General features: G+C 42.7%; 1 protein-coding gene across 1 annotated transcript; it reads right to left on the minus strand.

Moving 5' to 3' along the window:
* Positions 1–85,962: 85,962 nt before the first annotated feature.
* CLDN23 (claudin 23) lies at positions 85,963–86,844 on the minus strand. The gene has a single exon (XM_068969885.1). The coding sequence runs from the start codon at positions 86,842–86,844 to the stop codon at positions 85,963–85,965; it is 882 nt and encodes a 293-aa protein (XP_068825986.1).
* Between the last annotated feature and the right edge of the window lie 57,335 nt (positions 86,845–144,179).

Genomic DNA, 144,179 nt, shown 5'->3' on the forward strand with positions numbered 1-144,179 from the left:
CACCCCGCCCTCTAGTCTGTTGTCTTTGAATGTTCATTGTGTTTGAATGTTAAAACCTCCCCAGGACAAGAAAAAGGTCAGTTTTATATAACGCACTCCAATGCCGAGGTATATAAAGCACTCCAGTGCCCAGGTAACAAATGTTTTTGGAAGTGAGGTGCAAAATGAAGAAGGACCTAATTGATTTGCCAGATGACAGATGATTGGAAATGACTTTTATGATAGATCACGCTGTGTGTGTGTGCTAAGTCGCTTGTTATATCACTCCAAAGGAATGTAAAGACTTGAATAACATTGTAGTAACAACATACCTTTCATTTCACTTATTTATATGAATATCATTTCTCATCACTTAAATCTTTCATAAGAAAAAATAGGAAGAAACTGGAGGCTGAACCAGTTCTAATTCGAACTAAATTTAATGGATACACAAACTTAGTAAGTAAAGTTCACATTCACTTAATTAAATGATGTACTTCTGATGCAATTTCACTTATGCTTAATATTTATCACAATTTGAAAGATATTTATGCTATCTTGATTAAAATTGTATACCACTAGCTATAAAGACAATCCAAAAAAGAAATCTGTAGCATTTAGAGGTCAATGAATTCAGTTCACTTCAGTCACTCAGTCATGTCTGACTTTGTGACCCCATGGACTGCAGCACGCCAGCCTTCCCTGTCCATCACCAACTCCTGGAGCTTACTCAGATTCATGTCCATAGAGTTGGTGATGCCATCCAACCATCTCATCCTCTGTTATCCCCTTCTCCTCTCACCTTCAGTGAGCATAGAGGTCAATGAGCATAGAGATAAAAAAGAGAAAATATTGTGAACGATTATATGCCAGCAAATCTGACAACCTAGAAGAAATGAAGAAGTTTCTAGAAACCTACTGCCCACCAAAACCAAACCAAGAAGAAACAAATAATTTGAATAGACTGATCACTAGAAGTGAAAATAGAATCTGTGACACACACACACACACACACTCCTTACAAGCACAAGTCCTAGACCCGATGGCTACACAGGGGAATTCTACCAAACATACAAAGAAGAACTTCTACCAGTTCTTCCCAAATTCTTCCAAAGGATTAAAGAGGAGGGAACACCCCCAAAGACATTCTATGATGTCACCATCACCCTGATACCCAAACCAGACAAGGATGTCACCAGACAAGAAAGTACAGGCCAATAAGCTTTGATGAATATGGATGCAAAAATTCTCAATGAAATATTAGCCAGCCAAACCCAACAACACACACACACGCACAAATCACACATCGTGAATAAGCTGGATTCATCCCAAGTTCATAAGGACGGTTCCACATAAGCAAATCAAAGAATGTGATACACTACATGAAGATGAGACAAAAACCACATGGTCATCTCAACAGATGCAAAAAAAGCTTTGATAAAATTCAACATCCATCCATGATAAAAAAAACTCTCACCAAAACGGGTATAGAGGCAGGATGTCTCAACATCACAGAATCCTATGTATGACAAACTCAAAGCCAATATAATTCTCAAGGGTGAAAAGCTGAAAGCCTTGCCACTAAAATCTGGAATAAAACGAGGATGCCCACTCTGACCCCTTGTGTTCAACATCGTATTGGAAGTCCTAACCAGAGCAATCAGACAAAGAAAGAAAAGCCATCCAAACTGGGAGGGAAGAGATAAAACTGTCGTTATGTGAAGATGACATTATTTCTAATATATAGAAAACCCTAAAGACTCCACATAGAAACCGCTGGAACTGAAAAACCAACTCTGCAAGGTAGCAGGATACAAGAGTAACATACAGAAACTGGCCACACTTGTTTACACTAACAATGAAATATCAGAAAGAGAATGTAATAAAAACACTTTTAAAATCATACCGCAAAAAAAAAACAAAAAACACTTGGGAATAAGCCTGACCAAGGAAGTGAAAGACTTAAATGCTGGAAACGATGAAACAATAACAGAGAAATTTGAAGCTGATTCAAAGAGATGGAAAGATAGTCCACGCTCTTTGACTGGAAAGAGTTAATACTGTTAAAACGGTCATACTACCCAAAGCAATCTACAGATTTAATGTGATTCCTGTCGAATTACCCATGATGTTTTCACAGAACTAGGACAAATAATCCTAAAATTTATATGGAACCATAACTTCTGAAACAGTCCTGAGGGAAAAAAATGAAGCAGGAGGCATAACCCTTCCAGACTTCAGACGTTACAAAGCTACGGGAATCAAAATGGCACAATACTGACCATTGACCAAAACAGACATATGAATGAATGGTACAGAATAGACCAGAAAGAAACCCATACAACTACAGTCAATTAGTCTTCAGCAAAGGGAGGAAGAGTGCACAATGGGAAAAAGACAGTCTCTTCACCAAAGGGTGTTGGGAAAGTTGGACAGCCAATGTGAATCAGTGAAGGGAGAACACACCCTCACACCATAAGCAAAAATAAACTCAAAACGCCTTAAAGGTTTAAACATAAGACACGATACCACAAAACTCCTAGAAGAGAACATAAGCAAAACATTCTCTGACAAAAATCATACCAATGTTTCCTTAGGTCAGTCTCCCGAGATTATAGAAATAAAAGCAAAAAATAAACAAGACCTAATCAAGCTTTTGCAGAGCGAAGGAAGTCATAAACAGAAAGAGCGAAGGAAATCATAAACAGAATGAAAAGACAACCTACAGCCCAGGAGAAAATATTTGCAAATGACGTGACCAACAAGGGCTTACTTTCTGCAGTATATGACCAGCTATACAACTCAACAACAGAAACACAAGGAACTCAGTTGACAAATGGGCAGAAGAGCCAGACATTTCTCCAAAGACGACACACCGATGGTCAAGAGACCCACGAAAAGATGCTCACCATTGCTAATTATTAGAAAAAGGCAAATCAAAACTACCATGAGGCACCGTCTCACACTGCTCAGAAGGGCCATCAGGAAAAGGCCCACAAATCAATCCTTGGGAAGATATGGAGTGAAGGGTACTGTCCTACACTGTTGGTGCGCATGTAAGCTGGCGAAGTCCTTACGTAAATCAGTGGGGAGGAATCTAAAAACCTAAACACAGAGTTGCCATAAGATCCAGCAATCCCACTCCTGGGCATGCATCAGATAAAATGATAGTTCAAAAGATACACGCACCCCTATGTTCAGAGCAGTGCTATTCACAATAGCCAAGACAGAGAAATAGGCTAAATGTCCACTGACAGTCAAATGGATAAAAAAGATGTGGTGTGTGTGTGTATACATATACATATGGAATACTGCTGCTGCTGCTAAGTTGCTTCAGTCGTGTCCAACTTTGTGCGACCCCATAGACGGCAGCCCACCAGGCTCCGCCGTCCCTGGGATTCTCCAGGCAGGAACACTGGAGTGGGTTGCCATTTCCTTCTCCAATGCATGAAAGGGAAAAGTGAAAGTGAAGTCGCTCAGTCGTGTCCGACTCTTCACAACCCCATGGACTGCAGCCTACCAGGCTCCTTCGTCCATGGGATTTTCCAGGCAAGAGTACTGGAGTGGCGTGCCATCCCCTTCTCCATATGGAATACTAAACAGCTATAAAAAAACAAAAGCAATTTCATTTGATGCAACATATGGAACTATAGATTATCAAATTAAGTGAAGTCAGAAAGGGAAAGACAAATACCATATGATATATTACAAACTTCAGGCTCAAATTAAAGACAGTAGGGAAAACCACTGGGCCATTCATGTATGGCTTAAATAAAATCCCCTATGATTACATAGTGGAGGTAATGAATAGATTCAAAGCATTAGATCTGGTAGACAGAGTGCCTGAAGAACTATGGACTGAGGTTCATAACATTGTACAGGAGGCAGGGAATGAAATCATTCATGAGACAGGAAATGCAACAAGGCAAAACGGTTGTCTGAGGAGGCCTTACAAATAGCTGAGAAAATATGAGAAGCAAAAGGCAAAGGAGAAAAGGAAAGATATACCCACCTGAATGCAGCATTCCAAAGAATAGCAAGGAGAGAGAAGAAAGCTTTCCTCAGAGATCAGTGCAAAGAAATAGAGGAAAACAACAGAATGGGAAAGACTAGAGATCTCTTCAAGAAAACTGGAGACACCAAGGGAACATTTCATGCAAAGATGGGCACAATAAAGACAGAAATGGTAGAGACCTAACAGAAGCAGAAGATATTAAGAGGTGGCAAGAATACACAGAAGACCTGTACAAACAAGGTCTTAATGACCCAGATAACCCTGATGGTGTGGTCACTCACCTAGAGCCAGACATCCTGGAGTGTGAAGTCGAGTGGGCCTTAGGAAGCATCACTATGAACAAAGCTAGTGGGGGTGCTGTAGCTCCAGCTGAACTATTTTGAATCCTAAAGGATGATGCTGCTAAAGTGCTGCACTCCTTGTGCTGGCAAATTTGGAAAACCCAGCACTGGCCACAGGGCTGGAAAAGGTCAGTTTTTACTTCAATCCTAAAGAAAGGCAATGGTAAAGAATGTTCAAATTACTGTACAATTGTACTCATTTCACATGTCAGCAAGATTATGCTCAAAATCCTTCAAGCTAGGCTTCTGCACTATGTGAAACAAGAACTTCCAGATGTACATGCTGAATTTAGACAATGCATAGAAACCAGAGATCAAATTGCCAATATCCGCTAGATCACAGAAAAAGAGAATTCCAGAAAAACATCTGCTTCACTGACTACACTAAAGCCTTATTGTGTGGATCACAACAAACTGTGGAAAATTCTTCAGAGATGGTAATACCAGATCACCTTACCTGCCTCCTGAGAATTCTGTCTGCAGCTCAAGAAGCAACAGTTAGAACCGGACAAGGAACAACAGACTAGTTCCAAACTGGGAAAGGAGTACATCAAGGCCGTATCTTGTCACTGTGCTTATTTAACTTTTATACAAAGTACATCATGCAAAATGCCAGGCTGGATGAAGCACTAGTTGGAATCAAGATTTCAGGGAGAAATACCAATAACCTCAGATATGCAGATGACACCACCCTTATGGCAGAAAGCGAAGAAGAACTAAAGAGCCTCTTGATGAAGGTGAAAGAGGAGAGTGAAAAAGCTGGCTTAAAACTCAACATTCAGAAAACTAAGATCATGGCATCCAGTCCCAACACTTCATGGCAAATAGATGAGGAAACAATGGAAACAGTGAGAGACTTTATTTTCTTGAGCTCCAAATCACTGAGGGCAGGGACTGCAGCCATGAAATTAAAAGACATTTGCTCCTTGGAAGAAAAGGTATGACAAACCCAGACAGTGTATTAAAAAGCGAGACATCATTTTGCTGACAAAGGTCCATATAGTCAAAGCTATTGTTCTTCTTCTAGTAGTCATGTACAGATGTGAGAGTTGGACCATAAAGAAGGCTGAGTGCCAAAAAACTGATGCTTTTGAACTGTGGTGCTAGAGAAGACTCTTGAGAGTCCCTTGGACAGCAAGGAGATCAAACTAGTCAATCTTAAAGGAAATCAACCCTAAATATTCATTAGAAGGGCTGAAGCTGAAGCTCCAATCCTTTGGCCACCTGATACAAAGAGCCAACTCATTGGAAAAGACCCTGATTTGGGAAATATTGAGGGCATGAGGAGAAGGGGATGACAGAGGATGACATGGTTGGATGGCATCATCAACACAATGGACTTTAGTTTGAACAAATTCAGGAGATAGTGAAGGACAGGGAAGCCCGGCATGCTGCCATCCATGGGGTTGCAAAGAGTCGGACACGTCTTAGTGACTGAACACACAAAATCATTTACATGAAATCTAAAATATGACACAAACGAATTTATATACAAAACAGAAATGGATTCACAGACAGAGAACAGACTTGTGGTTGCTAGGGGATAAGTGGGGTGATAGAGGGCCAGAGTGGGCGTTTAGGGTTAGTAGATACAGACTATTATACAGAAAATAGACCACAGGTCCTACTGTATAGCACGGGGAACTATATTCAATACCTGATAATAAACCATAATGCAAAAAATATAAAAGAACATTATATAAATATATATATGCATATATATATCTGAATCACTTTACCGCTCAGCAGAAATTAACACACTGTGAAGCAACTATAATTCAAGTTTTAAAAAAGCATTGCCAGAGGATAAAATTATGGTTGATATGAAATTTAGACGAGGAGAAAAAATGTCGAGTATCTTATAAAAGAAGAGCCTGTGTATATATATATTTAAAATGGAAGCTGATGGCTATTAAATCTCTATAGCATTTGGATTCTATTGAATAGATTAAAAGACTGGTAGGAGCTTTACTGCTAATGTCAATATTTACAAATACATCACAAATGACATCTTGTGTAGCTATTTAACATGTGTTCATGCTCTGTCATATCCGACTCTTTCCAACCCCCTGGACTGTAGTCCACCAGGCTCTCTATCCATGGGATTTCCCAGGCCAGAATACTGGAGTGGCTTGCCATTTCCTACTCCAGAGGATCTTCCTGACCCAGGGATTGCACCTCTGTCTCTTGGCAGGCAAATTGTTTTACCACTGAGCCACCGGGGAAGCTATTTAAACGTGATGGAAAATATTGAGATCAACTTAACCGCATGCAAGAAGTATGTAGCTTTTACCAAATTCTATTCTAGGACTAAAAACGGTTGAGGACCACTGTCTGAATGATCAGGGCACCTGGTGCATTTCTCTGTGAGGAGGAATGGATAAAGCAGAGGATGGGGTAGGGGATGTGGCTGAAAGCTGCATTTATTTGCATAAGAATTTCATTGTTTTTATAGTGCATGTTACAGATCACAAAAACTAGTCAAGCTTTCTAACAGCTGCTTTTAATTCACAGCTTATTCTTATTATTCTTTTAATTCACAGCTTACAAAAGGTTAAAAAAGCACCACTTGTCCATATCTCAAGAATATCATTAATAATTTTATGGTGGATTTGTAAGGAATGGAAGATGATTGAATCCGTTTTGAAAGGAGATGTACTATGGGAATTTTTTTCACACAGTGTCTATTGATTCACTCCAACAAATGAGCATATGCTTGATGGAGCGTGTAGCTTTCTTACTGAAACAGGACATAGCTCTTTGTTGAACCACTTCTCACATCTCTGTAATCAGCTGCTCACTCTCCTAGAATTACTTCAGTAACACTCCACAGATCAACCCATTTGGAGCAGCAGAATTTCTCTACCTACACAGCATGTGTGTGTGTATCTGTGTGTGTGTGTCTGTCTCTATGTTCAGTTGCTCAGTCGTGTCCAACTCTTTGTGGCCCCATGGACTGTAGCCCACCAGGCTCCTCTGTCCATGGGATTTCCCAGGCAAGAATACTGGAGTGGGTTGCCATTTCCTCCTCCAGGGATCTTCCTGACCCAGGGATCAAACCCATGTCTCCCACATCTGCACTGGCAGGCATTCTTTACCACTGAGCCACATGGGAGGCCCAGTAGAAGCCACAATATGTGCCCCTAAATCACTGTAGAAGCTAATGCCCTCAACAGTTATTGGACTGAGAGAGAATTCTGCAGGGTGTTGGAGATATGTGACTGGAATTTAAGGGAGAAGCTGTGGCTGGAAATTTCAGACTTATCCACAGAGAGGTCACAGAGAGTTGGATATTATATGTTCTCCAAATTGCACGTACAGCCTTTGTATCTATCTCCTCCGCTGAATGTATGCTGACTACAGAACCTTTAACAAGTACTGAAAAAGCGTTAATGCAAAATGAAACAGAACAAAAAAGAGAAGCAACAATAAAACCTTCCTGCAATCCCATCCCTCACAGCAGCCACCACGAATATTTCGTCCTGTTTTCTTCTGTTTATCTATGTTTGTAACACTGGAGACGGTAGACTGTCTGGATTCATGATGCGGTCTCAAGCCAACACAGATTGACAACCACTCGGGAAACTGAGATGGACGGTGGGGAGACAGCAGAGAAGAGCAGCCGGAGCTGTTTCTTAGGGCTCCCCAGGCACTGCCTTGACCTTCTAATTGGAAGAGGAGGGGCCCTGTGCATGGCAAGTCAGGTTCAAGAACAAGAAAAGATCAATCTTCATAAGTATTTCTTCCAAAGGGAGCACATAGATTTTCCATGTATGTTATTCTGGCTTGAGGACATAAATTGAGTATAAGAGCTGCTTGCTCAGGTCTGATGGGTCCCACCTGGACAAAGGGTAACACCAGCCCCTTCAGAACTGCTGGGAAGTCAAGGACCAGGACACACCCCTCAGGGTCTCGCATTTGCTCTCCCGCTGGGAGCCACCTCGTTTCTGTTAATTTCTCTCTTTTCGGTGAATTGAACTGGGAAATAAAGCAGGCGTGTGGGTATGTCTGTGTGCGTGTAGGATGCAACTTCCTATTGACCTGTAATCCGCCTTAAACACGGAAACACTGTATCATGAACACTACACACTGCTGTCGCTCAGCCGTGTCTGACTCTGGCCCCAAGGACTGTAGCCCGCCAGGCTCCTCTGTGCATGGGATTTTCCAGGCAAGAATACTGGAGTGGGTTGTCATTTCCTAACCGAGGGGATCTTCCCGACTCAGGGGTTGAATCTGCATCTTCTGCACTGGCAGGTGGGTTCTTCACCACCAGCACCGCCTGGGAAACCCATCATGAAAACACTGTCCCAGCACAAAACCCCTACCACCACACCACCACTCAGCCTACTAATACACGCAGTATCTGCCTCATGGCTGTGCCATACATGGAAAATCTAATTTTTAAAAAACACTATTTATTGATATCTACTAAGTATAAGTCCTTTATCGAGCCCATCTTTGCATGAAATGTTCCCTTGGTATCGAATTTTCTTGAAGAGATCTCTAGTCTTTCCCATTCTGTTCTCCTCAATTTCTTTGCATTGATCGCTGAAGAAGGCTTTCTTATCTCTTCTTGCTATTCTTTGGAACTCTGCATTCAGATGCTTATATCTTTCCTTTTCTCCTTTGCTTTTCGCCTCTCTTCTTTTCACAGCTATTTGTAAGGCTTCCCCAGACAGCCATTTTGTTTTTTCGCATTTCTTTTCCATGGGGATGGTCTTGATCCCTGTCTCCTGTACAATGTCACGAACCTCATTCCATAGTTCATCAGGCACTCTATGTATCAGATCCAGGCCCTTAAATCTACTGCTCACTTCCACTTTTTAATCATAAAGCTATTGAAAGCCTGAAAGATGATGCTGTGAAAGTGCTGCACTCAATATGCCAGCAAATTTGGAAAACTCAGCAGTGGCCACAGGACTGGAAAAGGTCAGTTTTCATTCCAATCCCAAAGAAAGGCAATGCCAAAGAATGCTCAAACTACTGCACAATTGCACTCATCTCACACGATAGTAAAGTAATGCTCAAAATTTTCCAAGACAGGCTTCAGCAATACGTGAACTGTGAACTTCCTGATGTTCAAGCTGGTTTTAGAAAAGGCAGAGGAACCAGAGATCAAATTGCCAACATCCGCTGGATCATGGAAAAAGCAAGAGAGTTCCAGAAAAACATCTATTTCTGCTTTACTGACTATGCCAAAGCCTTTGACTGTGTGGATCATAATAAACTGTGGAAAATTCTGAAAGAGATGGGAATACCAGACCACCTGACCTACCTCTTGAGAAATCTGTATGCAGGTCAGGAAGCAACAGTTAGAACTGGACATGGAACAACAGACTGGTTCCAAATAGAAAAAGGAGTATGTCAAGGCTGTCTATAGTCACCCTGCTTATTTAACTTATATGCAGAGTATGTCTTGAGAAACGCTGGACTGGAAGAAACACAAGCTGGAATCAAGATTGCCGGGAGAAATATCAAAAACCTCAGATATGGCAGAGAGTGGAGAGGAACTAAAAAGCCTCTTGGTGAAAGTAAAAGAGGAGAGTGAAATAGTTGGCTTAAAGCTCAACATTCAGGAAATGAAGATCATGGCATCCGGTCCCATCACTTCATGGGAAATAGATGGGGAAACGGTGGAAACAGTGTCAGACTTTATTTTTGAGGGCTCCAAAATCACTGCAGATGGTGATTGCAGCCATGAAATTAAAAGACGCTTACTCCTTGGAAGAAAAGTTATAACCAACCTAGATAGTATATTCAAAAGCAGAGACATTATTTTGCCGACTAAGGTCCGTCTAGTCAAGGCTATGGTTTTTCCTGTGTTCATGTATGGATATGAGAATTGGACCGTGAAGAAGGCTGAGCACCAAAGAATTGATGCTTTTGAACTGTGGTGTTGGAGAAGACTCCTGAGAGTCCCTTGGACTGCAAGGAGATCCAACCAGTCCATTCTGAAGGAGATCAGCCCTGGGATTTCTTTGGAAGGAATGATGCTAAAGCTGAAGCTCCAGTACTTTGGCCACCTCATGTGAAGAGTTGACTCACTGGAAAAGACTTTGATGCTGGGAGGGATTGGGGGCAGGAGAAGAAGGGGACGACCGAGGATGAGATGGCTGCATGGCATCACTGACTCAATGGACGTGAGTCTGAGTGAACTCCGGGAGTTGGTGATGGACAGGGAGGCCTGGTGTGCTGCGATTCATGGGGTCTCAAAGAGTCGGACACGACTGAGCGACTGAACTGAACTGAAGTATAAGTCACTGGCCTGGATAATTTAGAAAGTCCAAAGATGAAAATACATCACCCCAGAGTTTAGAACTTACATAGCAACTAGTACGCTATGGATGGAAGCTGTTTTATTTTACCTTAACAAGGACTCTGGGAGATGGGCAAGGCCATTGTTTCTATAGGTGGGAACGTGCACTGCAGAGGTTACACAACTCTTCTGAGTAACACAGAGCTTGTCTCTAGTTTGGTTGGCTCTCTATTTCTGGGCTGAAAAAAAAATCACTTTCATTCAGAATTTTTAAGGCATGGGATGTTTTCTTACTATTAGGGTTAGCATTCAGAAATCTGATACCATTTGGATTCCTTTTCATTATCTTTGTCCTGGTTAACTGGAAACATTTCAATTTGCCCCTTCATCTCCAGCTCTGCGATTTAGCGGGGTGTGGCATGTGAGTCTATTTACTGCCATGGGCAGACAGTGGGCCTGGGATCTGGAAAACTAGGTCTTCAGTGCAGGGAGTTTTCGTCTTTTACCACCTCTTTGCACTGTTTCTCCACGTTTTTTGCACTCTCTTCTTCACCCTCTCCTTTGAAATTCTGACTCTTTTGCTCTTGCACCCACCGCAATGGTCTTGTAATTTACTTATCTTTCACCTCCTGTTATCTTCTTAAAAAACTATCTGGGAGATTTTTTCCAACTTTACTTTCAACACTTTCCCTGACTTAGATTGGTTATCAGATTTTTAACTTCCAAAGCTTTTCATGTTCTCTGTTCTTTTAAAAAAACACACTGTTCTTGTTTCACATATACACATCTGCTTGTTTCTCTGAGCACATTCATCGTTTTATGGGCTTTTTAAAACAAATCTGCTTCCTGCATTGTCTCTGCTTCTTCTAAATTTCTGGTTTCCATTTGTCCATTTTGGTCTCTTCTATTTTACTTTAGTTTTAGACCAGCTCCTGAAATATCCAGCAAGCTATGCCTGACCATTTATGCTGCTGCTAAGTCACTTCAGTCGTGTCTGACACTGTGCAACCCCATAGACGGCGGCCCACCAGGCTCCGCTGTTCCTGGAATTCTCCAGGCAAGAACACTGGAGTGGGTTGCCATTTCCTTTTCCAATGCATGAAAGTGAAAAGTGAAAGTGAAGGCACTCAGTCGTGTCCAACTCTTAGTGACCTCATGGACTGCAGCCCACCAGGCTCCCCCATCCATGGGATTTTCCAGGCAAGACTACTGGAGTGGGGTGCCATTGCGTTCTCCAGACCATTTATGACAGGTATATTTCTGAGCTGATTGTAACTTGTGTGTTTTATGAGGCGAGTGTCTGGTGGGCTTTACTGGAGCATGTCTGGGAAGAGACCTCACCACTTCACTGGGCAGCATCTCAATGTCAGTGTTCCCTAGAGGAGTCAGTGTGCCCCTTTCTTGCCATAAGGGTGTAAGTCTGGCTGCAGATGTAAGAGCTGGATTGAGGAAGGGGCTGCGTGGGGAGCGTTTTCCTCGTTGCCCATACAGATCTTTCACTTACTCACTTACAGTGGGCACTTACTGGAGAGATTCAGACAACCATCTCTAAAGAAACTTGCGGCTGTTCTTAGATTTCTTAATAACTTACTAAAATACCAACTGAAGCTGTCTATAGCATGTCTCTTAATTCTCTCATAATCCTGTGACTCAGATGGAAAGCTGCTTGCTCTGTGGCCACTCGGCAGGAAGCTAAGAGTTACCGCTCAATTATCTGGTTGGCCAAAAAATTCCTGCGGCTTTTTAATGTATGATGTTACAGAGAAACCAGAACAAACTTTTCTGCCAGTCCAGTGATATTTACACTCTGAGCTACTTAAATTTCAGTCACCATATACACCTAAGAAAAAAAAAGCCAGAGCAATGAACATCTTACTGACAACAGCTCAAACACTTGTCAGTATAAACTGTCAACAGCAATTATTTACAATCAGTAAAATCGAAAGTCTCACGTCACTAGAAAGACACATTTGTGGAGAAATGTTTTTCAGTTTCACAGTGTCAAATATTGGCAAATACAGCTAGCTTATCATCTCCTGGCCACTGAAATGAAAAGCTTGAAATGATTATCCTTTACAGGGTTTTATTTCATTTAGTTCCCTGAAGCTGAGGATCCTAGTGGTGAAATAATTTGATCATTCTCCTCAATTAAACCTTATGTACTTTTGACAATAGGGATTATTTTTTTAATTTTTGGGCATCTCTGCTCTGCGGAGAAGGCAATGGCACCCACTCCAGTACTCTTGCGAGGAAAATCCCATGGATGGAGGAGCCTGGTAGGCTGCAGTCCATGGGATCGCTAAGAGTCGGACACGACTGAGCGACTTTACTTTCACTTCTCACTTTCATGCATTGGAGAAGGAAATGGCAACCCACTCCAGTGTTCTTGCCTGGAGAATCCCTGGGACATGGGAGCCTGGTGGGCTACCGTCTATGGGGTCACACAGAGTCGGACACGACTGAAGAGACTTAGCAGCAGCAGCAGCAGCTCTGCAGCAATTGGGGTTTCCCAGGTGGTGCTAGTGGTAAAGAACCTGCCTGCCAATGCAGGAGACATAAGAGACACGGATTTGATCCCTGGGTCGAGAAGATCCCCTGGAGGAGGGCATGGAAACCCACTCCAGTATTCTTGCCTGGAGAATGGACAGAGGAGTCTGGCAGGCTACAGTCCATGGGGTTGCAAAGAGTCAGACACGACTGAAATGACTTAGCACGCATGCAGCAATTATATCAGATCTTTTGTGTTTTGAAGATGGGCTGCCAAAGTTGAATTTCCAGGCTAGGGAGATGGTGTGAACCCTGAGATTCCTCACTCCGAGGTCATCTCAGAGCCTGGCAAAGGAAGATGCTCCTCCTATGGGTTCATTATCCCACTGCTTTCCCTAACATGTACACGTCTGCCTGAAATTCCTGCACGGGGTACTCACTGTATTCATAGAGCCTTCATATTTATAAATCCATTGTGCAATTTGCAACATATATAGTACTTAAGGGACATTTTGGCAAGTGTGAGATGTAGCATTTTTCTAGGCTGTGTCCAGACGGAGACTGCAGGTGGCAGCAGAAACTCAGACATGGAAAAAAGCCAGCCTTGTATCACAGTGGACCCTCTGTTCACTTACTGTGACTGGCAAAACAGACCTGGAAGACTTTCACAGCCTTAATTTTTGTGGATTTAACACATCATTTGAAGTTATCCAACCCGGAATATTCATTGGAAGGACTCACGATGAAGCTGAAGCTCCAATACTTTGGCCAGCTGATGCAAAGAGCTCACTCCTTGGAAAAGACCCTGATGCTGGGAAAGATTGAAGGCAGAAGAGGGCGACAGAGGATGAGATGGTTGGATGTCATCACCGATTCAATGGACACGAGTTTGAGCAAGCTCCAGGAGATGTTGAAAGACAGGGAAGCCTGCTGTGCTGCAGTCCATGGGGTTGGGAGTTGGACACGATTTGGCAACTAAACAACAATCTGTTCTTCAGTATTCATGAAGAGATCTGAGATCACGAATACAAACTCCAGAGAATGATGCACTCATGTTTAAGTTAAAAAAAAAAAAAAAATCAGAATGTCCTTCTCAGCCACAGGGAGTTATCTTGGCAAAGTTTGACACTTAATGAGTGACAGCTTCCAAATGATGGCCTGTGACAGCCGTTGTTCACAGTACTTATGCGGGAACAAGCTCTCCCCGTTTGACTGGGTTGCTAAGGAAACCATGCAGACCCTCCCAGGGTAGACAGGAGACAAGGAGGCATCCGATGATTCCTCATCACTTGCAAAGCCATATGGCTCTCCCACAACTGTTATCAGAGTTACTGCTTCTGCACCTCGTTTCATCTGATATTATTCAGTTTGCACATGCCTGACTTATTTTCGGTCATCCCTTAGTTTTTAAAACTTCTGTTGTATCTTATACTTTGTGTCTTTGAAGGAATATATTTCACCTAAGACATCTTTTTCACGTCTGGGAAAGGGTTAGTCTACAGTGACCGCCTCCTTCCTTCATTCTCCATGTTGATAATTTGTGTCCTCTCTTTTATTCTTGGTGAATATGGCTAGAGGGGTTTTATTGTTTTATTTTGTTTTTTTTGCCATGACTCGGGGTTTGCAGGATTTTACTTCTCCAACCAGCGACTGAATCCAGGCCACTGGCAGTGAAAGTGTCAAATCCTGACCACCAGCCTGCCAGGGAACCCCCTAAGTTTTTTAGTAAAGTTCTCTCCTATTTTGTCTGCTAACAGAACCCCAACAGAAACAAACCTATTCTTTTTAGCCAGTCTGCTCACCCTCCCTCACTGGCTGCCTCTTTATGGGGTGGGTTCCCTCATCCCCTACAGAAGTCAGGTTATTGAAAACCACGGTGAGTTTTTGTTGTTTTGATTTGGTTCTGGTTTAGGTTTGCCCTGGTTATATCGGAAGATTAGTATTTGTTTACAGAACAACTACAAAAATTACTGCTCAGAGACGGATACAGTGAAACGAAGACAGAGAACAGCAGTCTAGACTTTCTTTTCTTGCCCTGATGCAAGAAATCTGCAAAGAAATTTACAATAAATTTGTTCTATGAAATTTATTAAACTTCTTAGCCTATGTGTTCATTTATACAATCAGTGTAAATCGGACCTCTTACAGATCTTTTTAAACTTCGCCATTCTATAAATCAAAAACCATACTGTTACAAACATCTAAAGACACTCTTGAAAACTGACAACAAACGGATATGAGAAGATGTCAGATTAAGCCTCCATTTCTGGACCCTGCATCCCCCACCCCACCTTCTTGCTAGAGACACTCAACAGACAAGGTAAGCATAATATGCCAGCAGGTATCCATGGCTGGGGGGCAGTGGCCCAGGGCGTGCTTTAAGGCAGGGGTCTCCAACTTCTGGGATCTAATGCCTGATGATCTGAGGTGGGCTGATGTCATAATAATAGAAATAAAGTGCTCAATAAATGTAATGCACTTGAATCATCCCAAGACAACCCCCCGACCCTGCCCTGGTCCATGGAAAAATTTTTCCATGAAACCTGTCTCTGGTGCCAAAAAGGTTGGGGGCTGCTGTTTTAAGGAATAGACATTATCTGGGACCTTCTTATTATGTACATTTCTTTCCAGTAGATCTGAGGCAAGGAATGAGATTCTTCATTCTACTCCCCCAACAACAAAAAGAAAGAAAGCAAAAAAGAAAAGAAAGGATGGGATGGGAGGAGGGGAAAACATCTGGTAAATGAAGTATGAAGTCACACTTTCAAAATTGGACAGCTAATAAAACTAACAAAGTCTGATAACTGTATCTTTCCTTGAGCCACGATCTTGCAGGACTGGGTGAAAAGCAGCAGAGAAAGAAAACTGCTGAGTAAATCAAGATCTATCTTTCATCAGGAGTAAAGGAATGGAAGAGTGCTTGCAAGCTTACCAGAGAGTAACCTGCTGCAGAAACATGAACAGATGCCCAACACTTTGATCACAGTGCAAACCCGCTGAGAAGGGTGTGCAGTAGGGATGGGGAGGGGCCTGTGGGCGTAAGAAGGCAGGGCAGAGATGCCAGAGAAAGCAGGTACTGGAGGTGGGATAACAGAGCCTGGCGAGCACCTGATTGAACAAGCTGGGCAAAGGTTAGTACAGTACAGAAGCAAGTTACTGCTATCTTTCTTGTTAGAAACTTAATGTGTGAACAGACTGACCCCAAACCAGAGGCTGCAGCTCTGCAGTCTTTATCTGTACCGCTGGTGGTCCCTGTTGGTGATGATTCTATGCTGACCTTTGCCACTACACTTTTGAAGATGAAGAATAATAACGGTAAGTGACACACCAATAATGGCTGTGCTATTTTTTTTCTTGCTCTTTCCCTTTAAGGTCTTCTACCCTGAGTCCCTGGGGTACACTCTTTGGAGAAACAGCAAAAGCAGTCAGGATGACTCATTTTGACCAGTGACAACAACATTTTAGAGGCTCATTAGAAATGGAAAGTACATGTTAAATGGAAAGCATTAAGTGATACAAATTTGGGCAAGAAGTACAATCAAATGGCTCCACGGAATGGAACACTCCCCTAGAATCATGGTTCAAATCACTGGTGTAGAAGCGGGTTGTCACTTAGAATGGGATAAGGATAGCAGCTTCTAAAACATCTCATGTCACACCAGAGTACATTAGCAATCTGTTAATCAGATGGCCCAGATGGACACCAGCAAGGGAGGCTAGGAAAAGGTGATTCTCTGGTATTTATACTCAAACAGATGGGTTCTTCCAAAGTAATTTAGTTTGCCACATTGCCAAATCAACAGCTATGAAAATTAACACAGACTGGGCTTGCTGCAGAAATGGTGCTCTGCAGCAGCCTTCTTTCTCCTTTCAAATTGCTGCTTAAATTTCACCTCTTTCCTAAAATCTTTTCAGGATGATATCGCCTGGCATGTCAACATTCAATATTTCTTCCTCTTAGCTGTTAATACATACACGGATACCCACACAATTCTCTGTTACCCAGCCTGCCAGAGGGTAAGGTGTTGGTGAATCAACTCGCTGATGGAGATTCACTGTGCTTAAACATATATAAATTAGCAAATTCCAAAGTTAGAAAATAAAATGCACCTAACACCAAATCAGCTGATAAAAAACCCACTTGCCAGTGCAGGAAATGCAAGAGACCTCGGGCTCGATCCCTGGGTCCAGAAGATCCCCTGGAGAAGGAAATGGCAACCCATTTCAGTATCCTTGCCTGGGAAATCCCATGGACAGAGGAGCCTGGTGGGCTATAGACCATGGGGTCGCAGAGTTAGACATGGCTTAGCATGCACACACACACCACCAAATAAATCATTTTAGTATCAAGTTTTAAAGCATTACACTTCATCACAATTTACCATATCATTTTATTATTATTAATTGCACATTTTCAAACTTCTGTCAGCACCCAGCATTCACAAGTCACAGTATTTATTAGATTATCATATATATATATATATACACACACACACACACACACATACACACACACTATGCTGACTACACACCCATGTTCTCATTAGTCAATGGAAGGGGTACAGTCCATTAACCACACTATATTTCTTTAATACAAATTTATATTTATGACCAAGTGGGATGAATTTATTCCAGGAATGCAAAGTTGGTTGTACTGGAAACTCTTACTATTATTTTTTTTGGTACTCTGAGAGCCTGACATTAAGCTTTTTGATTGTCAGGCAACCACTTGGAAGGATGGTATCTTGACAAACACATTGCCGAATACATAACCACACAGAGACCAGGCCACCCCACCCGTGCAGCTCCTCTTTTTAGAAAGCACTCAGCGACTTAAATAACTGACCACTTGCCTACTTTTCCGTTCCTGCACTTTAATTCCTCCTCATACATTTAAAATTCACCAATAAAGAATGAAGCCTCAAAACATGAGGCCCCCCACTGCCAACCTCAATAAAGGCAGAACCCCAGGTCCACACTTGCTCTCTCTTGATGAAAGTGAAAGAGGAGAGTGAAAAAGTTGGCTTAAAGCTCAACATTCAGAAAACGAAGATCGTGGCATCTGGTCCCATCACTTCGTGGGAAATAGATGGGGAAACAGTAGAAACAGTGTCAGACTTTGTTTTTTTGGGCTCCAAAATCACTGCAGATGGTGACTGCAGCCATGAAATTAAAAGACGCTTACTCCTTGGAAGAAAAGTTATGACCAACCTAGATAGCATATTCAAAAGCAGAGACATTACTTTGCTGACTAAGGTCCATCTAGTCAAGGCTATGGTTTTTCCTGTGTTCATGTATGGATGTGAGAGTTGGACGGTGAAGAAGGCTGAGCACCAAAGAATTGATGCTTTTGAACTGTGGTGTTGGAGAAGACTCTTGAGAGTCCCTTGGACTGCAAGGAGATCCAACCAGTCCATTCTGAAGGAGATCAGCCCTGGGATTTCTTTGGAAGGAATGATGCTAAAGCTGAAGCTCCAGTACTTTGGCCACCTCATGGGAAGGGTTGACTCACTGGAAAAGACTCTGATGCTGGGAGGGACTGGGGGCAGGAGGAGAAGGGGACGACAGAGGATGAGATGGCTGCATGGCATCACGGACTTGATGGACGTGAGTCTGAGTGAACTCCGGGAGACGGTGATGGACAAGGAGGCCTGGCGTGCTGCGATTCATGGGTTCGCAAAGAGTCGGACACGACTGAGTGACTGAACTGAACACTTGCTCTCTCTACTGAGACCTCACAGTGCCTCTGGGACCTGTGAGAACTAAGCCTTGTTTTTTCAAAGTTCTCTCTCTGGTGGTTGTTTTGAGGTGCTTTCTGCAATCATAATAAAATCCACGAGGGCTGGTCCAGCCACACTTTGGCTGTGGTCTGGGAACTGTCCATGGGGCTGCCAGTCACACAGCCCAGGTGAGTGCCCCAGGCATGTCTAGTCCATAGCGTCACTATTAATAGGCTGAGACTGACCCCCAAATTTGTTTAACATCTGAAAAGTAGATCAACGTAATGCACCATATTAATAAAATGGTGGTGGTGGTGGTTTAATTGCTAAACTGTGTCCGAGTCTTGCAACCCCATGGACGGTAGCCCGCCAGGCTCCTCTGTCCATGGAATTTCCCAGGGAAGAATACTGGGAGTGGGTTGCAATTTCCTTCTGCAATGTGAACGGAATAAAGGATCAGAATCACACGATCATCTTGATAGGTGCAGAAGAGGCACTTAACAGAATCTAACTCCTTTTCACGATAAAAATATTGAACAAACTAAGGATAGAAGGAACTTGTGCAGGTGCATCTGTTAAAAAAAAAAAACAAAACATTATTTCCTGTAATGGACAAATACTGAATGCCTTCCCTCAAGGTCAAGAATATTTCTGGCTCCAAATTTCAAGTCCCAGGGGAGACGAATCAGCCAAGCTAGGTGCCCACTTCCTGCCAGGCTGGGGAGGACAGAAAAACAATCTGTCCTCACTGGTAGGAGGTGGGGAATGGGCTCCCACCAGGACCACAACAGGGAGGAGGTAATTCACAAGGAAATTCAGGTGCTCCTGGGAAGGGGCCCAGACACCAAGTGGCAAAAACTCAACACAGTGTTGCTTTATAGTAATAGTCAGGCCTTCTCACTCCTGCTCTATACCATTTCACAATATTTCAAAACATCTTTCATAACTCAAAATATTTTGAGGTGCTAATTATGAACATTGATGTTATTAAACAGTCTATGGCCCCACTGAACTGTATAGTAGAATATAGTTAAAATAGTATGTTTTGTATTATGTGACTTTCACCACAATGAAACAAACATTAAAAAAAAAAAATCTATGGCCAGTGGGTTTTGAAATAAATGTGGTTGCCCATTCTGGCCTCCAGACCATTTCTTTCCTGGCAGATTCTGTTTATGGTGGCTCCATGCTTCTCCTGGGACCAGTGAAGGGAAGCGTGCAGCATGTGTGGGTTCTTTTGTCTTCAATTGTTGGACCACTGCCCCCATCTAATCAGAGCTCCTAGCGTAACTCCAGCTGGGTCCCCTCTTGATGCTCTCAGCCTGGCCTTAGCTGGAATCTTTGTACTCCTACTTGAAGTGAAAGTCGCTCAGTCGTGTCCGATTCTTTGGGACCCGTGGACTATACAGCCCATGGAATTCTGCAGGCCAGAATACTGAAGTGGGTGGCCTTTCCCTTCTCCAGGGGATCTTCCCAACCCAGAGATCGAACACAGGTCTCCCGCATTGTAGGTGGATTCCTTATCAGCTGAGGTGCAAGGGAAGCCCCAAAACACTGGAATGGATAGCCTATCCCTTTTCCAGCAGATCTTCCCGACCCAGGAATAGAACCAGGGGTCTCCTGCACTGCAGGCGGATTCTTTACCAACTGAGCTATCAGGGAAGTCAACGTACTCCTACTTAGAACTGGCTTTAGAATGCCAGCTTACCACCTCGAATGGTGCAGTCTCAACCAAGCTGCAGCCCTAATTCTCTCCCCTTCCTTCTTCCTCCTCTCAGCTCCCTTACCTTCTCCTTCCCAAGATGCTATGGAAAAGATGGCCAAGGTGTTGTCTCTAAATCACCGCTCCCGGGAAGTCTTAAAGAGGTTCAGAGCAGTCCTCCTAGAAGGCTATGAATTTACTATAATGACATTTCCATAACATGGTTACTTTTTGTTTTTTGGACTCTGAGAATTTTCTGCAGGACCACTTTACAAGTCACATATAGAAAGAAATTCTGCTATAAATATACCTTGAATATTATTAAGCTGTTCTTTTGAACAGTTTAGTCCCCTCCCCTACTACAAAAGGAAATTTATGACCAACCTAGACAGCATATTCAAAATCAGAGACATTACTTTGCTGACAAAGATCCAGACAGTCAAAGCTATGGTTTTTCCAGCAGGCAAGGACAGACGTGAGAGTTGGACCATAGAGAAGGCTGAGCGCTGAAGAACTGATGCTTTTGAACTGTGGTGTTGGAGACTTAAGAGTCCCTTGGACTGCAAGGAGATCCAACCAGTCCATCCTAAAGGAAATCAACCCTGAATATTCATTGGAAGGATTGATGCTGAAGCTGAAGTTCCAATACTTTGTCCACCTCATGCAAAGAGCTGACTCATTGGAAAAGACCCTGATGCTGGGAAAGACTGAAGGTGGGAGGAGAAGGGGACAACAGAGGATGAGATGGTGGATGGCATCACTGACTCAATGAATGTGAATTCGAGCAAGCTCAGGGAGATAGTGAAGGGCAGGGAAGCCTGGGGTCCATGGGGTGGCAAAGAGTAGAACGCGACTTAGCAAATAAACAACTACTACAAACTGTCCCAAAGGTTCCCCAGAACTTTCCTTGCTCTAGCCCACGGCACTTCATACCCTGGGATCTGCCCACTTGCCTAGCTTCATGGCTGTCCATCGCCTGGTGAGAACCCTCACTCCAGCCATTCTGCAGAGGCGGCAGTTTCTCAGAGCATGCTTCCAGGCCTTTGTGTTTTTCTGTTGCCTGCCTGGAAGGTTCTTAATCTGCATAACATCTTTCAGAAATTTGCTCAGTGTCATGCTCTCTGTGAAGCCTGCCAGATCATGCCCCTCCCAGCCCATCTCTGTCTCCTCCTCTTTGTTTTTACAGAACATCCACGTGTCCCCCCGTCACATGTATCACACCGCACTGCAGTCATGGGGATGGGAAACTGTAGGGCATGTATCTTAAATTATTTTGAATCTCTAGTGCTGGGTGCTTCTTAAAATTATGGAAGTGTCTCCTGAATGGGGAGAAGGGTGGTGCACCTTAACATTATTTTCCCTTTAAATCAAAAAGAGCTGAGAGTGAGTGCAGATTTATTGCTGATGACAGTCATGAGACTTTTAAAGATTCGTTTCAAATCAACTGAAGTCATAAAGTATCTTTTAGTTTTCATGACAACACTTATTTTCCAGATCTGATCAGAAAGTTTAGGCATTAATTAAAAACTCAGGATTAAGGGGGAAAAAAAACCTCAAAAGCAGATCATCAACAGAAGTTTAACCCAATTTAACGTTTGTTGTGTGTATCCTGTATGTACAAATGGCAACCCACTCCAGTATTCTTGCCTGGAGAGGCCCATGGGCAGAGGAGCCTGAGAGGCTACAGTCCATAGGGTTGCAAAGAGTTGGACATGACTGAAGTGACTTAGCACACATCCTTATATGCAAGACACTGGTTACTAAGATATTGGTTCAGTTTCATGAGACATTGAGTTTCAGAAAATCAGTGAAAATATAAACTTTCAGAATGAAAATACTTTCAGTTTTTCTGTATAAATAGATTCCAACTCTAAGTGTCCAGCATTGCAAATTATGTTACATGATTCTTCTCTCTTGTTTATATGAGTTGAAATTTTGGGATATGACCAGAAATGCAAATGTCTTGTTAGCATATATATATATATACACACACACACACACACACACACACACACACACACACTTAGGAGAACAAATACAAGATTTTTCTAGGCAGAATCCTGAACATGCAAAAAAAAAAATTATCTACTAGAACTCTAGAGGCCCAGGGGCTAAAGTCTAGATATTGGTTTTACACAGAGTTCCAATTCAGAATGGCATTCATTTCATGACACGGCTGTATTAGGGTTCTGCAGAGAAACAGGTACCTTCCTTCATAGCTCAGTCGGTAAAGAATCTGCCTGCAATGCAGGAGACCTGGGTTCAATTCCTGGGTTAGGAAGATCTCCTGGAGAAGAAATGGCAATCCACTTCAGTATTCTTACCTGGAGAATCCCACGGACAGAGGAGGCTGGCAGGCTACAGCCTGTAGGATCGCAAGAGTTGGACGTGACTTAATGACTAGAGAACTACTAACCACTAGAGAAACAGAGCCAGTAGGATGCATTTAGATCTATGAGTGTGCGTGCTAAGTCATTTCAGTCGTGTCTGACTTTGTGACCCTATGGACTGTAGCCGTCAGGTCTTTCCATGGGATTCTCAGGCAAGAATACTGGGGTGAGTTGCCATACCCTCCTCCAGGGATTTAGATTGGTAAGAGAAAGTTTATTATGGGAATTGGCTCACCATATGGTATGATACGCCATTCATGAGCTGGAGAACCAGGGAAGTCAGTGATATAATTCAGTCCAAGTAAGAAGGCCTGAGAACTGGAGGCCTGTTTGTGTAACTGTCCGAGTCCAAGGCTTCTGATGCTGGAGGGCAGGAGAAGATGGACATTCCTGTTCAAGGAGAGGACGCCTGTGCACATTTCCTCTGCTTTTTTGTTCTGTGGGGCCCCTCAATAGACTGTGGATGCTCACCCACATGGGAGACGGTGGATCTTCTTTACTCAGTCTACTCATTCAAATGCTAATCTCTTCGCTTCTGGAAACACTCTCAGGGACACACGCGGAAATAATGGTTTCTCAGCTATCAGGGGATCTCTGAGGCAGTCAAGTAGACACCCAAAATTAACCATCACAATTGGATCAGGAAGCCCCACTAGGAGATTGCAAGATGTGCCTTGTTGGACCACACCAAAGGTCAGTTGCACATTTGTACCTCAGCTTCTGGAGCACCTGGGCTATTACAAGTGCCCTCAATGGGAACAGAACAGTTGGCTCCTCTCTTTAGAAGTCATCCACTTACACGTTCACTCACTCACTCACTCACAGTCATTGATTCTTTGTTTATCATATATCAAAGATGTGTTAGACGCTGGAGCTCAAAGATTAAGACAAGGTTCTTTCCTTGAACCTCAAGGGTATTAGGGAACAGAAGTATAAAAAGAAAGACTGTGCAACAACATCAGAAGCAACGGTAGCATGACCCTGTAAAAACTGCCTAAGAAAGTCTTTCAATATTTTGAGTATATTGCTTATCATGTAATCAAAGAAATGTTTATGCAATTAAGGTCTTCGTATCTCAAAATACGTATATATATATATATACTTCATTAATAGAAATATACTGTATCCAATATATACTTAATGTTAATAAAAGTCAATACATTTTTATAGCTTTAGTATATATCTTATACTTTTAGTATATATCCTTTACCTTTCTTGCTTTTCCACTTCGACTGCTTTATTTGGTGGTATAGAGAGAAGATACAAACTGTTACATTGCTTACAGGCATATTAGCATATTCTCTTATTAATTTCTTTTTTTGTGTGTGTGGGCTCACTTGGGGTCTTCGTTCCCTGACCAGAGATTGAACCTGTACCTTCTGCATTAGAAGTGCAGAATCTTAACCCCTGGACCACTAGGAAAGTCTCTCATTAGTTTCAGCATAACTTAATATTTATTAAATGTTATGAATGTAGCAAATGTTTTCTTTATTTTCTAATACATTTTATTATACTGCTTATTTTTTCTTCCTGCATTAGCTAGGACTTTTTTTTTTTTAGGACTTCTAAGACAATGAAGAATAATCATGGAAGTAGTGCGTTAGCATGTCATTGTTTATTACAATGTGAGCTGTTGTTTTCATTTAGTCCTATACTCCTTGTGAAGATTTCTCTATTCCTATTTTACTTATAAAATAAATGAATGGCTTTACTTATAAATGGCTTTATAAGTAAAGCCATAATTTAAATGGCTTTTATTTATAAAATTTAGGAATGGCTCCTTAATTTCATTGAGGTTTTGAGCATATATTTACAAGTTATATGGATAATATAGTATTAATCCTTTAATATTTAAGGTAATTAATAAACTTCTTAATGCTGAATCAACTTTGCATTACCAGAATAAACCCTACTAGCTATTTAGTATTACGTTCTTTTAAACTACTTGACATAATTTCATTTAATTATATTACTTTGCAGTAATTATAATTATAAAAAAATCATAATTTTTGCAGACTTTTATCTCCATTTTCATGTGTAATGCTTGTCTATTATGAAGAATTAAAATTATACTAATCTCATATGACAAATTGGCACTATTTCCATATTTTTCTCTGATGTGTAATTTTTTTTTTAACAGATTGTCTTAATAGTTTTCAAATTATTTATCCTTTAAAGGTGAGCTAGGATTCAAGTTAAAAAAACAGTCAACTGAGCCTAATCCTTTAAAAAGCAAAAAAACAATCTCTTCAAGTATAGTTTACAATAAAATGCCTTTGTTTTAAGAGGACAGTTAAATGAGTTTCAACAAATCAATATAGCTGTGCAATACTATCTCATGCAAGATATAAAATATTTCCATCAACTCCAAAAGTTTCCTTGTATATTTTTTCAGTTAATCTCACTAGTCTCAGGCAACCAGTAGTCTGAATTCTAAAACGATAGCTTAGTTTTGTCTGTTCTAGACCATCATATAAATGGAATCACACAATATGTACTCTTTTGGGTTTGTCTACTTTGCTTAACACAATGTTTCTGAGATTCATCCATGTTATTGGACATATCAGTAGTTGTCCTTTTTTTTTTTTTATCATTGAATAGTATTCTGTTCTTTGGCTATACCACACACATTGCTGAACTACTCATGTTTTGATGAATATCTGTGTTATTACAGTTGGGGGCCAGAGTGAATAAAGCAGCTACAAAATTAATGTGTATTAATGTGAAAGTCTTTTTATGGACACATCCTTTCTCTTGGTTTAATATGTGGAAGAGGGATTGCTGAGTCATATATTAAGTCGACGTTTAATTTCACAGGAAACAGTCTGTTTTCCTAAACTGGTTGTTCTATTTTACATCCTCACCAGCAAAGGATGAGAGTTCCAGATGCTTCACATCCTGCCTAACACTTGGTGCAAGTCCGCAAGGTCAAAACACGAAAAACAAAGCAAAAATCTCTATAATCTAAAAGTATAGTTTCCAGGTCTCTGAGGTCAAAACTGTTTCCAAAATAAAACCAAAGTATGATTCACCTTTTTGGTTTAATGGTGGGTAAAACTACCGACTCCTTAGTATGCATCAGGGTGGTAGCAACAACCCGAACTAGTGGCCATTTTACCTTTCACCACTACACGCTTTCAGTTTTCACAACTGATTGACCAGAGACATATTAATATGTCTTTTGTTCAGTTCAGTCACTCAGTTGTGTCCGACTCTTTGTGACCCCATGAATTGCAGCACACCAGGCCTCCTTGTCCATGACCAACTCCCAGAGTTCACCCAAACTCACGTCCATCAAGTCGGTGATGCCATTCAGCCATCTCATCCTCTGTCGTCCCCTTCTCCTCCTGCCCCCAATCCCTCCCAGCATCAGAGTCTTTTCCAATGAGTCAACTCTTCTCATGAGGTGGCCAAAGTACTGGAGCTTCAGCTTTAGTATCAGTCCTTCCAATGGACACCCAGGACTGATCTCCTTTAGGATGGACTGGTTGGATCTCCTTGCAGTCCAAGGGACTCTCAAGAGTCTTCTCCAACACCACAGTTCAAAAGCATCAATTCTTCAGCTCTCAGCCTTCTTCACAGTCCAACTCTCACATCCATACATGACCACTGGAAAAACCATAGCCTTGACTAGATGGACCTTTGTTGGCAAAGTAATGTCTCTGATTTTGAATATGCTATCTAGGTTGGTCATAACTTTCCACCCAAGGAGTAAGCCTCTTTTAACTTCATGGCTGCAATCACCATCTGCAGTGATTTTGGAGCCCAAAAAAATAAGGTCTGACACTGTTTCCCCATCTATTTCGCATGAGCTGATGGGACCAGATGTCATGATCTTTGTTTTCTGAATGTTGAGCTTTAAGCCAACTATTTCACTCTCCTCTTTCACTTTCATCAAGAGGCTTTTGAGTTCCTCTTCACTTTCTGCCATAAGGGTGGTGTCATCTGCATGTCTGAGGTTACTGATATTTCTCCCAGAAATCTTGACTCCAGCTTGTGCTTCTTTAAGCCCAGTGTTTCTCATGATGTACTCTGCATAGAAGTTAAATAAGCAGGGTGACAATATACAGCCTTGACATACTCCTTTTCCTATTTGGAACCAGTCTGTTGTTCCATGTCCAGTTCTAACTGTTGCTTCCTGACCTGCATACAGGTTTCTCAAGAGGCAGGTCAGGTGGTCTGGTATTCCCATCTCTCTCAGCATTATCCACAGTTTATTGTGATCCACACAGTCAAAGGCTTTGGCATAGTCAATAAAGCAGAAATAATGTTTTTCTGGAACTCTCTTGCTTTTTCCATGATCCAGCGGATGTTGGCAATTTGACCTCTGATTCCTCTGCCTTTTCTAAAACCAGCTTGAACATCTGAAAGTTCATGGTTCACATATTGCTGAAGCCTGGCTTGGAAAATCTTGAGCATTACTTTACTATCGTGTGAGATGAGTGCAATTGTGCAGTAGTTTGAGCATTCTTTGGCATTGCCTTTCTTTGGGATTGGAATGAAAACTGACCTTTTCCAGTCCTGTGGCCACTGCTGAGTTTTCCAAATTTGTTGGCATATTGAGTGCAGCACTTTCACAGCACCATCTTTCAGGATTTGAAATAGCTCAACTGGAATTCCATCACCTCCACTAGCTTTGTTCGTAGTGATGCTTTGTAAGGCCCACTTGACTTCACATTCCAGGATGTCTGGCTGTAGGTGAGTGATCACAACATTGTGATAATCTGGGTTGTAAAGATCTTTTTTGTACAGTTCTTCTGTGTATTCTTGCCACCTCTTCTTAATATCTTCTGCTTCTGTTAGCCTGAACGTTATTAACTGGAGACAGTTCAATATTTGCTTACATAGGAAATCACCGGACACAGGCGTTAGTTTCTACAGATAACCCCCAGTCAATAATGTGTTAAAATATGCCTGTTTCACTTAAAAATGTATTTAATGATGTAGTAAAAATTATTAACTTTATTAAATTTTAACCCTAAGTGCATGGGTTTTTAATACTGCTACTATATCAGGACAGCACAGAACGCAATACTACATGGGAAGTTTGCGTAAGCCCTTCTGCTGAATGTCAAGATTTGAGGAGGAAAAAAGCTTCTGCAGTTGCGAGCATGCCTAGCCACTCTTTTCACAGAATATCATTTTTACTGGAAAGAATGACTGATAGACATCTGGTTATTCAGATTTGTGTGCTTGGCACCCATGTTTCTCAAGAAACAAAGAGTGAGTATGTGTCACTTTAAGGAAAATGACAGTTTTTTTTTTCCAGTGATAGAATTTGAGCTTTCCAGGGAAAATTAGAATTTTTGAAAATTTGAATCCATCATCATGAGCTTGATAGCTTCCCAGTAGTTAACATCGCTACAAATGTCATCAGAAATTATTTTAACAAGTTCAATTTTCAAAATATTGTACAGTAGAAGGTGTCAACATTTGCAATATCAGCATAACTTAATGAACCAATATTTTTCAAATGAGCAAAGTATGAAGTTACAGTTTTGCATGGTTAGAAGATCCACCCACAGAATAAAATAGGCCAATGGATTTTAATAAGGACAGTATAAAATGCTCATTGATATGGTTTCAGATTTCACATTACAGCTAACCTTTAAGAAATTTCTTAAGTGTTGGTATATATATCACCAATAGATACGAATTGGTATCTATTCATAGGGCTGATATAACCCACAAACTACATGGCTTAGAAGAACATAAATGTATTATGTCACATTGTGGAAGCCAGAAGTCTGAAGTTAAGCAGGTACGAGCTCTCTGAAGGCTCCATCAGTGGTCGTCAACCTTCAGGATCTAATGCCTGATGATCTGAGGTGGAGCCGATGTAGTAACAGCGGAACTAAAGTGCACAATAAATGTAATGTGCTTGAATCATCTCGAAACCATTCCCTGCAATCCTAGTACGTGGAAAAACTGCCTTCCATGAAACTGGTCCCTGCTGCCAAAAAGGCTGGGGACTGCTGCTCTTGAGGAAGAATTCTTCCCTGCCTCTCCCAGCCTCTGGTGGCCCCAGATGGTTCTCGGCTTGTGGCAGCCTAATTCCCATCTCTTTCTCCACCTTCTCATAACCTTCTCCCTGTGTCTTTTTCTATTCACAGTGTTTTTTTTTTGGTTGTTGTTGGTATGTCTGTGTCAGAAATTTCCTCTTATTAACACACCAGTCATAATGTATTAGGAACCACTCTAATGCCTTCATCTGAACTTGATGAAATCTGTAGAGAACCTATTTCCAAGTAAGGTCAAGATTCTGAAGTCCTGAGAGTTAGGACTTCCTTTCTGGGGGGAAACACTATTGAACCCATAACAGTATCTAAGAAGAATATTTACAATGATCTGAAAAGGCTTGTGAAATATTTCTGTGGCCAACACATATCAATGTGAGGCCAGATTTTCCTCTTATACAGCAACCAAAACAACATATCATAACAGATTGAATGCAAAACCACATATGAAAATACAGCTGTCTTCTATCAGTCTCATTAAAAAGATTTGCAAAAGTGTAAAATCCTGCCCCCGTTCTAATTTTGTTTGTAGTTTGGGAAGTGTGATTATTTTTCATAAAAATATGTCATTTATGTTAATATGTAATCAATTTACTATCTGTCTGAATTAATCATGTTTAAAATTCTGTTTTATATATGATATAGAAAATATTGATAGGTACAGGGAAATACTTTACCTTTTGGTACCTAAAAACCTCTTCGGGTGGGGGGGGTGTTCTTAATAATTTTATGAGTAGTCTTTACTTAAGGGCTAGTGGCCTTGTAAGCATCTACAGAATGTTCCAGGTGTTCAACAACTGTTCCAATGTCATGAACCCTTTCAAGGTCAGGAGTTGTTCAGGTTATAACTAACTCTTCAGTGGTCATTCTTCATATGGACCCACAGAATCTCACTGTGTACAGGGACAGCTTAGAATTCAGCCAATGAACCCCTCTGCAGAAACTTTTTCTGTGTGGCGCCCTACTCTCCAGCACGCGGCTCCCCACAATCCAGCTGCGTCAGGCTCCCTGGACTCTGATCTGTCCCTCTGCCCCCGAGACCACCTGTTCTCCCCCCAACCCAGCCCCCTTTGCAGGTTTGGCAAATGCCTCCAGGAAGAATGCTTTTCTCAACCCACGTGTTGAGTTTAGAAGACAGAGCACAAGATAGATTGCTTTCATCATTAGGCCTGTTGTTCTGCTTTTGGGTCAACTACACATACCACTGCCCCTCTGAATCATTTCTGGAATGTAAACTTTATTGCTTTTGTTCCCTGGTGTATCCTCAGTACTTGAACAGTGCTTGGAACAAAGGAGGTGTTTGAAAATTTGTTAAATGAATTCAATGAAGGTGTGAATTTTCATGCTTGTCATATAGGACTTGCATGAAAATGTTCTATAGAAAGAATATAATGATTTAAAGATAACCTGCTTAGTGGCTAAGTCGTGTCTGACTCTTTCATGACCCATGTGGACTGTAGCCCACCAGGCTTCTCTGCTCATGGGATTTCCCAGGCAAGAATACTGGAGTGGGTTGCCATTTTCTTCTCCAGGGGATCTTCCCAGCCCAGGGATTGATCTCTGCATCATCTCCTGCATTGGCAGGGGGATTCTTTACAGTTGAGCCACCAGGGAAGCCCAAAGATAAAGAGGAACCTTATTTAAATCACTTATTTCTATCACCTGTGTCTGTGGCGTCCTCAGATGGTATGGGTTAAGAGCTGATGTTGGCTGTATCCGAGCATCAGCTCTTAACCCATACCATCAATAAAGCTGCTTTTTCTGTGCGCATATGGTCTTGTTTAGCTGAGACTGGAACCCAGGTCTTTCATACCCCCATCCCTTACCACTAGCTTCAGTGCCTCTTTGAGGACCAGTGAGGAAAACTGGTCTATATTCTTATACCTCTGTGTCACCAAACATTATAAAGCATCTCAAATAATCTGGTTCCAAAGCAGCAACATTACAGCAGAAATCGATACATCTTAGATTTTTGTTAAAAGCAGAAGGGTCCTTTTAATTGGCTTATGTAATCAGAGCCTATGATGACTTTAAAGTTCCATAGCATATGGCATTCCGATATCTTTCAAAGTGTGGTTTGATGGGACCAGCAGTGAAAATGAAGAGGAGGTATGATTTAAAAGAAAGCTGTTGGAGGACTGTGTTGCAAATAAAACCTAAGAAGGCACTTTGCAATTCGATTTTCTATTTTTTTTTTCCCTGGTGTTTTACTGCTGCCTTTCATTTGCAGACACTATAAATGTTCCCTGCCAGTTTCCATCTAAATTCAAACCCCATCGTGTTCTCTCCAAGAATCTGACACTTACTTCTCCTGGTAGACTGGAAAGAAGGAATGTCACAGCTGAGCTGAGGAAGGGGGTGGGAGGGCGGTCTGAGCCTCCCCAGCATGTGTCACACAGTCTCATTTTTATCCGCCATCTCAATCCTAAATGGCAGCATTTGGGTAAAATGACCTCTGAATTCTTCCAGTCCTTTAAGTCTGCCATCCTACAGGGATTATGTGTGACTCTGATTCAGATCCATTGCATCTGATACACGTCCATATCCAACTTTTCTGGATGCGGACCATTTTTAAAGTCTTTGTTGAATCTGTTACAATATTGCTTCTGTTTTCTCTTTTGATTTTTTTGGACCTGAGGCATGTGGGATCTTGGGTCCCTGTGGAGGACAGAGCCTGCACCCTCTGCCTTGAAAGGCGAAGTCTTAATCACTGGGCCACCAGGGAAGTCCCCCAACTGTTTATTAAAGCATTTTCCTCCTGGCTGTGACAGAGGCTAAAAGGGGAAGAGTGTTTTTCAGGACTTTTGTGCTGTTACTCAGTATTAACAGCGTGCTGATTGCCAGCTAAAGAGGACGGCTGTCTCAGCTGTCATTACAGACCCGGGTGAAGAAGGCCTCACTGCCCAAGTGGGAAGACAGGAGGCAGCAAGGGGTGCCTGCAGGCAGGAGCCCAGAGGTTTGCAGTCACAGTGTTGCCCTCTGTTTGCGGCCCTCAAACCCTTGCTTTTTCAAAGTGAGGTCTGAGGGCGACCAACAAACGCATCACCTAAGAGTCTGTTAGATTCTCAGGCTCCTCCCTGGACCTGCAGGAGCAGAGTCTGCTTATTTAGGAGGTTTCCAGGTGTTTTGTGGACACATAAAAATCATACAAACCCACTCTCCCTCTCCCCCCAAAAAACTTAGGAGGTGATGTTGGCTGTATCCGAGCATCGGCTCTTAACCCATACCATCAATAAAGCTGCTTTTTCTGTGCGCATATGGTCTTGTTTAGCTGAGACTGGAACCCAGGTCTTTCATACCCCCATCCCTTACCACTAGCTTCAGTGCCTCTTTGAGGACCAGTGAGGAAAACTGGTCTATATTCTTATACCTCTGTGTCACCGAACATTATTAAGCATCTCGAACATTATTAAGCATCATTTTCTAATATGTTGAGAACTATAAAACATGAATAAAGGCAATGAAGGATGATTCAAAGAAATGGAAAGAAATTTCATGCTCTTGGATTTGGAACATTATTGTTAAAATGGTCATACTACCCAAAGCAATCTACAGACCTAATGTGATCCCTATCAAATTACCCGTGACATTTTCACAGAACTAGAACAAATAATCCTAAAATTTATACGGAACCATAAAAGACCCAGAATGGCCAAAGCAATCCTGAGGGGAAAGAATAATGCAGCAGGCATAATCCTCCCAGACTTCAGACAATAGTAAAAAGCTACAGTAATCAAAACAGTGTAATACTGGCACAAAAATAGACACATGAATGAATGGGACAGAGGCCAGAAATAAACCCACACACCTATGGTCAATTAATCTTCAACAAAGGCGGCAAGAATACACAATGGGAAAAAGGGGTGCTGGGAAAGTTGGACAGTCAATGGAAATCAATGAATTTAACACACATACACAAAAATAAACTCAAAATGCCTTAAAGGTTTAAACATAAGACATGACATTATAAAACTCTTAGCAGAGAACAAAGATAAAACATTCTGACATAAATTATACCAATGTTTTCTTAGGTCAGTATTCCAAGGAAATAGAAATAAAAGCTAAAATAAATGGAATCTAATCAAACTTACAAGCTTTTGCATAGCAAAGGAAACCATAAACAAAACGAAAAGACAACCTACAGGACTGGGAGTAAATATTTGCAAACAACAGACCGACAAGGGCTTAATTTCCAAAATATACAAATGGCTCAAACAACAACAACAAAAACCAAATAGCCTGATTGAAAATGGGCAGAACTAAACAGACATTCCTCCAAAGAAGACATACAGATGGCCAACAGGCACATGAAAAGATGCTCAACACTGCTAATTATTAGAGAAATGCAAAGCAAAACTACAATGATGACACCCTGTGATAAACTCTTCTCTCTTGACTGGGCTCCCAGGGAGGTGCTCCTGATCCTGTACACCCCCAGGAACTTGTTCACAGTCTTGCTCATCTATCAGTGTGTATCTGCCAAGACCCTCTTGTTCCTACTCCCACCAGCATGGTGGCAAGCATTTTCTTTATTGCTTGTTCTGAGAGGCAAAGTGGCTGCTTGAACAGAGCCAGAGGCCAGATCCACCTGACACCCTAAGAGTGCAGGGGCAGTAACTGGATGAAGGATGCAGAGTCTGCTTGAGTCATCCCACTCCTCTGACACATACAAGCTCATCCTTCTCAGCCTCTTGCAGTATTCTTGCCTGGAAAATCCCATGGACCGAGGAGCCCGGTAGGCTACAGTCCATGGGGTTGCAAAGAGTCGGACACGACTAAGCGACTTCACTTTCACTTACTGGGCCCTTATGAGGCCTGACTCCGGCCCAACCAGGCCTAGATGCTTTAGCTCAGAGCCTTCAAAGTCCTGGAGGCTGACATGTCACCCAGGGTCCAAGATCGGCTCCAAGAAAGCCAGGCCTGTTTCCCAAGAAGAGGGGGCCAGCCCTCTTCCCAGCCCTGTATGGGAGCTCCACAGCCTCAATGCCATCTTGTTTGATACACAGATACTATAGGCTTTTCGTTATCTTTCTTATTGTTACAATGTTTTTTAACACAATGAACACACTGTGTTTTTTATTACTCATTTGATTCCTCAAGTTTATTTCAGCAATCACTTGGACAGTCAGTCTGTGTGAAAGCTCCACTTTTCCCCCTTTTCAGATATATTTTCCATTTGGCTATACACAACATATACCTTGGCAAGAAATACAATTCCAAAATCATTCACGTAGCATGAGTAATAAATTTGAAATGTATTTTTAAAGTGTTAAAAAAGATAGTTTGAATTTCAAAAAAAGAACTACAAAAAGGTACCACTTCACACCAGTCAGGATGGCCATCATTAAAAAGTACACAAATAGGGCTTCCCTTGTGGTCCAGTGGTTGAGAATCTGCCTGCCAATGCAAGGGTCATGGGTTTGATCCCTACTCTGGGAAGATCCCACACGCCATGGACCTTGTGCCGCAACTACTGAGCGTGTGCTCTAGAGCCCGGGAGCCGCAACTACAAGTGCCCTGGACCCCAAGGTCTGCAATGAGAGAAGTCACTGCAGCGAGAAGCCCGTACCCCACAAGTGGAGAGTGGCCCCCGATCTCCACAGAGAAAGCCCGCAAGCAGCAACGAAGACCCAGCACCACCAAAAAAAAAAAAAAAATCTTAAAAAAAAAGTCCACAAATAACAAATGCTGGAGAGAGTGTGGAGAAAAGGTTACTCTCCTACACTGTTGGTGGGAATGTAAGTTGATGCAGCCATTTATGGCAAACAGTATGGAGGTTCCTCAAAAAACTAGAGTTCTCATATGATTCAACAATCCTACTCCTGGGCATGTATCCAGATACGACTACAATTCAAAAAGATACATGCACTCCCATGTTCATAGTAGCACTATTCACAATAGCCAAGACATGGAAAGAACCTAAATGTTCAACAGATGAATGGATAAAGAAAGTGAGGTACGTATATATGATGGAATATGATTCAGCCATAAAGAAGAACACAATAATATTTGCACAATCCAGCAGGATCCTATGGGGCCTTCCCAGATCAGCTACCCCCACTCTCATGTCCTCAGCCAGCTTTTTGTCTGTGAAAAAACTTTAGTCAAAGAATAAATTTAATCAAAGAAGTGAAAAAATTCAGAAAGGAAAACAATGAAGCAAGACAAAATAATAATAGTTTAACCATTGAACAAAATCAAGGACCTTTGGTTTCTCAAGAGCTATAGAGACTATTCTGAGCCATGTCCTTTGAGTTGTTTTGCAGATACTAAAAGGGCCACCAGGTGGGAAAAGTTAACTATTCATATGTTTCCCATAACCAAGTAGACGCCAAATAGGTTGGACCCAGGTTAGTGATGTTGAGTTCTGATTACCTTACCATCAGCCAATCAGAAGAACGTCCAGGAGCTGATAACACACCCCACAACCCCCTTCCCTCACTCTGTCTTTAAAACCCTTTCCCTGAAAGCCTTTGGGAGTTTGGGTCTTTCAAGCACTAGCTGCACTGGACGGCTTGCTTGGCCCTGTAATAAAGGCTCTAAGGTCCTTTACCACAACCAGGTGTTTGAAATTAGTAGATTGACTTTACTGCCCTGGGGCAAGCAGACCCGAGTTTGGTTCAGTAAAATTTGCAGCAACATGGATGGAACTAGAGATTATCACACTAAGTGAAATAAGAAAGAAAAAGGCAAAAATCATATGATATCACTTATGTGTAGAATCTAAAATATTACACAAATGATATCTGGGAAACAAACAGGCTCACATGGAGAACAGACTTATGGTTGCTAAGGGGGAGAGGGTGGGGGCACGATGGAGTGGGAGTCTGGAGTTAGCAGATGCAAACTATTATATATAAAATGCACAAACAACAAGGTCCCACTGTGTAGCGCAGAGAACTATATTCAGTATCCTCTGATAAACCGTAATGGAAAAGAATATAAAAACCTATATATAACTGAACCACTTTTCTGTACCGCAGAAATCAACATAACGTTGTAAATGAATTATACTTAATTAAAAAAAAAAAAACCAAGTTTGAAAAGCCTTAAGTATGGTCGACCATCCCTACCTTAAGTGTGACAAGGACCTTGAATCATCTGAGCGTCTGCTGTCCTGCTGCAGGAGGGGCGCGAGGGTGCCGGGCACTCACGGTCACCGGTCACCGAGCACCTCCGGGGAAGACGCATGCGAGGCGCCCCGGCTCAGTCTGCAGCCCCGCTGCTCTTCTCGGAGATCTGGAGGCGCCAACTCCCCGCACACCCCGCCCACAGCCGCCGGCGTTTCCCTGGCGGGGCGGGAGCGCGAGTTAAAGCCTCCTGGGCGCCCGGGGCGCTCCGCCCGCCCGCGGCATCACCGCGCAGAGCGCCGCGCGCCCGGGTCCCTTCGCTGTCCCCTCGCGACCATGGGAAGCCAGACGCTCCTTCTGCTTTTGCTTCCCGTGCTGGACGGCCTCGGGGGCTCCACGACCGGTGAGTGGGGCCCCCGGGGAGGGACGCTGAGGGGCGGGGGCAGAGGAGAGCTTGGGGCGCCCTCGCCAGGTGTGCGCCGCGTCTCCCCGGTCCTGCGGTGACCTTTTATCCGGGAGGGCGAGGCTGGACCATCTGGAGGGGCCCCTGTTTCTCAGCCCTTAACTCTTTAACAAGCCCGCTGGGTGGGTTGGCTCAGCGGACCAATATAACTGTTTTCTCCTCTCTGGCCCTCAAGCCGCAGGGTAAGGAAGCTCTCTCACCTGAGTGCTTGGCACACCCTCCCTCCTAGGTTCGTTATTCCCTGAGCGTCCTGGGGACTGGGATTGGCTTTCTAGCCCGGGTCTCTGATGCACCCGCCGCCAAGGTTTAACCGGGCAGTAAATTTAGCCTCTTGGAGACCAGAGACCTTGGGAGGAAATGCTTCTCTCTAGCAACAGCTGCGGGGGCGACAGAGCCTGGTCCTGAGGTGCGGTTAGCAAGCAACTTGGAGCGGCACTTGTTAATACCACTTAGGTGCAGGCGGACCTCAAGGCAGAGTCGAGTCCCAGGGTCACTGAGACACCCTCAGCTCCCGCAGGGTCGGTAGCTGGTGACTTAGCCGGTGCAGGAGCTGCCCCGCGTTTGTCAGACCACCTGGCCTGCGGGAGTGCATCTCTCCTGACAGGTGCTCCTGATTGGCCCTCAAGGATGGAGGCAGGCTTTAAATCATATGTTCAACTACGCAGGCACTTTCTTGGTCAAGATACTGTGAACTGGTTTGCAGGAGATGGCCCTTCATCTCTGAGTTGTTTGGCTTCCAGGAGCGATTCTAACGCTCAGGGTTTTCCCCTAACTTGGTGGAGGGTCTCTCTTGTGGCAGGAAGCCCTTCCACGTGTGTGGTCTGTCTGCGCCACTCCTGAAATGGGATTTAAAGTTATTTACCTTTCTCACTAAGCAGTGTTTCCCGAAGCCTTCTGGTGTGAAGACATCTTTATGACGTCTGTTGTAGAATAGTGTGTGATGTGCTTTGTATATTGTACACAATATACTTTGTATATTGACAGACTATGAGAAAGCTACTGTAAATTTAACATGTGATTAGATTAGTAAAGTTTAAATTTATTCACACCAAGCATGTACCTAAATTTGAAAAGTCATGTTTGAGACTCATCTACAGATGGTGTATAGAATCCATGTGCACACTGAGTCTCCAGACTGAGAATCCCCAGGGCAGAATAGTGTTCTAGGTGGGACTCGCCTAGCAGTGCAAGTCTCTGAGGGTTGACTGCAACCCTAACTGGGATCCTTCTGGAAGGATCTGCTAGAAGAGGTGGCAAAAGAGCCCAGGAGCATTTACTTGCTGGGTTTATGCCAAGTGATTTTGTGCTCATTTAATCCTTGAATTTTCCTCTTAGAACTACTTATTCACTATCCTCACTTTATAGACAAGAAAAACTGAGGCAGTAAGTCTCCCAGGATGATGCCATTAGTGAGTGTTCTAACCAAAACTCCAACTGAGTAGCCTGGCGACTGAGCCTGGGATACATCTTAGGGGTTGCTGACCTTACCTGCTCTCAGATGGATGGTTTTGGTCCAGTTAAATGGCATCGCCTGGATAGTATGTGTGTAGCCGGCAAAGTTGTGAGCTATTCAGTAAAAACCAGTACCTTCTGAGTCTTTCAGTTACAATGCAATTTATAAGCCAGCATTTTAAAATCAAACATTGGGTAACCATGCTAAAAGCACTATCTTAGATGGATATAAGTAAGGCTAAGGTCTGGTCCTTACCAAACAAGGTGAAGTCTATGAAGTGGGTTTCCATTGTCAACTCCCATCACATGGCTTTGCACACAACTTTCCATCCACGTGCACACATTGTTTCCGGAGTAGAACTGCTGGGTCTTCACTGTGTCTTGCAAAAATTCTACTGAATGGGCCATGTAGTTTATATTTTCTTGGAAAGGATTGGCGTTTTCTCTTTGAAAGTTAGGACAAAGAAGTAAACTAAATACAGTCAGGCCTTTCCAGTGTTTTCCTCTGAGCACCAAATCCATAACAGACTTATATTTGACCATTACTCATTCAGAGTTAATAAACTCAAGTTCATGATGTGAATAAAACCGATAATATAAATCAAAGTCCTGCAAATAACCGGAAACTTAAGTGTATGTGACCAGGCTGCTAGAGGCTTATAAAGATGCCATGTAGGACCTCAAATCCTAACTTCACTTGAAGGTATATCTATACATATCTAAAAGTAAAGTATGGTCAAGTGCTTTGAGCCCAAACCTCTAAATTTGCAACTGTTCATACTCTGAGTTTTTAAGACCAAATCAGACCTGGAGGAAGTAGTCATATTTTGTCAAAGCACAAGTGCAAGTCTGAGCCATTCTAACAGGACAACAAGGAGGTGGATGACAGCCCTCCGGCAGCAATTCCACAGCATCAGAAAGAATGGTCCCCAAGGATCATCACTGGTGAAATCGCATGGGTTTTTAGGGTACTGAACTCACTAGTGTTCTCCTTGGTAGTCAGGAAGGTCTTCCAAAGAGAACACTGACTTCAGCTTATCATAAAAAGGTCTCCTGGACCCAAGGAAGCTGGCAACTCTGATGGCTTTGCTTCTTGGTCATCCAATGCAGATGAAATACAGTGTCATGCGACGAGGCAAGCTGCATGTGGTGGGAGGTGCATTCCTGTGGCCTGGCTCTGCAATGGAGAGCGGGAGTGCCCGGATGGGGCGGACGAGCAGTGTGGTAAGCAGTCTCCCAGCTGTGTTATGTATCATGCTCTCACCTACACCTGGTCCATAGTGCTACATGTCTGGTTGACAGTTCTCTTGGTTTTTCACCATCTTAGGAAGTGTTCTAAAACGTTGGGAGCTCTGGGTTGTTGCAAGCTTTTGGTGGGGAAGGCCAGGGATGTATCTTAAAGTATTGGTAACCCTGCTGTGCAAACATGTGGAGGGAGACTTGGGATGGAAAAATCCAGCAAGAGTCTGGCTCCTCATCTTAAATTCAGACCTAAACATCTGAGACAGTGTTACTCAAACGGGAATACTAAAGGGATTCACTGATAGAAAACCCCTGCATTGTGTACACAATTGTGTGTTGTGTATAAAAGCGGAAGTAGTTTATTGTATATAAAAGTGTTTATTGTATATAAAAACTGTTCATTGTATATAAAATTGTGTGTTTGTGTACACAATTACTTTTATATACAGTAAACTACTTCAATTTTTATATGCTTAGAGCTTTTATGTGACTGAAAAACAGCTTTCAAGTTGGGGACAAAAACTATAAAATCAACAGAAGTCAGTTAGCCATTTGGTAAACGTCTTCCTGAAATAAATTTCGAGTCCGTCTCTGCTGAGAGAATTTAAAACCCCAGAAGGGAGGCTGGAGGACTTGTGTGAAGGAAGCTTCTCACTCGGTGCCAGGCACCTGGGGGTGCAGTGAATAAATATGAGGGCGGATGTTCCTCATTAAAAGAGGAAAACCCCCACAGTACTGGGTGAGTGCTCCCTTCATGCACATCCCTGGGGTGGTCACTTACTGTAATTTAACATGATATCTTGAATATCAAAATGTGTACTATTACAGGTTAGGGTAAAATTTCAGACTTGCAGAAATGCCTTGCGCTCGAGCCCCCCAGACACTTCAGCCCAGCTCCTCAAGTTGACTTGCTTCGGCCTGAAGTCAGACTTTGGTGGAAATACTGAAGGTCTAATTAAGCCCCCAACCCCAGTTCCCAGGTTGCCTGAGGTCTTAATAGAGTCTCAAATGTCAAAAGAAATCAGAGTAGCAAACCTATAAAACTGATAATTTAGGGGCCACTAGCCACATGTGAGGATTTAAATTTATTTAAATGAATACAAATAAAGTTCAATTTCTGGATCGTACTGGTCACATTTCAAGAGCTTAATGGCCGCGTGTGACTGGTTGACTGCCATTTGGGACAGCAGAGATGTAAAATGCTTCCATTGTCACAGAAGGTTTTAGTGGACAATGGTGTTCTAGAAGAATAATGGGAAAGAGATGTTAGATTTTTTATTTTTTAAACTTTTTATGTTGTACTGGGGTATAGACGATTCACAATGTTGTGATGGCTTCAAGTGAACAGCAAAGGGACTCAACCATATATGTATATCTATATCTAGATAGATGAGGTGATGTCTACTGATCTGCTGACTGATTACCCGCAAGGTAGGGCTACTGAATGATGTCGTCGAAAATAACATGAAAGGATGGGCTGGTTTTAGGGTTCACTGCAGGGACAAATCAGGAATGAATTACTCCTTTGCTAATGAAAATACCTGATATGAAATCCAAATTTAAAAGCTGATAGTGCCCTGACAAGCACTTCTTCCTCTGTTCCACTCCTTGGACACTGCCGCTGACCCACAGAGGAGGTGTGCCGTGGACACCCGCAGGCCTGGCAGTGTGATGATGGAAGATGTATTTCCTCCCACTGGCTTTGTGATGGTGTTGGCGACTGCTTAGATGGCTCTGATGAGGTTAACTGCGGTGTGTACAGCTTATCTTTTTACCTATAGTCACATTCTGTTTATTAGCTGCATTGATTAGCATCAACTGTCTTAAGTGAAGCCCGTCACAAAGTTGCCTTCTGCCTATATGCTAAACCCAGACTTTACATTGTCTCCCATATTGCAGATGCCTGTTTTCACTCACTTCTCCATTTTTCAAAACTACCTAAAATTAAGATTACTAGCTTGGGACTTTCTGGCGGTCCAGTGGTTCAGACTTCACCTTCCAGTGCAGGGGGTATGGATTTGATCCTGGTTGGGAAGCTAAGATACCACATGCCTTGCAGCCAAAAAACTGAAACATAAAACAGAAAGAATATTGTAACAAATTCAATAAAGACTTTAAAAATGGATCACATCCCCCAAAAAAAGGCTTAAGAAAAAAAAGATGATTAGCTTTATTGACTTAAAACCTATTTTGGGGTGAAATGTCAGATCACAAAATTATGGCCACATCTCTGATAGCTCCCATCCCCTCCCATTCTTGGTTTTCTTAAATTCATGAGCAAATCATAAATCCCTAAATAATAAGGTCATGACGGGGGTGTTCTACCTCACCCAGCTAACTCCTGCCTTTTAGAGAGAAGGACGGGATGCCCACATCCGAAAACCCAGTGTCCAGGAGATCCATGGTGCCGAGATGCCTGGGACCCCTGCGATGTCAGTGAGGACTGTGGAGGGCGGTTTGGGGATGCGCTCTGCCCCCAGCACCGCTGTCTGAGTGGGCAGTGGCAGTGCAGGAATGGGCTGTGTATCCCGGACAGCTGGCGGTGTGACGGCGTGGACCACTGCGGGGACGCCTCAGACGAGCAGGGCTGTGGTGAGTCTCGGCCCACACCACCTTTCATTAATGGAAAGGCTGGCTCATGTGGGCTCCTTTCTGCAAGCAGTGCTTTAATCCCTATGACTGAGACTCCCATCTTATATCTAAACATGGGGTGTTTCCTAGCAATAACCAAGATTTCCTTATCCATGGAAACATAAAGCAGTGCTTAAATAGCAACTGCAGTGGACACTCGCAGCACGGCCCAGACTGTTTCCGCTGTTCAAGTCTGGCCAACTCGCAGAACACCTGAGCGCCAGCGTCCGGAGGCAGTCTCCTAACAGATGCCTACATCCTTATGTGGTGAATATGGAAAGAGAACATTTGTCACTAAAAAATAGAAAGCCTCCCCCAAACATGGTGATTGCTACATTCCCCCCCCTTTTTTTAATCCTCAATACACAGTGTAGCAGAACCTCCAATTTTTTTAATGAACTTCAGTACCTTTCACTATTCTTCCCTAGAGTTAAATCTGTAATAGTAAATGTGTTCAGATTCTAACATTTTTATCATAATTTATAACCTGGTTTCTTAAGAGAGTATTTTTTTAGGTCTCATGTTATCTGACTTTAATATGACTTCAATTAGAACTATTTAATGCTAGCTCAGTTCAGTTTTAATACGATTTCAATCCAGTGTTCTGATGTCTTAACATTGTTGCTATTGAGTCTTAAGTCCCAGTTCCTGAAAATTCTGCTTAATAAGATAACTTCCTTTCCAGCCTAGACTTGCCTTGGGTTATAGAAATAGTGCCACCTCCCTTCCTGGCTGGAAAACTTGTCTATTTTTACTACCACCCCAAATATTAATGAAAAGAATGTTTAACTTCCTACACAGCTTCCTGCCCAGAAGGCATGGTTGGATGTGATGAAGGAAAATGCATTCTAGAATCCCTGATGTGTGATGGGGAAGTGGACTGCACAGATGGTACTGATGAACCTATCACATGTGGTAAGAAATCAATTGCTCTGCTTAACACAGGAGAGAGGAGAGTAAGATGAAACAAGCCAGTACCTTAGTTATCATGGGGGTTTACTCTCTGAGACAACTCTTAGGCTCAAACTCCTTTAGAAGCAGTTATCCTTCAGTGATGGATACCTTACAAGTTCCAGCCCTTGGCTTTGGTCTCCTGAATTCAAGGAAATGTTACCTGAACTGTAAAAACTGTGGGCCATTCTATGTTGTAGCTTTATGGAACTAGATTAGCTAAATAGCCCCCAAACCACAGGGCTCCTAAAATTCTGGAATAAGGAACATAAACTTTGCCACAAAGAAGCAAATCATTTGTTCAAGACAAAAGGGCAAATTCTCTAAAGATTTAGCCAAAGAACTGAGGAATGATGAACCTATTTGCAGGGCACCAACGGAGACACAGACAAGAGAGAACAGATTTATGGACACAGGGGTAGAAGGGAGGAGAGGGAGGGATGTATGGAGAGAGTAACATGGGATGTATGGAGAGTAACATTCCCATATGTAAAATAGATAGCCAGTGGGAATTTGCTGTATGACTCAGGAAACTCAGACTGGGGCTCTATCAACCTGGAGGCGTGGGATGGGGAGGGAGGTGGGGGGGGGGGCGGTTCAAGAGGAAGGGGACATAGGTATACCTACGGCTGATTCATGTTGATTGGCAGAAGTCAACACAATACTGTAAAGCAATTATCCTTCAATTAAAAATAATTTAATTTTTAAAAAAAGAACTGAGAAAGACTTTCTTGATGAGGAGGAACCTTCTGAACAGGCAGCTCGCAGCTCTGACTTTTAAATCCTGGTGGTTCTCATGATAAAAATCACTGTTGGTTCCAGTTGGGGCAGAGGAAGAGGGGCATCTGTCCCCAGTTATTTTGTCATCTGTCTCTCACTTCCCCCTAAATCGATCTTAGACGTTATGGTACAAGCCCTTTTCGTCCTGTTAAAGGCCGTGAAAGAAGCTTTGCACTTAAGAGATACTAAAAGCATAAACAGTAGAACCCAAAATACAGGCTTCTGTTCCTGTATAGGTAATTCATTGGGATTAATAAATTATTACCTCACTTCCTGAACGAATGGTCCCAGCTGTCTATCGATTCTAGAGAAAATAGAAGAGAGGTCGCTGGTCCCTCCATGGGTGAACTGCACACCCACACTTGGAACAGTCCAGACGGTCCACCCTTCCCCAGCTCTGTGATTCCGAACTCTCCCTCTTCTCTGGGGAAGAGGGCGGGGTCAAAGCTTGCCTTGAGCCTGTCATCTGCTCCTCACACAAGTATGGAAGGTTGTGACACAGCATGGTTTATAAAGCATTTGATCCTGACCATGTTCATCTGTACTGACCACTGTCCTGTCTCTACCAGGGAAAAACTGCTCTCTGGCCAACGGGGGCTGCGAGGGGCAGTGCGGGGACTCACCCTGGGGAGTCCGGTGTTCATGTGCAGCCGGATGGCGGCTACAGCCCGATGGTCAGAGCTGCGGAGGTCAGAATTCTTTGGGCTCATCTTTACAAGCTCTCATTGGACTGCCTTAGCATTCGCCATTTTCATCCTTTTTAATGTGCATTTTGGTGTACATCCACAGTGTTGTGCAACTATCACACTATTTCCAGAACTTTTTCATCATCCCAAACTCTGTGCCCATTAAGCAATAACTGTCCCCCTTCCCTGGTAAACTGTATTGATTTTCTACCTATGAATTCATCTGTTCTAGTACTATGTATTGGGCTTCCCTGGTGGCTCAGATGATAAAGCGTCTGCCTGCAATGTGGGAGACCTGGGTTCGATCCCTGGGTTGAGAAGATCCCTGGAGAAGGGAATGGCTACCCACTCCAGGATTCTGGCCCAGAGAATTCCATGAACTGTATAGTCCATGGGGTCACAAAGAGTCAGACATGACTGAGCGACTTTCACTTTCAGAGAGTTCAAGCTGCCTCCAAAACACATATAACTGAATGGAAATTGAAGGCCTCACTCACCTCATTCCTGGGTTGGGAAGATCCCCTGGAGAAGGAAATGGCAACCCACTCCAGTACTCTTGCCTAGAAAATCCATGACAGAGGAGCCTAGTGGGCTACAGCCATGGGGTTGGAAAGAGTCAGATACAACTGAGCAACTTCACTTTCACTTTCTTTCAGTACTATGTGTAAGTGCTACTATGTATAAGTTTCTGGCTAACTTCACTTAGCTTGTCGTTAAGGTGCATTCACGTTGAAGAGGTATCAGAATTTCCCTCCTCTTTTAAGGCCAAATAATATTCCATTGCATGCATACAGTTTGTTCTTTGTATATGCAGGCTCCACATCTGCAGATTCAACCAACTGCAGATTGAAGATACTGGGGTGGGGGTGGTGTGGGGTGTGGAATTCTAGAAAGTTCCAAAAAGCAAAGCTTGAATTTGCTGTCTGCTAGCAACTGTTTACATTGTATTAGGGATTATGAGTGCTCTAGAGAGGACTTCAAGTATATGAGAACATGTGCATAGGCTATATGCCAACACCAAACTATTTTATATAAGAGATGTAAGCATCCATGGATTTTGGTATTCCCTGGGGGTCCTGGAACCAATCCCCTGTGGATACCAAGAGATGACCATGTGTCACATTTTGTTTATCCATGCATATGTTGATGCACACTTGGGTCATTTCCACCCTTTGGCTGTTGTGGACAATGCTGCTGTAAACACTGGTGTGCAAATATTCGGTGAGTGCCTGCTTTCAATACCATGTCACATGATAAATTCTATGTTTAACTTTTTGAGAAACCATCAAACTTTTCCATAGAGGCTGCAGCATTTGACATTCCCACGAGCAGTGCACATGGGTTCTGATTTCTGCACATCCTTGCAGCTCATTCTAAATTGGGCTCTGGCTGGCTTGAGATGAGTCACGTCCCCAGGAATGCTGCTAGGGTACCAGGGATGCACATCTAGGGTCCGTGTATCGATGGTTCTGCTGTAAGGCACTCATATACGTGGGAATCCTATGGACATGGGGATTTCCTGTCCTAGGACCCACACAGTCATCTGCACTTAATGCATGCTCCATAAGCATCTGAAAAGTGGCCCCAAAGAACAGAAATACTTGAAGTTGTTCCTCAGTCTTCGCTAATTTCCAGCTCTCTGTCATCAGATGTGGATGAGTGCTCAACGGCATACAGCCCCTGTGGCCAGCTATGCCACAACACACGCGGCTCTTACTCCTGTGGGTGTATTCGAGGTTACCGGCTCCACAATGGCACTGACTGTCGAGTTACAGGTGAGTTTCAGTACTGTAAACAAAATGGAGGCCCTGCTCTATCCTGGGCAGCGTTTAGGTAAGAGTGATATAGATGATTCACTTCAGGGTCTGGTATTAGAGATGACTCCTCACTTTCCATAAAGAAGCTGCTGTTATAATGTTAGTTGATCAGTTTTGAGTGTCAGTTGCTATTATGTGTCTTTAAAATGATTGGGCTTTCCAGGTGGCACTAGGGGTAAAGAGAAGGAAACACAAGAGACATGGGACATGGGTTCCATCTCTGGGTTGGAAAAACCCCCTGGAGGAGGGCATGGAAACCCACACCAGTATTCTTGCCTGGAGAATCCCATGGACAGAGGAGCCTGGTGGGCTACATTCCCCTGGGTCACAAAGGGTCAGACATGACTGAGGTGACTTAGCACACGTGCTTGTCTTTAAAATGACTTAGTTTTCCTGTAGGATCTACAGCTAGGTACTCCAGAGACCAACTGATGATCTGAGTTTGTCCTGTGCCACTTCCACGATGGGACACTTAATTATATTTGGCTGTTGTCTATAAGGCCTGGAGAGGACCTCTGTCTAGGGGCGAGGGGCTGAATCTGAAATCAGGCAAAAAAGTTCCAAAGATTCATTTCAATGTGCTAGAGTTCAGAGGAGGAATTGAGGCTTCAGGTGGTCAACCAGGTCTCCTCTAGATCCACCTTAGTCCGGACTTCAGAGATAAGTAGGTTTTGGCATGGGCCACTAGCCAACGTCTTTAGTTAAGGAGAATGGTGTGAAAGAAAGTTTCATAGTCATGAGTCACTTTCTACTTCTATTGCAGATGATGCTGTTAAAATTCTTATTGCAGCAGATAGAGAACTTGGTATCCTGGATCGAGGAACAGGCATCTATGAGACACTGGTACCTGTAAAATCACGGCCTACTTCTGTTGCCTATGATCTAGAGAGAAGCATGTACTTCTGGGTGGATGAAGTCTTAAATGTGTTTGTTCTTGGGAATCCAAACCCTGCTTCTCTCTATCCAGGTATATTTCTTGATATTAAGAGTTCTCGCTTCTTTAAGCGACTTAAACATGGTGTGAGAAATGTATGTTCATCTGGACATCTTCTGTGACTCACTTGTCATGAATCATGAGAGTAAGATTTAAGTCTATGTAACAGTTCTATAGGAGCTTGGTAGAGTATAACCTGAGATGAGATTGTTAAGCAGTATGGAAAGTATAGAGATGTGGGCTCAGGCCAAGGTTAGTCTCAGCTCCATCACTTGGTATATGACCCCGAGCAAGTTGTTAATTCCGTTGAATCACCATGTAAAAGATGAAGATAACAGCACTTGTCTCATTGGGTAAGTGTGGGGATTGCAAAAATCCTCTGCTGGCAGTTAAGAGGTAGCATTCATCACAGCCTTCCCAGAAAAAATATCAAAAGCTTTGATAATGAATATTGTCCCAAACCGAGGTCACATTCTCCTGGATGTCTTGGTTACACTTCTCCTAAGGCCTTTGTCTTTCCTTACTGTAAATTGGGAATAATACCTCACACAGCAGTAGCTCTCATTCATCCCCTGTGTCCTGTTGGCCTCATTATGTGACTTGAGATCAGAAAGTGTAGAAAAATTTTGTCTGAGTCTCTTTTTTCAAGGTGAGACGGGCATAGGAGAGCACAGAAACAAGAAGCTGTCTCTTGTAATCCCCAGAACTTAAAACCATCAACAGTATCTCTTTGGACTGGTTCACGGGGCAGTTGTATTGGGCTAGCAGCTTTGCCAGGGTCATCTGTGCTGGTTTAAGTGATGGCAGAGGCTACATCAGAATCTTGGAAAAGGATCTTGTGCCAGAGCAACTCATAGTGTTTCCTGCAAAGAAGTAAGTCACGCTTTCTTCTGAATAAATCCCAAATCATTGGTTGTCTTAGGTATTTAAGTTGATAAGAGAACAGGTCAACCTTTTTGACCTAAGTCTCATTTGCCCCCCAAAATTCTTAACTTTGAAGTCTAAATTGAATACCATAGAGCCAAATTTTTCAAAGTCTACTGAGTCTGAGAGCAAAAGTCTCCAGCATTCTGACCAGTGGAATGATAAGAGGCCTGTGTGAGCGACCAGGGCAGCCTGGCTGGTTAGAATCGTATACATGCCCTGTAGTGGATTCTCTAACCCTTGTGTCTTTGCTGATCTCAGGTACCTGTATTGGGTAAATCGAGGTGGGAAAGGCCTGAGGACTATCGAAACAGCAGGGATGGATGGCTCCGATAGGAAGGTGCTGGTGGTGGTCAACATGGAGGAACCCACAGGGCTGACGCTGGACCATGTAGCTAGCAGACTCTACTGGATCAGTGAATACAAAGAGGTACCATGGATGGGTCAGGAGGAAAAGGTAAACCTGTTTGGTAGGGGTAAAGGGTTCTTTTGAGTGTGCAGAATTCTGTTATGTGTTGCATCAACCTTCTGGCCATGAAAACTGAGAAAAGCCCAGCATCTTCAGATGGAACTGGACTGTATCAGCACAGGTTGGGAGACTCTGTGACTTTCTTAAACTCTCTACGGTCAAACTCAGCACTGGAATTTCTTGGTTGTCTAGGTCATGTTCTGTGTGGTACCTGGGATATAAAATGTTTTAAGATGACAAAAAGCAAACAAACAAACATGCAGTTACTTAAGTACCTCAGTGACTTCTGCCCACATTTCTAGGTTTTCGTATTACAGGTCATGTTATCTTATTTTTGAAACCGTCAAACTAAAAGACCAGCTGGACATGGGGGCTGAAAGCATAGGCTTGGGAGTCATATTTTTAAGCCTATTTCTTCCAGCTGTGATTTCTGGTTACTTAGGGTGCCTCTTTGAGTTCTTCTTGCCCTCTCTGGAAAGAGAGAGAATGCCTGCCTCGGAAGGTGGTTGGGGAATGTAGTTGAAGGATTTGGTACAATGTCTGATGCAGACACTAAGTTATAGTAGCTACTTGTACAAGATTTGTGACCCTATTTGATACAAGAAGCAGCCCAATCCTCTGCCTTTGGCATTAACCTCTGCAGATCCCAAGATAACTTCATCTCTATCAAACTGATATGAAAACATGTTTAATTGATATCCAAGAAACTGAGGTACGCTAAGATGGTCACCCCCCCTTGCTGCCACACTCTCAAGAGACCCTGTAACTCTTCAGTCCATAGAGACAGTGAACGTGGATGGCTCCGGGAGGCACACCTTTCCCAAGGTCTTCCTGGAAGATGATGATCCAGTGGGACTGGCAGTATTTGAGAACTCTTTCTTCTGGGCAAATAAACTACAGCTGTTTCATACTTCACCCCATACCATAAAGGAGAGAGAGGTGCTGCTAAATGCTTCCGTATCTGCCTTCTTGGTACTCCACCAATCCCAACAGCCTAAAAGTAAGTCTCATCACTTGCTTTCAAAACACTTATGAATCAGAACTCACACTAAATGGAAACCCCCCCTAAATTACTACCTCCATCTGTTGTTGGAACTTGCTATTTTGGGGCTGGGGAAATGTTCTGGGTATCGTTCCAGACGTACCCAGGACTTTTGAGTGAGATGAACAGAATGAAAATATCTGCTGGAAAACTTGTTCCAGGCACATACCTGGCTTTTATCTAACATAGCAACCAGAGTTTTAACATACAAAACATCTGAGTTTTAATACACAAAACGGGGGATGCACTGTTCACAAAAGGACTAGAGTAGCTTTCTCACTGACATATCAGTTGATAACAGAAAATGGAACCAAGCTTGGCATCCTGCTTATAGGAGGAGGTCACGTTTGTTGACTAGGAGTTAAAAGCTTGTTAATCTGAAATTGTCAGCTTCAACTCAGATTATACTTCTTCATGGTCCAAGAAACCAATTAAAGTGGAGAACTGGGAACCACTATTTACTTCCTATCAGTAAGCTAGACAGTTATTTTGCCTTAACTTGGAGGGGGAAGATACTGTTGGTTGGAGCTTTCTTAGGCTGAGCTTATTGTAGAGAGGTCATAGTCACCATCTGAAAGATAGGGGACTCCAGGAGTTTTAAGGTCAGCATGCCTAACTTAGAGGGTGACAAATATATTGGGATTCCTTTTAAAGCAAAAATGCCTTAACTGCTTTGAGTCTTAAGTTTTGAACTGGTTTGGATAAATCTATCTGAAATTGTGTCCAACCTGTTTTTCCTTTAAAACAGGTAAATACCCAGCATACGTTCCAGGTTCTTGCAGCCACTTGTATCTCCTGTCCCCCGTCCATCCCAAGGGCTATAAGTGTGTTTGTCCAGAGGGGATGTTTCTTTTACCTTCCGGCATGTGTAGTGGTAAGGATGCTGGGGGAAGTGGGTTTGGCTCAAGAAGGCACATTCTGTGGTAGGTCTGAAAATAGTGTCACTTCTGTTTTGGAATTAATCACTTTTGTCCTGAAAGCACAAGAGTTTTGTTATCAAAAGACCTTGATTAGGTTTTTTATTGTATTATAAGTATACGTAACAAAAGGTACCACTTTAAGTGTATTATTCAGTGGCATTAAGTATATTCATATTTTTGTGCAACCATCACCTTCCTCCTTGGTCTCCAGAACTTTTTCATCTCCCCAAACTGAAATTCTATTTCTCTTAAACAATAACTCCTCATTCCCTTCTCCCTCCAACCCCTGGCAATCACCATTCTACTTCCTGTCTCTGAATCTGACTACTCTAGGTACCACATCTAAGTAAAACGGTACAGTATTTGTCATTTTGTGACTGGCTTTTTTTTGACTTACTATTATGTCTTCAAAGTTCATCCATGTTATAACATGTGCCAGAATTTCCTTTTTAAGGTGAAATAATATTCCATTGTATGTAGATACTACATTTTGTTTATCCATTCACCTATCAATGGATATTTGGGTTCAGTCATTTTTAAAACAAGAAAAAATAGCTTATACTACTCAGTTTTCCCCTGCAGAAGGAAATGGCAATCCACTCCAGCACTCTTGCCTGGAAAATCCCATGGACGGAGGAGCCTGATAGGCTACAGTCCATGGGGTCGCAAAGAGTTGGACACGACTGAGCGACGTCACTTACTTATTCAGGTTTACATGAAAGACTAACGACTAAGTTGGTGTAAGAAAGAAGCCCTCTACAGTCCTATGACTATAGTACTTTCTGACTCTTGTTGTAAGCAGAGTGTCTGCTTTAACATTGTTAACATAATTCCTCATGTCACTGTTCCATCTTTGAAACTGTAAAGGCTACATAATCGGTTGAACATCACTGCCCAACTCCTTGAATTTTTCCTATAGAACACTGAGGTTCTAAGAAGAATAAATGATATAAATATGTTGATGCTCTAACTGCCTTTGTAGAAGGCAATTCACAATGGGTAGCCATGGAGCGTGATTATGGTGTAATAAGCCGTTGTGCCAAACACAAGTCTTAGCTTAAAATGTTTCTGAACCTTATACACAGTTAAGCACCCAGGTAACTTTTCTTTAGATAGGCAGCAGAGCTTAAAATTCTTTGTGTTGAAATGTGTGTGCTACAGGCAAGGATTTGATGACCTTACTGATCAAACAGTAACGATGAGGCCCTAATCCTCAGGATTCTATGTTAATCTTTTCGCAGAAATTTAAAGGCGTTGGTGCCTTGGGGAGACTGAGCAGCGCTTTCATTTGCCCAAATGACTTCCTTCTCTAAGGAAGCCAAGGCATTCATGTTGTATGTCCGTGCTTCAGAAGCAAACTTTATAAGATCCTAGAATTCTAGGGAAGCCTCAACTTGAAAGAGCAATGTTGTTTCAGAGGGGAGCATGGGGCTTTTCTGACAAATGCTCAAACAGTACATCTCTCTTTTTCTTCCGTAGAGTTTAAACTAGTGTTTTCCTCTGGCAAACGCCTCTACTTGTTGAAAGTTGGCTTTATGGGAACTGCTATAGAGAGAAGCCTAGTTCAAGAGCATCCAAGGAACATCTACTTGCTGGATATTGACTGGAAAAGAAACCTCATCTACTGGACAGATACCCAGGGACATCTGTTTCGCTCAACTGGCTACCTGGGGGACAAGCAAGAGATTTGGACAGAACGTACAGGTAGCTTGGGTTGGTTATTTTGAAGTTTTTCCTTTATTTTCTGGCTCTAAATTTAAGTAGGCTCCCAAACATCTCCAAAACCCTACTTGTCTCTGATCTGAATCAAGCTTAATACCAAAGAATGGTTCTTAACTAATTTAAATATTAAGTGTCTGTGATTTACCCTTGTTCTTATGAAGGGTGTGCAGACTCTTAAATGGCTACCATGATTTGGGAAATACTGAGGTCAGTGATAAGGGTTTTAAAATTCTACTTTTCTGGCCTTACATCTGGATAGGATGGAAACAGACCTTAAATACTTCAACTTTGCATTGCAGATTTTTCTTACACTAATTTAGAAGCAATTTGCAATGCAGATTTCAGAGAGAACTAGCAAGATATTTTCTTAATTTGATAATATATACTTTCTCTCCCCTCCCACACTTCTACATGGCATACCCCACCCTTAGCTCCCTGTACTCAGCCTAAATGAAAATATCTGCTTTATAAAAGAAAACTGAGAGGTGAGTTCCAGGGTGAGTAATCTGATTTCTGAATGCCTGTACTGTGGGTATTCTAAGTGCCAAGGAACTGCTTTACTATATGAAGTGCTATATTGGAATCCATGTTCCCAAGACACCCTTCAGATCAGTGGCTGATGCCTTAATCCTTATGGAAGTGGAATGGTATCAGACATTTCCCGCCCCCCCCCCGCCCCCCGCTTTGTTTAGGACACAGTTTGTGTTGCAGAATTGCTTGGTGTGGGGGGAAGTAGCACATGTCTGGTGTCACAAGTATTGAGGTATAGGAAAGGGTTTCCCAGGTGGCACAGTGGTAAAGAATCCACCTGCCAATGCAGGAGACACAAGAGACGTAAGTGCAATCCCTGGGTTGTGAAGATCCCCTGGATGGCAACCCACTCCCGTATTCTTGCCTTGGAAATCCCATGGACAGAGGAGCCTGGAAGGCTACAGTCTGTGGGGTCACAAAGAGTCAGACATCCCTGAGTGACTGAGCACATTCACACACAGAGACACACAGAAGTGTCTTTCCTATACAGTTAACTGGAAAGTGTGACAAAGCCACTACCTCTTCTGGGTAGTGATCAGCTTGACCTCTGCTCTCCAGGCCAGTTTGCAGGATCTCAGGGCCTCCTGACAACTCTTGGGTCTGCAGCTTTCACCTTATTTTTACATCAGCGTGTACACGTCTCTTGTGTCTCCTGCATTGGCAGGTGGATGCTTTACCATTGTGCCACCTGAGAAGCCCTTTGCTATACCTCAGTACTTGTGACACCAGTATGTGTTTTCTCCCCCCACACCAAGCAATTCTGCAACACAAACTGGGTGTCCTAAACAAAGAAAAAAATATTGCCTGACGCAATTCCAGTTCTTTAAGGATCAAGACATCAGCCATTGATCTGAAGGGTGTCTCAGGAACATAGATTCCAACTCAATGGACATGAGTTTGAGTAAACTCTGGGAGTTGGCGATGGACAAGGATGCCTGGCATGCTGCAGGCCATGGGGTCGCAAATAGTCAGACACACCTGAGGAACTGAATTGAACTGAACTGCACTGACATCTGTGTTGTTTTCTCTTGGGTGTGTTAATCTTGTCCTCAGACTGAAACTTGAGGCTAGAAAAAACAGATGAAGTTCTGAATCAAAAATGGGAGGGCTTCAAAATTCTACTTTAGGAAAGAGTGCACGTTTTTAAGAACTGGTGTAGAATCACTCTGAGGGCATTCTGTGATGCTGGCATGCGGGATTTTTGTGGTTACATCTGACTCCAGAGGAGAGCACGTATTTTCTGCAGAGGGCAGAGCCCAGTGAGGTCAAGAGAAACAGAACCCCATGGGGCCAGTGTGTTCTTCGGAAGTTGCCAGTCTTCCACCTAGCTTTCCAACTTACAAAATGCAGTGTGTGTCTACCTTGCCTAGGGGTTGTCAAGGATCAGGGGAGCTCACACTGACAGACAAGAAACCAGAGTAGGCATGATGGGACCCTCGTGTGAACAAGGTGTGTAGGTTTCTAGGGAACGATCTCTGTACCCTGCAACTGTCTGCCTTCGTCCCTGGCCCGGAGTTTAAGACAGCACGAGAACACATTTGCATGCCCTTCCTAATGGGAGCGACTTGTCCTCCTTACAGTCTGCTCAGCGAATGTGGACATTCCAACTGGGAACTTGTATTGGCTGCCCTGCGACAGAAGTGCTATTCAGAGGACGAGACTTGCTGGCCCAGACACCCATACCCTCTACAAAACGGCCAGCGTTATACTGCATCTCCTTCTCGACTGGCCAAGGAGGCTGCTCTACTGGGTGGAAAGTGGGGAACCCTTGCAAAGTATGACCCTTGATGGCAAAAGCATACAAACAGTCTGGAGAGGCACCTGGACGGCAGACACCCGTGTAACCTTAGATCTCAGCTCTTCCAGCATCCTCTGGACCACCAAAGGGTCAGGTAAGTGCTGCATTACCAGTGAGGTTGGACGAGGCTTGAGGGGCTGACTGACAGTCTTCTTTTTAGTAGTAATGACACCATTTTTAGAACTAGTTAGATATAGCCTCAAACTCTGATTTTCATAGTTAAAGCTTGGGCATAAGTCACCAACCTCAAACTCTATTCTCATCTATGAGTCTAAATTTATGATTGAAGAGATAAAAGACTTCAGAAATAGTGTACTTAATTTTTAACACTGCAAAAAGCTATTTGTTTCTACTTCGGTAAGTAGAAGTAATAGAATGAAACTTCCATTATAAACAAAGTACAGACCCTTTGGTTATAACTTGACAGCAGGTGCATATTACACCTTTGTAGCTGAATATGATAGTCTACTCACCCAGAAGTCTCAAGGATGGCCTGACAGCATTGTGCTGACTGGGGTTGTAGGACTGTGGTGGTCAAGTCACATCTGATGTTCCCATTCAGCACCCCTCACTTTTCTGGAGCTTTAAACACTTCCTTGGATTATCTTTAACTATAGAACTAAAACTTACAAAACTTCATAGACGAAACTGTGCACGTTTTCAATGCAAGGTCATTGAAACTTTCAATCCAATGTCGCCCTTGCCTCCTTGCTGTCACAGGTGACTTGTTCTGTATCAGCTTGTAAGGACTTGACTCTTCCTTAGGGTTGCAAAGTCTGAGTCTCCTAAAAAATAGAACCTACACTTTGAACGAGACTTGGAGTGATGGCATGATTGCGGCCCATGAGCCCTACCTACTGACCCTGAACAGAACCGCTCTCATACTGTGGAACAGGAGGAAGCCAGAGCCCTTCTCAGTGTTGAAAGAGGCCTACATCCAGAAGATGATCATCTTGGCCGAGAACCTGGAGGTTCCAGGCAAGTCTTCCCCTGGGGGTTTTCTTAGAGATCCATGTTACCCTGCTCTCCTCGGTGTGTTTTCTATGAGAAATTCCCGGGTATCTTCCAATCTGTATCAGCAGTGGTCCCAACTCACAGTTCGGCAGGCCTTCTCCTTGTACTGAAACTTATTCAAGTAAGAATCTAACACATTTCTCAAAGTTGCTAAACAACACCAGTTCCTGAGTAATACCCCAAGGAGGGTGCACACCTAGCCCCTTTTTGGAACCATCTTTCATGGTAGCATGTTGAAGCTCTTAGTTTGGCAGTAAAGAGATCCATTTAACTTGCTCTAAACAGGTTTCCCGGGCTACCCAGGTGGCACAGCAGTAAAGAATCTGCCTGCCAATTCGTGAGACCCAGGTTTAATTCCTGCGTCAGGAAGGAGAAAGAAATGACAATCCACTCTAGTATCATGGCCTGGAAAATTTCATGAACAGTGGAGTGTGGTGGGCTACAGTCCATGCGGTAACAAAGAATGGGATACAACAGAGCACCAATGCAAGCAAATCAGTTTCCCAAGCTGGCTTTTTTTTTTTAAACCGAGGAACCCCCTTTCTCATAGCAGTGACATCTTGCAGGGGATCCTCTGTGAAGCTGCTCTGAGTCCTGGTTACCAGGGGAAGCAGCTCTTCTGTTAAAGCTGTGCCTTGATCATTCAGATTAATCTGCTTAAAGCTGGTTTAACTATTTTCATATAAACCTTTGGCACAGTGCCAAAATATCTGATTTCAGATCTTGAGGCAGAAGAAAAAGTCTTATCACAGGATTCAGGGGGCTTTCTTGGCAGAAGCAGCTGGAAACCCCAAGGAAGAGTAGAAACAGAGATGGCACAGACCTGTTCCTCCTCCTATGTACCTGCCCCCTAGAGGTTTTTCATCTCCCCCTGCAGTCTAAACTATTGTTTCCTGATTCACTTGTTTGACCTGATTTTCAAAGTTAAGAAGCATTAGGCGTAGGAATATGTTTCCTAGGTGGTAAAATATGTTAACAAGAAGTTAACTCTTGGTAAAAAAAAAAAAAAAATCCAATTTTGATTATTCTACTAGCATATCCATTAGGTTTCTGTGACAGGTGCTGAAGAATACTAACTGGTAACTTCTGGAAGTGCCTAACTCAGACATCTCACCATGAAACTGAAGTCCCGTCTTCAGAAACTTACTTTATTCTGCATGCCTAGAATATAGCATCGGGTAGTGAAAAAAATTAAATTTATAGGCCTGAAAGGAAAAAACAATTTCCCCCCATTCAAAACCATGAGATAATGGGCCAACACACCACACACATGGTCTAAAGATCCAGGGTCTTTACTCTTTCTTTCTACAAGGTAGACAAACAGCTACCTGGCCATGACGTGGGTTTTTGGGGAGCGGGGCGGTAGAAGCCTGTCTCCACTGCTGACACCTGATGGGCTGAGCTGCTGACACACTGCTGGTTCCAGATCCTGAGGTCGAAGGAGCAGCAGCCCCCAGCCCTCCTCCCCCACCCCCGCCACCCCCTGTCCTCTGCACCCGATCTTCCGTGCCCTGTCGGGATGGGCTGGAGTGCATCTCCCGGGGGTACCTCTGTGATGGCAAGCAAGACTGCGGGGACGGCTCAGATGAGGAGAACTGCTCCCGCTTCTGCAACAGACCAGGTGTGTCACTACCTTCTGGCCCTTGTCCCAGGTGTCTGATTCTGCCTCGGATGCATGCTATGAACTGCTGGAGTATGCATTATAATCACACTTGCTTTCCCTATACATTTTCATAGATCTTAGCCTGTCAGAACACAGAATGATTGCCCATTTTATCACATTTAAGTCCCCAGTGTTTTACCAGGTATAATTTGACTATTGTTTCCTTGCTTCCTCAAATTTGCCAAAGTATTCCAATAGCTGCCGTTATATTGGCACAGAGTGACCTAAATGGACCGCTTATAACTGACTTGGTCATATTTTAACAAGTTGTTCAAGTAACCAAACCAATATGAAGCCTTAGTATTTCAAGGACCTAGTTCAGCTTAATTAACCTTAGCACTTTATTAAAGCTCACTTATGGATCAATTAAGATATAGAACTCAGGGGACTTCCCTGGTGGTCCAGCAGTTAAGCCTCCACCTTCCAATGCAGAGGATCCGGGTTCAATCTCTGGTCAGGGAACTAGATCCCACATGCCATAACTGAGCATGCTGCAGTTAAAGATTACACATGCCTCAACAGAGATCAAAGATCCAATGTGCTACAACTAAGACCCGGCACAGCCAAATAAATAAAAAATTAAAAAGTATGTATATATAGAACTCAAACGGGCTTTCCAGGTGGCACTAGTGGTAAAGAACCCCCCTGCTAAGGCAGGAGACATAAGAGACGTGGGTTCAGTCGATTCCTGGGTTGAGAAGATCCCTTGGAGGAGTGTATGGCAACTCACTCCAGTATTCTTACCTGGAGAAGCTCATGGATTGAGAAGACAGGCAGGCTACAGTCCATAGGGTCACAAAGAGTCAGATACGACTGAAGCAAGTTAGCATGCACACACAACTCGAGATTAGTCTACCTACCCCTCGAACTCCAGAATGAGGGTGAGTTAATCTAGTAATAAAACTTCAGTTTGATGAACATATATGGTCCTTGCTTTTGACTTGTTCCATGGAAGGGGTCTTCCAGTGTCTAGATGGAAACAAGTGCATCGAGGAGAAATATCACTGTGACGGAGCCCAGCAGTGCTTGGATGGCTCTGACGAGCTGGGCTGCTGGAAGCCCATTGAAGACTGCTCTCTGCGCTGTGACAACAAGACCCGCTGTATCCCCAAGAGCTGGCTGTGTGATGGCCACCCCGACTGTTCTGACGGAAAAGACGAACAAGGATGTAGTAAGTTCCATGGAAGTTACTTGGAGTATTTGGAACTACACTGTAGTCGGTTCTCCTTATCTGTGGGAGTTATGTTCTATAAAGCTGCCATGAACACTGAATTAGAGGATAGTGGATCATTGCTCCTGGAAAACATACAGGGTGAAGTTTCTTAGAGTCTGGTCACATTTTTGTCAACTGATCAATAGAGAACCTTTTTAAAATGTGTGTTTCTGTTTAAAGATGACTTATGTATTGTTGACTCAGTAATATTCAGCAACACCAAAACTCATGTGGAATAGAGCTTATTGAATGCATGTATATTTTCCCATAAGATACACTGTAGACTCCTTACCCTTAGGTGCACGAAACAGCACTTCAGCACTACATTTGGGGTCATTTTGGATAGAAAAATCACTAGAAAGTAAAAAAAAAAACACCATGAAAACCATGGTCCTAATGATTGCAAGACATCCCTGATGGCTTAGTGGTAAAGAATCCGCCTGCCAATGCAGGAGATGCAGGTTTGATCCCTGGGTTGGGAAGATCCCCTAGAGGAGGAAATGGCAACCCACTCTAGTATTCTTGCCTGGAAAATTCCATGGACAGAGGAACCTGGTGGGTGACAATCCATGGGGGTCACAAAGAGTCAGACATGACTTGCCGGACTAAACAACAAAAAGGATTACAAAAAGGATACTTCTTTTAGCCTGAGAATGGAAACTTGAGGTCAAAATGGTATCTTTTCAGCCTCAATTGGAAAGGTGTGTTGGGGCAACTCACATTAGGGTCCCAGGCAAGAATCCCGCTCCCCTGCCTGTCCCACCATCCTCCTACGTGTCCTCCGATCCCTGTCCCCCAGCCCTCGTCCTCCAGGACAGGAGGATTTTCTGGGCTAGCTTATAGGCTCTTTCTCCCCTAACACTGCTTGAACCACCTTCCTGCCCTAACCCCCGCTGGGGCTTAATTCCTAAGGTGACAGGAGAAGACTGGGAGTCTTCAAACCATTTTATTTGCCATCAGATTGCTTCTTCTCCATCTGGCTGAGTTGTTACCTAAAGCTTTGTTTTTCAGTTCATGAAAAATGCAGCCCATCTGAATTTAAATGTGAGAATGGCCAATGTGTATCTCCTTCCCTGCGTTGCGATGGGAACCACGATTGCCTGGACCACTCGGATGAAGAGGGCTGTCCTGCGTGGCCCCTGCCATGCCCATCAGGGGAAGTGAAGTGCCCGAGGAGTGGGGAGTGTGTGTTGGCAGAGTGGATATGTGACCATGACTTAGACTGCAAAGATGGAACTGACGAGAAGGTAGCCCACTCTTCCTTCAAAAAAACACAGTAGACTTCTAATCACAACAGTAACATATGCTTCCTCACTAAAAAACTTGGGAAAATGTACAAACAGAGGTCTCCCACAATCTCTGCCCAGAAAGCCGCTTGTAACTGCATCAAAGACTCCAAAGTGTTAAGAGCCTCTGGTTGAAAGTCAAACTTGCAAGATCTTTATTGCAGGAGTCTTGCAAATATTAGGTCTTGATGGTCATAGCTTGAATGCCTTGTTTAGAGAGATGCTTTGAAGCTCTGCCTAACCAGTTTCCGTAACATACACCATTGCTTCTGCGTTGTGTGAGATGCAGCCCACTTTTGAACCTACTGCTCACTTTTGACCGTAAGAAAGCAGCTCTGTGGTGATGTTCTATTTTCTCATCAATAGAATGGGTAGTGTCTGCTGAGCTGAAACTATATCTCAAGGTGCTGCTATGTCATAGGTGCACAGATCTGAAATATCCTTCTTGCTGTACCAGTTCTGAGAATCCCAGTCAGATTAGGTACAAATGCCGGAGTGTGCATTAGAAATGGTGGGAAGAGTTTCTAGAGCAGATTCTTTTGCTTATGCTTAAAAAAATTTTTTTTATTTTTAATTGGAGGATGATTGCTTTACAATATTGTATTGGTTTCTGCCATATATCAATGTGAATCAGTCATAGGTTCTTTTTTTATATAGTTTTTTCTTAGTATATATATTTTATTGAAGTATAGTTGACTTACAATGTTTCAAATGCATAGCAAGGTGATTCAGTTATATATATACCCATATATTATTTTTGAGATTATTTTCCATTATAGGTTTATTACAAGATAAAGACTACAGTTCCTTATGCTATATAGTAAATCTCTGTTGCTTGTTGCATATCTGTTTTTTTCATTTAGAAATACAGCATTCTATTCATATTAAGTCAAACAAGTGGAATCAAAATGTCATGAATTTTTTAGTTAGGCAAAAATTCATAAGTTTTCATATATATATATAATGGCTCAGACAGTAATCTGCCTGCAGTGCAGGAGACTCAAATTCAATCCCTGGATCGGGAAGATCCCCTATAGAAGGAAATGGTAACCCACTCCAGTATTATTGCCCAGAGAATTCCATGGACAGAGGAGCCTGACGGGCTACAGTCCATGGGGTCACAAAGAGTCAGACACAACTGAGTGACTAGCACTTTCACTTTTATACATACTATATACACATACATACATACATACATACACACACACAAAAGCTTTTCTACTATGCTTGATAAAGGCTTGAGAAAGAATGTTTTAAAAAAAGAAAAGATGGAGAAACTGAGAAATTGAAAAACAAACTAAATGAAACGGGACCATTGAATATGAAATAGAAAAAGTGAAGCAAACTAGGTAAACGATCATCATAAGGTCTAGTTGTTTTTAACCAGCTGTAGGTTCTTAAATGAATTAACACTTCCTGGCTGGTCAGTTTACAGAATAAGGTATCTCCTTCCCACTTTCCCATCCACGTTGGTATCACCCACAATTCCTCGTCTGAACTCCAGCCGAGGAAGGCGTTGCTCATTATCCGCATCTCTGGCCTCACTGCAGAGGGGACTTGAGGGTTCTCTCATAACCCAGGCCCCTTCCTGGGCTCTGAGCCTGGGTGTTGTTGACCGAGTTGCTCGCTGTCTCCTCAGGACTGTGACCCCAAGGAGCTTCGCTGTGGCTCCAGGCAGTGGCGCTGTGCCAGTGGGGAGCAGTGCGTGCCCGAGCCCTGGCGCTGCGATGGGCAGAGCGACTGTGGGGACGGCAGCGACGAGACGGGATGTAAGTACAGGGCGAGGAGGCGGGCGGCCTCCGAGGGGCGCGGCTGCGCGGGAACCCAGCTCAGTGAGCAAATGCTGCGGGGCCCGAAATCCGAAGGCAATGGCACCCCACTCCAGTACTCTTGCCTGGAGAATCCCATGGGCTACAGCCCATGGGGTCGCGAAGAGTCAGACACGACCGAGCGACTTCACTTTCACTTTTCACTTTCATGCACTGGAGAAGGAAATGGCAACCCACTCCAGCGTTCTTGCCTGGAGAATCCCAGGGACGGGGGAGCCTGGTGGGCTGCCATCTATGGGGTCGCACAGAGTCGGGCACAACTGAAGTGACTTAGCAGCCGGGATGGAGGTGCGCTGATTGTACGCGCGAGAGCCTTGCTGTGGGAGGGAGGTGTGGCAGAGGGTTTGACTATAAAGGCAGAAAGTCGTTCTCCAGGCCCCCCGGAGAAGTGTGGGAGCTCCGAGTTCCAGTGTCACCCCTCCGCCTGCCTGGACCTCAGCCTGGTGTGTGACGGGAAGCGAGACTGTGCCGATGGCTCCGACGAGGGTGGGCAGTGCACGTCCTCCCCCTGCCGCCAGGGGCAGTGTTTCCACAGCTGCTACCCGTCCCCGCACGGCCCTGTGAGTGGTTTCTGACTCTGTGCTCTGGCGGCTGGAGACTCAGTGTGGGGAGGGGCGGTCATCCTCAGCCGGGCTGTCTGCTCCCAGCGCGAGTCTTCCACGGCGGAGCTGCCCTGAGGCCCCCTCCCACGTGCCCGTGCTTGAGGCTTTCTGCCGAGTCCTGTCTAGCTCCTTTCCCCTCTGGAACCCTGCCGCCCAGGTCTAGAAACTCCCCTACTGCGACATTCACACTGAGGCAGTAAGTCTGGGGGGATTTGTCCCAAGAGTCAAGTAACCCCCCTCCATGGTGCAGCCCAGGAAACTAAGTACCTGCCTGTGAGGAAGTCCCTTCAATGTGAGTATTTAAGTATGACTTGCCCTTCAGTCAAGAACTGTCCCTGTTCTGATCTGGCATTATTAGTTGGCTGAACATGGTGAACTTGTGGAGGTGGAAGAAAACCATGCTGATGTCTGGTCCTGTTGGCAGACAACCAGTTCAGTGAAGTCTAGGGGTCCCTTTACTTACAGATTCTGATGGAGTCCTAGGTGGCCTGGGCTGAACTGGACATCTTTGTTAACTTGGGACCCCTGGGGGTGGCAAGGGGGTGGGGTGAGCGGCAGGAGATGGAGAGGGTGACTGCATTCAGAATGAAGTTGGTTCAAAGAACAGTTTGAGTTGCTGACATGGAGCATATCACCGTTTGCTTTTTATATCAAGGCTGAGGTCTTTTTTTTTTTTTTTATCAACTGTGTACCTTGCCTTTAGAAAGTCTTCATGTTTTCCGACCTCTGTCAGGTATGTGCTTGTGAGCGAGGCTTTGAGCTAAAAAGCAGTGGCCAGATCTGTGAGGATGTGGATGAATGCCGGAGGCTGGGTGGTCACCCTTGCAGTCAGACCTGTGTCAACACAAAGGGCTCCTACACCTGCGCCTGTCATCCTGGCTACTCGCTAGAACCTGATGGCCATACCTGTAAGGCAACAGGTAAATGGAGCTGGAAATATCTCAACTGTAGGTTGAGAGCTTGAGGTCCTATGACATCCACGAATACCAATGCAGATCTCTTTCTCAGGTCTTAAGTGTTCCAGCATGCTTTATTTGTTTTCAGAACAAGACAAGCACAGTTCCAAAGCCTCCTTTTTATACTTTGTATTTTATACCTTGAATTTGAATCTGAAAGTATCTACAAATAAGGCGTTAGTATTACAAACCCATAAGTTAAACCTCTGTAACCATGGGTCAGCCTTACCTGAAGTTAGAATAAATATCTAAAGACCAGACAAGCCCTTCTTTCCTGTCCACCTGACACCAAATATTTAGTTATAAATGTGGTTTTCAATTTAGGCTAATTATGCCTTTATTCTAAGTATCTTTAAACCATGTTTTAGCTTAACCATTACATCAAGGGAAGAACTACTTAGATGCCAGTGAGCTGGTACCACAGCCCTGTCAATGAGAAAGGAAAAACTACTTTGTCCTCTGATTCCTTAGCCAGTGCTGGGCTCACCAATCAAACTCCTTAAGGCCACGTTGAAAGCAGTTCTTTTTTTGATAGGTACTGAACCAGTCCTGCTTGTGGCAATCCAGTTTAAACTACTCCTCTATGGGATGCGGAGCTTGAAAGAAGATATTCTGGCAACTACAGACAAGAACCTGATTATTTTCTCTATCGACTATGACTTAATGGATCAGAAAGTCTTCTGGACCGATCTTGGGGCCCAAAGTATTCAGTGGATAAGCATGGACATGAAGAAGAAAGGGACTATGGTGAAAGGTTTGTCCCCTTATAAGAGGCTCTCATCTTGCCCTTACTAATTACACATAGCATGAAAGATAGGATGAGTGGCCATGAACTTTCTAAACATTGGTTTATATCTCCTTAACTACAAGTGGTCAAGTCTTGCTGTTATTAATAGTTAGCTAGAAATAAGAAGTTGCCCTCTCTGTTGATACAGAGTCAGTCAAACTATCAGCCAGTGACCATTACTCATAATGGTCATCTTCTGCAAATAGTATCTTGGAGCATTTAAAAAACTGCTCTGATGGAGATACATATATCAGTTGGAAAATGAATTAATGTGGCATGCAAGTCTGAGGTCTGTGAGCTTCAACCTTCTGAAAAGCTGTAATTTAAATACACATGATGAACAGTTTCCTCTCCTCAGGGATAAAGGCAGACTGCATAGCGGTTGACTGGATCGGGAGGAATCTCTATTGGACAGATGGGACAGCTGGTCAGATTTTGGCAATTCAGTTGACTGCAATTTGGAGAGGAAAATCTGAGTACACGGTCGTCCTAGACAATGACTTGAACCAACCACGGTCTTTGGCTTTAGATCCCCTAGATGGGTGAGTCCGGGTGTCACAATGCCTGGTCAGGTCTGTCCCACTTTAGTTCCACTTCGGTTGTGTTCCCTCAACACAGAATGAGTGAACAGAAACCTTATCTGACTTGACTCTGGATCTTATGATGTGAGTCAACCATACACATAGTAGTTGTGAAAGCTCCTGCAAAAAGACCTTTATTTCAGAAAAGTGAGATGTAGGCATGCTCACTTGGCGGCCCACTTATACTTTCTTTGGCTAAAACAAACAGGTGTACCTCTGAGTGGAGAAGCTGTATGCCTTTAAAATGGCAGGAGGAGGGAGAATGGAACTAGGGCTGGTGTTTAATTTATAGTAATGTGATGCGGGGGGGGGGGGCTGATGGGGGCAGCAGAGTTGGGTGTGGGGGTTGAGCTCTTCGGTCCAGAGCCCTTTCTTTCTGCAAAGGGCCAGGAGCTTGGAGGCAGCATTTCCTACTTGTCCAAGCAAAGCCCTAATTGGGATAGCCATGTGTGTATCAAATGTAAGAACAAGATAGAGCAAAACTCGGGATCCAGAGGTGACCTAGGTCAGATACCTTCCCTCTTTTTTTCTCACCTTTTCAGTACCTCCAACCAGGAATCTGGTAACATGGTCCTCAGGAGACTGAAAGGAGTTTCCTTATGGACCTAATGTCTTATTACTAAGAATGTGATCTGAAGCACCCATTGCCCATGGAACTAGTGGACTTTCTAGCCCAGGAAAGACTGGCAGGTTCCCTGGATGTTTTCCAGGCTAGGGTCTAATGTATTTTTTAGACTTCCTATACAGATGTCATAATAGATATTATATCCCTAAATAATGAACAATCACCATAAAATTTCAAAGAAAACCTCATTTTACTACTTCACAAATTATGTTTAAGGCATAGACCAATTTTGAGGGAAAGAAATAATTGGGCTGTAAATCAGAGTTTTGAGGAATGAACTCGTGTTATTTTCTGTGAGGCAATACTTTGTCTTAAAGCTGACTTTTATCCACATAGGCTAATGTACTGGTCTGAAATTGGAGGAGAGCCTCAAATAGAACAAGCTGGAATGGATGGGAGCAGCAGAAAAATACTCCTCAGTCAAGGTCTTGGCTGGCCAACTAGCATAGTTCTCGACCAGTTGAGTTGGAAGATATTCTGGTCTGATGACAAATTTCACTGCATTGGCTCTGCCAACCTAGATGGTACTGGTATTAGCGTAAGTGTTCTTTTGGTAATAGGCTTGTGTGAAATGTCGTGTGCCTTGTGTAAAACTCATCCCGGGAACCTCATCATCACCGTTTTAGATGCTGCAGCTAACACAAATCAAGAGCCCCTTCTCCGTGGCTGTGTTCGAGGATGAAGTCTTCTGGTCTGAAATGAAGACGAGAACAGTACAACGCATGAAAAAGACGACTGGCAAGAACCGGGCTGTCCTCATCAAGCGTTTGGAACAGCCTTACGGACTAAAGGTCTATAGTTGATGCTTCGAAATATCCTCCGATCCTCCCTGGGAAGGCTACGTGTATGAGCTGCCCAAGGACAAACTGCAGGGACTTCCATCTATAATGATTGAAAGGCAGGGTTGAGTTACTTGCTGTTTTTAAGGATTCAGCAACATGTAGTGACATCTAGGTGTTTTCTTCCAGGTAATGCACGAAGTGCTACAGCCCAGGTCTTCGAATCCTTGTCTGGACACTGGATGTTCTCACTTGTGCCTTCTGAGCCCACAGTCCAAGGGAAGCTGTCGCTGTCCAGCTGGACTCCTGCTTGCAGACGATGGTGTCAACTGTGTTCCCCTCAAGGAGTCTGCGTTTCTGTTCCTCGGGTTGCCCACAGTTATCATGCAGGTACTATGCTGTTCTGTCACACGCTTGGGCCACAGTCTATTTCAGACTTTGGGTAATTTGAATTCCTTGAATTTCTTCCGTTTGGGATATTCTTCAAATACAATTTAATTTTGAATATTCACTGTATATTGGGAGCTATGATGACCAAAAAAAAAAAAAAAAGTAGCTATGAAATGAAGACCACTCCTATTTAGATTCTTTAAGAAACACTTAGCACCTCAGAACACAATGAGGCTAGGGATCTGCCATAATATTTAACTCAGTTGAATTGTCCAAGCACCTAGCTGATGATGCAGAGTAATTCCAAATACAAGCAACTTGGCTGGGTTCTAGCCTGAGAGGTAAGTACATCTTGTGAGGACACTTTTCTTAAATCATAGGAGGAGAAAAGGTACTAACAAGCAAATCACTCCTAACTTCTCATATCCAGAGGACTTGATGACTTTGATTCATGTCAATGTATGGCAAAACCACTACAATATAGTAAAGTAATTAGCCTCCAACTAAATAAACTTATATTTTTTTAAAAAAGGAAAAATAAATAAAATGACAAAGCAAATTTTAGGGTTGGAAGACCAACTTGAGTTTCAGCAAGATCTTCAGACTGAAGTCTCATTTAAAGAAGAGGGCCTTTCATATATATATATAAGTGTATCAAATCCACACATTGTACAACTTAAACTTACATAGTACTGTATGTCAATTTTATCTCAGTAAAAATAAATTTAAAAAGTTAAGGGGGGGAGGCCTTTCACAGAGGAGTAAATATTTCAAGCATATGAATTCAAGGAATTTTAAGGGCCTGAAACTGTAGGAAGAGAGAGAAATGCAATTTGCTTTTAGGCAATAAGACTGTGTGAAAATCTGAATGTAACTATCTGAACATGAATTCAAAATAAAGATGAAGAATTTGACTAGTCTCAACTGGTGCCATCCAATTAATTTTTCCCCACAGATCTATCTGAAAAATCTAGATACTTCACGCAGACAAGCAACTTTACCAGGACATAGGATTCTTCCCTTTACCAATGTCAACCAGCTTGCATCAATGGACTACGTTGTCCAGGAGAAGGTGCTCTACCTGACAGAGTGGAATACGGGTGATATCTGGCTACTGAGGCTCAAAGACTCTGGAAAGCTCTCTTGGAGGAAAATCATATCCGTGGAGGGCACAGTGACTGACCTTGCTGTGGACTGGCTGAGTGGAAACATATACTGGATTGGCAGTGAGAATGCTCACATCAACATAGCTTCCCCCAGAGGCCAGTACTCCACTGTCTTGCTCAGCGGAAGTCTCTACCGCCCGACCTGTGTCGTGCTCCACCCGCCAACTGCAGTCATGTGCTTTGTGGACCTGGGTCCCCAGGATGACGGTAGGCATGGCTCCAGCATTGAATGTGCCTCCATGGACGGCAGCAGGAGGAAGGTGCTCTGGCGGAAACCCCAGGTCCCTGTGGGCCTGAGCTTTTCAGATGCAGGGACTCGTCTGTACTGGGCTGATCCTGGTGAGCAGTTATCTTCTCACCCTAAGTGTGAGGGTGAGGGAGCTCGGCCAGAGAAATAGTGATGGTTTCTAGTCTTCAGCTGTAACTTCAAATGGCTTTTAGGTCTGAGTTTACATTTTCTGCACCACTTTCTAAACAAATACAATCAGTCCCCATCCTAAGGAGCGTATATTAGCCCAGAGAGTCATGCAATTGCCTCTTGGTGAAGGGATGAAATCAAGAACATAACAAATATGCATGAACAAACCTTTCTGTAGTACTTTTAGAATGAATAAGAACTAGTTTTCAGGAAATGCATGTGTCCTTCTAGAAGGGAGGCAGGACAAGACATAAAGAGCCACAGGATGGAGTACAGCTGTTTGGGCTCCAAACAGAAATTAACTGACCCTTTCTTTCTAGGGAGAGGACTCATAGAAAGTATTCAACAAGACGGCTCTAGATACAGAGTGGACCGCAGAGGAATTCAGGGCCTTAACCTGTTTACATATGGCCAAGGCATGATGTTCTGGACCACCGTGGATGATGGTAGGTCTTAACTCTACATCCGACTGTCTTTGTGAGCTGAATTTACTCCTGGATATCTAAAGCAAATCTGCTACTGCTCAGCCCTGATCTTTGGCAGTGTGTTTCTTGCGGAGGAATAGCTAAGCAGCTTCCCTAATTTAACATGTATAAATGTCAACAGTGACTGTGTGACTGGGGGGAGCTTTTACTTATTTGGTTGTTCTTTACATGTGAATGTGCTTTATCTCATTCTGCCTGAGATTTCTGGCTTTTGTAGGAGGCTCTTGGCTTTGGAGGACACCAGGGTATGGTACAGAGAGAACTGGGCCAGGACTGGGACCAGGTGGCTTTGTCAGTTAGTAGCTATAACACCTTAACTGTAACATGAGGGAAGTGTAGCTGTCTTGATTGACTAGGTACACATGGAAGCATTAGGTGAATTCTAGAGCGTTCTATACTTGCTGGATATTTCTAGTATTCACAGAGATTGTCTAAACCACAGTACTCTGTCAAGTATGTTATTTCTGACTAAAGTCTAGGTCTGGTAAAACTGGAAAAGGCTGTTTAAAGTAAATCTGTCTCTTTATATTTCCCAGTGCTGGCCCCTCAACCAGTTGGGCTGGCCTCATGAGAACTGCAAAAATAAGTTATCAGATCCTACTGCAAAAATGCTAAACTGTTAGTAATGTAGTGAGACCTTTGCCATTTAAGATCCCCTGGTGACTCTTGTTACAAATAAGCCATTTTTAAAATGTTGCTCTGGGAAAATGCCTAAAATCATTACCCATCAATTGCTTGAGCTGAATTTTCATGAATCATATCCTACTTTTCTCTCTGTGTACCCAGATGTATACAAATGTACTGGACATAACTTCACTGGACTTTATTTTCAGCAAAAACATAAAACTGCTTTTACTGATCTTTAAGTTTCTTCCCAGGAACTAGGTTTAGAAAAATGCATGTTTCTTCTGTAAAACTCCTGTTATTTAACTGGAGTTTTTGCAGATGAGTGACAGTTTTCATACTGAGCACTGTTCTTTGCCCAGGAAGTTGTAAGATAAATTTCACTTTTGCTAATGATTGTTCACTGCCTTTTGTTTTAGCCCAGATCAGTAAAGTCTGGTACAGCAAAGCAGAACTTTCAGAAAACCGGTGGTTCCAAGTAGACCAGAAGATTGTGGATTTAAAAGTTTATAGTAAACTTAGCCAACAGGGTAAGCAACCTTGCAGTGATTATAACAACACTGAAGTCTACTGAATTTGCCTATGAGGGAGTTGTTCCATCCTATAGTATCTCCTTGGAATATCTTTGTGTTTCCCAGTAGAATATTTCTGACACATTCCTGTAGATCTATATAACTCTTATCTTCACGCAGTCATGTATGGTCTGTTGCTGTTTATAGCTAGTCCTGTTGCATAGCTAGGAGACATAATGGTGGTAAGGATATTGGGCTTGGGTTTGGTATACTTGGGTCCTATTTTAAGTTCTCTTATTGAAGACTGAATTACAGCTGTGATATAACTGGAAATCCCCTTTTAGTTCCAGAGTGAAATTGGTCTTCATTCTCCTCATTGTCACTTATATCTACTTGTGATGTTAACTTATCTTTCAAATATCAGCTTGAGGGAGCTTGCATGTTTTTCTCTACCTTTCTTATAGACACAAATGCCTAACTGAGGGTCCCTGTCATTTCTGAAGTACAGTTTATCTTTGTTATATCCATAATCTATTCCAGAATTCCTGGAATATGTCAAGAGATAAAGCCTCACCAGAAGTCAAAGCTTGAGATAGAAAGAAGCCTTGGAGAACTATGGGAAGATATACATGGCTGACTTAATCAGACTCTTGTCCCCCACCTCTTGCGCCCACCAATCTGTTCTCTGTATCTGTGACTCTTAGAGGGAGGAGGGAGACCACAGCCTCTGAGTTCTCATCTAGAGAGAGCTTTGGCCCTTCTAGTTAAGATCTTGGCTACATGATGTGAAGGGAAAGGAGAACTTACAGGGAATCTTGGATGAGCCAAGTTTACCTCGATTTTTCTTAAGCTGGTCCTTTATATGAACTTCTGGCTTGTTCTGCTTTGTGCACATGCATGTTCATTGCAAATTTACTCACAGTCACAAAAAACTGAAAACAACAAGGATGCTCCTGAATAAGTGAATGGATAAACAAGCTGTGTTAGGAATGGATAGACAAGCTGTGGAACAAACGGAATATTAGCCAGCCACAAAAAAGAAACAAGCTCTCAAACCAGGAAACAACATGGATTAATTTTAAGTGCATAATACAAAGTGAAAGAAGCCAGTCTGAAAAGGCTATATATTTACATGACATTCTGGAAAAGTGTAACTGTAGAAAGGAGGCTTGGCGTGCTGTGATTCATGGGGTCGCGAAGAGTCAGACACGACTGAGCGACTGAACTGAACTGAGACCCTGTAAAATAAGATCAGTGTTTTCCAGGAAGGAGGGGGAAGAGGGAAGTTGAATAGGTGAAGCACAGGGGATATTTTTAAGGCTTGCATTCTGTATGATTATGTAATTGTGGATATGTTAAATTATGCATTTGTCAAAACCCATGGAACTTCATCGCACAAAGAATAAACCTTAAGACATGTAAATTAAAAAAAATCATTTTAGAAGGTCAGGGGAACACAAACTGTGACAAAACAGTCTAACTGTTCTACAAATATATGAAACAACGTTACTGAAAAGGTAGAAAAGGTACTGAGCAAAGTAACTCTGGAAATGAGTGGAGTCTAACACTGAAGCAAAAGAAACTGTACATAAACTCTGTACTCTCGTTGATAAGTTTGTTTCCCACTGGGGCACAGACTAACAATTCTGATACCACTATATATGTTTACTGGAATTGAGCAATGAAGTAAATAGATGGCAGGTGATAGGAGACAGTTGTCTCACTGTTGAGAATTTACAGATAACCAAGCGAAGGAAGCTCGAATGATCCAGATGGTAATAGATTATAGAGTTGGAGACATCAATATAAACTCATGTTTAGCTTAGTTACAGTTACAGATGTGAACTCCTGATATTCTAAAGCCATCCTTATCCATGAAGAAGAATCACCCATCACTTGGTTCTTAGTTGTCTAAATGGAATTAAACTGAAAAGCCATCTACTCTGGGGAAAACATCTGGGTCCTCTAACTCTGATGGTCTATTTGCAGAAAGTTTACAGAAGAGCCTTATGAAATAGTCTAAATCAATATTTTTTTCGGGGGGTGGGGATCCACAGGTAGTAACCACTGCTCCAAAGACAATGGAGGATGTAGCCATATCTGTTTACCAAAGCCGGAAGGACAGACTTGTAAGTGTCCCAGTGGGTACTACTTGGATGACATAAAGAAGTGTCTGGAAGCTGTCCGATGCTCTGCACCGTCACAGTCCTGTAAGGATGGTCAGAAATGCATTTCTGCCACACAGATTTGTGATGGTCATGCTGACTGTCTGGATGGATCTGATGAAATGGACTGTGAGTAACTCCTACCCAAGACCCACCACTGGTCACCTTGGTGATTTACCTTTAATAATATTTAATTCCACAGTGTTCCTCAAGATTGTATCCTTTAAACTGTTTCTTCCTTCTCACTTCCTTCTCTCTCCTTAAACTGAACAATATGAGACTTCTAACTATGGGCAATTGTATATAGATTATGGGGACTCTTTATAAAAAGCTACTGTCCCCTCCATTTGATTTTAGAGTAGGCCATATGATAGTTCACTCCACAGGGCTCGACAGTGTATGTTGCCTGAAAGAGCACTCATCTAACCAAGATCCGATTCAGCCCATGGAAATTGATCACAATAGCATCACCTGGAATGTAACAGGTTGGCAAACTAGTTGACTTGTCCTGGCTCCCCCTTTTGAATGTGGAAAGAGCGTATTCTAGCTCAGAGTTATTAAGGAATTAAAGAGGACATGTAGGAAGCTGTCATATTATTATAACACTGTCAAGTTAATCCTTAAATGCTAGCTGTAGATGGTTGTTATAGAAATATTGTTCCAAATCATGCCTTCATGGGAAGGTATTGTCATGGCCAGACAACACCTATCATAATACCTAATTCTGCTGGAATCATCAGCTATAGCTCCATTGGTATCTAAGTCCCCTTCATGGTAGAATCAGAGAGACAGTGGGCTTAGTCATAACCAGCAAAGGAAGAGATCTGAAAAGGACCCTTACAGTGAAGAGTTCTCACTGACTTCTCAATGTAAATTCTTATTTCTGTAAAACCTGACTAGCTGGAAGACTACTTATTACCTCTAAACACGTCATCTTTAATGGGAAAGATAAGGGATTTTGATTCCCATAGTTGATTCTATTTTTCAGCAAATAAGGGTGCTTTTGTTGCTAGTCCTGTGTTGGCAATGACTCAAGGATGGGGATAAATGAGTGAGAAATTTATCACCTTTACCACCTTGAGGTTAGGTTAGGTTTCTGGTTTAAAACCTAACCTAACCTGCTTTTGCCCTCCCATTCCTGATGTACTGGGCCCAAGAGCTGACTTTGCTTCTTGATGATTTCACCCTGACTACATATAAAACTTTATTGAGGGAAATGGTACTGGGTATATAAAATTTAAGCTGAATTCCTTTGGATGTAACCTACCATCAAGGACCCTAAATGCCCAGGGTGAGGCATGGAAATGCTCCTGTGAGGCCAGCTTAGGACAGAAGCAAGAAGCATTTTTATTGCTAATTCTGCTCTTTTCACTCCTGGTACTTTGGTCTTCCATGTGAGGAGTAACACTTGTGTCAACAATGACAGAGAACATGGTGAAATGCCTTAAGTATAAACTTAACTCTTGGATTGCTCTTTGGATAGAACCCTGTTGTCTGTCTGCTCCCTGCCTTATGAGTGTCCCCCCTACGCTGCCACCAAATTTCGTTCAATATTTGCAACTTGTACGTCTTGCTAAACTTACGGTTTACTTGGACTCAAAAAATGTGAAAAATTTACAGATAAACTTAATCCTTATAGTCTAGATATATACTACTTTGATCTACTACACTCATCCTTATAGAGGAAACACTTTTCGAACTGGTGGCATCTACCTTGGCTAAAATCCTGCATATCATCATTTGAAAATGGATTGGTATGATAGACTATGCTGGTCCTGAAATGAAATATTTTAAGTGCCTTTAGATATGTAGTTTTAAAATCAGCTTTTGATAGTTTTTTCTTTTGTCAAAAGTATGGTGCTGTGCTGTGCTTAGTCGCTCAGTCGTGTCCGACTCTGCGACCCCATGGACTGTAGCCTCTCAGGCTCCTCTGTCCATGGGGATTCTCCAGGTGAGAATACTGGAGTGGGTTGTCATGCCCTCCTCCAGGGGATCTTCCCAACCCAGAGATCGAACCCAGATCTCCCACATTGCAGGTAGATTATCATCTGAGCCACCAGGGAAGCCCAAAGTAATCGTAGTGATTGTGATTTCAAAAATTCAAACTTATCCAGTTAAGTTCACTGGAATTCTTGTTCTTCTGAAATAGTTATTAATTGACAATAAAAAAAACCTGTACATACACTCATACTCACACCTACTGTTTTTGCAGGTACCTATCCAGATACAATCCATTCAACACCAACACGTAAAATGCCAGAGTCTGGAAAGAGACTGACACCAAAAGCTGTCCAACCTCTCCAGGGTACCAAGTCCACCAAGACTAGATCTCCAGGTTCAGAAGAAACGAATTACCCTGTCAGAAAAATGCTAACCCCTCCGATTCCTGCTCTAGAGAGCAAGACTCCAGAAACCAAGGAAGGAGGTCGGCCCAAGGATTCACACAGGGAAAAACTTCTGCTCTGTAGCAGCGATTTCTGCAATGGGAGGGGAATCTGTACAATGCAAGGAGAGCTGAGAAAATGCAACTGTCTGATGGGCTACAGCGGAGACTTCTGTGAAGAAGCAGCCCATGGACCTGCCCCTGGCCACATTGCCCTCCGCCTAACCATAGCGCTACTGGTTGTTCTGGTCATTCTGGGAGCATTTGTATATTTCAGAAGAGAACAAAAATTAAAGCGGTGAGCAGCCACTTTTGACCTCATGGGAGAATGTTATTCTAAAGGCGGCTTGTTAAATAAAACTAAAATAAGATTGATGAGATCGGAGGTATGAATCCACTGTGGAAATTTTTTCTTTGAGGAAAGATTTGAGCAATGAAGCAGCCTTATCTGTTAGATGACCTGGAAAAATCATAATTGGGACCATTGTTGTGTGAGACCTGTCGCACACCGTAATGTAAGGGGCAGTCAGGGACAGTGCTTTTACAAGAATGTAAAAGCAGTCAGGGGCCAGTCTCAGGGATAAAGTGAGGAGAGTCCCCTCTAATGAGGAAGTGTGTGTGTGTGCATGCTCAATCGCTAAGTTGTATCTGACCCTTTGCGACCCCATGGACTGTAGCCCACCAGTCTCCTCTGTCCATAGGATTTCCCAGACAAGAATACTGGAGTGGGTTGCCGTTTCCTTCTCCAAGTGATCTTCCCAACCCAGAGACCAGACCTGTATCTCCTGCACTGGCAAGAGCCACCTGAGAAGCCTCCAGTGAGGCAGAGTCAGCGCCAATGACTGGAGGGAAAATTTCTTGGGTGTGTTAGTTTGCTAGTGCTGCGGTAACAAACACCCCCCAGTGGCTGTCTTAGACAACAGAAGTTTATCTTCTCCCAGTCCTGGAGGCTGGAAGTCTGAAATCAATGTGTCAGTATGGTTGGTCTCTCCTGAGGCCGAGGGTTGCTCTTCTCCTGCGATTGTAGATACAGGCTTCTCCTGTGTCTTCATGTAGCCTTCCCTCTGTACATGTTGATGTCCTGATCCCCTCTTCTTCTAAGGACACTGGTCCTGTTGGATTAGGACCCACCCTAATGACTTCCTTTTACCATAAATTACCGCTTTGAGGGCCCTACCCCTAAAATGGTCACATTTGGAGGTACTGGGGGTTAGACTTCAACATATGAATTTTAGGGGGACAAAAGATAGCCCTTGACAAGAGGTGAGATAAGCTCATAAGCAAGATTTAAGGCAAAAGCATAAAGTTTTATCTAAAACCAGAGTCACTGGATTAAAGAAACAAATGAAACAATAAAGAATGACTCAAATGATTAAGAATGATGACAAAATAAACTTTAGGAAGATACAGTAATTGAAGGAGACTGATTAAACATATTGGGAAGGGATATTAAGCAGCCTATATATCAAGAAACATTGGGGCTTCCCTGCTGGCTCAGATGGTAAAGAATCGGCCTGCAATGCAGGAGACCCGGGTTCGACTCTGGGTCAGGAAGACCCCCTGGAGAAGGGAATGGCTACCCACTGCAGTAATCTTGTCTGGGAATCCCACGGACAGAGAGGAGCCTGATGGCTACAGTCCATGGAGCTGCACAGAGTCAGACTTGACTGAGTGACTAACACACAGTGCCTGAAACAGTACAGAATACATATCAAGAAATAACAGAGATAACTAAAATCCTTAAAAGTTACATCTCCTCTGTACAGCCTTCACTTTACAGACTGGAGATAAGGCCAGGAGAAATGGTATATCTTTGCCTAAAGTAACACTGGTTAATGTTAAGATGAACTGAGGTGCTTCCCTTGTGCTTTTGACTGTCAATCGGGTCTGTCTTCTATATTGACCTGCTTTCTTAACTCATCTATGTCCAGTTGCTAGTTACCTGTTTTTAGATTCAATGCTCACTAATTTCCTAGTTTCCTCTCAACTGAGAATGCCTAGTAACAAATCATAACTGACCCAAGTGTTGGCCATTCTAGGTCAGTTCTTTGTTATAGAGACAATAAAAGCACAACATCGTTCCCATAACAATAACTTCTCATAGGGGACGAGTTAACATCTTCAAAGCATGCCCCATTCCCAGCTTTTACCTTAAGGAACAACTCTTTTGACTTTCTCTGATTTCTAGAAATAGGACAGCATCATCAAGAAATTTGACCTGCCATAAAGAAAATGACCAAGAAGAGGAGAATCTAATGAATAGTGAGACTTTTGTCAATGAAGCTTATGATGAACAGGTATGTCTGGGAAGTGTCTTAGAGGAAAACAGGGGGTGAGATCCAGTCAGAGAATGCCCTTACCAAAATATCCTAGCAGAGTGAAAGTAGGCTATGTTAACTTACAGAGCTTTTTGTTATTGGCAAATGATGTTACTATGTAGACCAAATGAACGCTCAGTAGCTTTTTGGATTGCTAATTCTGTTCAGTCTCAAGTTGTTCACACCAAAGTGAAACATACATGTAATCAAGAAATTCAGCTTTTGGTGGACTTCCAAAAGGGGCTCAATACTACTTGGGGTGAAGTGAGGTGTAATTAGGGTTAGTTAACATTACCCCTAAAATTTATGTCCCCCATCCCCATCCTGCGATCTCTGCTCACTTCTGTGTAGCTCAACCATCTCTGTGTTTTTGCTTTGTTTTAATGTAACGCATATTCTCTAACTTCAAGTCTCTTTTCCTACAGGAACTGTTAACGTCTTTACAAACTGACTAATCTGACAAAAAAGAAGCTGAAACATCTCAATAAAAACTGTTTATATATTTCACTGTGTACTGTTTTAACTTCTGTAACAATTTGTGGTAAATGGTAACTTCATATTAAAATAACTGCTTTTTATTATTTTATTTTATTGAAGTATAGTTGATTTACAGTGTTGTGTTAATTTTTGGCTGTGAAGCAAAGTGTTTAAGTTATACATTTATATACATTCTTTTTCATATTCTTTTCTGTTATATTTTATCACTGGGTATTGAATAGAGATCCCTGTCTATACAGTAGGACCTTGTCCATTCTCTATATAATGGTTTGCATCTCCCAACCCCAAACTCCCAATCCATCCCTCTCCCTACCCACCCACCCCTGCCTCAGCAACTACAAGCCTGTTCTCTGAGTGAGTCTGTTTATGTTTTGTAGATAAGTTCATCTGTGTCCTATTTTAGATTCCACATGTAAGTAATATCTGGTATTTGTCTTTCTCCTTCTGACTTACTTCACTTAGTGTGATAATCTCTAGGTCCATCCATGTTGCTGAAAATGGCATTATTCCATGTATTTCTTATGGCTGAGTATTAATCCATTGTGTATATCCACCACATCTTCTTTCTCCATTCATCTGTTAAAGCACATTTAGATTGTTTCCATGTCTTGGCTGTTGTGAATACTGCTGGTATAAGCATAGAGGTGCATTTATCTTCTTGAATTACAGTTTTGTCTGGATATATGCCCAGAAGCGAGATTGTTACCAAAAGTAGGGTCCAGCTGTTTGCTGCCCAGAAGCCAATAAAGAGGCAAGGTTGACAGAAAGGAAGAAGTTTGCTTTATTTCTGAGGCTGGCAACTGAGAGTGGAGTCAGTTGCCAAAGGCCAACTACCCCGCATTGGCAATCAGCGGACCAGAGCTTTTATTGGTGAGGGGAGGGGACTACGTGCAAAACAGCACAGTCAGCTGTGACAGTCCTCTTGAAACTGGTTAACCAGCATCATGTTGACTCTGTTTAGGCACAGTTCATCTTCATTTCCAGAGTGATGTTGTTGCCTTTGTTTTTTGAGACCAGCTCTTGAAACTGTGGCAGCTTATGTCATGGCTTACAGTCTGGTCATCATGTACTTCTTCCACCTGGTGGGGGCTTTAGTGCTTATAATAGTAAACACTAATACAATTTTCCTTAATCAATTCAGTTCAGTTGCTCAGTCGTGTCCAACTCTGCGACCCCATGGACTGCATCACGCCAAGAGTGATGTCCATCACCAACTCCCAGAGTTTACTCAAACTCATGTCCATCAAGTCAGTGATGCCATCCAACCATCTCATCCTCTGTCATCCCCTTCTCCCACCTTCAATCTTTCCCAGCATCAGGGTCTTTTTAAATGAGTCAGTTCTTCGTATCAGGTGGCCAAAATATTGGAGTTTCAGCTTCAGCATCAGTCCTTTCAACGAATATTCAGGACTGATTTCCTTTAGGATTGACTGGTTGGATCTCCTTGCTGTCCAAGGGACTCTCAAGAGTCTTCTCCAACACCACAATTCAAAAATATCAGTTCTGTGGTGCTCAGCTTTCTTTATGGTCCAACTCATAAACATGTATACATGACTACTGGAAAAACCATAGCTTTGACTAGACAGACTTTTGCGCTTAAAGCAAATATACAATGTATGTTTAGTAGGCTACAAGCAGGCTGTTTCAGGTAACCTAAAGTTCAAATTAAATCATATATGAGCCAGAATGACTTCCCTATACCTCAATATGTGAAAATTTCTTCCATCATTTTCCCCTTTTAATTGAAAATCTCTCCATAGAAAGCACTGATAATATATTTTTCCAGCATTGCCAGAATGGCTTAGTTGCTGCTCTGGGTCCATTCATGTCCCTGGGTGCTAGGCCTACATTTTGTTTATATATTGGCCCAGTTATCCATGTTGGATTCTAAAACTAGATACACAGAGGTATTGACACAAAGGGTCTTTGGACCAGAAGTCATCTCAACTAGCTTGTGTCTGCTAGGGAAACATGCAAACGCTACTTAGATCCCAACACCCCTTTGTGCCAATACGTCTGCGTGTCTTCCTGCATCACAGCTTTATTCACACCCACATAAGGAATCAAAGGAGTTGAATCTGTGATGGGACACAGGTAACAAAGCAGGAATATGGTCTAAAGTTCAACAGCAACAACCTTGGGCAAATGACTTAATCGTGAAACTGTTACCCCAGAGATAAAAAACAGGATTAAGAGAACCTACATCAGACCATTTGGATGCTGAATTAAAACACAAAAATGCCTGCTTAGCCTAGTACCTGAGACTGATAACATGAGCCTAAATCATAATAAACACAACCTGACTTGGAAGATTTCTTGCTTGTATCTTTTCTAGACCATTTATACTTAGTTTCTTGCAGCATGAATTTGTAGAGGATGCTAAGCGCAAAGAGAAGTCCTAGGCTTATTACTGGGGGTGTGGTGCATAAAACAGTGCTTTGCAGTCAAGTATAAAAATTCCCAAGTACAGATCAATCTGACCTGACCTGGAGACACTCGCTGGGGCTCGCCTTCCTCAAGGCTAGGAGACACGTGGAGCATCGTCAGATTGCCTCTGGGGCTCAGCTGTACTTGAGAGAACCCATCTTCACCCCACAGAACCCTAGACCCCTCTTATCCACAGGGTCAGTCTCACACTTCCCTTGCCACCTTGCCCAAGAGCCGTCCTCACTGCTAAGTCTGCCCTTGGCAAGGCTCTGCCTCTACCTGTGCAAAAGTGACTCAAAAGCATCCAGATACAGAATCTATGACACAAAAGCACCCAGACTGAAAGCCCGCAGAGACGAGGTACGATGGAATTCTTCCTTTCTGAACGTGCTGAGGCTGCTGTCTTGGCTCCTGAGACCTTAGGCCTCCAGCAGACTCGCAGGGCTGTGTCCTGGGTGGGTCAGTCTGCTTCGCAGGCTGTGTTGGAATGGTACGCTCAGCCTCCCTCCTGCTCTGCAGACCTGTTTCGTGTTTGGGCCCCAGGAATACCCTCTGCTTGCTCTTCCTGGGAAAAAGGGAGCTGACTGCAGCTGAACTGTCACAATGCACTCTTTCCTCCCTGACCACTCTTATTATATATCTTTCCTGTCTTTGGGCCTCTATGAATGTGTGCCTATTATCCCATCTGAATGTACTTTAACACATCCTATTGCGCTTTCTCTATTCAAGAATTCACAAAATATCTGACTGTCCTTTTCACCAGAAAGGCTTAATTTTATGAACAATATTTAAAACTTTACACTTAATTTCTAACCATCCCATCCCCTAAATTGATTGTCATATGTCCATTTCACGACCTTATCTATTTGCAGCAATGGGCATGTTAGGAAGCGCCTTCTAGTGTGATCATCTCCACATTAATTTCTCAGTTCCTCCACAGCTGATAAATGGAGCAGTAAACCTGTGGAAGAAGGAAATTCTGCATTTCATTATAGAAACTCAACCTCTATAACCTGGTAAATAGGTTTGAGTTTTCTTCTGGAAGAAAGAAAGAGCTTTGGAAAAGTTCATGGTTTTATGCTTTAAGCTCCAAGGGCCCTACACAAAACTCGACCTCTTGTGTTTACACAAGAGGTAGCAATTAAAGAGTTAAATTAAGAATTTATACTGTTGTTCCTTGGTATCCACGAAGAATTGGTTCCAGGATCCTCATGGATACCAAAATCCAAGGATGCTCAAGGCCCTTACAGCCAGCCCTCTGTATCCACGGGTTCTGCACTGAAAATTCTCCATTTGCATTTGGCTGAATCCATGGATGGAGAACCTACAGATACAGAAAGTAGACAGTGCTTATTCTCTTTAGGAAACAAACAAATTAGTGGACAAGGGGCTTCCCTCGAAGCTCCATTGGTAAAGAGTCTGCCTACAGCGCAGGAGACCTGGGTTCAATCCCTGGGTTGGGATGATCCCCTGGAGGAGGAAATGGCAACCCACTCCAGTATTCTGGCCTGGAGGATCCCATGGACAGAGCAACCTTGCAGTCTACAGTCCACGGGGTTGCAGGAGCCAGACACGACTTAGCTACTAAACCACCACCACCATGAACAATAATGAGTGTGCTGTTCTAAGTTCCTCCTATTTTAACTGTTGACAGGCTTTGGCAATTTAGAGAAACTGAGAACCAGAATATGGAGTTTGTTGCTTTCAGGCCAGTTACTAATTTTATGTGTCAGTCAGCTTCCCCAAGTCTCACTGTTCAGATTTCACATCTCTTCTTCCAGCCTCCCCTAGTTTGTAACCTTCACTCAGAATATTTAGATTTGGGAAGACCTTCTGATAACATCTAATCCAGTCTTCCCGGTTATGCAGCTCAAGAAACTGAAATCCAGCAAGGGCAAGACGGAGGCTATTATTAGGGAACATATTATTACCCACATTCTAGAAAAATGGCAGTGACTTGTTCAGTTTCCACAGCTGAGTGGTGAGTGGCAGCGATTTAGGAGGCAACCATCGTGGGTGGGGAGGAGAGCAAGGGCCATTTGCCCCATGGATGGCCAGGGAGTGTGGCATACTGGACAAGAATGTGGTAGAGCTGCACTTAACTCTCTCCCCTGGTGACTCAAGCCCTCTGGTCAGTACTGTCTCCCCGCACCCCACCCCCCGCCCAGCCTTGCCTATATTATCCTTTATTTGTACAAATTAAAACCTTGTTTTCCTAGGCTCAGCCCTACTTTGTGCTCAGTTCTACTTCATAAAGACTTGCTGGAGGAGGTCATTTTATTGTCTTCAGTGAAAAACGCAGCAGAATGTGGGCAGAATTTGGGAGGAAGATGGGGTAAGAATTCTACTTAAGTTTTTACCTGAAATATTGACTGAGGGAGTTCCTGGTGGTTCAGTGCTTAGGACTCTGTGCTCTCATTGCTGAGGGCCCAGGTTCAAGCCCTGGTCGGGGAACCAAGATAGGGCATGGTGCAGCCAAACTTAAAAGGAAGAACTATTAAGTGAGTTCCTTATTCTCCTCCCTTCCCAACAGGAGAAAGATCTCATCTGTAGAGTCTTGGGGGTAGAGGATGCATGGATGGTGCTCAGCTGATTTTTGTAAGTCAATCATAAAGATAAAGATTCACAAGGCTGCTCTCACAGCCCCTCCCTTGGGTTTTGGGCCAGTAGCCTCGGGTCACTAATTACTTTCCACATACATGTTAAGTTGTGTATGACAACTTGAGGAAAGCACTTGGGTACAGAAAGGGCTTTTAGAGGTGACTTTTAAATTAATTTATAATTTAATTATTTGCTAACAGGCTCTGAAGAACTGGTAGTACCCATTCTAGGATTACAAATATAAACAGAAGCCGTCCATGCCCCACCTTCAATTTAGAGATGAGATGAGAAAGTACACCAAGAAAAGCACACATCTGAACATTTAAATGGTATGTTCAAAGATGACAACTCTAAGCTGATGGGGAAAAGCAGTTTAGAGTATGTGTGTGGGAGAAAGTGATGAGGGTGAAAGCCTAAGCCTTGGCCAAGTCATGAATGGAATTTCAGAGTGAAGCCTAGGTAAGGAACTTGCTGAGACTCTTAAAGATGAGTTATGGCTCTTCATTTTAGGAAGGTTGGAGTGAAGACGTGAGATGAGGTGAGATGAGTGTTGGGAGAAAGAGCCTGGTTATTAACTCTTCCCGTCACTTCAGGGATGTGATGAGGCTCTGAGGCTAAAAGACCTTTCTCTGCCTGTTGCACTGTGGGCTTGTCTACACATTGGCAGAAAAGAACATTCTTCACCTGCTATTCATATATCAAATTGTTTATATTTGACTCTGAAAACGTTCTATGCTACAGATTGAATCCAGACTGTGTTCCCTCCTTAAACAAGCTACTAGACCAGAAGAGGTCCTTGGGTCCTCTCAGTTGGTCCCCCCAACTTCATCCTGTCCCTACCACCCCCATCTAGGGTGAAGAAAAAGTAAAGTGTGGTATCGTGATCACTATGCCAACCTGTTTTCACTAACATTTCTTTACTGGGAACTTGGAGTTTGCTATTCTCTCTGATGCCCAATCTTTTCTCAGTTCTCTGCTCAAGCCCCCCTTCTTCCCAATCACCTTTCTTAAAATACTGCCTTTTTTCTGCAGGCTTTGACCCTGGTTTGTTATTCTTCATTTTCCTTGCACATCTTTCTCATGCTAGAGTATGAATGTTCTACAAAGGCAAGGTCTGGAATAAATTTGCTTTCCAAGGCAGTCAAAGATGTGCTGACAGGATGACAGGTGCCCCCAAACTTACAAATTATCTAGACCATGAAAATGAGGGTGGTTGCTGAAGCATTGTTGACGCACCCGCCAGAGTCTCAGCAAGGGATCAACAGCCTATGTGCCCCAAACCCCACCCCTCCTTAGTGAGGGTGGGTGTCTGGATCAGAGCCCGACTGGCAGAGGGGCAGAGTAGGGGCTGTGTTAACACAGGGCGTGCTCTATTTTCAGATTCCTTGCTCCTCCAGGCAGAGCTTGAGCAATCTTGGGAGGATTTCACCCCTTAAATGGGGACACATACTCTGTATGTCATTAGGATTATTAAAAGCAAATCCTCACAACAATGTCCACATGGTCAAAGCTGTGGTTTTTCCAGTGGTCATATATAGATGTGAAAACTGGACCATAAAGAAGTCTGAGCACCAAAGACTGATGCTTTTGAACTGGGGTGCTGGAGAAGACTCTTGAGAGTCCCTTGGACTGCAAGGAAATCAAACCAGTCAATCTTAAAGGAGATCAACCCTGAACATTCACTGGAAGGACTGATGCTGAAACTGAAGCTCCAATACTTTGGCCACCTGATGAGAAAAGCCAACTCATTGGAAAAGACCCTGATGCTGGGAAAGACTGAAGGTAAGAGGAGAAGGGGACGACAAAGGATGAGATGGTTGGGTGGCATCAATGAATCAACGGACATGAGTTTGAGCAAACTCCGGAAGACAGTGAAGGACGGAGAAGCCTGGCAGGCTGCAGTCCAAGGGGTCTCAAAGAGTTGGACAGGACCTAAGCGACTTAACAACAACACAACAATTAAAGAAACTATACTTCAATTTTGAAAAAAGAGTCTAATGAAGAAAAAAGTGAATCGTGATGGTGTGTCGGAGGTGTGAAGGGCTTGAGGCCAGGAGGCAGTACTACTTCACGTTAGAGTCTCACTGAGGTGGTGTAGCTCCTTGGTTAGGTGGATATTAGGTTTAGGGAAAGGACTTGTCCACGATACCAAGTCCTGAGGCTCCAGCCTCCTCCAGCATCCGGAGTCTCAAGTCTATTGTCATTTTTTTACTGCTCTAACACAACATAATTCTCAGGTCCAACCCAAATCCTGCCCCGATGCAGGGAGTCTCTTTCCATGTTGTCTTGAATATTTTTTTTTAATAGTAAAAAGAAGTTTGGTTTTCTTAAAGACAGTTTTCGTTTTATTCCTGTGGATGAAGCAAAAACGGAGTTCTAACTCAGCAGCAAGTCTTAATCACAAAGAAGAAGTGTTTTGGATATAAGCCAGAGGAGAGTGGCCAGACAGGGAAAAGTAAAATCACACTAAGTACTAGTACTGAATGTTTTTACCAAGGCTTCTCTAGAAACACTGGAATTATGATGCAGGCAAGAGGCAGATTCGGTACTTGCCAGAAACTCAATATCTTTATGTTGTCTGCCTGGTGCTGACTTCTCAGGTGCCCAATTACTACCTTTTGAGCTGTCAGCTGAAAAAAGTAGGATTGCCATTTCTCTAGTCTGGCTTGATTCCCTAAATCAAATCCCCAAACTCATCTAGGCAATAGTTCTCAAAGATCTGATTACATGCTGCCAGTCGGGATTGAAATTTGGGTGAGGCACAGTCCCAAGGAAAGCCATGCAGCCCCAAGGGGGCCCTGTGAAACGGCAGCATTGGCATCTCCTGGGAGCTAGTTAGGAAATCAGTTTCAGGCCTCACTCCAGACCCACTGAATCAGAATTTGCATTTGAAAAAGATCCCCCAGTGATATACCAGCACACTCAAGCTTAGTTGCAAAAAGAAACAGGTGACTCCAGTACAAAATGGCAAAGAAAATGAATCTGCATTATCCCTTCCACTGCTAACACTCTGCATGTGCTGCTGAGTTAGTTCTATTATAGCTGTGTTGTCAATGTTTACTGAGCTGAATGCTCCTACCTCTGAATTGGCTACCATTCAGTTCAGTTCAAGACAGCCCTTCAATCAACCACTCGGAATTGGAGCCAGCCCTGCTGGAGATTTAGTCCCGCTCATTGTACACATAGCTGCCTACCTGTGATTTTAGGCAGCACTGTTATAAAAGAAAAAGATTTCTAGTCTCACCTCATGTGGAAACTGGTGCTTCTAGTTTTTTCAACAATAGACTTGGCTTTGCACAGAAAACAGCATGAACCTGAAAATAAAGCAGTCAAAGAGTGAAGGGGCCCATTGCCTACTTTTAGTAATCTTACACTGAGGTGCAAAGATGTGAGTGCTAGATTTCAGCCTGTGTAGGCAGCCAGGAAATTGTTAGTAATGAAAGCTTAACCTTCCAAAGGTTGTGCTGGAGACAAATGCTTCTGTGAGTATAGTGAAACTCTTGCTCTCAAATTTTATTTATAAATAAGAGATATATACACATGTACATTAGCCTAATGAGATTAACAGGTTCCATTTTGTTCCAAATATTTAATATATAGCTCTTTATGGCCAGTGTGAGGTAGCCACGAAATAGAACAATACAGCATTAGTCCCTTCATTCTCCTTCTGCGTCTAGAAGAGAAACTCTGGAGTGAGTGATAAAAGGATAAATCCTCTTTATACCTGAGGAAATGTAAATATGAGTTAATCGGGTTACTTCGTTCCATTAGAGTCACTAAAGCTGCTGGTATTTGCATGGCTCTATGTTTACTGTAAGAGCCTCCTTCAAATATAACCAGAAACATACTAGTCTCTTGAGAGTTTGCATGAAAATGAATTATACAGTGGGGGGAAATTAATAATAATTATACTGATCCAAGGTTCATAGGCATTTCAGAATATTGTTGTTTCAAGGTGTTAAACCAGTTCTGAGCCTCCATTTGCTTATTTTGACATTGTTATCAACAGATGCAAAGTCACTCTTTCTACGTCTCCAGCTAAAAGTATGAAATGCCTGTCGCTCCAGAAGAGGGCCTTGATTCCTCTGGGGAGGAACACTAAACTCCTTAAAGAGAAAATCAAACCCAACCTGAACCAAGAGTCCAAGGGATCTAGTTTGGCCAAAGGAAAGGAAGATGGCCCTCCAAACCAGTTACAGGAATGTGTCCCAGGGTCCGACTCCGAACCAGTGTTTTCAGCGGAAAGGTAAAGTTGGATCCTGGTGAGACAGGGCTGGGCCAGAGCAGGCTGGGGGTGCCGCCTACACGTCCGAGTCGCAGGGCAGCGCGCTGCCGCAGGGCCGAGTGCTGCGGGAAGACCCGCCGGGTTCGGAGTTTGGAGCCTTCTCGCCGTCGAGCACGTCCACCGGGTTGCTGTAGGCTTTGGGTGGGGGCCGGGGCATCGGGAAGCCGGCCTTGCGCTGGCTGGCGGCGCCCAGCTGATGAGGCCGCGGCCGGTGCTGGCCATCACTATAGTACTTGATGGCTGGCGTGAGTGCGGGCTCTGGGCCGTCGACGTACACGGTGCTAATGCTGCTGCGGCGCGCGCTGCTGGAGGGCGCCTTGCGGCAGCTGTCACAGCGCTCGGCGCACCAGGGCGCGAAGCTGAGCGCCAGCGAGAAGCCACCCAGCAGCAGCAGGCAGCTGCCCAGGTAGCCCAGCACCAAGCTGTAGCCGACCTGCACCGTGACCGGGCTGGGCTGGGCCGGCAGGACGGTACGATCCGCCAAGAAGTGGTTGTACCAGGAGACTGGGATGAGGCTCAAGAGGCCCGCGGTGAAGAGCACGACGCCGGAGAAGCCGGCCAGCGCGAAGTGAGGCTCGTCTCTCCAGCAGCGCACGCCGAGCGTCGCGAGCAGCAGCCCCAGGCCCGTGACGGCCAGCGACGTGACCATCAGTCCCCGTGCCACGCGCACCGGCTCGGCGGCGAAGTAGCCGAGGTCGTCCTGCTGGCCGCACTGGCGCTGGCGACTGCTCTGCTCGCGGCACATGTCCCACAGGCCCTGGTACAGCACCAGGTCCAGCGGCTGGTCGAGGAAGCCCTCCAACAGCCTCCAGCCGGGCGTCAGCGTGCTGGTCAGGTTGAGTAACAGCCCACAGGGCGCGAGCACCATGCCCAGCGTCATCACCACCGGCGTCCGCATCCTGGGTGGCGCACCTGCCGCAGGCTGGCGATCTCTAGCCCTCGAGCTCGCAGAGAGCGCTCCGGGCTCCAGCTCCCTGAAGTCCGCACGCTCGCCACCGCCGCCACGCCCGCGCTCCTGCACTCGGTTCTCCTCCGGCCGCTCTTTGTCTCCAGCGCAGGACTGTCCGCTCTCGGCCGCGCGTCCCTAGTTTGCTCCGAGCGTCCCAGCCGCTCCGCCCTGCCTCTCTCCCAGCCGCCTGATCGAAACCAGTTCTAGGGCGAGTCTGATCGAAACCGCAGTCGGAGGTGGGGACGCAGCAGCAGCCGTGGCCCAACCTGTTCGGGTGGGAGGGGCGGGAGGGGCGGGAGGGCTGGGAGTGGCGAGCAGGAAACTGCAGAGGCCCCTCTGGGACGAACCGAGCAAAGGTCGCCCCGCCCCTGCCCCTCCGCTGGGCCCGCGGGCAGAGAGCGGGGAAGGAAAGGGGCGGCGCCACCTGGACAGCCCGGCGCACCTGGCCCGGCGCTAGGCAGGTTCCTGCTTCTCAGCGGCTAAAGCTTTTCTCCAGTCCCTGACGGTCCACCGTGCACCTGTAGCCTGTCTTCCCTCCACTCCCGCCAACAGAGATCCCCCGAAGTTTTGCGCTGTTAGCTTGCAGCCACTCGTGGCCAAATGGATGGAACCTCCCGGGGTGCGCTGGGCAGGTGTGCACCGAGGGTCCATTCGGTCGAGCAGTGTGTCCCAGAATGTTGCACTTGTGTATTTTGTTTCATTTGCTTAAAAAACATGTCATACTCCGGATTAACCTTAATACAAAAGAATCAAAGCGAGTGTTTCTGGGATGAAGAGTTACTGAGGATTTAATACTTTCTTTTTTTAGTCTCTTGAAAGATTTTGAAACTGACCAAAAAAAAAAAAAAAACCCACCACACAACAACAACAACCACAAACAAGAGAGGTGTGTGTGTCCTGCCTAGCACAGTTTTTTGGTTTGTCTGATTCTATAGACAAAGAGGCTTCTCTGGTGGCTCGGAGGGTAAAGCGTCTGTCTACAATGTGGGAGACCTGGGCTGGATCCCTGGGTCAGAAAGATCCCCTGGAGAAGGAAATGGCAACTCACTCCAGTACTCTTGCCTGGAAAATCCCATGGATGGAGAAGCCTGGTCCATGGGGTTGCAAAGAGTAGGAGGACTGACCGACTTCACTTTCACTTAACTCTATAGGGTCCTGAGACTTTGTCTTTGAGCTGTTTCAGTTCAGTTTAGTCACTCTTGCAGAAAACCTGTAGTGTTGCAGGTGATTTTTGTCCGTAGTAGTGCAAATTAGTTTGTCAGTAGAATGTTAATGATTATTACCCAATAGATATAGACCTGTTTGGCATTGATTTGCAAATTCACTGTAGCATGCCAGCTTGCCTACATATATACATGTGCGCCCTTGCACTGGCCTTCAAATCGGTTGTAATATCATACTGGTTTCCGTAATAAGTTAAATAAAATCTTTGACACTCATTCATTTTATATTTGTGTGAGAATCATGATTTCACATTCTTCTAAAAATTATCCTTTAACAACATTTCCCTCATTTTCTGTATTTCTTACAATGGAAGTGTGTTAACCTTTACAACTGGTTAAAATTATATCTAAAAAAGCAAAGTTAAGCATTGGTTTGAAGTCATTTTGAACATTCTAGGAATGGACAATACCAAGGATGGGTCCTTTGTTTTCTTGAAAATTTTTAAATTTAAAAAATTGTGGTAAGATATACATAAACATGGAATTTACCATCTTAACCATTTTAAGCATACAATTTTTTGAAATTAAGTATACTTATGTTATTCTACCATTCCCATCAGCCATCTCCTGAATTTTTTCATTTCTCCAAACTGAAACTATTCAATTGTCAGTAACTTCCCAACCCAACCAATAAATTACGAACAACCAACCCTCCTACCCCTAGCCTGGGGAAACTGCCATTTTACTTTCTGTCTTGATGAGTTTGAATCCTCTAGCTATTTCATGCAAAAGGAATCATGCAGTATTTATGACTGGCTTATTTCTCTTAGCATAATGGTTTCATGGTTCACCCATGTTCATAAGCATGTGTCAGAATTCCTTTCCTTTTTAAGGCTGAATAATAGTCCATTGCAGGTATGGACCACATTTTGTTCATCCATTCAGCCTGTGATGCACACCTTGGTTGCTTCCACTGTTTGGCTCCTGCAAATGATCCTGCTATGAATAAGGGTATAGAAATATCTCTTAGAATCCCTGCTTTCAGTTCTCCAGAAGTGGAATTGCTGGATCATATGGTAACTCTATTTTAAATTTTTTTGAAGAAATACTTTGCTGTTTTTCACAGTAGCTGCATCGTTTTACATTCCCACCAACAGTACACAAGGGTTACAGTTTCTCCAACTATCCCCTCACCTCCTCACACCACAACTCAGGAAGACTGGATTTCTCATTTTCTTTTTTCTGGCGTGTTGTGCTCCCTTTTGTCTCTAGACCCGGGTATATGCTCTTTTCTTTTCCTGAAGTCCTACCTGCCAATTCCCAAATCCAGTGCATCTCTCAGATCTTTGCTTAAATGCCATTTTCTCTGGGAGAGCTTCTCTATCCCATGGATCAACTCTTCCTATTGGACTTCCATATACACCCTCTTCTATTGTAACACTTGTCACAATTCTTTATTACTTGAATCATCTAGTTGTCCAGGACAAGGATAAATTCTTTGAGGGCAGGGGTATTGTTGTTTGGTTCCACCATAAAATCTATCTTGGTGGCCTGGCCCAAAGCAGTCATTCAACAAACCCATTTTCTCTTTCTCCCCTCTGTGTCCTTTCACATAGTATCCACACAATTCTCTTACAGATGGCTCCCTGGTCAAAATAAACTGTTAATATATTTTAGTAAAGTTGTTTATTATTTGAAAGTTTTTTTTTTTTTCCAGCATAGAAAACAATGAGATTTAGGGTAATTCCAATATTTATGACACACACACAAAAAGTGTAGCCCTGTGTGGGTGACTTTCTATAGTAGTAAAAGATGTTTGCATTAAGCACAGCATCTGATTCTAGACCTGGGCTCTTTGTTCCCTGTGCCTCTGAGTTCATCACAAGGCTGAGTGAAAGACAAAGGATGAATCACTGTGCGGCAAGGACGAATTATTTCTGAGATTAGTCCCTGCTGTGTAAAATGATCCTCAGGCCCTAGAATAGCTTTCTTTTCTGCAAAGGGGCCTATGGTAAGACAGGAATCTGTTTATGGTGCCCTGTGGACAGAGCAGCCTGGTGGGCTACAGTTCATGGGGTCAAAACAGAGTTGGACACAATTAGCAACTAAATAGCAACAACAAAGATTCCCAGGGGACCAATGTTGGTCCCTTGTTAGCTTACACAGGCTGGGTCTCATTGCAAATTTGGGGAGCAAAGATCAGTATGCCGTTATGAGGTATCCTCAGAGTTCCTTTATCAGTCTTTATATTTCACTCTGTCCACATATTAAGACCCTGTTAATATGTTAGTCTTCCAATGGCAAATCCAGTTCAGCAGGTCATAGAATAAAAATTAAACTATGAAAAAAAAATTAAACTCTGATCATCCTCTAGTTTTAAATAGGACCTGAAGTGAATGAAGACCACTCATGTAGCATTAGTTTTCCTTGATGACCTCTAGCCTGACAACTGGTTTCAAGCTTTGTGTGCAAACTATTGTAGAGAATAGATAACCTTGGACATCCAATTTAAAGTACCCCGCCCCCCAGTTAGCCCAGTATCATATCACCCTAGTTTATTTTCTATATAGAACTTATCACTACCAAATATTTTCTTATTAATTGCGTATTGACCTATATATATTCTTTTTCTACCGTTGCATTGTTAAGTTACAAATAAATGCTTTGTACCCTGCTGGCTGTATCTCAGCACCTGGAATGGTACCTAGCCCATAGGAGGTACTCAATAAATATTCTTAGTTAAATAATTGAAAGAAATTTTGTAAAATCCTACCCAGTAAAAGGAAGATACAACACACATCATTTAAAAAATCATAGTAAAATACACAGAACATGAAATGTATCATCTTACTTATTTAAGTGTACAGTTCAGTAATGTTAAGGGCATTCCCATCCTGAATCTCCAGAAAACTTTTCATCTTGCAAGACTGAAATTCTTTACCTATCAAACAACTCTCCTGTCCTCCCAACACCTGACAACCATCATTCTACTTTGTGTCTCTAACTTTGACTACTGTATCCAAGTTATAGAAGTGGAATTACACAATATTTATCCTTTAGTAACTGACATTTCTTTTAGTACAATGTCCTTAAGTTTCATCCATGTTGTAGCACGTATCAGAATTTTTTTCCTTTTTAAGGTTTAGTAATATTCTACTGTATGTATAGACCAAATTTTGCTTATTCACTTATTAATCGATGTACATGGGTTATTTTCACCTTTTGTCTATTGTGAATAATGATGCTGATAGTAAATCAATGTATTTATTATTTATTTTATTCAGCATGTGGTATCATCTTCCTGCAGTGGAAGAATGGAGTCTTAACCACTGCACCACCAGGGTAGTCCCTAAAATGTTTTTATTACATCAACTAAACCAACAAATTGTTGCAAAATTTCACCAATGACGTGAAGTATAATTGATGGTTAACCTTTTTTTTAAGACTGAAGTATAGTTGATTTACAATGCTGTGTTAGTTTCAAGTATACTGCAAAGTGATTGAGAACCACTGAACTGCCAGGGAAATCCCCAGTAAATAAACTTAAATTTATTCTATATCATTTCTGTGTGGTCATTGATCATCCAAAGCAAGCATCTACTTGCCATTCCTCTTTTACATATAAGAAGGTATCACAGGATATATGACACTTAAAAAGGAAAAAAAAATCTGCTTAAGTTTTATCTTCTAGAGGCTTCTGATCTTTTTTGGTCTAGCATGAAGGCTGCCTCCTTCACAAAGTTGTAGATGTGTGGTGGGGGGTAGGGCTGGTCCAAGGAATCAGCAGCTGTGCTTACACAGCCTGCTTCCCTTCAACTCTGTCCATATCTATCCACTGTAGGGCAAAAAGATTTACCATACCATGGACTAGGTTCACTTAAGTCAATTTTTCATATTATGAAAACTTGATCACTTTGTCATAGTACGTAGACAAACATTTGAAAATTTTAGACATATTACAATGAAGATGATAATCAAAATTCATCTTTACATTATTCTCAGAATGTTTTTTCCCCTTAATGGTTAAAGCAGATGTACAATGTATGTTTAATAGACCACAAACAGGCTGTTTTGGTTATGCTGAAGTTCAAATTAAGTCATGTATAAACCAGAATGACTTCCCCATACCTCAATATGTGAAAATTTCTTCCACTAGTTTCCCCTCTAAACTGCAAATCTCTCCATAGAAAGCATTGATAATCAGTACATTTTTTTTTAGCATTGCCAGAGTGGCTCAGTTGCCTGCTCGGGGTCCATTCATGTCCCTTGGTGCTAGGCCTATCTTTTGTTTATATACCCTGGCCTAGTTATCCGCATTGGGGGAAAACCAATCAGACATGACAAACAAGAACAGAGATATTCTGATGGAGAAATTTTATAGCTTATGCTTTTGATCACTTATACCAAATTGTCACACAAGAATGGTACATGTGCTTTTAGCAATAAACTCGTAAGCCAGCAGTAATATACATAATGAATAGTTATACCCTGTGACAACTTCCCTAGACAATTTTTTTTATCCTAAACATTGGGGCCAAAAATATGGTTTGAAGCAGAACAATCACTTTCCATTAGAATTCTTTAAATTTCTTATCCATTTCTATGCTTTCCATATAATTTATCATATCAAATAATCCTAGTTACCTTAATGATTCTTTTGAGATGCCTAGGAGCCCTTTGGAATACTCAAAGTTAGAGAAGGACACTTACAGTCTTACAAGAGCAGCTAAGTATTCCCCATCCAGAAACAAGCAGCTCTAGGGCAAAATTATCATCATTTTTCCTCACAAAAATATCTCCATTCTTTGTATCTTCTCTCACCAACAACACATATCCTACTTGCTTTACACACTGAAATGCTTTCCTTGTCATTTTTAGTAGCTTTAATTACATATGGCAATTTTTAACATTTAAAAGCCTTAACCAAACCAAGAAACAAGTAATTAAACTGTTATACCAGCATTTACTGATTGGCAAACTTAGAACATATTCCATAACCTCTAAAAAGTTGCATTTTTGTCTTATAGCATAATTTCTCTTTAATGTGAAACAAGATGTGTGTTTAATAATCCCAAGCTATTTAACTCAAACCTAAAGTCCCAGGCAAAGTGAGATTGTCTGTATTTCAAGGACATGATAAGAGTTAACGTGAAACTTTTTCCTAGGCTTATTTTTGCTCTCTTAGGGTCAGAATCCTGAAAACAGTAACTGCATATACAAAAAGAACCAGTGTTGGAATTTCAAAAGAGTTTCATCTTAAACAATCTTCTCTGGAGTTTCAAGAATACTGTTGCCATACATCATTTACAAAATCTTTCTATTTCTTTAATTGTAATTTCATAGCTAAAGCTTTTCTAGTAAATTGAACCTGAACTTCCCATTTTACAAAAGACAACAAAGATACTGACCACACAAATGGAATACACGTTCACACACCAGAAGATAGGACCATCATAAATCTGCCAAGAGAATAACCAATATTGAGTCCCAAACAGATAACTTCTCCACAAAAATGGCCCTGCACATCAGACATACATCAGAACCAACTGGCCAAAATGACCAATAATAACACTTTGTGCTCACAGACAATCATCAACAATAGACACCCATCAGAACCAATTGGCAAAATGCTCAAATGGCATTCAGTGCTCACAAACAGTTCTCAATGGTAGACACCCATCAGAACCAACTGTAAAATGCTCAAAAAGCACCTTACGCTCAAAAGAGAAGTTTGCCCAAGTGCACACAGATGGACTTACTTGAGTGTGGAGCTTGTCAGCTTGTCCAGGCGCATGTTTCCATTCCACCAAGGAAATGTGTATGTTTGCAGCCGGTGCCGAGCGGAGGAGACTGCTCTGGATCCTTGAAACAAATGGTATCCCCCAAAGCCCCCTCTTGGGGCCAGGACGCCTTGGGCAGTGAGTTCTTTGCAGCCATCCTGGCCATCATGGCTGCGTTCTGATAGAGGAAAATGCTGAGAGCCCAATATCGTGAGAGCACAGCCTCACGTTGGGAGCCAAAGTCTATCAGCGAAAGTGGGTCCAGCTGCTGTCCACTTAAAAGCCAATAAAGAGCCAAGATTGATGGAAAGAAAAGTTTGCTTTATTTTGCAGGCCAGCAACCAGGTTAGAAGGGCAAACTCCTGTCCAAAGGCGGACTTCCCTCACCTCCTCCTGCCACCCACAGTCAGTCGAAAAGAGATTTTATAGACAGAGGAGAGAGGCTACAGGTAGAAACAGCACAGTTATCTTGAAATTGGCCATGTGGTCATCTGAGCAGTTTCATTTTGATTGTTTTAAGTACAATTAATTTTTAGTTTCAGGATAGGTTTATTCCCATTTCTCTGAGGCCATTCCCATTTCTCTGAATTGGGGCAGCTTATGACATGGCTGCAGTCTGGTTATCATGAGGTTAACTTCTTCAGCCTGCTAGGGGTTTCAATATCTACAGAAGAGCTCAAAAGACATGGCTTAGGATATGATCTATCGCCCTTGAAGAGGAACTAAAGATTCTTGAATTTACTAAATGACTAAGCTATTATTATTTGGTCTATTTTCCTTTATTTCTGCATTTTCTCATTTCTCTGATTAAATTTATTATTTGGCTAAAGTTTTCTACAGGTAAAAGGCAGGTTGAAGACATGAGGTGAAGGATCATAGGGTCCTGCTCTGTTTCGTTAGGACAATTCTTTCTGTTTTTGTGGCAGAAAAGAGATTAATATTTCATATCTCTCTGGCGAATCAATAAGGACACAATATTGCAAAGAAAATGCACAATTACAAAAGAGAATAAAAGCACATTCAAAATGAACAACTAAATGACCCTTTTATTCACATAAATGCAAAATAAAATGTGCATGAACCATTTTTTCTCCTTTTAAATGGGACATGTTCCCACATGCCACAGGTAGAAAGATCCCACATACTGAAACTTTAAAAAAAAAAAAAACAACCCACAACTAAGACCCCAAGCAGCCAAATAAAAACATTAAATAAACAAACAAATTTGACAAATTAAGGGGAAAAGATGCTATCAGTTTTGGCTAGATTTGGAAAAGTCACTAGAGGAAATAGAGTATTATATTTCACAGATAACCCTGCAGTTTGTTTTGAAAGCCTTAATTATGTGCCTTCTCTTTGATTTTTCAATTAACCTTTCAGGTATTTTTCTCCAAGGAAATAAACAGTATGTGGAAATGTTTACTTATAAGGATATTTACTGTAGTGCCCTTTATAATAAGCAGATTACAAAATAGTACTAGAGCATGAAACCAATTAGGTTAAAAAGAAAGTTTATGCATAGAAAAATACTAAAAGATATACCAAAATGTTAGCTGTATTTGGAGTGATAAATTTCACAACCAATCTTTATTTTCTTTGAACTTTTATACGTTTTCAAATTTTCCTTATTGTAGGTTATTAAAAGCATTTATTTATTTTGATTGGAAGATAATTCCTTTACAATATTGACATGGTTTTTGTGATACATTGTATCAGTCAGCCATGGGTATACATGTTTTCCCTCCATCCTGAATCCTGCCACCACTAGGCTTTTTTAAATTTGAAAAGGATGACTTTTAAAACTTAATGGCCAACTAAGTTTCCCAATTTCTCTGCCTTTGAAGTCCAGTCCCCCATTCTCATGACACAAATGTTTCTTCCATAATTGTGAGTGCACAGTTTCTTACGGCTATAATTAGGCCACATGTGAAAAGTGGGAGAGTGGAGTTCTGTCCCATCGTCATCCACAGAAATGCACACACAACAATGTGAACATACGCCAGGAAGAAAGTTGGGTGGTATTTTTCCAAGCATTTTTCATGTTTACACATGATATAGAAACCCTCTTCAAAGTGAAGTGGAAGTCGCTCAGTTGTGTCTCTTTGTGCCCCCATCGACTGTAGCCTTCCCAGGCTCCTCTGTCCATGGAATTCTCCAGGCAAAAATACTGGAGTGGGTAGCCGTTTCCTCCTCCAGAGGAGCTTCCCAATCCAGGGATTGAAACCAGGTCTCCTGCATTGCGGGCAGATTCTTTACTGTCTGAACCACCAGGGAAGTCCAAAAGTATTCTTTACTCAGCAACAAACAGCAAGGGCAAAATTCAGCATATAAATCAGTCATGAGCTTCAAAATTCACATTTGGCATTGACTTTGAACTTCAAGATTACACCAATATTTGGGAAATATGTTGTGGACTGGTAAGCAGAGAAGCCATACATCCAATTTTCTCATTTTTTCATTATTTCTTCTTCTGGAAGGTCATTTTTATTAATGTTCATAATAACGGTGAGTACGGTATATTTAAAAGTAGTAAGAAATATATTTTCCCTTTTTCTTCCTGGAACTCTGAATAGACTTTCCTGGGGTTGCTAAGCAGATAGAACAACCCTATGAATTACCCAGCGTTGTTTATAATGTCATGCTGTGTGAATTTTATACACATGAGAGGACTGCACTGAATCTAATAGCACAGGCAAAGACCATACACTGCTAGCCCATAAACTTAAGTTAGAAAGTTCAGATTAAAGGGGAACTTTTAGCTCAAAGATGCCAGATAGAATTATAGTGGCTGTATGGGGAAATTTTGCTACATCCCATAAGATTTAATTATATTTGGATGAAGTGAAAGTGAGTAAATTTAACAAGCAGTTGTTTTGACTGAAAGATCTTCCAGACTTGGGAATGAAAAAAGGGGCATAAAAGGTGTCTCCCTCCTGACTGGAGGACAAAATAACCCCTTTGCCTGGACGTTTGCAGAACATGTTTGTTCTCCGACAGGTAGAAAACTGTAGAATTGCTCTGGAGAATTCTTTGTCCTGTTTCATTCCTGTGCACAGCTATGTTTCACATCAGCAGACAGAAGTGGGGTGAGTTTTACCAAAATAACTAAACTATGAGAGATAAAGGAGTTGCATACATCACTAACATCTAGAAGACTATCAATACATGCAGAAGTGTATTTTGCTCACTTTATGGTTGGCGTGAGATTTGTTAAAAGAAGCTAGAAGGCAAATGTTAAAAAATAGAGACCTTTCTAGGCATAAGCTTTTAAGAATGATCATTTTCTCCTCAGTTCAGCATTCCTCTCCACCTCAATCTTGTAGAAGCACTTCAGAACAGAACCTGTTAAACTTGCAAAACTCGTCAGCTTGATGCCATCAGTCAGGCATTTTATCAGTTTTTCAGTTCACCTGAATCAATAACAACCATAATGTTTACAACCAGACAGGCATACGTCAATTCCTGACCCAGTTACGGGTAAAAAGACCTGGATAAAGCCTAGCAATGAAGAAATGAGCAAACCCATCATGGTATGTGCAAATCAGCTAACCTTGGGGCTGAAAGGAGAGAGCATAGACTCTTACTTCCCTGATGTAAATTCAGAGGTGCAGAAAGGAGAGGTGACTTTAGAATGATGGAGTGAAGGCAGCTGGCACAAGCTTTGACATAGAGAAGACCTTCTGTGTCAGCTGGTTCTGCCATGCATTGCTTACTGGTGGGCCAAGTTGAGCTCTCAGAAGCTGACCTTTTCTCTTTAAGTCAAAATGGAGCAGTTAGTTTCTACTCAACAGGATTGGTATAAAGATGAATGAAATAATCTTTATAAAATAGGCACTTAAAATGGCATTTTATTCACATTGACACAATTAATATGTATTTGAATGATATCATCTTAAACCTCATTATACTCTTTACCTAGTATTTCTAAAATTTATAATAAAAATGAGAATCTAGAAGTCTCAAGAGCATAGTGGAGAGTAGTGTGTTCATATGGGTGATGTGGTAGTGACTTGAAATAACAGGCAATATTTTGGTCTGTCTAGTTTTCTGTGGCTACAGGATATAAGACAAAGAGGCAACCTTTGAGGTGGTGGCATTAGAACAAGTGTGTCCAGTCTGCAAACCAGTAAAAGCGTGGACCAGTTACAGTAACCTGAACCCTAGGTTAGTATTCCTTTTGCCTTTAGACCAAGGTATTCATTCTGTACATCTTCTCTGGTGGCTCAGCGGTAAACAATCTGCCTGCCAATGCAGGAGACTCAAGTTCAGTCCCTGGGTAGGGAAGATCCCCTGGAGAAGGAAATGGCAACACACTCCAGTATTCTTGCCTGGAGAATCCCATGGACAGAGGAGCCTGGTGGGCTACATTCCATGGAGTCAAAGAAAGCTGGACACTATTTAGCGACTAAACAACAACAATTCATTCTGTAAGTCAAATTCAAGTGCTGAAAACCTATACACTTTTAAAATTGAGTTGGTTTGCAAAAGGAGTTTTACAAAAATCTTAGAAGTTGATTCCAGCCAATTTCTTTTTGGCTCTGCCATGTGGCTTGCAGGATCTTAGTTCCCCAACAAGGGATTGAACCTTGGGACACCACAGTGAAAGATCTAAGTCCTGGCTGCTGGATGGCCAAGAAATTTCCAATTCTGGCCAATACAGAAGTCTAAAGCTAATTGAAACTATTTTTTTTCACAATCATTGAAAATGTAATGGGGCATTTCTGAAAATAGAATGTTCATATATAATTGGACAATGTGAACATAAAATTCCAAATTGGAACAACACAGTTCAAATATAAAATCCAAAGTGGAATAATACTTTGTTAAGGGGATGCAAAGTACAACCAGTATAGTGAAGATGACAGAATCGAAAGAAAGTGAACACACTGGAGATGGAATCTCTAAGAAATGTAGAAGGATGGTCAGTTAATAGACACCCTCTTCTATTATCAGATCCCAGCCACATGGTACTTATGATTTTGCTTTGAATATGTTTTAAATTTCGTGGACAATTGATTTCATTAGCGTACAATTCATGAACAGTTCTGGTCATGATGTTCCTGGGCTGCTAGCCAAGTTATTTGGTCGCTCAGCTCTAAATAACAGATTCAATTAATTGAAAGATGCACGCTTCCATCTTTTGCCTGGGGGACACCTGCTGGTCCCCTGGGGAGGAGGCTGGCTTTGGAGGATTAGTCAACCAGAAGACTCCCTGGAGAAGTAATGACCTAATTCAGAAGTGCTGAATTGTTAGTCACATCACTTGTGAAAACCTACTTATTGTAGGGGCAATAAAACCTACCTCACAGAGGCGAGAGTGCTTGTCCATAAAAGGCTGGGCAAGGAGGAAGTTTCTTGAGAGAAACCTATAAGGTAGATACTATTTTGAACTGCATGATAAGGCAAATGAAGAGAGAGGGCATTGGTAAGAAATGACATACTGGTGACAGGTTTAGCTAGTTTAAAATCTATTTGTAAGAGATGAGATTATTTTGATTAAAGTTCATTATGACCAATCCTCACTACACAGCGCGATCTCTCAAAGACTGAGAGTACCGAATCAGTTGGCCTTAGCTGCATTAAAAATGGTATCAAAATTTCATGGCTTGAAACAATGCTTTTTCCTTATTTCTTTTGATTCTGTACGTCTGGTCTGGGCTTAGTCAGGTGGCTGGGGGCTGGGCTCTGCTAGAACAGCTAGGTCCCCTTGCACAGCACATTCTCTCTCCTCAGAGTCATCCTCCAGGAGACTGCCTGGGGCTGTTTCACGTGTGACTTCAGGGTTCTAGCAGCAACAGAGGGCAAGCCTAACTCACAGGCCCTCAGCACACCTCTGCTCACATTTGCTAAGTCACATGAACAAGCTCAGAGTAAGTAGGGAAGGGGTCTTCTGGAGTCTGCATAAAGGGTGATGAGAGCAAATCCAGGCCATTAATGCCAACATCTATCACAGGTATGTTCAACCATCTCTGAATAGGAAATGTTGACAACCAGAGAGTAGAATTCAGCTAGGTCAGTGCTGTCTGATACAGATACATGTCATTAGGCATATATATAAATGGGGCTTCCCTGGTAGCTCAGCTGGTAAAGAATCTGCCTGCAATGCAGGAGACCCCGAGTTCGATTCCTGGGTCTGGAAGATCTGCTGGAGAAGGGATAGGCATTCCAGTATTCTTGGGCTTCCCTGGTGGCTCAGACAGTAAAGAATCCATCTGCAGTGAGGGAGACCTGGGTTTGATCCCAGGGTTGGGGAGATCCCCTGGAGCAGGGCATGACAACCCACTGCAGTATTCTTGCTTGGAGACACCCCATGGACAGAGGAGCCTGGCAGGCAACAGTCGCTGGGGTTGCAAAGAGTCAGACACGACTGAGCGACTAAGCGCATACATATAAATATATCCATACCAAGTGCTTCATGGCTTCCTGTGGCTGGTTACTGTTGCATTGCTGAGCACAGATGGAGATGTTGACAGATGCGGCAAGTGAGAGAAGAGGGATTGTAAGACTGGGACTGATGGACAGTCTGTATGCAGGGCAATCGTCTCCCTCCCAGCCATGCACACAACCTGGCAGTGAAGGGTGGGAGGTGGGGGAGTGAGGCTCTGTGTAAGAATGAAAGCCCACAATATAACCCATCATATTAATAACTTAGAAAACAAAAAACCATACTCAAAGATTCTTTTTGATAAAACTCAATATGAATTACTGATTAAATCATCATCAACAATAACAAGAACCCTAGTGAAATAAAAGAGAGAGAGAATTCTCTCAATGGTAAAGAATACCTAAATCAGTGTCCAACATTGTAAATGGTGAAATAGCAGGCACGTTCCTGAACTAGTTTGCAACAATGACCTGGAAGGCTAACCAATGAAACTGGATAAGAACCCAAGTTGAAGAGTAGAAATATTGGAAGGAAGAAGCAAAATAGGGGGGAAAAAAGGTTCATTCATAACAGCAACAACACATTTAGTAGGATTTCTATGATGTGGAGGATTAAAAATGACTGCAAATTCTTTGCCACTTTGTCCATGAACAGGTAAAGTCTAAGTAATTTCCCTCCCACATTGGCTGGGCTTGCCATGGCCAATGAGACCACCATGCATAACTAAACAGAGGCTTATGTAATGGAAGTTGTCCAAGTAAGTAAGCCAGTCGGGTGGGTGGATGGAGGATGGAGGAAGCTTGTAGGCGAACCAAGGCGTTCAGTGCACAGCTAGCATCGAGGCCCCCTGACAAGCGAGTTCATCTCAGACCTTTCTTCTCAGCCAGCTGAACGTAGTTGGAGGAATGAGCCCAGAAATAATAAATAATGAACCACTGAGTCTTAGGGTAGTTTGTTAGGCAGAATATTTAACCGATAAAGAACACTGCCTTCGTATCCTACAGTTGTAATTCTTTTAGAAACCACTGAATTCAGTTCCTTATAACAAAAGGATACTGGAAACTAGGATTAGAGAGTTTCAACAAGGAATGACATTGGCAGGCTTGATCCAGAAATCTAGTTCCCATCAATTTATTAATTTATCCATTTTTTCACCAGGGGTTCATTGAGTGCTCATACTGAGCCTGGTGCTAGCAACAAAAAGATCAAACCAGATCTATAAATGAACAGTCATGATTCAGAGATAGATACTGAAAGAAAGGATTGTGTGAAGTGCTATTTCTGGGGAACCCAGGGTCAGGGTGGGAGGGTCACAGAAGTGTCGTTTGCACTGGGCCATAAAGGATTAGTAAGATGTCGTGAGTCAGAGAAGGGTGGGAAAGGACAGTCCAGGCAGAGACAGAGGGACTGAGAGCCAAGAAACGTCTAAGTGAAGCCTGGTCTGGGAAATCGTGAGCATTCTGCAGCCTAGTTACAGGAGGATTTGATTTGGTTTGCCCTTTGCCCATTGTGGACCCAGTTCTTCCAATCCATTTGTGATTGCCCTCCCCCGGGGACAGAGCCACCTGTTGGGCTGCCGTCTATGGGGTCGCACAGAGTCAGACACGACTGAAGAAACTTAGCAGCAGCAGCAGCAGCAGCAGAGAATCCTAATTGCAGCTAACTCTTCACCAACCTTTTTGCAAAAAGTTCCTGTAAAATTTTAAAAAGCATCTGTAAATTTAAAAGATCACGTCTTGCAATATTTTGCTAGAGGGTTCAGAATTTATACTCTGCCTCCTCTCTGCTGTTCTGCTTTTAATGTGACATACGTTTCACTGCTGATTAGTTTTATCCTAATAGATAGGTGAACATAATTCCCAGGGTGACTTTTGAGGATAATCTGCACTCGTAAAATGAACTGATTTATTTCCTCCTGGGCAGAAGATGGAAGAGGAGAACCCCACTAATTCGCAACTACTCTGCTTCACCATGTCCCATTTTTGTCATTAAAACATGACCTTTAACTTCCATGCTGTGAATCTGAGTACCATTCGCAGGAATTTGACACAGTGTTCATCACTGTCTACATTGTCCTCTTTGTAACTAGGGAAATGTGTTTTCTGGGAGTTTTAAAATTCTAGTCTATAGTCTAGTTCATCTTTTTATCCCTGTAGATAAATAGAAAAAAATGTATCAAACATTGTTTTTATTTTTACTAGCCCACATCCTCATTCAGAGGTTGTGCTGTTGACAATAATCAGGAAATCAGGTTCTTTCCTAAACACTTGACAAATTACTTGCTCCTGGTGACTATGGAAATAAATAGCTCTTATTTTAAGGCTGGATTATACTATTGCAGTGCTTAAAGTAGAATTGGATAGAATATCACATCAAACTACTTGTCAATAAAGAAGGATACATCATCTTGTCTCCTTATTTTGTGAGTTTAAAATATGTACACACTGTCAAGCAAACTTCATTCTTCTCATTTCAATGACTTTAAAATTTCATTTAGTTTGCTTTCATGTTTTTCATTTGAAAAAATATGTCCTCTTGTTTTTTTGTAAATTTTCCTGAGTAGCGCAATCCATTCTCAGTGCCCGCCATTCGAGACACACACAGTTATTGTCAGGTATTGTGCTGGGTTCTTAGGAAGAAGAACATGTAACTATCACAGGGTGTGACGAACCCTCTTCCTGGAACACAGGGAGCAGGGGACGACTTGCAGAAAGCAGGTGACGGGATACAGATGAGCTGGTGCTTGAAAGATGAGACTTCCCAGGCAGTTAAAGCATGCAAGCGAGGGAAGCCGTAGGAGGAAAAGCACAGAGTAATTCTTTCCGTGTGTAAGTGTGTGTGTTCGTGATCACATCATCACCAGCGCTACAACACTGTTAAGGCAGTTCTGAATGAGATCGCATGCCTGCTGAGGTGTGCGGTCTTCATTCTTCAGGAAACCGAGGTATCGGCAGTTTTTAAAGCAAGGCAATATCATGTTCTGGTCTGTTTTTGAGTCATCACTCTGGAGTAGAATAGAGAACTGGGAGAGGTGGGGTGAGATAAGACGCTATTTATTGTAATCCTTCAAGTGAAACATTTTAGATTTAGAGGCAATTATGTGGCACTTTTATCCCCGTAATGAAAAACCACTTTCTAAAAAATGTTATTATTCAGAGAGAGGAATTTCAAATTATAGGTAAAGTTAAAGATGTTAGTAAATTTTAGGAACTATTCTGCCTACTATAAAATTGAGATTATGTATCTTTATGGTGTCTTCCATAAGGAATTGTGGTACTGGAGAAGACTCTTGAAAGTCCCTTGGACTGCAAGGAGATCAAATCAGTCAATCCTAAAGGAAGTCAACCCTGAATTTCATTTGAAGGACTGATGCTGAAGCTTCAATACTTTGGCCACCTAATGCGAAGAGCCAAATCACTGGAAAAGATCCTGATGATGGGAAAGATTGGAGGCAAAAGGAGAAGAGGGCGGCAGAGGATGAGATGATTAGATAGCATCACTGATTCAATGGACATGAATTTGAGCCAACTCTGGGAGATAGTGGAGGACAGAAGAGCTTGGCGTGCGGCAGTCCTTGGGGTCACAAAGAGTCAGACAGGACTTAGCGACAGAACACCACCACCAAGCAATAAAGAGACAACGGCGGCTGCCGTTTGCCTGGTGCCTACAGTGTACCAGGCAAGGTGCAAAATACTCAGCTCACATCAACTCATTTTATCCTTTTGCGACAGGATGTGAAATGTGACTTTTCCTGTGTTCTCCATATGCTTGGCAGATGCCTCAAATCTAGAGAACAATAAAAGCCAGACTATCTCTGCAGAACAAGTTCCACCACCATAATCCATCAACCACCTCCAAGTTACACAAGGGAAAAAATTCACTAAGACTTTCTAGGAGAGGGTATTCCTTTAGAGACCACCGTGCCCACCTCCCAAAGCCCCATATCCAAGCTGGACTCTACATGGAAATGGCAGAGGCCAGCTCCATTCTTTCTCAACACTGGGTTGTGACACTTTTCTTTAGTGCTGTTCTTCCTGTCTCTGGATGGATTTCTGAGTCACAGCATTCCTCGTCCTTTTCACATATTACACAGACCGAGAGCAAAATGATACCCACACACTTAACTCACGGCATTTCCCCTCCCCAGGTCTGTCCCCTCTGCTCCATGCCCCCTACTCACCATGCGCATTCAGGATTCAAGGGAAGAACCAGAAGAGTTGAGGGGCCATACGTGTTGGATCTGACTCGGACAGTTATAATCTGCCCCCTTAAGTGTGGCAGATGGCCAAACACTGGCTGCTTATCCCCGGGAGCCTTTTTGTGGGGATCTTGAAAACCCCACTGAGCACAGCCAACCCTCATTCCATGCTTGGCCCCACTGACTGCTACCCACCTGACTCCCTGCAGGTCAGGACCGCTGCCATCTGCCCGCTTCATCCCAGGTGGTCTTCTCAGGCAAAGATATGAGCTCCCAACTACCTTTTCACTGATCCCAGTAAATGTAAAGCTTGTCAAGAGCTGGAAAAAAACCTGGAAAACACCTGTCAAGGCCCAGGATGACAGACCTGCAGTATATATCAGCTGATCTCTGGTTCCACCTACTGGAATAAAGTGGTACTTGACTCTCTTAAAAGTCCAGCTATCACTGCTGTCTTCAGATCCGTTATTGGTGAAAGGGGTGGCGTTTTAGTGTGTGTTTATAGTCCATGGGGTCGCAAAGAGTCGGACACGACTGAGCGACTTTACTTACTTACTTACTATATTTGTTATTAATATAAATACACCTTGTATTAATAAGAGTTTAGTTAGATTAACTCTAGAATGTGTCCCACCTGAGTGCTATAGGAAAGTGAGGAACTGACTTGCAATAGTCTCCTCAGGTTACACCAGTGAGTTTCACTACTTGCATTGTTAGAAATTAATTCCTGCTACACATCATCCAGAACACAGGACTTGCAATGGCTCCTGCCAGACCCCTGACGGGACATTAGGGTGTTTATGTGGCATGACTGGGGGTCCTCCAGCTTCACCCACCTGGTCGGAGACCTGGAGGCTGTTGATTTTCTTACATCCATGATCGTCTTCTCCTGTGTGAAGCTTCCCTTGGCTTCACTTTGCGCAGCAGCACGACAGCCTTTTTTACAAAACTTCTTTATTCGCTGTTATCCTTCCGCTTGTCAGCAGGTGTCAGTAAATCTCAGGGAGTAAAATGCACCCCACTCCAGTACTCTTGCCTGGAAAATCCTATGGACGGAGGAGCCTGGTAGGCTGCAGTCCATGGGGTCGCTGAGGGTCGGACACGACTGAGCGACTTCACTTTCACTTTTCCCTTTCATGCATTGGAGAAGGAAATGGCAACCTACTCCAGTGTTCTTGCCTGGAGAATCCCAGGGAAGGGGGAGCCTTTGGGGCTGCAGTCTATGGGGTCGCACAGAGTCGGACACGACTGAAGTGACTTAGCAGCAGCAAAATGCACTGTCAGATGTGACCTTTTGTCACCAAACTGGGGATGGGGGAGAGGGATAAAGACAACAGATAGTGATCTATAAACTATAAACCAGAGTGCCTATATCAGAGTTTGCTAAGGCTTTCTTGAAACAGGTGGAGTATCATTCTTCAGAAATCCCTTTGGGTTCAGAATACTGGGTACATTTTTCGGGGGCTCTGTCACTTTGGGTTCTTCAGTTGCGTACACTTTCCAGGCCATGGCTTACTCAGCTGTGAAAATGAGAACAAAGCCTTAACCTGCCTTTCAGGATGAAGTACCACAGGATGCGTGAGCTTCTTTTTAAAGTCAACTGTAGGGAATTCTCTGGCTGTCCAGTGGTTAGGACTCTGAGCTTCCCCTGCAGGGGCCTGGGTTCAAGCCCAGGTTGTGAAACTAAGATTCCACAAGCCTCACAGAGCAGCCAAAACAAACACACAAATAAAGTTAACTGTGGTGCCCTCTGGGCTTCCCAGGTGGCACTAGGGGTAAAGAACCTGCCTGCCAATGCAGGAGACATAAGAGATGCAGGTTCGATCCCTGGGTCAGGAAGATCCCTGGAGGAGGGAATGGCAGCCCACTCCAGTATCTTGTCTTGAAAATCTCATGGACAGAAGAGCCTGGTGGGCTACAGTCCATGGGGTCGTAAAGCATCGGACACGACTGAAGCTACTTAACACACTCCTGTGCACACGCGGCACCCTCTAGAAGCAGGGCATTAGTAAAACATTTTTGGTGAGAAACTTGATTCAAATTTGCATCCTGCCCGGGGCCAGTGAGTTCTTGTGATGGTATCCAGTTCTATTGGAATCTGAGTCAAAGTGTGGGGGGAGGGGCTTAATAGTTTCTTGTAGCTGCCGTTTAACAAATGAGCAAGTAAATTTACTTACACAGTTTGGAAACCGGAGGTCTGAAATAGTTTCCATTTGGAAATTCAGGGAGAATTCATTCCTTGCTTCTTCCTGAGTTGGGGGGTTTGTGGTAGAGCCTGAGAAATTATGCATTTCTAACAATCTCCCAGGTGATGCTGTTGGTCCACAGACCACACTTTGAGCAGCAGGTATAAAGCATTTGGGCTTTTTTTTTTTTTTTGCACAAGAAAAAATGGATTACAATCATTTCTCTTCTAATGAATATTCAGTTCACAAATATCAAATTTATGCCTTGCTGCTTTGTCTGCCTGCCTTTCTGAAGACACTGTAAGTTTCCTTTTCAATACTGAATCATGGTATAATCTTTCTGAAGACATTTTACACGGCACTTAAACCTGGCACGTGTAGTACCAACAACACACATAATTGCACTGAAGTGATGACAACTGCAATGGCTGTGAACACGTTTGCACGTGCAGGCAGTGACAGCTAGGTCACGTTGATGCCTGCAGGCCAGCAATTGTAAGGTTGTATAGGATATATGCCAATTTCAGAGGGTTCAGAGATGTCAAAATGCGAAGAAATGTGCGTCTTAGAATCAGTGCCAAATGGAAACGATTCTTTTTGTTTCTTTCTTTTCTACTCCTTCTTTGCTCTTAGCTTGACATTTCCATCAGCGATTGATTTCACAGAATCTCTGCTGTCAATTGGTTTTGCTTTCACGGGGTGAGTTCTCTACCCCATCCAGACCCATCTAAGATTCTACACAAGTGGTCAGGGCAGTGCCACCCTCTGACCTTGTTTGAGGGTCTCTGTCACCTTCCAGCCTGGCCACTCATTCTCTTCCTTGGAAGCCTCTGGGGGTCCATGAGTCTTCATCCCTCCTGGATACCTTCTTGGCATGGCCCCTACCTTCTCTGAGCTTCAAAGACCGGTGTGCTGCTGACAGGCTAGTAATGCACTGAGCTTCACACAAGATAGATGCTTGGAAAATGTCTGTGGAACGCTTTAGAGTGATAAGCCCTGCCTGATCTGTGATGCCTGAACTTCTTGAGTTACGGAGGATTCATTTTATCACAGGAGATTATGGATTGAGGTGAGGTGGGGGTGGCGATTTCCATTTGTGAGCAGTTATGCTAGGAATTTTTCTCACAAATTCACATGTTATCCACCCATGACCTAGAATGGAATAGCATCAGAAAGAAGGGACAGGGTAAGTAAACATGTGATGAATTTAATCTCTAGATCCACATTTCCCTCAAATATTTTCCGTGCAAAAACATTTGCGTTTCCAGGGATGAATAGGTGTGCCAAAAAATGACTTCCCTGACCATGTGAAATAAACACATACCTCCACTTACCTCCTACTGACCTCAGCTATAAAACTTGGACAGAGTACAAATCAAATACGTTTGGGAAATTCGGGGATAAACCAAGTTAATTAAATAGGTTTCTTTAGCACACAAACCTGGATCATCTTTTTTTACCTTAATATTTGGCAAACTAGAATCAAATAGGTATCTGAGGGAAAAAGAGGATGACTCCATACTGACAAATGATGCGCTAGGTCAGGATAAGAGTCATGATTTCTATATATTTTGAAACTTGGGTCATCTTTATTAAAGGTGGTAAAACTCTAAAAGGGTCCCATTTGTACTCAGTGTTCTGCAAACAATTTGATTATGATTTTTTTTTCCTCAAGGAATATCTCAAGAGATGTGTTGCCTGTTTCCATGTTCCTTACATTCCCCCTTGTGCATTAGATGGATAAGACACCACACGTAGCTTACCTTGAAATCACATTTTTAAGACAACTGTTACATTTTGGGGAAAACAACCTGTCAAGTCATGGTAACTTTAGCTTGGCTATCAGATGGAAGGCTATATACGTGGTCACTTCTTGTAGTTTCTTATTATACCAGGCTTGCTTTTTTTCCCCGCTCTTGAATGATTCCTGTAGCAATAATTAAAGCAATAATACCATAAGATTAACTTTTCTTCCCTAAAACTCAGTAAGTTTGATTGACCAAGAGGGCAAGGGCAATAAAAGTAATAAAACAGCTTATACTTGTACAGAGTTGTGTAGATGCATTTAGCACTGCTGGAGAGTTGATGTTGAGCAGATTGGTAACTTTGAGATATTTCTCTAATGCTGTACTGGGGATGCCGAAAGAAGAAAAAAACCAACAAAACTTTGTTAGAAAACATGCTGAGGAAAAAAATCACCACTTTGAAGATCGCATTTGCTCAGATATAGACTTTGCTTTCAACACTGCTCCAGGAAATATTAAGTATATTAGATTTTTTGCAATGTAACAAATTATCCCAAACACAGAGGTGACTAAAACATAGCATATACTGTGTGCAGTATATAGTATATAGAGCTCTAACTTGTCACCGTCTTTCTGTTAGTGATAATTTATGACTCTCATCCCCATCTCCCTACGCTGGAGAGTCCACCAGGCTCTGCCCGGGTCTCTCCCTTCCTATACTACAGAGTAGAAACTCTCTCAAGGCAGCAAGCTGGAGAAAGAGTATGGCTCACCTAATTTTTCTTTATTCTTCAGAGATCACTGTCTTCCACTGTCTGATGACCAGTGTCTCAAAAACTGTTGTGTCATACATTTTGCTGATTTTGTTTGCATGTGTGTTTGTTTCAGGCAGTAGACAAATCTGACGTCGTTTCTCCACTTTAAGCAGAAGCAAAATCCCTCAACCGGTGTCTCTTTAACATGAATAAGACCTGGGTTCAATCCCTGGGTTGGGAAGATCCTCTGGAGAAAGGAAAGGCTACCCACTCCAGTATTCTTGCCTGGAGAATTCCATGGACTGTATAGTCCATGTGGTCACAAAGAGTTGGGCATGACTGAGCGACTTTCACTTTCACTGAGTTATCACACAATGTTTTACTGATGAGGAAATTGAGACACGTCGAGGTTAAAGGTCACAGAGCGAGTCCATGCCTTAATCACAACGCCGCTTCTGTTCTCACAAGAGAAATTTTAGTGAAATCTTTCTAATATAGCCCAATAGTTGGCTCTCGTTATATATATAAATGCTGCTGCTGCTGCTAAGTCACTTCAGTCATGTCCTACTCTGTGCGACCCCATAGACGGCAGCCCACCAGGTTCCCCAATCCCTGGGATTCTCCAGGCAAGAACACTGGAGTGGGTTGCCATTGCCTTCTCCAATGCATGAAAGTAAAAAGTGAAAGGGAAGTCACTCAGTCATGCCCAACTCTTAGCGACCCCATGGACTGCAGCCTACCAGGCTCCTCCATCCATGGGATTTTCCAGGGAAGAGTACTGGAGTGGGGTGCCATTGCCTTCTCCATAGGAGTCAAATTGCAATTATGTTCATCTCTGTGTCTAGTTCCCACTGTTGCAAACAATTATGGTCAATGAGCTCAGTTTGTGAGCTGGAATTTATTAAATCTAGCCACTTAAATACTCCTCTGTTGTAGGAAACTGCCTCTAACATTTTTGACTAAAACTATTTACTTTAAAAATATCCTAATAAGATACAAAAAGGCTTTTCATCTTTATTTTCCTTTGATAGAACAGAAAAGGAAAACATGCCTGGAGTCAGATTTTTGGCCTATCTATTAGATAACAAGGACTCTGTGAAGTTCTTCAAAAATATTTCAGAGAATGTTTTCTGAAGAAACATGCCCAGCTCCAGCTCAGAGCAGTAAAGGAACTGTGGAGGCCTTAAGAGAGAGAAATCTTATATCCTGGACAGTTGGTGGCACAGGTAGCTGGTGGAAGACAATTAGAGCAGGAAATTAAACATACATGAGATCGCTTTATATTTACTTTTCATACGCTTATTTGGACACCTATAAAATGCAGATATGTTCAGTGGATTTATAACTAGCTTTAGGCAAGATTCTGAAGTGTAACTTCGGAGAAGGCACCCCACTCCAGTACTCTTGCCTGGAAAATCCCATGGACGGAGGAGCCTGGTGGTAGGCTGCAGTCCATGCGGTTGTTAAGAGTCGGACATGACTGAGCGACTTCCCTTTCACTTATCACTTTCATGCATTGGAGAAGGAAATGGCAACCCACTCCAGTGTTCTTGCCTGGAGAATCCCAGGGACGGGGGAGCCTGGTGGGCTGCCATCTGTGGGGTCACACAGAGTCGGACATGACTGAAGTGACTTAGCAGCAGCAGCAGCAGCAGCAACTGACAGGGTCTTGAAAGCACTTGCTTTTCCTGAGAGTTTATGACTCTCAGGTCCCCAAGCTCAGCCTTCTAAGGCTCAGGACTTCATGCTGGCCTGGGTTTCTGGAACCTACCACTTCTCCATTGGTATGTGACCCCATTTTCAGCATGCCTCCCACCCTCATCTCCCATCCAAGACTGTTTCTGTTTGTCCCTGTTTGGAGAACACACCTTGAGTGTTCTCCTGGTGAGGCTAAGAGATTTTGCCTGCTGCTTGGATTTGGGGAGGCCACCTGGGGGCCAAACTAACAACTGATTTTCTGCTTTAGCTCTGTCTTCACCTCTACTTTGAGAAGTATCTGGTGTTACCAGCTTCTGAGTTTTGGGAGGGTTCTACAAAGTAAGACAGGATTTTCATGGCTGTGAATTGTCATTTGCTTTCTGGCTTCCAAAAGTTTGTGTTCTTGTCTCCTCTCTCATTGTCCTTTGCAGTTATGTCTTTGAAAGTCTTTGTACTGTTACTTTGTGGGGCTTTAGGAAGAGGTGGAACCAAGAAGGTGTGCTCAGTGCTTGATTTTCACCCAAAATTCTGGTTTGATAATTTTTTGAACTCAACTGTCTGGCATTTTGATTTTGAAAAAAGGCTCCAAGACCTAAAGAAGAAGTGATACTTGTGCCAACATTTATAACTATTTACTTTTGTTGATATTTATGTGCTTATTCACCCTTTCTTCTAGATTAGCCTGATAAGTTTTGTTTCCCGTGCTTATAGGATGGATTAACATACTGGGTTTTTAAAATATTTTCAAGGTACGGGACCATTGGCTGAATTATCTTCTAGATTCCTTAGGAATCTATTACTGTGGGAGGAAATGTAGGAAAATCATGTTTTTGATGCTTCTCTAAATCCACTCACTATATTAGTCATTTATGACAACATGGATGGAATTTGAAGGCATTATGCTGAGTGAGATAAGTCAGAGAAAAAGACAAATACTGTATGATATCACTTATAAGTAGCATCTAAAAAGAACTGAACTTTAAAAAACAGCAAATAGAGTGGAGGTTACCAGGGGCTGGGAGGTAAGTGATTTAGAGAGATGTCATTTAAGGCAACAAACTTGCAGCCAGTCAATAAATAAGTGTTAGAGATCTTACACACAGCACAGAGATTAAAATCGGCAGTACTGTATTATAACCTTCAAAGTTGCTAAGAGACTGGATCTTAATTATTCCCACCACAAAAAAAAGAATGTTAATTATGTGACGTGGCAGAGGTTTAGCTAATAATATGGTGGTAAACGCTCTGCAATATTTGTAAATGTATCAAGTCCACGTGTTGTACAGTTTATGGCTGCACAATGTTATATCAATTATATCTCTGTAATAACACTAAGAAAAAAGATTAGGATAGACAAAGACAATCTGAAAGTGAAAGTCGCTCAGTCGTGTGCAACTCTTTGTGACCCCATGGGTTGTATAGTCCTCCAGGCCTGTATTCAGTCTTTCAGACCTGAATTCTCCAGGACAGAATGCTGGAGTGGGTAGCCTTTTCTTTCTCCAGGGGATCTTCCCAACCCAGGAATCGAACCAAGATCTCTTGCATTGTGAGCAGATTCTTTACCATCTGAGCTACCAGGGAAGCCTGAGACAATCTGGGCATGCTGATAATACCCTCCCTAGTTCTCCAATAACAGGAATAGTCAATGAGATCTGATCTTTGCTTTTTTTTGGCAGTCTAGGTGGCCACAAATGAGTGCAATTGAAGGATCACTCCAGCTGGAGCACTAAAGGAACCCATCACCAGAGCTTTCCCAAGAGAATATCATAAGGAAACACAGAGGTTATAACTTTGACCAAATAAAATCAGAAGTGTCCAGCAGCATGAGAACCATCTGTGTTCCTACAGTCACATTAACACACACAGCAAATCAGTGTTCCCGTTTCTAAAGGCCAGGATACGGAACATTTTTGTCTGGAATGTTGTCCTTTCAGGTGTGAGATCTTCTGGTGCTTCTACAGAGCAAGCAACATTCCACAACTTGAAAGTTTCTGACATAACCTTTTAGGGTCAAGCAGACACTCCCAGCTGATGTGCATTCCAGTAGACTGAAGTCAAGTTGTCCTTCTCCCTGAGCACAACTAGGAGAACAATTCCAGGCAACCAGGCACAGCAAGTGTGACCTAGTTCTCCTTTTCTCCTTGGAGGAAAAGAAAAAGAAAAAAAGAATTGAATCTGGGCCAGTTAATAATGCAGTCCACTGGTTTTTGCCCAAGATGCTGAATCTGAGAGTTACAGTCATTTCCAAAAGATGATCTGTGCCTGGAGGAAATGCATAACCTTTCTCCCAGTTTGTCTTTTAGGACTCAATTACCTTGAAGTCACCCCTTTTTACCGGCAGCAACACCCCCAAATTAGTCTCCATTCACAAAGTATCTCTGATGATGCCTCCCTGGGAAAACTTAAAAGCCTATTTAACTAAAGGAGAGCCTGCTGCCAAGAAGTCAGCCTGGGAGAATGGCAGTAATTAAATGATGATAATATTTAGGATCCTGCAGGTATAACAAAGGCCCCTTTCTTTGTCTCAGGTGGGGACACGTTAACACATTGCCTCTGTCTGGGAAAGGATGTAGGCCAAAGAGGAACGAAACCATTGTGGGGGTGTGAGAAAGAGGAACTGGGGAGAGCCTTGTGGCTAGGGAGGGGTGGCGACTCCTGAGCACTGGGGGAGAGACGGAAGCTGGGAGGGAGGGAAGTTTAATCTTAATATTCATCAGAGATGGGCCCCGTGGCGTTTCAGCCTAAGATATATTAGAACAGGTGAGAGATGAAACAAAGCATGTTTTCTGTTCTGTGGTCGATGGTCTGTGGGAGGCAGGAAAGGGAGGGAGGCAGGGTTGGGGAGGAAGGTAAGGGAAAGAAAAAGATGAACTGCCACCATCAGAAAGGTTTATTTGAGCAAATCTTGCTCGGTACACTTGGCTGGAGATGTGAAGATGCTAAAGCTCTTGGCAGAGCCTCACGGCAGAGCCTCACATCACAGTCTCACAGCAGTGGGGAGATGGAAATTTGAGTCTAATAATCAGCCTTTCCTCTCTTCAGTTGTGTGATCTCCTGTACATCACTGAACAATCAACTGTACCTCCCTCGGGAAGGGGAGCCGGCTCAGCCCCTAGCCCACCAGCCCACCAGCCGGACGCACTGACAGATGGACAGCTGAGTGCCTGGCACTATCTGTGAGCACCAGGGTGGACTTGTCTCTTGAGTCGGGTGGTCCAGAGGTCAACCTGATGGATGCATCCTGTTAATCTAATACATAAGTAAATCCATGCCACTTCTTTCAGTGAAAGCAATTTCATCTTTTCAGACCACAAAGAAGATAAAGAAAAATGCACAGCTCAGGGCTCAGGGCCAGGGTTCCAAACGTGTGGGAAGGGGCCTGAGTTTCTCATTCATCTCTGCCAGAATCTGACAGATTCCATCCAGGAAGCCTGCATCAGCCTCAATCTCAGATCCACCTATTCCTTGCCCCTCCACTCCCCTCTGCCCCACCCTTCTCCCCTTCTCTCTGGTGGGGTTTAACTGTGGCTAAGCAATCTGAACCTTAGAGGGCCACGGTGCAAAGACCAGGTTGCTGTTTGCAGTGTTTGTCAAGATGCCCTGTTTTGCAGTTAGGAGCGTGAAGGGGGGTGGGAGGAAAAAGAAGAGGAATTTAGCCAGAGGGTCTTCTCAGTTTATCAAAGCAAGTCTGACCTGGGATCCCACATTGTTTACTTCTTAAATGAACACAGAAGAAAGAAGCCTGAAATTCCCCAGGGATGGACAAGGGGACGGCTGGGAAGGTATACAGGAAAGAACAGACAGGAACTCTTCTTTATGCTTCCATTATTGCTGTTTTTTTCTGTTCGTAAATATAACACACATTCAGTATAGAAAGCTTAGAAAACACACAAAGGAGTCTAAAAAGGGAAATTAAAACATTCACAATACTAAAACTCAAGGGTAAACACCATTAACCTTTTGGAGAAGTTTATCATTTTAGTATACTTTTTTCTTTTAATAATCATTAAATATTTAATGACCTACTGTTTTCTTTTAAATTGTTTTATGGGCATTTCCCAAAGACATCACAAAATCTCTAAAAATTGATTTTAAATTTGTTGATTTATAATTCTTCATAGGGATAAAATACAAGATTTTTAAAAGTATTTCATAATGTTAGCACTCAGGTTTTTATTTTTCTTGTTATGACGGAAAAGCTCCAGTAAACACACGCACACATATAGTAGAATACTACAGAATGTATGAATATACAAATAGAATAAAATAGAATTCTTTTCTAGAAGTGTGTTCATGAGAGTAGAATCATAAAATTAAATTCCCTAGCTGTGGAAGTTCTGTGAAGAACAGTCTCACCGTTACACATAGGGGGCTCCAACATCTCAGGTTTGCAACAGATGGCAGCTCATACACCGGAGGTCTTCTCTGGTTCACTTGAGTGCAAGTGTGTGTGTGTGTGTGTGTGTGTGTGTGTGTGTGTGTGTGTGTGTGTGTGTGTGTGTCTGTGTGAATGTGCACACATGCACATGTTAATGAGTGCACACACGCATGTGTGAGAATTCTAGGAGGGGAGAGTGTGCACCTCAGCTGTTTCAGGCGGACTCCTAATTCAATATGACTGTTTTTACAAATACCATGTGAAGAGATTAACACACACACATACACACACACAAACACACAGAGAACTCCCTATGAACTGGTGGTGTGTTGCCGCAAGCCAAGAAACTACCAGAAGCCAGGGGAGGGGCCAGGAACAGCCCTTTCCCTAGCACCGTGAGAGGGAGCAGGCCCTGCTGACACCCAGATCTTGGATTTCTAACCTCCAGAACAGTGAGAGGATACATTTCTGCTGTTTAAGCCACTCCGTCTGCGATCCTCTGTTAGGGCAGCCCCAGGACTGCACTAGTGGTAAAGAACCCACCTGCCAATGCAGGAAACACAAAAGACACAGGTTCAATCCCTGGGTCGGGAAGATCCCCTGGAGAAGGGCATGGCAACCCACTCCAGTATTCTTGCCTGGAGAATCCCATGGCCTGAGGAACCTGGTAGGATACAGTCCATGGGGTTGCAAAGAGTCAGACACAACTGAAGTGACTTAGCAAGCACACAGGACGTTAATGCACTCACCTTCCCCCAGAAGCTCAGAAGCCTGCTAACCTTGGAAGACTCCCGGCCTCTTCACAGCTCTGCTTTATACAGAAAGACCAACCAAAGTCAGGCCTGATGTAGAGACAGGGAGACTGTGTCTCAGAGAGATGAAATGATTCATTTGAAATTGCTTTCTTATAAAATTCTTTAAAAGAACAAAGCCAAGAAAAGTTAACTCTGCCAACGTGCTGTCTGCCAGCTGCTTACCTCACATGCAAGGCTCCTGACCCACCTTAAGGCTGGCCTTGGGGAGGCCCTCTGCTCAGGGGTGGAATGGCCACAAATGAGTAGCAGGTCAAGGGTGTTGAAGAGTAACACCAAGCCAAGTCTTCCTAGAACATAGAAGGACCCATTTGGGCCACTAAAATCTGACAATACAGAAGGGTGTATACACCTAAAATGTATATGTTCATGCCATAAAATGCCAAAGAATGCCATGAATTAAAAAAAAAAAGTATTTTTCATCTTGAAGGTGGAACTTCCCAGGTTCCCAAATTCTTCAGCAAGCATCTGGATCAGAACCATGTTTTAAGTGTCCAGTCATGAGGGATTAAACATAAAAGATTCTAAAAGAAAGCTGCAAGGAAAGGTGGACCAAGCAGGCTCTGGGGTCAACTCATGCGGTTGAAGTTTGAGCTCCGTTCTCACTAGAGGATCGATATTAGGTGTGACGCCTTAACATTTCTGAGTCTCATCTATAAACAGGACAACCAACACCACCAAGTTCTAGAGGATCTGAAAGGAGTGATGTAGATGGAAGTGGTTTATAAACGGCAAAGTCGCTAAGCAGCACAAGCAGTTGGGTCTTAGGTGTGCAAGAAGGACAGTTCAGAATTCCAAGGCAGCACTATACCAGGGAGTATCCTGGCACTGACCACTGAGTGCACACTGATCTCCAACTTGGACACGTGAACTATGGAGAGGATTTGGGGAGTTAAAAACTGAAATTTTTTGCAAATGTGTGCATGTTCACTTTTTGGGGAGAGAACTCATGGGTATAAGTCTGTGACCATCTTCATCTTTCCTCCCGAAGTTTTCTTTGGAAAGGGTGTGCAGGGTAGGATGGGGCAATCAGACAGAACAGTAGGGAGGAAAGGAGCTGGGGCACCTTGAAAGAAGTACACAAACACGTCTGGAGACCTGTATCCATCAAATCGAACGATCAATAACCCCTCTTCTAGCCTTCTCCACCTTACCTAACGCCCTACCATACTTACCCTTCTCTCCAGCAGGACGCGCTTCTGTGACCCTTTTTTATCCCCTGAAGGCTTAGCCTGTGTCTTTCGGGGAGGAAGGGGAGGTGACGGTAGTGCCAGGTGTTTAATGGAGTGTCATTGTGTCCATGTCCCCCTCCCCTTATACCAGAGCCGGGTGTCCTCTGATACCCGTAAGAGGCTGTGGTGGCAGAGGGCGCTGTGAGGGAGTCAGACTGCCACTGCCCTGTCCCGTTCCCCCAGGAAGATACGTGAGAGCCAAGAGTGGCTCCTGCCAAGCTTTGGGTGTCTGTCAGGAGGATGTAGGCTGGAGGTGGAGTGAGCAGGGGAAGGAGGAGGGAAGGAAGGTGAGAGGGCTGTGACTCACTCCAAAAGAATTGTGGTTTCTCAGGGGCTGGGAAAGCAAACGCAAATGACCTCAAATTTAGCTAATAGAGAACATCGATTTCCGTTGTGCAGCACAGCCAAAAATACGTTTACCTTCTACTTACATGTTGCTAGCAAGAATGTTTCCGCTCTTATATTCAAATTCCATTTTTAGGTCACCTTTAAAATTTCCTAGCTGTCCCTTTGAGGAGCTGCATTCAGTGATGATGTCTCAATCAGGCAAGACATGTGACTGTTAATTATGTGGCCAATATGCACTTGTTCCTTCCTTTTTCAAAGAGTAGAGAGAAAAAAAGGCAGACATTCATTCTCTAGAGCTATTGCATTGTGCCGTGTTTATAGAACTGCTGTATACATATGATCCCATCTCTGGCAGTCTGCCTCTGGGCTTACCTGTCCACCAACCACTCAGCCAAGCCCAAGGATGGTATTTATCAGGAGCGGGAAAGCAGCAGCTTAATAACAGCCACAAAAAGAGCAAAAAGAAAGTGGATTCTTTTTTGCTGGCTCCCATGGCGGCACTACATTATAATTATAATTTCATATTGTCTCTATATTCCTTTAATCTGACTTTAGGTGACAGTCCTAAAGCAAATGATGCTTTTACTTTCATTTGCCTAATGTTAAAATGTATACAGAATTTGTGAGCTGACAATTATTAGGAACTAACGAATATTTTACTCTCTAAACTAATTATCACTGTCGTATTTAGTCTCACAATAGGAAAACCCTGACATCCCTCCTCCATGGAAGCTGTCTAGGAAACGCATCTCAACCACTGGAGAAATTCTCATGCCATGGGTGTTTCTGGCTTCCTGCTATTTTCTCCCTTGGTTTCCCCTCCCCCTCCACCCTAATGAATATTCAGCCTGCATCCTTCATCCAGGAATTTGAATAGGATGCTTCCTGTTTTTCCTATTAAAAATTAACTGTTGTCCTGGGTAAAGGGGATTGTTTGGTAAGACCTTGCAGCTGGGAATTCCTGTTTATTTTTCATTCTGACCCTGGTTCTGGGGACAACATATATCCCATAGTTTCAAAGAAGCTCCAATGCTCTGTTAGCCCTGATTTTAAATGTAACCTGCCTACCTCTTTCATCTCACTGTGAGAAATCCAAAGTCAGGGACTAGGTCTTATTTAAATGCTTTTTTCTGGTGCCCACATAGTACCCAGAACAGAGCAGAAGCTCAATAAAATCTGTTGAATGGATGAAAAGTCATAGTGATTATAAGTTCCAGACAGAAGTGGTCATAATCATCCATTGTCCTCAGGCTAGAAAAGGATAAGGAGAGATGAAGATTCATTTGTGCCCATTGTCTGTACTTTTTGGAGAACTGGTGATTACCCACGCATGTTGCAGCATGAACCAGCGGCTCCTGGGTTTTCGTCTTCTGTCTTTCCCAACAGTAGATTTTCCCACGTTTCTCTCAAGTGCTTAGTAGCTGCCCCAGATTTGCCTGGTTACAGGGCTCCATGGATACTGGATGCTCTTCCTTGTTTGGTGTATACACCAAAGGATGTTTTTGTGAATATTCAGTGGTTGTTACCTGGCTAAACTGAGATGTTCTGAAAGAACTAATTTACAGGAAGGTGATGGTCTTGTCACTTAACAGAGAATTATGAGCAAAAGCATGTTTGAAAACATGATTCTACCAAAGCCATTTATAAATATGCTGACATTTGCCATTTAAATCCTGTAGATTCTTGATCTGTGACTTGGACTGCGCAGGTAAGCCATGAAGAAATGTCTGGGAACCTCTTCACAATTAAAAGGAGATCCATGAGTTCCTTTCCTGAAGACTTTATGGATGATGTTTTGCATTTTCCATCTGGGGGGAAAGATAGAAACACCTTCGTATTTCCTTCATCCTCATTTTTAAAGGCTGCAAATGTACTTAATAAACATCATTTCATAAATCCTTAAACCAAGCCTGGGAAATAGTAGATACGCTTAACATCTTCTAAAATCTCTCAATAGCTTCCTCTCTCTCAAGGGATTAATTCTTCCACAGCAGTCTCTGATTGTACCCTCTAAATTCTTTCTTAAGCACTGACCTCCAGTTACACTAAACTTCCAGCCTCACAGACATTTTCTGCTCTCAACCCTTTGTGCCCATTGCTCTTCCTTCTAGAAATGCTCCTCCCTCCTCCCTCCTCTCCCACTTTCAGTCCTTCAAGTTGAGAAATTTGAATGTTGCTTCCTGGAGACGGGTTTCCCAATTCCTGCTCTAGGTTAGGTCCCTTGCTATTGGTTATCTTATGGAGGGAGCTCCAAAAAGAAATTAAGAGCCTAAGGTGCACACATTTTCAGAGTAATAACAACTTTTTAGAAGTTATTTCAGAAGTACATAGGAAATACTTGAGCTCAGGATTGTCCTTTCTCTGATAACCCATGTCCTTCTATTTGCAAATTTGAAATGAGGTCCTGTCAAAATTTGCTGCCAAAATTGCATTTTAGAGGAACCAGGAAAAGCCTATCAAACATCTTGACTTGTAGTTTGGAGGGTTATACTTTGTCAGATTGCCTTGGTTGTCCAGGGAGCAAGTAAATCACAGTCTTTTAACATATTATCAATATTAGTAGTTGGACCATAATTCAAATTCCACTATTAGGAACGTCCAAAGAGTATATATATGTGTGTGTGCTAAGTCGCTCCAGTCGTGTCCGACTCTGTGCAAGCCAGTGGGCTGTTTCCTGCCAGGCCTCTCTGTCCACGGGATTCTCCAGGCAAGAATACTAGAGTGGGTTGCCATGCCCTCCTCCAGGGGATCTTCCTGACCCAGGGACTGAACCCATGTCTCTTGACTCTCCTGCACTGGCAGGCAGGTTCTTTACTACTAGTGTCACCTCGGAAGCCCCAAAGACTATATGAGTATATGACTTTTCTAATTATATTGGGATGTGCTTTTATTAAACATTATTTAAAATAAGTAGTTAGGGACTTCCCTGGTGATCCAGTGGTTAAGAATATACCTGCCAATGCAGAAAACACAGGTTCAATACCTGGTCCAGAAAGATCCCATATGCTGCAGAGCAGCTAAGCCCGTGTGCCACAACTACTGAGCCCAGACCGTATCTTGGATAACTGTGTCCAAGCTCTTCCCACACCCACATCTGAAGGCTTCACAGTCCTTCCATCATCTGTCTCTCACAAGTTACTGTCGTATCACAGAAGGACACTGCTGTGGAAGGAACGCTTTCTAATTCTCCCTCTGTTATTTATTATTTTGTGAAGAGAATCAAGGAGGAAGCAAAGCTGGTCAGCTATTCATTCCATAGCAGCCTGACCCCTACAATCCTTGGCCGCAATTTTCCACCTATCTATTGAAGACCTTGCACTTCAGTGGAGGAGGCTTAAGCACCCTAAAGAGTTGTACTATTTTTTTTATTTACCAGCAGAAAAAAATTGGAGGAGGTATTCGGGATTTGGGCAAAAGGATTCTATTTTTAAAAAATTCTACGAAGACTATTAAAATCCATCTCATTGAAATACTTGACTTGAATACCATGAACTTAGATGGTAAAGTTTTGTGGCTATTATAATATGATAGCTGATTCCTTTGCTAAGCTCTGTGTTTGTTTATTAAACCCTGGAAACCATTATAATAAAGTTAATAGGAAAAAGGAGGTCCCTGAACTTAGTGTACTTGGCAGTTCCTGAAAACAGCCCAGGGTTAGTAAGTGGATGGCCCCTGGTAAAATCCGTGCAAACAGGAGGTGAGGAAACCTCTGGAATGCTTACCCCTCCTCCTTCACTTAATTATCTACATTCAAGTCACTTCCTTAGGGCCATGTCCATTTAAGATGGATCACTGTAAGGATATTTTTATTACAGCACGTTTGAGGGCAGATTGTTTTACAGATATATAAAGGTACAATTAATTTGCCCCTAGCCCAGGGCACAGTGTATAAGTGCTTAACTAAAAGTTACTGGATTCTGATAATTTGAGAAAAATCCATAATGTTTAAACAGAATATTTGGGCCAAGTTGCAGCTAAATAACTTCTTTAGAAACTGCTTCACCCTTAAGAGTATGTCTGATTTTGTTTTCTGGAGATATCAAATGGCTTCTGAAAATAGTTAACACGGAGTTCTCATAATTGGCCATTGGTAAAATGAAGATTAGAAGATTTTTATGCCTCACAGCATTGGCATAATGGTTAATGGAGGTAAATCTGGGTAAAGAATTTTCAAGAGTGCCTGGTGTATAGCTGGTTCTCAAACAATCTTAGGCAGCATTATCGTCATCATCAATAAAAGAGCTTCTCTGGTGACTCAGAAGGTAAAGAATCTGTCTGCAATACGGGAGCCTTGGGTCTGATCCCGGAGTCATGAAGATCCCCTGGAGAAGGCAGTGGCGACTCACTCCAGTATTTTTGCCTGGAGAATTCCATGGTCAGAGGAGCTCAGCAGACAATAGTCCATGGGGTTGCAAAGAGTAGGGCACAACTGACTGACATTCCCTTTCATTTTTGTTTTGAATCTATGATCGGTCTAGATATATTTAGCAGTCAATACGAACTTAGATCTCAACAAATTACCACTGTCCATTATACTCTAATGTCTTAAATCTGAAGAAATAGTACCTTCCATTTTTTTCTCTCTTTTCTCTTTTTTTTTTCCCCGTTAATTTAAGGAAACCATTTGGTTTAAATATCTGACAGGAGTCTGGCAGCAAGATCTAAAGTCAAGGTTTTCTATCATTATGGAAACAGGTTTCTCTGGCCATTTTCCTCAAAAAAACAAAACAAAAACCAAACCTAAACAAACAAAAAAGCCACGTGCTTTATAAGCATTTAAAAATATGCATTGAAACTTAGAGGACTGATAGAAGAGAAAGGATTGTAAAAAAAGCATGCTGTTGGTAAAATGGTACGTGAATATACAAAAATATATATAAATGAGAAACGTCTCAAATGTCTGCCTTGAGAGGCCTCAGGAAGCTGGAGGAAGCCCATTTCCTGACCTGAGGTTTCTGAAGAAGGAGCCAGGCCATTTGTCTTGTAACCTTGACCTGAGTCTCCGGCTGGCCTTCCCTCCCTCACTCCAACCCAGTGGACCAGGCAACAGGGGACTTGAATTCTATAGTTTTAGCTCAATATTTAGCCCTTCCAGTGACTACACATTTCTCATCCCTCTTTCATGCACCCACAGTTGTCTGTCAGCACCCATAACACTATTGAACGTGAAAGTCGCTCAGTCACATCCAACTCTTTGTAACACCATGGACTATACAATTCATGGAACTCTCCAGGCCAGAATACTGGAGTGGGTAGCCATTCCCTTCTCCAGGGTATCTTCCCAACCCAGGGATTGAACCCAGCTCTCCCTCATTGCAGGCAGATTCTTTACCAGCTGAACTATCAAGGAAGCCCAATTAAGGCTGTTGACCTAAAACAAAGAGACTGCCAGCTATTTCTCCAGCAAAAGTGGGCTTAATTGGTATCAACAAACAAATGCAATTCAGGGTTTATAACCATGGCAAGCCATCTGCAAGACACCATATAAGGAAAGAACCTGGAAAAGATTCTTGAGAGTCCCTTGGACTGCAAGGAAATCAAACCAGTCAATCTTAAAGGAAATCAGTCCTGAATATTCATTGGAAGGACTGATGCTGAAACTGAAGCTCCAATACTTTGGCCACCTGATATGAAGAGTCAGCTCACTGGAAAAGACCCTGATGCTGGGAAAGATTGAAGGCAAAAGGAGAAGGGGACGGCAGAGGATGAGATGGTTGGATGGCATCACTGATTCAATGGATATGAGTTTGAGCAAATTCTGGGAGACAGTGAAGGACAGGGAAGCCTGGTGTGCTGCAGTCCATGGGGTGGAAAAGAGTTGGACATGACTTAGCAGCTGAACATCAAAAAAAAAAAAAAAAAAAGGAGGAGGGGAGAAAGTTGGGAGGGCTACAGTAAACACTGGAGGAATTCAAAGTTCTAAGTATAGTGGTTTCTCATTGGCTGAGATCTGCAGTCTCTCAGATCTGTCAGGCAGACAGTCTTTTTTTTTTTCCCTTTGTGAGCTCAGGAGTGTTCCCCCTTCTGGTTTCCTCATTCTGTTTGAATTGAGATTTCTATTGATTAATTTTTACAATGTCCAATCTCCTTACAATTTCCTTCATGGTAAAGACTCTTTGTTATCTATCTTTATACTTCTATGTTTAAAACATTGCCTTGCATCTTTTTTAGTGCTCAAAATATATATTAAATGAATGAATAAAATAAAATTTATATGAAGTGACTGTAGTGTAAGGGCCTGACCTTACATTTTTGGTTGCCAAGCCAATCATTTTGAAGACATTCATCTTGAATAAACATATTGCCAGATGCATGCCACAGATACCATCAAAACATCTATATAAGAAACTAGGCTGCCCCCAGTCATGAAAGTCTCCTTTCAGAAAGTCCTGAGTAACCTAGAAAATGCATCATTTGAGTGACTCCACTTCTCCCTACCCACACCCTCATTCCACCTCTGAACTTTAAATTCACCAATAAGGAGTGAACTCTTAAAACGCTAGATACCCAACCCTTGGACCCTAATAAAGACAGAGCTCCTGGTCTGCATTCCCTTCCACTGTGACCTCACTGTCACATGGGTACATGGCCGTTGGGTATGCCATGTATCCTCTAGGACCTGTGAGTAATAAGTCTTGTTATTCAGAGCTCCCTGATGTTTATTGCTGAGATGTGTGCTGCAATCATGATAAAATCCACAAACCAAGATAAAAACCACAATGTTGGTACAGGTTGGGGAAACATCTGTGGGGGCTCCCATAAGTTGTAAGGTCCAGGCAAGTGTCTTAGGCACTCCTAACCAATAACCCCACTATTAATAGGCTGAGATTCACACAGCAATGAAATGAAATGTTATTTTGTAACCCAACATATGGAGAAGGCAATGGCATCCCACTCCAGTACTCTTGCCTGGAAAATCCCCTGGACCGAGGAGCCTGGTGGGCTATAGTCCAAGGAGTTGCTAAGAGTTGGATGTGACTGAGCGACTTCACTTTCACTTTTCACTTTCATGCATTGGAGAAGGAAATGGCCACCCACTCCAGTGTGCTTGCCTGGAGAATCCCAGGGACAGGGGAGCCTGGTGGGCTGCCGTCTCTGGAGTTACCCAGAGTCGGACACGACTGAAGTGACTTAGCAGCAGCAGCAATCCAACATAAATTAGCTACTCAATAAAGAGTAGGTGTGATTATGATGATAAATAATATTTTATTGCCACAGATGACATGTCTCAAAAGATGTAGTTTAGTCTTATAGGCCATATTTTTAAAAAAGTTATCAAACAATGGAGGCTTTAATAGTCAGTTGAATTTCTCTTATATGTTAGTCTCTAGAATATGCTCCTGAACATAATTATTTTACAAAATAAATTTTATTTTTCTTGTTATGAAAATGTTAGGTGTTAATTATAATTCATAAAATATAGAAAAAAATTATGCCTAGTTTTATTATCCAGAGACAACCATATCCATATATAAGAAAGTTTCAGCATCTTTTTTCTATGCAAGAGTCTTCTTTTTAACATAGTTGTAATTCATTCCTTGATTATTTAACAAATATTTATAAAACGCTTACTATCTGCCAGGATTGTGCTCACACTATGTATACTGTGATTATATAAATAATTTTGCATCCAATTTTTCATTTAATAGAGAAAACAAACATTTGCCTATATTACTAAAAACCCCTTGTAAATACAATTATGCTGTGTTTAACTACACCTTCTTGTTGGACCCTTAGGTCTTTTTAGCATTATAATGCTGCAATAACATTTTGGATGTTTAGGATGCCTTGTTTAGGAAAGAATCCAAGGTCTGGATTTACTCAGAGGAAAGCTGTGAACATTTTGAGAGTTTTGATACATTTACCAACTTGCTTTCCAAAGTGATATACAAATGAACTGAATGGAGGTCCACTGATATATAGAAAAAATAAATAAAAACATATAGAAAACACATTTTCTTCACATAGAGTATAACAATATAGTTTTAAAAGTATACCTCAATTTTAAAGTTTAAGTGATGAAACAGTGAGGCAGTGGCATTCAACCAATCTTGCTTTGCAAATACTTGACATTCATTTGGAGTTGCCAGCGTGTCGGGAGGTTGTGCCGGGTTGAGGTGCCTGTTCCTAGTCCAGTGTCTCCAAAGAGCACAGAGCCTTGGTAATTTAAACAAGATGTCTCATTGGTATGTCTACAAGTGCCTAAAACTATGACAAATCTGGGACAAATATAGCTGACTCTATGCACCCAAGAGTTTCATGTAACGAGTAAAACAAAGGTTTCTTTAAAAGCTGAGCATTTCTTTCATGTTAAATATACTTTTTCATTCTGAGATGGGGGAAGCTCTGGGCCTAGGCAAGCAGTGTAATATCATCTTGCATTGTCTTGTCTTGAAGAATATCAGCCAGGAGCTTGATTCATTTTTAGCCATGACATTCCAAGGAGTCTTTAAGTGTAGGAAACTCATACTTTCTGAAAGCAATTTTAGCCAAAAAAGATACAGACTTTTGAGGCAGAAGATGTAGACATTGCAGGCATTTTCAATTCAGTTATATTTTCTTTCCTTTCTTTCTCCCACCCTGTCTCTTCTGTCTGATGTATGATGTACATACAAGTAGGAAATGTAGGTGACTTCAATGATATTTCAAGATTTCCGTTACTACTAGTGAGCATAAAGCTCAGAAATTCAGTCGTGAGTAAGAAGGTAGAGTATTTACTTTACTCTTGAAGCCCTTTCCTGAGGCATTCATGTAAAGGCTGAATGTTTTTTCAACTCCTATCAATGCAAAAATGTGTCATCACTTCACTGATTACAAGTATTATACAAATGAGGTCACAATTTCAGTGCCCATGACACTGTTAATTGTATACTGTTTCGTAGTCAGACTACCCCAAATTCCACTGGATTGATGGGTGGTGTTTAGGGAGAGCGGGAGTAGGTAGACCCTGGGAAGGAAGAAGCCTGGAGGCAGAAGTATGTTTACCCACTAACGCATGCCATTCATTTCACAAGGAAGCCCACCAAAAGAGTAATGGTAGATCACTCACTACAAATTCATCCCCAGCATGGGAGGAAACAGCATTGACAGTGGAGTATTAGCACATTTATGGTATGAAAGATAGTTCATCTCAAACTCTAGTATATAAAAGCCCTATTTACAAATAAAGACATATTATCATTAACCACTGTCAGCATAGGTTCCTTAGTTTCTTACCTAGCTTATTCACTCATTCATTCAATAAATATTTATGAAGGGCTCATCCTGTGCCAAAGTTCATAGTTGGAAGGTTAATTCTCCTTATCTAGAGAGGATATGTCATATGACACAGCCTTTAGCAAATCATAAAACCAACCTGAACTAGGAGTGACTGTGACTTGGGTATGTCAATAAATGGGGAGCAACTGCATTGGTATAGTAGCAATCTACACAAGGTAACTGACTTCCTCGGAATAGATAAGGCCAACTAAAATCAGACAAAGTGAAAAGGAAAGAGGGCTGGGTATGGGAATGTACAGAAACTAATATTCCAGGGACTTTGGAAGAAAAACCATTAAAGGCAATTTAGAATGATGATGAAAGAGGGACCTCTTTTTCTCTTTCTCAAACCAAGATTTGCCATCTTAGAAACAGACGGTGAAGCTTCTAAGAACAGTTTAGCCAGATCAGAGGTTCAACTTTCCCTGGTCTCTGTCTCTGGAAACAAATGCTTTGTCTACGGCCTTAGGGAGACTTTTCTCTTCCAATAGGACTTTGGTTCAGATATGGACATCTGATGCAGTAAGTGCCATAGCATGATTGAGACAGTTCAGTTCAGTCACTCAGTCATGTCTGACTCTTTGTGACCCCAGGGACTGCAGCACACCAGGCCTCCCTGACCATCACCAACTCCCGGAGTTTTCTCAAACTCATGCACGCTACATTTCTGTTCAAGAGCAGCCTCTTTCAATCCCTCCCTACATCTAGAGTAATAAACACCTGTTTCTCTCCTGTAACACAATCCACTGCATCTGAAGGAGACAGCCGACCCTTCTCATGCCACTCAGCGGGATTTGAGACTTAGAGAATCAGTGCGAGACAATGCTAATGCTCTAGCTACTGTTGTTGCGGTAATGAAGTTCTTTCTCTCTGGCCCAGGGGTCTCGTGTCTTATGTCAACATCCATGATCATAGGTGAACTTGTTAGTTTGCGGGTAGAGTAAAATCTCAGACCTCTCTTGATTCTTGACAGTTTTGTTGACATGGGTAGGATGTCAACTGAGACATGGCTTTCTATAAGAGGAAGGAGGAGGGCCTCCCGGGCTAATGAATGGAATTTGAATCGTAGTGATCATATTGACTGCCTTAAAAAAAAAAACAACCTATGACTATTTCCAACTTTTAGCCTATTTAGATGGTTCTATTCTAGATTCTTGAGTAGATTTCAGACTTAGTCACTTTCAATAAGTTTTGAATAAAGAATTAAGACTAGAGTACTTCTTCCTCCAAATGCAATGTCCAGCATCTGCCCACTGGGAATAACTATGGATATTCCTGCAGCTTGTCCAATGGGGAGGATGGAGGCAAGCAGCTGGAGTTTAATAGCTAGAAGCTCTCTGAGAGGAGGGTCTCCCAGCTGGCTCATGGGGAAGCATCATAAACCCCCAGAAAAGCTCAAGGGATTCAAGACAAAGGGAACTATTGCTTGGTTTACAGGATTTAGCTGGGGACTCTAGGAGCCTCCTAGAGAAGTTATGCACCTACTTGTGTACAGTGGATAAGCAATGCCAGTGTTGTGGTGAGCAGATGAGTGTCCTGAGGGTACAATGTAGGGCACGTGAGGGTCCTCTGATTTCCAGAATGGAATTGAGCAGTAAGGTCTAGCTGGGGAGAATGCAGAACTGGTGGAATGTGAGACCAGAAACTGTGGTGGGACCACAGATGTCAGCAGCATCTGGTGTGGCAGGATGATGGCCCTGGTCAGGTGCATCCACCTGCCCTGCAGCGGAGACGAGGTGCCTGGACAGCAGACAGACCTGTGGGAAACTCTGGTCCCTGCAGGGGAAGAGGGGAGACGAGTGAAGAGGACAGTCTTTAATATTCACCTGCCTGAGTTTAAATTTTGAGTTGACTCTAACCCAAAAGTGCACAGGTTCTGAGTTGAAATGGGGCTTATGAGCTAATTTAGGTTCTATTACAGAAAAGGAGTTAAAGTTACATATTTAAACACCTGGGGCATAAGTTTTAACCTGTTGTATATCCATGTTCTGAATCCCTTTTCCCCACTGCCTGTTTTAGAACTATCCTTTGCTCCCTTTCTCTCTGAAATCCTCAGTCTCTACACACTGCTCTGAGTTAGTCATGCTTCTGTGATACATTACTCTGTTCAAAAACTAAAAAATCCTTTTCTTGACCTGTCATGCCCTTTCGGCTACATCTGTATTTCTTATCTTTCCTACCTAAGTGTCCTTTAAACATTTTTACTGTCTTTAATCAATTCCTGTTCATTTCTTAAAGCCACTCTTACCTGGTTTCAATCACCATTATTCTACTGCCATTGAGCTTATAAAGTTCACAAAAATTGATCACTTCCTTTCAAGTAAATCCCTGCCCACCCCATTCTCCCATCTTTCTGTGATATGTATCAATGTTAACCAAGCTCTTACTTTCTTTTTTTTCATTATAAAATTCTTTTTAATTCTACTTTGTCTTAAGTTAAAATTTTCCTGATTCTAGCTTTCTGCATGGTTGGTTAATTTATTCCAAGCACTGAAGCTCCCATTGTGGGTTTACTTATTCAATTTAGTAGACTTAATCATGCATGCTCATTTTTAAAGGTGAAGAAACAAATTACTGTGATGAAATCTACTTGATGACTCAGGTACTCGGCCACCAAACGAAAGAGCTGGTGTCTGTTACTCTTTCTGAGGAGTGGGAAGGCACTAAATCAGCCCAGCTACTTGTGCTATCTGGCAGACACAATCTGATTGATGTTGCACACATCTGCATAAATTAGTCTCACTTTTCTTCTCCTTGCTTAACTCTCTCTAAAGGAAGACCTTTGGGAAGATGGGAGCCAGAAGGCTGAGCCGCGGTGACCATCTGACACTGGGGAGTGCTGGCCTATAATTAACCATGGTAATGACTGCGGGGCGTGGGATGAATTGAACTATTGACACCGAGAAGGCCAGACCCTTGCTTGTTCCACAGAAAGAACATATATTGATATCTTTACAGAAATAGCACATATTTGGGGATGCTAAAAGCTTAATCAACGGCAGACCTCTGCTCTCTGATTTGGAAAGGGCATCATATATATTGTTGCTTCTGATTGCTTTTGTTTTTTTTTAACTACAGTTTATAGTCAAATAGAAAAAAAAGGCATAAGCTCTCTGAAATGACTTCAGATGATATTTTATGTGAAATATTGCTGGTGAAACTTGAAGATGCCGTATAGAAATGTGGGTTATCAAATGCAAGCACATGGGGTTAGGGGACCAAACTCCACTAAAATATGTTTCCATGGTGGACTCCCAATACTTATTTCTATCCATTTCTGAGTATTATTAAATGAGACATTCTTTCTAAGCCCTTCCATGGTTTCTGACACCAGTTATTTCTCACTAGAACAGACCACACAAAATCTCATTGACAAGAAGTAGTCATCCTTGCTCCTGAATTTATAGGCCAGTTGGGCAGTTCTGTGGATCTTCACTGGGCTCCTCCATAATCTGTGGATAGGGAGGCAGGGGCTGGATGAGCTAGGATGGCTTCAGTGACCCATTTGGCTGTCGGTTGCCTTTGAGCCAGGACAACAAGGTGATGGGACTACTTGATTCCCATGATTAGCAAGCTAGGTCAGGCTTGTTTTCACTGTGGCTGGATAGGATTTCAAGAATGAGAGCAGAAAGAAGACTCAGAACTGGCGCAACACCATCTTTACCTCATCTTATTGATCAAAGCCAATGATCAAAGGCCAGACTTAAGGATGGAACAAGAGCCTCCACTTCTTGATGGGAGGAGCCACTAAGTCATGTGCCAAAGGAGCTGAGGTAGATGCATGGAAGGAAGGAGAATTAAGAAAAAGTTTGCAGTGCATGTATTACAGGGATATTTCTTATAGATTATTATTTTTAAAAACTTTGCAAACAGACTTAACCAAGCACCTGTATCAAAGAATATGCTGAGATAAAGAAAGAATGTGGTAACTACAAGAATCTGGTAACATGGTCAAGACAAAATCTTCACAGTGTTTCAGAATATTGCATGAATCTGACTCACACGTTAAACCAAAGAGTCTTTTTGGAAGGAAGTGAAGATCACAATGAGTCTTTTGAAAATAAGTATTGATGAAAGTTCCTTTTCTCTAAGTAGATTCTCCTTTTTGCAGATTAAACTTCTGTGGTTTTTCACGTCAGTGCAGCGTATTACCAGGGAAGTAGTCTAGAGGTTATCTTGTCTCATGGTTTTCAAACCTGCTTAGATCCGTGGGCCCTGAGGTGTTCATGGAGGTGTTCCATAGGTGCCCTCCTATTGGGGGAATGCACAGGACAGAGGGGGCAGAGTTGTGAAGCCCTTGAATGGGTCTGGGTCAGAGCCCTAGGCCCTCCACATGAATCTTCTTATTTTGTATATTGGGCTGTGACATACAATTTCATTAAAGGTAGCAGGTTCCAAAGCTTTTTCAACAACAAAAACCCTGATAACCTAATTAAAACATGGGCAAAGAATTTGAGTACACATTTCTCCACAGAAGATATACAAATGGCCAATATGCACATGAAAAGATGTTCAATATCATTAATCATTAGGGAAATGCAGATCAAAACCACAATGAGATATCATTTCACAGCCATTAGGATGGTTGTTTAAAAAAGAAAAGCAGAAAATAATAAGTATTGACAAGGACTGGCAGAGATTAGAACTCTTGTGTATTGTTGGTGAGAATGTAAAATGGTATAGCCACTATGAAAAACAGTATGGAGGATTCTCAAAAAGTTAAAAATAGAATTACTATATGATCCAGCAATTCCACTTCTGGAATATAACCAAAACAATTGAAAGGAAGAAGAAGAAATATTTGCATACCCAGACTTATAACAGCATCATTCACAACAGCCAAAAATTGGAAGCAACCCAAATTGTCTGTTGAGAGATGACTAGAGAAACAAAATGTGGTCTAGTTATACGAGAGAATATTATGCACCCTGAAAAAGGAACGAAATTCTGCAAATGCTACAACAAGGATAAACCTGAAGACATTATGTTGAGTGAAATAAGCCAGTCACAAATGGACAAATACTGCATGATCCTACTTACATGAAGTACCTAAAGTAGTTGAATTCATAGAGATGGAAAGTAGAATAGTGGTTGCCAGGGGCTGCAAGGGGTGGAGGAAGAATGGAAGGCTAATGTTTAATGGATACAGAGTTTCAGTTTGGAGAGATGAAAAGGCTCTGGAGACAGTGGTGATGGTTGCTCAACAATGTGAATATACTTGGTACCATTGAGCTATACACTTGAAATGGTTAAAATGGTAAATTTTATGTTCAGTTCAGTTCAGTCACTCAGTCGTGTCTGACTCTTTGTGACCCCATGAATCACAGCACACCAGGCCTCCCTGTCCATCACCATCTCCCGGAGTTCACTCAGACTCACGTCCTTCGAGTCCGTGATGCCATCCAGCCATCTCATTCTCGGTCGTCCCCTTCTCCTCCTGCCCCCAATCCCTCCCAGCATCAGAGTCTTTTCCAATGAGTCAACCCTTCGCATGAGATGGGCAAAGTACTGGAGTTTCAGCTTTAGCATCATTCCTTCCAAAGAAATCCCAGGGTTGATCTCCTTCAGAATGGACTGGTTGGATCTCCTTGCAGTCTAAGGGACTCTCAAGAGTCTTTTCTTTGGTGCTCAGCCTTCTTCACAGTCCAACTCTCACATCCATACATGACCACAGGAAAAACCATAGCCTTGACTAGACAGACCTTAGTCAGCAAAGTAATGTCTATATTATATTACAATTTGTTTTACACTTGCCTGGTCGCTCAGTGGTAAAGAATCCATTTGCCAATGCAAGAGATGCAGGAGACGCAGGTTCAATCCCTGGGTCAGGAAGATCCCCTGGAGAAGGAAATGGCAACCCTTTCTTGCTGGGAAATCCCATGGAGACAGAGGGGCCTGGTGGGCTACAGTCGATGGGGACATAAAAAGTCAGACAAGGCTGAGAGACTGAACAACCACAACAGTACTTTGTGTTAAAAAGGTTGGAAAGCCACTGATCAAATTTAATCCCTTGTTTTACATTTGAGGAATACTTTGCTTTTTTTAACCCATGGATATAACTTGAAAATCTTTACACATCAATCCTATAGGTCTGCCCGGGAATGTTTGAACCACTGCTCACTATTCTGCAGTTTAGATGCGCCACAAATAATTTACCCAGGCCCCCAGTGACAGGCACTGAGGTTCAGCGTGTTGTCCTTACATCTGCTTTTTACTCTGGCTTCCCCTTGTGAACTGCAAGCACCTTCCAGGGGTGTAGACTGCATCTCATTCATGGTTCTCTCTCTAGAACCCTGCACAGTGCTCCAACCTTGATATGTTTACTTCTTAAAGAAATGAATGAATATGGGCCACATATAGCCCAGCAAACATAGATTCTGGTCCTGATTCACTATGAATGGACCCCCTGACTTTGGGCAAGTCCCATCCCTTTCCAGGCTTCAGTTTTCCTACTGATATAAGTAGCTAAAAGGACAGGTGCTTCGAGCTCTGAAATCCCAGGATCCCAGAGGTAGGCTGACCTGGGATCTGACATGATTTTCAGCCTCAGGAATGGAGAAGAGAGGGAAGAGTTCTTCTTCTGCTGTTGGTAGAATCTTCCCTTACCTGGGCTACCACTGAGAGCTCAGCCTGTTCAAAGCCTGCCCATTTTCACCTGGGAGTGGACACATCGTGCATCCAAGCCTCTGGCTCAGCAGTGGGCTGAAAATCCTTCCAAGGGGCCTTTGCCTGGGTTACAGAGACTGATGGAGCAGTTTCACACGGTTAACTGCTATTTGCATAAAATGTCCCAATAATGCAGGGCACTGTGCCTTTTCTGCAGTGAAAGAAAGAAAAAAAAGGCACTAACAAAAGGCCTCACAATGTTGGGAAAATGGATGTTAACATTTCTGCCTGACTGATAATCTCTGATGTTACCCTTGGGAAGCCCCAGCTTTCAGAATGATTTATTTGTCAGGGTTTGGAGGTTTATACTCCTATAATGGGCAGTGGAGGGAGGCTCAGGGCTGGAAGCAAACTGAGGAGGGTTTTATATGTTTTCTGGAGATTTTGTTTGTTTTTGATTTCCGAAGCGAAATTTTCATTTTGAACAAAAAAGGAACAAAAAGGGACAAAGAACCAGTGGGCTGTTTTGTTTGGTTTGTTTTTCTTTACATGACCTTTTCCTTTTTTCAGTGCCAAACTCTGAAATTGAATGTTTGGCCTTCAGGGGTGAAGCAGAGGGTGAGGTTTCTTTCTGACTTGTCCTGGGATATCTCGGGTTTTATATTTCTTTGGTGTACAGAAACATTATAGAGACATTATAAGAGAATTCACAGGAAGAGATCGTGCCAAGGGGCCAGAGCAAAATCTGCTTTGTGGCACACAGCAGGCATTGTGAGCAGGAGGGATGCCAAAAGGCCAGGACCCCAGGGCTTCCTTCCAAGGGAGGACACAGGACACTGCCTGTGTTCGCCCTCTGCTTTCCCTTCACTCTAGCATCTGACTGTCATCTAACCTTGGTTAAGGGCCCATGTGCTTTTCTAAATGTTTGTGCATAAAACAGCTTTCTTTCCACTTGCTTCTCAAAAATCTCTCATTATTTTGGGAAAAACATCAAACTTAACACCTGGATTTTGAATCCAGGATTCATGTCAATACCTTTTAGCAATAATGTCAACTTGAGATAATGCTGTGTTCTTGGCATCATATTGTGAATGAAAAATATTGCCTGCCATATCAGTAAACAAAGGCTGCTGCAGCCATCACAATACAACCACCCTGATGGTGAGCCCTGAGGAAACTCAGGATGGAAACAGGATGCCCACCAGCAAGCCATCAACCAACCTCCCAAAGGTGCACCTTGAGGACACTCAGGATGAGAAAACAGGAAACTCGCCCCAGATGGCTGAGGTGCCCAGGAAAGGAATGATTTCAGTGAGCCCAGGCTCTTGCATCTTCCCATACATAGAAACTGGCTAAATTCTTTAACTTGAGATGTCTGGTTTTCTTTAATGAATAGTAATCTTTTGATGTTCCAACTACCTGGTCTTTGTCACAAAACCCACGATATATCCTGGTTCCTCCCTATCTCTTTAGAACAGTCCCTCAGAGCTATCTGAGATGCTGTGTCATAGGCTTAAGTCCTCAGTTTTGTCCTCCAAAGAACCCCATAATTCTCAACTTTTAGGTTGTTCTTTTTTTTTTTTTCCAGTTGACATATGTAGTCCTAGGTGTGCAGATGAAAGTTCACTTACTACCCAACAGACATGTATTTACAGCCAGCACTGCAACAGCTGCTCTAGGGGAGAACACATGGTTTTTCCTCTCACTGGATTAACAATGTGAAAGAAATAAGAAACATTAACAGATATAACAGATATAACAGGTATCACGAGGCTGCTTCTGACTAAGTGCCAAGAGAGTGGAAGAAGTAGTGAGAGATGCTAAGTGAGATGTCTAAGAAAATCTGAATCAAGGGGAAACAGAACTTCATGGTTGGGACTTCCCTGGTGGTCCAGTGTCTAAGGCTTTGGGCTCCCAATGCAGGGGGCCCAGGTTCCATCCCTGGTCAGGGAACTAGACGCCATGTGCCACAAATAAGACCCTGCACAGGCAAGTAAATAAGTAAATATAAAAAAAACCCCACAAAATCTTTCATGGTTATGTCTGTAGAGTATCCTTACCTCTATAACTTCAAAAACGTGATGTCATCTGGTAGACAGCACAGAGTTTGGAATTTAGTAACTCCACTGATAACATTCTCAGACCTTGAATTTGTCTTGCACTTGAAAGGTTTTCACTCCAGTAGGAAAGGAAAACGATGGAGATGACCTCCATCAGAGGGCTGTAGCATGTAATTCATTAATTAAAGGAGAATTCTTCAGGGAGCCTTACACACTCCTTGTGAGAGCAATTGCTGAAGCCTCCCTTCTGATTTACCAGGGAACAGTACTTGGGGACAAGGCTTTGGCATAGAAAATACGATTAGAATCTCTCTTGTTAAAAGTGTAATTACAGGGGGCTTTAAATTGACAGTGGCTGACAAGATTTCCACTCGCACATTAGAAAATCAATGGCAAACACTCTTCAACATCAGGCAGTTGTGATGGCTGCCCCTAAATTTGACAGCCAGGGGGAAACGTGTAACTACTTCTGGTTTACCTATTATTGGCTCCTATATCTCTTTACAGAGTCTAACAACATTGTTTCCAATCTCCCTCTGCCTTTCCTAGACCAAGTCTCTGCAGAGGAGATTAAATTTAATTTTCTTAATTATCACTCTACCTTGATGGGGAATTCAAAATGCATCACTTTGAGGTCTAAAAAAGAGTCTCAACTCAAGAGTAGATAAATGAAAGAAGATATAAAGTATGGTTCACAAATTTGCTCCCCAGTTATAGTTAAGTCCCTCTGCTAATTAGAGAGGAATGTGCTTTTAAAGAGGAGGGCACAGCAACCCACTCCAGTATCCTTGCCTGGAGAATCCCATGGACACAGGAGCTGGGCTGGCTATAGTCCAAAGGGTCACAAAGAGTCAGACATGACTGAAGCAACTAAGCAGGCACGCACATGCTTTTAAAATTTCTTCCGATATACTCTAAAAAAATTAATAGCAGGATTTAGTTATGTGTGTGTGTGTGTTGGCAGGGGGGTGAATTCTTAAATAAAAACAAGAATTTAATATTGGCCTTACAATTTTTTACAAGTGCTTTTCGGTTGTCCAATTGGTTCCTAGAGTAAAAGTCATGAGGCTAGGTTGTTTTTTGGTTGGACTCTATGAAATCACCAATTTGTGGAGCAAAAACTACTGAATATTCACAATTTCATGAGTGTCAACCTAACAAGTCAGTTAAAAGCCTGGTGACTGCTTGTGTGCTGTGATTTCAAGACTTGTACAAAGGACCTATAATCTTAAAAATTAGAGAAAACTTCCTGTTTCATGAGTAAATAACTTAATAATTATAAAATAACAAACAGTAAACAGTATATAGATCAATGAGAAGAAGGCATATCCTCATTTGAAATAAAGTACAAATGAGCAACATCAGAGTCTTTGCTTTGAGCTAAAGAGGCCACTGAGCAGCAGACTCCAGGTGCCTAAAAGGAGCACAAGGAAAGACTGCAGCGTCCTTGTAATGACTTTGCCAATCTCCGGCGCTTCGCTTTCTGAAAGGTCATCTTTCCAGGTATAGTCCGCGGATCGGCTGAGGAGGCGTGTTCTCAGGTCCATGCGGATCCACTGCACCCTCACTGGTCTCTGATATGGGGAGGCTAGGCTGGTCCTCATCCAAACTCATGGCCACTGAGGTATTTCTGGTCCTGTGTGACCTCCTGGGTTGAGACTGAGAGACTGAACAAAGGGACAATGACTAGGATGTGTGTTAAACTAGGCTCTGACCCATCACCTACAGCAACCGCCCAGGAAACCGCCTCCTTATCTACCATAACGGGCCCAGGAAGTGGGAGGCACAGCAGGTCAGACTGCTATCTCTAGCAGCAATCCAAGCAACCAAACAGTAACTTCCATAATAATCAACCCCAAATGGTCAGAACTTGAGTGATAACTGACAGCTCCCGCATCTGTCTTCTAACCTGGGACCAACCCGAGAAAGCCAAACATCCATGGTTCGTCAATCATCCGGGATGCCCTACTAGTCAGTCTGCCTTATAGCTTCCTCATGCCAGCAGCTTCCAACTGCCTTCCCTTTTTTCCTTTATAAAACCTCCCCGTTCCTCTGTCTTAATGTGCCAAGACACAGAATGGGTTTACTTCTCTAGGTTCATAGTTGTAAACCAGAGAAACCAACTCTGGTCCACAGAAGCAGAAGGGGGAACTGATTATATGCATTCATTCATGTGGGAGTGATCTCACCCATAAAATAGGTGAATATTGTTTTGGGCAGAGCTAATAAGAACTTAGATAATACAATGGTCTATAGTTCTCCAAAGGGCCATTGTATTTAAACAGATACAAGAATACTCTCTACCATAGTAAAACTTTATGGCCCAAGGGGTGGGAGTGGGGGTTGGGGCAGGGAGATGGTCAGGAAACACAAGTCTGAAAAGGCCCCCAGAGAGACACAATTGGGGGGTTGAGAGGTAAAAAGTTTATAAGAAGGAAGCAGGCAATTCTCAGACTCTATGTGTCTCTACACAGGCTAGATCCCTAGGTCAGATAAGAGGACAGCTGTAGCCATAAGCCAAACTGCAGAAATAGACTGGTTAAGATATGCCATTATCGCCACTGGTCACTGGATGCCCCAACACTGGGGCAGGAGGCAAATTCCTGTTGCTTTGTTTTATTTGCTCCAACCTAAGTATCCTAGGCTCTCTGGTCCTGCCAAGACTCATTCATCAGTAGATTCCCCACAGATGTTCTGGCAGGCAGGCAGAAATGACGGTGCCCACATGTAGGGAACTGTCAATGCTGTGATTTCAAGCTCTGCTTAAGCCCCAGGACAGCACTAGCTTTGAAGCTTCGTGTTTAATGTTGCATGCTCTTTGATTTGGGTTTCCCTCCGTCCTAGCTCATTGTCGTTCTGGCTAGTGTTTGCCCATCAGGCAAGTGTATTTTTTTTAATCTTCTGATCTTTGACTTAGACTCCGGGGGCAAGTAGAGATGCCACTCATTCTTTTCATGCTTTCTCTTTCCCTCCAGGGGAATGGGTTCTGGAATCATAAGCCCTTTCTAACTTCTGACCACTCTGTGGAATTTTCTTGATTCATTCATTTTTACTCAACTCTGTTATTATTCTCAGGGCTTTCCTTCATCAGCCTCGTCCAGGTTCCCAAGGTGGGAAGACGATGACTTTTTAAACTCACATTGGGGTGGGATGGGGAGTTGGGGGCAGGGAAGATCAGAGGTCAGCTGGGTGGCTCTGGAAAAGTTCTCATGGAAATCATGGGGATTGCCTGGTGTATTTCTTGGAGAGAGTGTGTCTTCTCTTACATAATTAATGCAATCATTTATTTCACGGAATGCTTTGAATTCCAATCCATACACTATCTTAGTTGTATGTTTAGAATTTCACATACATTCTCTTACATAACAGTAACAACACTGCGATAAGACTGTTATTATGATATCTATTTTCTAACAGGATATGCATATGTAAGAAGTATATGCTTTCAGAATTTAAATACTTAAAAGGAGAGAGGAAAAACCCAATCTTTTTGCACAGCCTGTGCCTAATCAAGATCTTCTCTGATGATTTCAGCCCCACAGTGAATTAGGTATCTCCGTCTTTCCTAAGTTGCATGTTCTATGGCTGCAGAGATACTCCAGACATTCTCCCCGCCACTCCCCCTACCTCCCCCCCAGTTCTTGGCTAGCTGGCTTCAAGCCAGTTTATTTGTATTCATTAAAAAAAAAAAAAGGCCTCTGTCCCCTCAGTCATATCAGTCTCTGCCCTTTCTGTGTGTTACCGCTGAACTGTGCACAGGCTGACTTGCTTAGTGTATGCCTAGTACTGGCTAAAAGGTTTACATGGAAGATTTCATAACTTCTGTAACTGTATAACTCTGTAACATAAGTACCACTGTCATCTAGATTTTACAGATGTGGAAACTGAGGATGAAAATAATTTAAGATCATACAGCTAAGAAAGTGGTAGGGCTGGAATTCAAATATCTATCTCTAAACAATAAAGTGGGCTTCCCTTGTGGATCAGCTGGTAAAGAATCTGCCTGCAATGTGGGAAACCTGGGTTTGATCCCTTGGTTGGGAAGATCCCCTGGAGAAGGGAAAGAGTACCCACTCTAGTATTTTGGCCTGGAGAATTCCATGGACTGTATAGTGCATGGGGTCACAGCAAAGAGCTAGACATGACTGAGCGACTTTCAATTTCAAACAGGAAATTTGGGCTTCCCTGGTGGCTCAGTGATAAAGAATTTGCCTGCAATGCCGGAGATCCGAATTCAATCTCTGGGTCAGGAAGATCCCCTGGTGAAGAAAATGGCAACCCACTCCAGTATTCTTGCCTGGGAAATCACATGGACAGAGGAGCCTGGTGGGCTACAGTCCATGAGGTCGCAAAAGAGTTGGACAGGACTTAGCAAGTGAACAACAAGAACAAACAGGAAAGTTAAGAGAGTAAATCCTAAGAATTCTCATCATGAGAAATGTTTTCATCTTTTTTCTTTTCCTTTTCCTTTTCATTGTACATACTTGAAAAAATGGATGTTAGTTGAACCACTGTGGTCATCAGTTCACAATATGTATAAATCATGCTGAACGCCTTAAACATATACAGTGATGAATGTCAGTTATTCCTCAATAAAACTGGAACCCACCCCCACCCCACCCCCCCCAACACAAATACCCACCTGTCTGACTTCTGTGCCTAGTTCTTCATTTCTATATGTCCTTGTGATCTTTATATGTCTCTTTTTTGCCCATCAGTTGGCTTCCCCCAGGGGCTTCTAGACTCCTGAGGATGAGTGTCATGACTTCTGTATTTTGCGCCTAAGACTAGTGCCTAGAACATAAGGGGCCTCAATAAATACTTACTTACTGAATGGATGGATGAATGAATGAGTTTGCTCTGGGGCATTTCTGAAAACATAATTTTCAGGTATCTATATCATTGCTTAAGATGCCCAATGGGCTGAACAATACATTGTCTCAGAACTGTGAACTCTCCTCTAGTTTCCTGAGAGATGAGGCTGTTTTCAGCAGCTTGGGTGTGGTTGTTTCCCAACCAATGTCTTGTTTTCCTTCCTGTTGAGTTTCCTTCCGAATGCACTAGCCACCTCTACCAGGAGGACATTGTGAAAGGAAAAATCGGGAGATCCTAGGAATAAAAAGTTTTAAACAAACTAAAGGTGTTTAAAACATGTATTATATAAGGACTGACTTGTAGAAAAGGAGTTTTCTTTCTTTTTACTTTTTTCTTGCAAGCAGTCATAATAATTGGGGAATCATCAGATACTTGAAAAGATGGTAAACTGTAAAACTGTGATGAATATCATGTTTTATGTTTCTTTAAACTCCTTCTCATCTCAATTTTGATTTTAAATTATATGGTGTCAGTTGTTTTAGTTTGCTTAAACCTCAGAGAAAAAAGGGTCTTCTCTTTTTAATGGTTCTTCTACTTGAAATCCCTGTCTCACTGTGCTATCAACTCCCTGGGTACCTGTTGAGGGCTGTGATTATTTAATTATCTGGATAATTAGTTGGATTTTTCTCTTAAGGTGTTTGCATCTTCTTGAAGGAAAAAAAACTATTTATTTCTTCCAGCATGGTTCAAAGAATAGGTCTGTAAGATACAGAAGTGAAAGGTAAAGTCCTGAGTGAGCTTATGATGTAATTCCAACTCAGAGAAATAAGGGGAAACGTGATCTTGTGGCTCCCCTACAGCTCTTCCTCCACTGGTGTGCGACCTCTCAGTTTCCCAAGAAGATGGCTTCTATTTGCAAACAGCCTTCTGAGAGAATTGCTTCCAGCCAACTTTCAGGTTAATATTTATGGCAAAGAAAAATGCCCAGACTTTTAAACATGTTGGCAGCATAGCTTGGAACCAAATTTATGAGGTTCTTCCTGGCTTTCACATCCTCTTAGTGAGTGGTTCTCAGCTGCATCTGAATCACTCGGGTATCTTTAAACATTCTGATTACACCTCCCAGAGATTCTGATTTGGTTTTAATGATGTATATAATGTGGGAATCAAAAATTTGTAAAGCTTTCCAAGAAATTATAATGTAGAGCCAAGACAGAGAGTCCCTATATGGGAGATAACATAGAAAAATTTCTAATGAAGAAACAAAAGGGTGAGAGTTGTCACGGACTTAACTATAGGAAAGCAAATATGAAATGAGAATCAAGTGGGGTCTCTGTCCGAACCCAACCCACGCTGGTCATCTAGATCCCACTGCGTAGAGTTTGGTCTGGATCAGCCGCATCAGAATCACCTGGAAGTTTGCTGGAAATGCAAAATCTCAACCCCATTGCAGGCCTACTGAAGTAGATTCTGCACTTCATCAAGATCCTCCAAGTGATTCATCTCACCTTAAAGTCTGAGAAGCCTGACCTAGGGAGCCATGGGGTGGAACAGGATATTGATGCCTGGGGAAATACCTCCTATTGGCTTCATAAGGAAGGCCATGTGAGGGTCTTGTTTAGCTGGCAGATCTTCACAATGACTCTTGATTTCCAGTACTCTCCTAAAACCTTCTCCAGGGTTCCTTTCATGAATGATGTTTCTCCTGCCTCCCTTCCTATTTTTCTTTAGAAAGAGGGTTGTAAACAGGTTTGCTGCTGGTGGTGGTTGGTCCAGTTGTGCTTGCCCTTATCATATCTTATTTCTAACCATTATATATATACTTATAGAACTAATCTCTACCCCTTGACACTGGAACTAGGCAATTTTAGAATAAATAGGGTAGACTCATCATGAGCAATGCATTTTTCTGAAGAATGAAGACACAGAAGAAATAGAAATGAATTCCAAAAGTGATGGGAGGTGTTCGTGAATCCCATCTCCAGAGGAAATAACTAACATGAAAAAGGGATAAAATGTGCAATTTTCTGAGCCTTCTTCCAGTTTCAAAATCAAATGAATTCAAATTAATAAAAATCTAAGCCAGACTCTCACTTAATTGATAAATGATAGATGTATATAGGTCAACAGGGGTCAATTCAGCATTCTATAATTCTAACATGGCATTTGTCAATGTACAATCTGGATTCTGGTGTAGAATTTGCTGATGGTGGTATTACAAAAATAAATATATGTGATTACTATAATATTAGCAGAAGTCTATTATTGTTAGATCTATAGAGATATATTTTATAGAATCTATGTATCTAATATTTATCGATATGTTTATATTGATGATGAATTTCCCTGGTAGCTCAGAAGTTAAAGAATTTGCCTGAAACACAGGAGACCTGGGTTCGATCCCTGGGTCAGGGAGATTCCATGGAGAAGGGAATGACTACCCACCCCAGTATTCTTGCCTGGAGAATTCCAGGGACAGAGGAGCCTGGCAGGCTACAGTCCATGGGGTCGCAAGAGTAGGACACGACTGAGTGACCAACACTTTATATTGATAACACATTTCTTATTTATACTTATTATCATCATCATCTAAACCCAAAACTTCCTAATGCCAAAAAAAGGGAATGGTAAATATTTTAAGTCAGAGGAGTCTTGTTCTTTCCTCACATGCTGGTGTTTATAGGAAACCAGCCCCACTCCTCCTGGGCTCCAGCATTATGTGGGGAGCAGAAGCAGAGCCCAGAGAAATGAATAGGTGTGGGCTGTTTCCTGGCAGGTTGTTGGCATGAGTACGCAGCAGGGTCATAGCAGGTCACCACCTGAGCTGATGGAGGACCATGCCAGGGACTGCCAGGCTTCATTCCAGTTTCCTCCAACATAACTCTTTTGATTCAGAGAAGCACTGATGTGGTTCATCCATGTGAGATGCCCATGGATAAGTTAGAACAAGAGCAGAGAGGGACCCAAAGTATAATCAGTCAAGCATTTCCAAAAGAATCAACTCTGTATTACTACAGATATCTTGGAAAACACTAATAATCCATGAATTATTATAAAAGAAATTGGTACTTGTAAAGAAATTATAAAAATTATAAAGAAGCTTAGAAGTAATATGCCCATCCTGTACTTAATTTTACATCTATATTAATTCTAAGACAGACCATCAGTTCAAAAGTAGGGTTGAGCAAAAGAGAAAAACTAGTTACATGCAGAAATTGATTAAAGGCCATATTGATTAAAGGCAATACTGACTAAGGCAAACTGACTTATAAAATGCTAACTTTTAAAAAGTATACTTTAGAATGAAGTACCAAGTCAGCTTTAAAATGCAAGGGATCGCTGCTTAACTTATACTCGTTTTTCTTTACCAGGACCCACTACATAGCTCACTCTGAATCATTTCGGTAGGGTCAAAATCTTTTGGAAATTTTTTTTCCAACTATTACTTTATTTATATCGACTTGGACTTCAGTATTATGGGGCTTTAAAGCAGTTCTAGAATAAAAGCCTGTGACCCTCAACTGCAGGTGAAATGGTACGACTTGAGTCAAGTGGTACAGGACACTTTGGAATGGAGGGAGGGACTCTATTCAGAAGCTGTAATCATTCTGTCTTAATTTTTAAAAAATTAATGGCTGATATTTTTGAGTCCTTATCATGCGTCCAGCACAAGCATCTTCCTACGTAAATCTCACAATAAATCAATGTTAGGTTCTATCATTTTTTTTCACCTTACAGCTGAATAAATGAGGCTCAGAGAGATTAATTAAATTACCCAAATATGTTTTACAAGGCCACAAATAAAAATAGTCCTTTGTTTTCCAACTCTCCTGTCATTCTTGCTCACATTCACATATCCGTGAAT

This window comes from Capricornis sumatraensis, chromosome 4, assembly GCF_032405125.1.
Source record: "Capricornis sumatraensis isolate serow.1 chromosome 4, serow.2, whole genome shotgun sequence".
Lineage (NCBI taxonomy): Eukaryota > Metazoa > Chordata > Mammalia > Artiodactyla > Bovidae > Capricornis > Capricornis sumatraensis.

Coding starts and splice junctions, on each gene's coding strand:
- CLDN23 (XM_068969885.1), bottom strand. CDS start 86,844: ATGCGGACGCCGGTGGTGATGACGCTGGGCATGGTGCTCGCGCCCTGT.